General features: G+C 37.9%; 7 protein-coding genes and 2 long non-coding RNA genes across 10 annotated transcripts; 1 reads left to right on the top strand and 8 right to left on the bottom strand.

The window, feature by feature from the left end:
* Positions 1-5799: 5799 nt before the first annotated feature.
* LOC149104838 (uromodulin-like) lies at positions 5800-7660 on the bottom strand. The gene is made up of 3 exons (XM_089272275.1): positions 7657-7660; positions 6988-7116; positions 5800-6167 (listed from the first exon to the last, which is right to left on the bottom strand). Exons 1-3 carry the CDS (start codon positions 7658-7660, stop codon positions 5800-5802), a joined length of 501 nt encoding a protein of 166 aa, XP_089128401.1.
* Positions 7661-8002: 342 nt separating this feature from the next.
* Positions 8003-8940, bottom strand: LOC149104837 (uncharacterized). The gene is made up of 2 exons (XR_016201462.1): positions 8825-8940; positions 8003-8141 (listed from the first exon to the last, which is right to left on the bottom strand). It is a non-coding gene; the product is annotated as an uncharacterized LOC149104837 (long non-coding RNA).
* Positions 8941-31605: 22665 nt separating this feature from the next.
* LOC149104836 (uncharacterized) lies at positions 31606-37071 on the bottom strand. Its single transcript, XM_089272274.1, has 3 exons — positions 36672-37071; positions 36314-36463; positions 31606-31784 (listed from the first exon to the last, which is right to left on the bottom strand). The coding sequence occupies exons 1-3, from the start codon at positions 36970-36972 to the stop codon at positions 31606-31608; spliced, it is 630 nt and encodes a 209-aa protein (XP_089128400.1). The 5' UTR covers positions 36973-37071.
* A 17517-nt stretch (positions 37072-54588) lies between these two features.
* LOC149104835 (uncharacterized) lies at positions 54589-60074 on the bottom strand. Its single transcript, XM_089272273.1, has 3 exons — positions 59967-60074; positions 54955-55275; positions 54589-54746 (listed from the first exon to the last, which is right to left on the bottom strand). The coding sequence occupies exons 1-3, from the start codon at positions 60034-60036 to the stop codon at positions 54589-54591; spliced, it is 549 nt and encodes a 182-aa protein (XP_089128399.1). The 5' UTR covers positions 60037-60074.
* An 8999-nt stretch (positions 60075-69073) lies between these two features.
* LOC149104832 (pancreatic secretory granule membrane major glycoprotein GP2-like) lies at positions 69074-131256 on the bottom strand. 2 transcript variants are annotated; one of them, XM_089271464.1, is made up of 3 exons: positions 131094-131256; positions 130259-130372; positions 69074-69713 (listed from the first exon to the last, which is right to left on the bottom strand). In XM_089271464.1, exons 1-3 carry the CDS (start codon positions 131245-131247, stop codon positions 69349-69351), a joined length of 633 nt encoding a protein of 210 aa, XP_089127590.1. In that variant the 5' UTR covers positions 131248-131256; the 3' UTR covers positions 69074-69348. The 2 variants fall into 2 exon arrangements, 1 of the variants encoding a protein (XP_089127590.1); XR_016201431.1 differs by lacking the exons at positions 130259-130372; positions 131094-131256 and adding exons at positions 70534-70662; positions 71601-71807 and having other exon boundaries at positions 69661-69713.
* On the bottom strand, positions 91063-97741 carry LOC149104834 (uncharacterized). Its single transcript, XM_089271349.1, has 5 exons — positions 96907-97741; positions 96550-96704; positions 93880-93952; positions 93359-93446; positions 91063-91489 (listed from the first exon to the last, which is right to left on the bottom strand). Exons 1-5 carry the CDS (start codon positions 97205-97207, stop codon positions 91063-91065), a joined length of 1044 nt encoding a protein of 347 aa, XP_089127475.1. The 5' UTR covers positions 97208-97741.
* Positions 116774-117531, bottom strand: LOC149104833 (uncharacterized). The gene is made up of 2 exons (XM_089271348.1): positions 117159-117531; positions 116774-116952 (listed from the first exon to the last, which is right to left on the bottom strand). The coding sequence occupies exons 1-2, from the start codon at positions 117484-117486 to the stop codon at positions 116774-116776; spliced, it is 507 nt and encodes a 168-aa protein (XP_089127474.1). The 5' UTR covers positions 117487-117531.
* Positions 131257-134191: 2935 nt separating the features above from the next.
* LOC149104831 (uncharacterized) lies at positions 134192-136878 on the top strand. The gene is made up of 2 exons (XR_016201456.1): positions 134192-134282; positions 136743-136878. It is a non-coding gene; the product is annotated as an uncharacterized LOC149104831 (long non-coding RNA).
* A 1377-nt stretch (positions 136879-138255) lies between these two features.
* On the bottom strand, positions 138256-139125 carry LOC149104830 (uncharacterized). The gene is made up of 2 exons (XM_089272272.1): positions 138798-139125; positions 138256-138589 (listed from the first exon to the last, which is right to left on the bottom strand). The coding sequence occupies exons 1-2, from the start codon at positions 139123-139125 to the stop codon at positions 138357-138359; spliced, it is 561 nt and encodes a 186-aa protein (XP_089128398.1). The 3' UTR covers positions 138256-138356.
* Positions 139126-144179: the final 5054 nt, after the last annotated feature.

The raw sequence follows: 144179 nt of genomic DNA, 5'->3' as shown, positions 1-144179 counted from the left end.
AATAAGGGACCATTCAATATTTATGCCTGGGGGAAGGAGATGGCATAAAAGAGGGGGGATCATCAAAACATTAAGAAATGAAGAGGGGGTCACTAAAATAAATAGGCATGATAGGTGTGGGGAGGGGGGGGGGGGGCTATGTATTTCTTTTCGCCATATGGAGCATACCGGTGAACACTTCCAAACAGTCCACTTACATGGGTCAACTAATACAAAAAAAGTCACGACAGTGAGATAACGACCTCACAATATTGCGCGCAGATCGGGCTTGGCCAGAGACCTGTGTTACAATAGATACTCTGCCACTGTTGGTTTCCTTTAGAATCACTCTCGCTTTCCGATGAATCAGAGCTGCAAAGATGCAAAATAACGATATCATCTTCGCTGTCACTTTCAGCATCAGAACGGCTGTCCATATCATTGTCATTGGTATCATCTTGTCGCTGCCGCTGCGCTCATGCCGCTGAAGAGAGACACGGGTATCAAGTACCTAATCTATTCTAATCAAGGCATGTGCAGTGAACCGTCTTTTTTTTGCCCTTTAATTGAAGGTTGAAATGACTGACGGATACTTGTCAAGCTTCTGGATGCTTAATTACTCAACTTTACCAGTGCGACAAAGAGTCTTCCAATCATAGTCTTCGAAGCATTTCTGTTGTTTTTACTTGCGTTTCCTGTTGTCTCTGCTCGCATTTCTAACATCATGTATCTGTTTAAGTTTCCATCCTGTCTTGCGGGTTTTTTCTGTAGACATGCCTTTAATAATACAGTTCTTTGCTATTTCATTCAAACATTGTTTTTGGACTGAACAATTTGCATGGCAGAAATTGAATGAAAATGTGAGGCCTGTTCTAATTATATATTTCTTTCATTATCTATATTTATATTTCTTTATATTTTATTTCTTCCAAGCACTACCTTGGAATTCATCACCAAAATTGTCAATTGGAACAAAGAGTAACAGCTATTTCAAGTACTTGTATAAAGACCTAAACCATAAAAGCACCAAGTATTTCACCAAAATACTCCCAGACATGTACAAACATGCACAATCCTATTTCCTGGATAACTTAACAAAGTACCTTTACAAGGAAAGGGAAAGCAGATTTCAAACCAAAAACTATTTTGTAAAGCTCAAGCATGACATGAGTTTACTTTTTTCTGAAACAAATGAAGCCTCCTGTTTTAAATTTATGAGAATGTCCATGACACAGCTAAGACCTAATCATATAGGCATTGTGTCCAAAGGTGTTAAAAAATTCGAAAAAATTATGTCCCAAATGAAAAAGGAAGAAAATTAACATCCCGTCTAATTTGGGGACACTTTTTAACAGAAATATACTTAAGCCATGGGCCAGTGAGCAATATCAGAATACTAAAGCAGTGCAAGAGGAACTTGCTCAAACGAAAGGAGATCTCAGTGACAAATAAGAGAAGTTTTTAAGCATAAACCAAAGTCTTGACCGAGCATTCAAAGGTTCGCTAAATAAGACAGGAATGAAGAACGGAAGACAAAAAAATATAAATAAAAGAAAAGCTGAAAAGGGAAAGAAAGAGCGCCTAAACAAAATCAAAGAAGAAACAAGGCGTAAAATCATCAAACGTGATTCTGAGGAAGCTTACAAGTGTATTACAAAACAAAAACTTCTGTTAAATGAACTAGAAAAATTGAGAGCAGACTGGCACAAAGCTCGATTAGCAAGCCTCGTTAACAAGGGAAATTTGCATCCAGAAGCAAGGATATGTGCACTTGAGCTTATGCAAAGCTCACCGATTAAGAATTAGAGGCAAACTGCCGTGAAGAGGAAGGACATAGTGAAGAAGAAGTGAAAAGTGAAAAAGGTGATTGCAAAGAAAGAAAGAAGTGGTAGAAGATAATAAAGAATTCAATGAAAGAAATTAAGTGTCGTTGTCAGAGAGAACCGGGCAGTACCACTAGATCGAGGTCGGCCGCTTACCTTCATCTTTTCACAGTATAAAAGCTATCCGAAAAGATTAACAGCCATGACATTTAAAGGAATTTTATTTAGTTTAACATTCTGAAACGTGTACATGAGTTTTTCTAAAACAAACATATATTTACAGATTTATTGCATTCATGTCTGGATGAAACAAATGTCTTAACTATCGAGTTTAGAGATTGTAATTCTAATTTAATCAATTCAATTCTGTGTTTATCTACCCTCATTTCCATCGAAATCTCTACAAGTAGGCTCTTCAGTCGTTATTAACAGACTGGAAAATTTATATAAAGAGAAGTTATTCTTCGCCGCATTTCTTATACGTTTAACACTGACGGCAAGTTAGTGTTTAAACGAACCATGGTTAAGTGGCATGTTTTGATTTCCCAATAGAAACACCTTTTGAGATAAGATCATTACGTTCCATCGAGACGTCTGGCACATTTAAACAATAAAACAATATTTACACCGACAGGTTATAACTATATCATGCATTCAGAAAGAATGCTTTAATTTACTAATATAACACAGACGTTCTTACCCTAAATTCCCGAGGTAATTTATATTAATTTGTTTTGATTTTGCCTCGCTACGCTTAGTGATTGGTTTAAAAGCCTAGCGTCACATTTTCAAGCAATCCTAGCTAAGCCTCGCTCGCATATCTTATCTCGAGTTCGTATTCGAGCTCAATATTGCTTCAGTCGAATGTCTGTGTTCTTTTTGATTGGTCAAAGTGATTACCTTGGTTGTCGTTTTACCACAGTCAGTTAAAAACCTCTCTACCGGCCGAACATTAAAATATGTTGGATAAGTCATTACTAAACGTTGTATTGTACCTAATGTAATTTAATTAGTACTGCACTAAGATGGCATTGGGCCCCAGTGTAGCGTGATAGCGCGCAACTCATTTGTACAGTTTGAAAATTGTATTTAGATTGAAAATGAATTGGTTTCTGCTGGAATGTGTAAGAGTACTAATAACTTCGTGGGATGCAAATTTAACCAGGAAAGAAATTTGGTGGGATAAGAGTTAGTTTCATCCTCAACTTGAATTTTCATTGAAGTTAATTCGTTGCTATTTGAAATCTACTTTTGCATCATAAACAAATTAATCAACAATAATTCCAACGCTTTTCTTTTGACTCCTGGTGCTTTTTGTCGCACGGAAAACTTGACAAAAGCGCTATCATGCTACTGGCCCTTTGAATAACTTTAGCGCTGCGGTAAATATAACTAAACATACATGTGTATGTATAACTTAGTTGTACTAAACCCATTAAACATAACATTATTTTGAGTAACAAGGTGAATAATAATTACTGTTATAATAATAAAGAGTCCTTATTCATAGTTTTAAATAGACGTTAAAATTTACAAGGTACTTATAGAGTTAAAAACTGTCCCAGTAATAACAATTTTTAACTATAATCCAACTTGTAAGCAAGGCAATTTTGGGCATTTTGTAGTTTCGGCCAGAAATTTTCTTGTATGCACTATATTTAAACTGTAAGGCAAATGAGAAAAGTTAGAAAGGAGTATTGATATTCATTACTAACATATGCAGAATCAAATAACAAAGGTACTGGACGTATATCTATAAGTGACAATTGTCTGTTTAAATACCTTACACGATGTTAGCACTACAGCTTAAATATATTTACAAAATTAAAGTAAGGAATTTGATCATTCCCTGAAAGATGCCTGTCTGTGGAAATAACTTCGTTGCCTGGAGTCTATCACAGAGGAGTTAACTAAGGAATATGAAGACTAAGATTGCGAAATAATGTCCTAATGACGTAAGGCAAAATCCTTCAAGAATGTGTGATAAAAACTGAAATTTTCATATCAATCTGATCAGAAAAGTTGAAACACCAAAAAGAATTTTGAGACAGATGTTGGGCTAAAAGAAAGAGGAGACTTACAAACTGAATTGTTTCTTGGTTAGATTACCGAAGGAAGAGTTTTTTTGATAGATTGAGGAAACAGGCAAAATGTCTGGAAGAGATTTCTTTTGTTGGTCTCTTAATATCTACATTATGTACACACAATTTACCAGCTCAAGATGCTGCAACAGAAATCAGCAGCCTTGGAACTTTCAGAGATGAGATAATTTCTTTTGTAAAATCCGCCATATTGTACCTAGAGAGTTCTACTACCGTCATTCCATATCAGCCGGCATTTTCAGCTGTGCAAGGAATTCGTAATTCTCTCGTCTCTATCCGTCTTGTACGTGCAAGCGTCGGACGCTATCGCATTCATTGGTACTACGGCGCTAAAACCGGGAGGCAAAAGCTTTGTCACGCCTTGTGTAAATATTTCACAACGTCGCCTGTCTCCTTTCATAAATCCGACAAAACCTTAGTGGTTTGTGTCTTTGAAATGGCCACTAGTGTGGCTTAAATGCAGACGTTGAGTGTATGTTTGTAAAACTACCTGAAGAGATCTACTGCTAGTTTAGTGTTTAATTTTAATTTTAAAAAATGTCAACCAAATTTAAAAAGAAACAAAAAGTTGTAATTTAAAAAAAAAATTGTAAACCTTCTCGGTCTGCTTATACTACAGAAACTAGGCTGTGCTACTAAGTTAAATTTACGAGAAGTTACTATTTTATACAATTGCAAATTGCTTGTATAATGTCTGGGATGTCAGCAAATTTTAAAGTTTGACTGTTGTCTGGGCAACAGCCAAACATGTTTACTAAAGAACTTTTGGCATTCCCTACAGGCGATTACACTAGATACATTTTTTGAGAAACCAAATCGAACAAAAACACAGATAAACATACAACACAAAAGTTAACCTACACGTGCTAAAAACGTGTATATTGTATATTGTAGACTGCTTATAATTTCAATCAGAACTGGTTAAAAAGTGTTCAATAACTTTTAAACAAATTAAGTTAAACCGATAGGAAGAGCAGTTTTTAAGATAAGACAAAGTAATGGTTGTTCCGCGTAATGAAGAAAAATTGTTACTCTGGCTTTCATATCAAATTTCTTTTTAAAGTCACTTGTCTTGAGGAATAGAAGTTATGAAAGTTTTAAATAACCCTCACTTTTCACAAATTATATACACGACTGAATATTGAAAAAATTATCAGGTTTTAAGCTTTTGTAATCACACTCTATTTCCTTCTCTATAAACGAGAGCAAATGGATTGCTCAAATCACCGAAAAGAATAGACCTGCTTTGATTCAATATCTTTAATGCAGGGTCAAACAAATTTCTCAGAAGCTCTCTTAGAAGACAAACTGTACAAAGTTATAACAAATCAACTTGAGCAACTAATTTCTTTAAAGCCTTTACTTTTGTTAAGAGAATGCGAGTTACTTTGCTAATGCTATTCGCGTTGATATTATTGCTATGTATCTACTAGCTCACTGTACAGCGTTACAGTGTCTTTAATACCTAAAAAAAAACAGCCGTCATATTTCACGCCGTTAAGTCTTCTCCCGAGAAACGCCTGAAACTCGATGTGCATTTTGTTTGTTTATAGTGGTCAGGTTTTTCGTAATCCAGGTTTAAGAGTTGATGGAGGTTTAAAGTTTTCTTTCGTGGGTAAAGTATTTCTTTGCTTATTTTTAGACGACTTAATTAGAGCTTGTAAGCCGTCGTCAAAAGTTGAGAGAAAAAAAATGGCTGAAGTGTATAAATGGGAAATACTAATTATAGACTAGCTTGGTCATGCTTTGAACAACCAGGCCATGGTTAAGTATTACTGTAGGTAATCATGTCGGGAAGTAATATCCCGCTTGGCACTAAGAGAGACAATGATCTAAGTCTCTTGCCACTATTATTCAACTGAAGCTAACTGAAACATACACATGCTACGACCGGATTAGTCAGTACTGCAATATCGGGCAGGACATGTCACCGGGTATGATAACTTGTAGATATAATAGGAGCCACAGTTCTTTAATTGAATCAACAACCAGTCGTAGCAACAGTTCGCATACTTATGAAAGCAGACTTTTCTTATGACTTTACCCTCAGCCACTGTAGGATGACCACCACTCAACCAGATAGGATAGGCTGTATCACAACGTTGCATCGGTGGACATGTGGTCACCATTTTTGTGCCTGCAGCTCCCTGGAAGCGATACCAGCCATTGAGAGTGTCGTCACATTTGTCGTTTACTGTCACGTAGTCATATTTTCTTTCTGCATCTGTCAGATTTTGGTAATTTTGCCAGTGACATACATCAACTAAAGGAAATACACAAATGTGTAAAATAAATATGTGATAAACACAGAGGACATTTGACATATGTCGTCTTGTGTTGCGTAGTCATATCTTCTTTCCGCATCTGTCAGATTTTGGTAGTTCTTACATATGTCAACTAAAACAAACAAACAGGGTAATACGTAAATAACTCTCCCCTAATCCGTAGATACCTCTGTCGTGCTGTGTCGTTGGGTGTTACTTGTAGTTTGAATACAGTCACTTCATATATTTTGTTCAATTTTACATCACTTTATTACATCCGGTTATGCACAAACATTTCTATATGATTTGTCTTCGTTTCCATTTTTCCTGGGAACAAGGTTGTTAAAAGATCTCGCCACCGAAATATAGCTTCTACAATAGGTATTAATTAACACCTTTTTGTCTGTTTATACGAGAAAATCTACATATTTACATTTGAAATTTCCAGTTCAAATGTTGTTGGGTAACCTGTAGGTAAGCCATAGCTGAATAAATTTGTCCTTCAGGCGATGATATTTATCGGTTCTAAGTGTAAGAACATCGCAATCAGCGCCAGTGTTTCTCCACTAAGGTGTGTTTACTCTCTGGCATTGGATAAACCGCTGGAGGAATATCATGTGGAATACTTTAACCCACTATGTAGTGGATTCTAACTTCATATGGGTTATTTATTATTTTTTTCCTGATACATGCCTACTTGTTAAATAAGATTCTTAAATGTGGCAAGCCGTCCTTACATAACGACAAATAAAGTTTTTAACTGTAGCTGATTAAAACAGAATAGAAGATATCCCTACTAATGATAAAACTGTGTTGCACCTTCACAAATAGCACCGTTCTTTACAAATCCATCTTTGCACTGGCAATAGTACGATCCATCCGTGTTCTTGCACTCAGAGTTGGCTACAGCACCACATGGGTCGACCTGTGCAGCGCACTCCTCAATGTCTAAAAACAAAGGGATGTAAGTGTTAGTATTTCAATGTCACAAGGGATGGTTAAGTGTCCCATTACGATCATAAAAGGGAATTCTGGTGGAAATAAACTACTTTACACGTGAAAAAGGCGAAAAAAATCTCAGAAAAATCTCAAGCGAACCTTGTTACGAAGGAAAATAAGTAGAATTGGCGCCTTAAATCCACTCCAAAGTTTTTACATTTCTAAAGTGATTACACGGCATATAGAAACATCTATAGCAGATACATTTTATTAGAGTAATCGTGAGGCTGGCTAACGGGAAACTTTCAGTGATATCAACCACACAATACTGCCATCTGCCGATCGATTGTAGGCGTTTCAGCCCTATTACTTGCATGTGGTATTACCTGCTGTTATCTGCAGCGATTATCTCAATCACAGTGTTCCAGTAAAGGCTAGTGCACAGTTGCAGTTGAATTCGTTGACTCGTCTAAGTAACTAACTCTTCGCATCATTTCGCCTCCACCTGCCCACAACAGGTGTAAAATCAGCCCTGAATCGAAGCCATACCCATGCGGTCAATTCCCCATCTGTCCCCCCTTCACCAGATTGGAGGTTATGACCATGGAACTACACACCCTACTGTGTTTGGCATGTTTAACGTTGGGTCGTGTGTCCGCTCATAGGCAAACTTTTACAAGGAAATATACTGTAAAGAAGGAATTAAAACATTTCTGCTGGAAAAGTAAAAGCAATGGAAGTTTCACAGCAACTCGTAAAAAAGGTTTATCTTTTGGTTTCCTCGTGGCAATAATAGTCAAAGACGACTTTCTTTTTGTTTTCCCTTTTCCAGTGGCTGTCAATTTCTAGGAAACACACCTTTTTATTGGCTCCTAATTGTTTGTTAACATTGCTGTTTTATTATTTACACGAACTACTACCTGTTTCACATCGTGTGCCATTAAATCCTGGTGCACAGCTGCAGTTGAATCCCTTCACTCGGTCTGTGCAGTTCCCGCTGTTCTTGCAGGGATGACTTGCGCAGTCATCGATATCTGTTTTAAAGGGATAAGGTAGAAATTTAAAAACGGTCATACCATAAAATACCACGTTAAAGCCTCCCCCGATATAAACCCTTCTATTTGCTAACAAAGATATTATTCCCGATACAAGCCCCCCCCCCTCCGATACGAGCCCATCTAATGTATAAATCAAATAACGTTCTGTTCCTTTCCAGTTGCTCCAGTCACACTAGTGTTTTAGAGATGTTTTTGAAACATATTCTCCGTTTACACAATAAATGTATTACAAATGTAATGGTATATTAGCTTTAATTCGTTGCCCAGATACATTATAACTCCTCGTTCCGAAACAATATTTCTATTCGCTTATATGCCGCCCGGATATAAGCCTCCCCTGCCCGTCTTTAAGCCCACACAAAACCGCTTATGAAGTTATACGAGCCCGGGGCTTAAAGCGGCATTTTACGGTATACGACAAATCCCACAGCAACAATATCTGCAAAATAACCAAAAATGCATAAGATCGTTTATCGGCCCAGATTTCGCTCCTTAGAGACTTGGATATGTCAACTGGATAGAAATATGGAGAAAAAAGAAAGTTTTGGGAAAAATGTGCTTTCTTTAATCAAAAATGCATAAGCAAAAATATCTGTGAACATCGCTGTTTTGTTATTTACACGAATTATAAGGTTGGTGATGTTATCTGTTACGATTACCTGTTTCACATTGTGTCCCATTAAATCCTGGTGCGCAGCTGCAGTTGAATCCGTTCACTCGGTCTGTACAGGTTCCGTTGCTCTTACAGGGATGACTTGCACAATCATCGATATCTGTTTCAAGGTGACAAGGCAGAAAGTTAATAACGGTCACATTCGATAGAACCTGCAACAACCAACAACAAAACTCCATAACAAAACTACGCTTGAAGTTAAAAGATACAACACTGCAAACAGCTTAGAAGGAGATTCAAAACCGTAGAATATCAATGAAAATTAACCAGTTTTGGCTTTTGTTACCTGTTTCACATTGTGTACCATTAAATCCTGGTGCACAGCTGCAGTTGAATCCGTTCACTCGGTCTATACAGGTCGCGTTGTTCTTACAGGGATGACTTGTACAGTCATCGATATCTGTTGTAAGGGAAAAAGGTAGAAAGATAAAACCGTGAGGAGAGAAAATCAGATTAGTTAGTATATTTTACATATTCGGTTTAGATATATTTGTTTTAGTTCATTTTGCATTTCTAAGTTGCAGTTTACTATTCCAGTTCATTAACCGTAACAAACACCTGTTTTTGTTGTAGATCATACCTATAATAAGCGCTGAGCTGTAATTACTACCTGTGTTAGTCTTTTTGTTGAACTGTTATCTCCCTTTATTGTTTTGAAAGTTATTAATGTTGAAAACTACAAATTCCGTTACAGCTAATCGAGCTTCCTGAAATGTACGAGATAACGTTTAGTTGAGAGTTTTTAAAAAATTTTCGTAAACCTTTAGAATTGTGTTTTCGGCTTAAATAGCCGTGCCTTGTAAAATATTCTTTTGTTACGTTTTTGGATTAAAATGATATCGTTGGACCTAAGTGCTGAGTGCTGTTGGCGGTTCTGAAGATATTTCCCTGTAACAGATTGCGGTCCTGATCCTCGCAACCAGAAAGTTTTCACAAGTTTTTACAGAAGTGCTTTCCCAGGCCAAAAATCTATTATCACATATCGGTCATATACAATAGAACTTTGCAACAACAAAAATATATGTCTCTGCCCTTTTCAAGCAGTTTAAAAAATAAAAGCGCAGCAAGCGACATAGAAAGAGATTAAAAACTCCTAACATCTGAGGGAAAATAGATTTTGGCTATAGTTACCTGTTTCACATTGTGTGCCATTAAATCCTGGTGCACAGCTGCAGTTGAATCCGTTCATTCCGTCTGTACAGGTCCCGTTGTTCTTACAGGGATGACTTGCGCAGTCATCGATATCTGTTTTAGAAGAAAAGATTGAAAGGATTAAACTGCAATAGCTTCTGTTGATATATTTGACGGAGCCCGGCCACGAGTAAATAGGCAAAAGAGATCACTAACTAAGTAACTTTTAAAATTTTTGCTTTTTATAAAGAAAAACAAAACATCTTCATCAGATATCCATCATTATCATAATCCAGTCAGGGAATGGCAACGGATCTGCTCTTTGAAATATCTCTGTTCCACAAACAATTTCTTGCTGGGTGGGAATCTTCTGGTTCTGAGCACCCGCTGTCAGTTGCACGGGGAAGATAGAGCCTGTTTGACTGTTAATTATTAGTCGAGAGAAGATAGCAGACCTGAAACCCATCTCTGTAGCCCTCGGCTTCACGACCAATGTAAGTGCTCTTGTTGTTTTAACTCTAAACAAATAGTTTTGCGCGGATGGAGCCCGATTGGGTTTTAAAGCTAGGCTTCTTCTTTATGAAGAGTATCTCATAAATTAAACAGTCTATGTCCATGTCTTGAACGTTATTTTCGCTATGGAGTCGCTTATTGGAAGGGTTTAATTTATTAAAAAACACTCCCGGTTATTACATAGAAAGGTAACATAACTTAAATGTAAAAGCTCGTAAAAAATTGATTTAGCGCCAAGGTTGTACGCATCGCAAATATGCCTTATTTTGTAGAATTCAGAGTCTCTAATCATAGAAACAGCCTAGAAAATGAGACATTTTATAGCGTGTAGATGAGGTTTATTACCAGAGGTTTGAAAATAATACATCGAGGTAAAACCCCTAACGTCGAGTTACCTAGTTTAGACATGTCACAACGAGCAAGGACTGCCTCGCCAGGTTTAATTGAATCGAACCAGTAATTACCGCTGACTGCATCTTCTCCTTCACTCGCCCTGATCTCGACGCACGACTCAGCTGGCAACTCGGGAACGGATCCAAGGGGAACTAAAAATAGAAAAGTCAAGAACATTGTTTTTTTCTTGGCGCTTTTCTGTCATTACTAAACACCACTATTGTTAAGCTCTCTTGACGAAAAACTGCGGGCTTTGTTCGTAGTCCTCGGGATGCAGTGAGATTCTGAGCACGCCTGTATACGACACAATTACTATCCTCAAAAAAAGATAGAGATGAATTGTTCAAAGAAGAACAATACCTCTTTTCCTGAATCGTTTAATATAGAAGCGATCGCTGTCCGGAACAAAATCTGCAGGTCTGGCTTCTTTGGTGCGGTTGTTCAACTCACATATGCCTTGGCTGATGACGTAGTTAAAGCTTTGACATCTGACGTCATCATCACACTTGTCTAAACAATTAAGCCAGATTACGGTCTTCTCCTCGATGTAGGTATGTCCTTTTAACATCATGCCACGGATGAAATATTCGCCTCGAATTATACACTGCTAAGCATCCAGTTTAAAAAACATCTGAGACATCAGAAGCACCGTGATGGCCACACTTATGCCAGCTTCCGAAACTGTCATATGGAGAGAAAAATATCGAGTCTTGCATAATATGTTTCTGGCGCCTTACATAAAAAATTTACTGTTAGATGCAAGCGAGCAACTCGCTCTATTATAGCTGAGTGTCAATGAGCAGAAATAGTTCTGAATGGCAGCGACACAACACGCCATCGCTTATTATACGGTGTTGTTTGTAAGCAATCCTGTAAGTAATCTTGAAATAAATGTAAAAAAGACTATAAAATAATAATCTTGAATCAGGTAATAGTCTTTACTTGAAACGTATTTGTCGAATTCTTGCCCTATACAAACAACGAGAAAATGAAATAGAAACACAAAAAGAGTCTAGAATATCTCAAACAGAGGTGCTGCCTCGATCCGTTACACAATCTCAGTAACGCTCTGTATCTAGGTACCGGATTGTGACGAAATCATCGAATTTAACTTCAATTTGTGAGAAAACGTGAAAAAATCAGGTTGCGGCCACAATAAAATTGAGAAATTTAAAAACACGGACTATATTTCTACGGTTAGTTTTACCGTCTCCTCTAATCCTTTTCCAAAATGCTCTTCAAACTGGAGAAATTTGAAAACGCCGGCTTGTGTTTTAGTGTGGACGGAAAACATTTTGAAAACAGGGCTTTTCAAGAAGGATGACGTCACGATAATCAAGCGATTCCTCTGACAGAGTTTTCGTCAAACACAAATCCAAAATGACCGGTAATTGTTGCGTTTTCCAAATGTTTCCAGCGTTGGGTTGACGGAAAACATTTAATGGGTTTTCAGATCCGCTCTGTTGCATTAAGAGCCAATTCCTCTAAATACCGCGAATGAGATGACAGCCGCAAAATTTCGGATTTCTTCATATTTTGCCCAAATCACCTCTATAGTGACTTGTTTTTGAAAATATCCTTCAAAGGTCCTGAAGCGCTTTAGTTTTTTTCGTAATCCAGGAAAGTTCGAAAATCGCCTTTATAGCTGACAGCCGCCGCCGAAAATGGCCGAAAATTGGTCATTTTGTTTTCGCTCGTACAGATCAACGCGATCATATCTATCAATATACTTTGGCTAGCTCACAGCGCATTTTTTGCTGTTTCTAAAGCATTCATTTGATTAGCAAAAGCTCCAAATGTTATAATATTTTAGGCCGATACAAGTACCTTCATCGAAGCTCGTAAGCGAAAGGGCTAAATTTAGCTAATTTCAATACCGTCAAAAGCCCACTGGTGCACAGAATTTGAAGTCAAAACTAAAAAAGTACCCCTCAAGAGCCATAAACGTGTGGTACATTTTGGTAAATTTGTCATTCGTGAAACCAACATGGAACTTGGCCAGCTACATACATCAAGAACAAAACTAAGCGAATTTGGAAACCTTTTTTCGTCAATAACAGATGCTTGTAATTTGTTGGTTTTTTTCTCCTTTTAGATTGGTCACATGATTACCTCTTGGAAACATTTGCAGTTAAATGAAAATAGACGCTGCTTTTGGTACATTGTAATGTTATGCAAATTTATTTCCATCGCCGACAAGTGCATATCACCTGAAACCGAAACCTATTTTCCTCCCGCCTATGTTTTTTTTTTCTTTTTTTTTTTCTTTGTTTTTTTTTTGAAGGTGACAACTGTAGCACACATTATTCGTTCAATATCGGCAGTTTTAATTTTTTTGGAAGACCCACAGTCGAACCTGACTTCAAGAGAAAAACAAAAATTTTAAACCTGAAGCTCGAGTAAACAATCGATTACAGTTGCATCCATCATGTTTGGCGTAGCTACCACAACCATTTCATGAAGACAGGTACACTCTACTTTGATCAAAGCCTTTCAACTTGGAAAATGGATCATCTGTAAACAGTGACAATTTTGATGCCACAGACTTGAGGTTTAATCCGTAAGTTAAGTTAAGGTTAAGTTAAAGCCCACTGGCATTGTTAAGAAATAGTGCAAAGCGCAACGGTAAGAGAATACACGAGAAGATGTAACACTGTTGAAAACATTCAGGAAGTTATCAGTCCGCGAGACAGAGTTATCCTCGTCCGAGAGACCGAGACAATTATCAAGAAAGTACCGCTTCCTGTGAGAGCAGGTAATGATTCTCATTTTTATTCCTCTTATTGTTTTTCGTTCTTTATTTTCCAAGCCAGTATCAATGATATTTTTTTCTTTGTTACCTTTTCTCATCTTAGTATTCATGTGTATTTAATTACAATATTGTGTAAATAAAAAGCGAAACACGTCGTTCGAATTTTCCTTAATTCTCCTCAAATCACGGCGTGAGTCATTCGAAAATTCATTCAGTTCGTCAATTTTGTGACTTTCAATTTCTTCTTTTCCGGCAATCGTGTATGGTTAAATCTGTATGAGCGAGCACCTTCAGGAAATGAGCTATTTATACAATTACAGGTAGCTTCTGTTTATAAAAACGTTCGTGCGAAAAGTTATTCAACGTAGAGCATTTCTGCGCTAAGATATTGAGTATTTGCGTCAGAAATTCAAAGAATAACTAACTTGACACGGTGCAAACGACTGCAAAACGGCCTTAAACGGCGGACGTTCGAAACCCCGGGGAGGGGGAACACCAACATGAAAAGGTCAGGGATACTCCTCGTCTCGGGTAAAAATCAAGAATTCCGGTCTCACTTAGGGTATTGACGAAGGTGGTATCTTTTCGGGGTCTAATGAAGCTCGAGCAACTCCCATACTAGTCTCCTTTAGGAGTTAAATTCAAATTTTCCAAGGAGCATCCCTGACCTTTTCATATGGGAGTTCCCCCCTCCCCCAGGGTTTCAAAGGTGTAACAGGAAGTGGCCCAGTAAAGGGGTGAAGGAGTGAAGGAGAGAAGGAGTGATGGAGTGAAGGAGTGAAAGATTTCATGATGAAGTGAAATCGTTTCACCAGTACAACTTGGAAAATAATATTTTCCAACTTAAAAATAACCGTCTCATCGCAGCATTTCTTGAAATCCTGGTCTGAGACCCGGCAACAATAACAAAGCGCGAGCAGTTGGCGAAACTTCATCATCAACTGTCGAAAAGTTCTGGCATAAACAAGATGATTCAACTTTGTATTTCTTACCCGTGTGCTTGCAATTCTTATGGATACAATTGCCCCTGTCTTTTACCACCAGATTTATAGATGAATGTTTCATTTCCTATCACATTAGATGACAAATACCTCTGAATAAAACACATATTGTGACATCATTTTCCTTGGAGTGTTCCATCAGTCTTCCGCCATTTGCAAAAACGTAAGCAGCAAGACAGAAAAGCACAAGGCTTCTTCGTCAATCGCACTACGCTGTCCAGATTTCTTTCCTACAAAGTTTCCAGGTTTCACTCTCTTTTAAAGTTCCAAGACTTCGCCGTTCTGTTGGCCAGTCCGAATTACTGTCATGGCGTTAGTTGAATAAGAACTTGACTTCGTTTGCTGGTCCCACTTCAGACAATTTGGGAAATGTGGATTGCGCGTTTTGCAAAGTTAGTGAAGATGGCGACGTGGATCCCGAGGGTGGCGGGGGGGGGGGGGGGGCACCCATATAAAAAGGACGGCGCTGCCCGTCGCAAATTTTTAAAAGAAGCCGTAAGGGGTACCAAGATCCTTTTTTTGTGGGCGTGGCTTGACATTCTTTCTTCCCTAAGAGATACCAATTCTTGCATAACACATTATCTGCTGTCATAATGTTTTCGGCTCAGTACCCTAAAAGGTACCGCAAAAGCTCCTGCTGTGGACCTTTTGAGGCTAAACACCCTAAGGGCTACCAAAACCTCATTCAACACTTAAAAGGTACGAGGAGCACCCCCGCGATTTTTATATGGGAGTCTGCCCCCCCCCCCTCCCCCCTCCCATTTTTCGTGGCGTGGACTGGGAATCCAAACTGCTCCTTGCTCGCCTCGCGTAGATATATTTTGATTTTGTTACGTATTTACATGTCACACTGACCATTTTTTTTTTTTTTGAGACAAAAAGGTTGAATCCCAAGAAAATGTCGATGTTATAATTCACCCTTACTGAAACCTCTCCATAACGGCCGTTCTAGAAAGGTTCGACTGTATTACCGTTAATAAAACACTACATATTTCCTATCCAACTTTAAAAAACAGGGATATTGTTTGTACTTTTGGCATAGAAACGCACTGGGGACATGGCTGGGATGGAAAAACAAGGCCCATGAGACACTAATCTTTAATGGATACGTGTTGAGAATTTACGTACATATTCACTCCTGCTACTTTCTTTTTAAAAACCATATAGACTACACAGTCAAACCTCCACTAACGGCTACGTCTCCACAGCGGACTCCTAGTCTACAACAGACACTTGTCTTGTCCCGGTGGACAGTCCACACATTCACTCTTATTTTTGCCTCTGAAATGCGCAAAATAAGGTTACAGTACATAATGCCTAACTATTTTATACCGCCTAATTATGGATGTAGACGTTCGCTATATCAATAATTGCGAATTCTCAAGGTAAAATAAAGGAAAATTTTTGCTCTTCTGAATGGCCGATTTTTCCGCCATTTCCCGGCTAACGGGTATATATATGGGCGCTTTCCCTTCGACCAAAAAATTTCCGTACCATTCGTATCTCTTTCAAAAATTTTGTAACTTTTGGTTGTATGGCAAGCGCCCATATTATAGTTTCTATAGTTTAGCAGAAAGCAACAAGAGTGAATATGTATGTAAACTCACACCGCGTATCTAAAATCTGATGCCCTCTAGGCCTCCTTTGTCCTTTTTGTATCCCAGCCCTATCATCGGTGCATTTCTATTCAAAAAGCATGAACGACAAAGTTGTATTTTAGAGGTAAAGAGGAAAGGTGTGTTGTACAACTTCTGTGAACGCGGACGGTAATACTTTCCAATAATCCACGTAGACATGCCGTGATAGCAGGACCCGCGGCTCTGTGATTCGTCGAGTTTTATCCTCTTTCCACAATTCTTCTAGCTCTTTCCTTTAGTAATCCGCCCTTCTACTCCCATGTTTTTTTTTTATGTTCGCTCCAACGAGATGGAGGCTAACTCGATAACCTCGCGGTTCTATTAGCCTCCATGCACAAACTATAGACCATTGTCACCTTTAATTGTTATATATGTATCTTTTTTCCTTTTTTATGCTAATATTGTAATTTCAAATGAAAACTGTAAATGCAAAATAAAGCCTGAAGATGAAGTTGAAGTTGAACTCTTGCAGAATTAAACAACACTTCCTTCCGTTTGCATCCTCCAATTTCGTCCAAAAATGTTTATTTAGGCTGACAATGCGAACCACTTTACTTGCATGAGCAGACAGTTTAGACTCACTCGCCGCCATCATTCACTCACTTTGCAAAACGCCAGAGGTTCATCGACATATTTGGTACAGTGGCCAATTGTCACGCGATCCACATTTGCAGGATTGTGTGAACTCAGGACCACCAAACAAGGTCAAGTACTTTCAACTAACGCCATGACAGTTATTCGGACTGGTCAACAGAACTGCGAAGTCTTGGAACTTTGAAAGAGAGTGAAGTCTGGAAACTCTGTAAGAAAGAAATCTGGACTGCGTAGTTCGATTGACGAAGAAGCCTTTGTGGTTTTCTGTCTTGCTGCTTACGTTTTGCAAATGGCGGACGACTGTTGGAACACTCCAAGCAAAATAATGTCACAGTATGTGCTTTATTCAGAGGTATGTGCCATATTAGCTAATAGAAAACAAACGATTCATCTATACATCTGGTGGTAAAAGACAGGGGCAATTGTATCCATAAGAATTGCAAGCACACGGGAAGAAATTCAAAGGCTGAATCATCTTGTTTATGCCTTTCGACAGTTGATGATGAAGTTTCGCCAACTGCTCGCGCTTTATTATCACTACCTGGTCTCAGACCAGGATTTCAAGAAATGCTGCGATGAGACGGTTATTTTTTAAGTAGAGTGTACCATTCTACATGGAATTGAAATGGTTGTGCTGGAATATGTACGCCAAACGTGATGGACGCAACTGTAATCGATTGTTTACTCACGCTTCACATTTAAAAATGTTTTTTGTTTTTCTTGAAGTCAGGTTCGGCTGTAGGTCTTCCACAAAAATTAATACTTCCGATATTGAACGAATAATGTGTACTACAGTTGTCACCTTAAAAAAAAAACAAGAACATAGGCGGGAGGAAAATAGGTTTCAGGCGATATGCACGTGCCGGTAATGGAAATAAATTTGCATAACATTACAATATTCAAAAAGCAGCGTATATTTTCAGTTAACTGCAATTGTTTGCAAAAGCTAATCATGTAGTCAATCTAAGAGGAAAAAGAGAAAAAAATTACACGTATCGTTATTAAAGAAAAAGTTTCCATTCGCTCATTTTTTGTTCTTGATGAAAGTAGCGGGCCAAGTTCCATGTTGGTTTCACGAATAACGAATTTACCAAAATGTATCACACGTTTATGTCTCTCGACGGGATACTGTTTTCGGGCCACAAAAGAGACTTTCACACAACCATAATATAGCGTGTATGGGCTTTTAGAAAGTTTTATATTCGACTTCAAATTCTTTGTACCAGTGGGCTTTTGATGGTATTGAAATTAGCTAAAATTAGCCCTTTCGCTCACGAGCTTTGATGAAGGTACTTGTATCGGCCTAAAATATTGTAACATTTGGAGCTTTAGAAACAAAAATCAAATGAATACTTTAGAAACAGCAAAAAATGCACCATGAGCCAGCCAAAGTATATTAATAGATATGATCGCGTTGATCTGTACGAGTGAAAACAAAATGCACAATTTTCGGCCATTTTTGCGGCTGACGGCTAAAATGGCGATTTCGAAAACACTAAAGCGCTTCAGGACCTTTGAATGGTATTTTCGAAAACAACTCACTATAGAAGTTATTTGGGCAAAATATGAAGAAATCCGAAATTCGGCGGCTGTCATCTCAGTCTCGGTGTTTAGAGGAATTGGCTGTTAGTAACCTGCAAAGCTGACGTTTTTGCTGGAAAAGAGCTGGTTAAATTTGTTCACGTATCACCTTAACGTTTTGGTCGCTTTCTGCAACTCACTGAATCCAAGATATCGCTCCCTTAGACAAAAAGAATACAAAAAGGTACGACGAAACATTCGACTTTGCTCGCTCGATAAAAACAACCCGCCTAGTAACCTAAAGACTGCAACATATGTAAAGAATAAAGATGTTTTCCGTGTAATTTGTCTTAATTTAGGGGTTTTAAGACAATTATGATATACGACAACTTTATGCAATGGAGAAAATGCAATATTCAAATCCACCTGCCATTAGCATTAACTTCCTTTATTAATAATCGAGTGTTTTCGAGCAGGTAAGATGTCATTTTTATTTTTTTGCCTACAGAATGCAATGGACGATTACCTTTATAACAGAAGAATAAACCGAAAAAACTTTGACACAGCCCATGGGCGTAAAGTGCACATTTATATATATTCATGATTAAATTCAGATAATATAGAGCCTGATTACATGTAGCAGGAAAGGTTTCTCGGACTACACGTGTGAAACAAGAAAGCCTGTATTTCGATTATTTGCTGTTTGAGCTTCACGTAGTTTCTTGCGAGGATTTTTTAGAAGATTTCTCGCAAAGTTTACACAAAACGCAAAGCAATGAGTGTCAGATTAGCTACCTTACCCATCTTATGAACAAGAATATTTAAACATCCAGCATCATCTTTCTTTCAAGTGCCCCTATGATCAAATTCTCGATATCCATTATTTCACGTGCTCGTACACAATAGTCTCGTCTAGATATCTTGCCAAATTTCAATCTATTAAGAACATTAATTAGAGTTCGCATTGTTTGGGCCTTTATTTCCGAAATTTACGGCCGCCATTAATTTTCCTGTTTTCCAAATCCTGGTTAAGAATTTGAAAAAATGATGTCATTTTCTCAAAAATACTGCTCTGGTTGAAATTAAAATAACAATTTGAGTAGAAATTTGCACGAATGTAAGGGCCAAAGTAGTAAAATTGGAATTTTAAAATGTCGGTTTTTTTACGAAGAGAGGAAAATAGGAGTACACGGAAGAAAACATGAACGAGAAGAAGAGGTTAAAGAGAAGAACCAACTACAAACTCAACCCGATTATGAGGCAGAGTTTGGGATGACAGCCCAGGCAAGTGGATTTTAGGATACACAAGAAGGAGAATATAGAACACGATTTAAATTAAAATATAAGGACATTTTCGAACTCACCCTTTGCGTGCGTTGGGCGAAGCATTTTTGAAATCCACAAAAGAAAAACGAGCGCTGAAACATTCATTTTTACACCGCAACGGATGTATTCAGTTCTCAAGTCAAGGAAAATATCGTGATAGTATTGAAGAGATGTGGGCGCAGTCAAAATAACAGCTCCTTACAAACAACACTGCCCAATAAGAGATGGCGCTGCCATTCAGAGCTATTTCTGTTCGTGACAGTTTGACTCCTGCTCTTACGTAGACTTCCCGTTTAAGTTACTTAGCAAGTATAATGTAAACAAAACATTTCGATATACGCGGTTTTCAACTACGCTTGAGGAAAGAATTCCATCTTGCGCGCCTGTTAATGGGCGGATGTCTTTCCCAATCCAAGATACGATTTGTGAACCGTGGTGTAATCCATGGTTCACAAAAAAAGTCCAAGCTTTTGTTTTTAACAACCTTGAATTTCCACGGTTTTTTCCGTATTCTCTATCTTTGTTTATATGATAAGCCAAATTATTTCAGCATTTTGATTGGTTCTCACCTATGATCTATTAAAGGACAAACGCTTAGATGACATCAATATAAGAAACATATTCCCTCTGTTTTTTTTGTTTTTTTTTAAAGGAGAAGGTAACTCTACACCTATGGCAAGTAAACCTTCAACTTTTTCACTCACCTAATCTAGAAACCAATCCCCCGAGTAGACCCAGTCCGCGCGGCTATGCATAAATAGTTTGACCTTCGCGCGGGTTACGTTATGTCGGAAGTCATTTGGGCAAAAGCCGTTGGACGGAATGAAGTCACGAAAACGCGGCCTGACTGCAGTGTACTGTATAAAATGACGGCAACGATGTCGAATTTTGGGCTTCTTTGGAGTCGAATTTCATAAGGGAAACCACATCTTTAGAGGCTGAAACTTCGGTGAGTGGCTATACTTAGTGCGAGGTTTTTGTTAGCGTTAACAACAACAAAAAAATATTCTTTTTTGTGTGTGTGACTTTCTCCTTTAAATGGCGGAAAGTTTTCAGAAGTTAGATAATATTTTACGTGGCTGGGCGAAAGATAAGGTACAAAAAAGTCTTGTCGAGGCTGTTAACAGGTACGATAAGCAGATTGAAGGAAAACAAACCCTTTCTTTTCTAGGACATGACTCGGAAAAAAGCACTCAAGCAGTCTCAGTCGGCAGTCGAGCGAGACTACATTAACTAGAAAAATTGGTGTTACTTCAAGGTAAGAAACCATTGCTTTGTCTCGAATAACAAGCCCACTAATGAAAGTGTTTTATATGAGATTAAATTATTTAGAATATTCAACTTCTGTCAATCTCAAAAGAATTGTTGACACAGATAGATGCCTGGAATGAAACAGCACAACACCACTTCTTAAAATCAGTTAAAACAAAACCTTGTTTTTTTAATTTTTTTTTTTTTTTTAAATAATACTAGTGAGCAGCACTTCAGCAACAGATCTTGTCAACTTGCTTTATTTTCTCCGACCGGTTTCGTCTGATCATACAGACTTCATCAGGGAGTTTGAACAAGATACATAAAGGAACTTATTTTACACCTATTTTTTAGAGTACAAATCACGTTCCGACTAGGGTGTGAACAGCAAAAAACACCTACAGAATTGCGTGCAGGATATGACTAAAATCCTGCGAATGTGCAATGTTTAATTTTGGAGCTCACGGATTTAACGTTAAATCCGTGAGCCCCAAAATTAAACATTGCACATTCGCAGGATTTTAGTCATATCCTGCACGCAATTGTTTAAAAAATTGTTTAAAAAAAAAATGCGTCAGCAGCAACTAAAGTATAGCTAAATTCAGCTCAAGGCCACTTGTATCGCAGCGAGAAAATATCTCCGACACAAAATCAAATTGATTTGAGAATCATCAACCACAGAGGACACAAATTTCCATCTTCACTAACGCTCCTTTCATTCAAAACTGGAATCAAATGGCCTCCAAGGTGTCGATGTTGACAGCAACCGCAAGTTTTCCGAGCATGTTTTTCAACTCCTGCAATATTCAAGGCAACATGCAGGTTTTTCAGCTCACAGCGGTGCTGTGATGACAAAAACTGACCTGACATTTTCAGCATTTTCTATAAGATTTGTGGATTTCACAGCTCAATTCTGCTTTCGCTGTAATGCGCGGTTCAGTTCCACCTGTTACCATCCCCCCGGGCAACCCCGGGACTAATCCTAACCTTCGTGCCTAGGGGTGGGGAATCCACCGTAGGAAAAAAGATGGCGGCTGAACATTTTACCACAATACCAATGCAAAGAAGGCCAAATGTTTACGATATTTGTTCCTGTACTAAGGACATTGTGCAGCCTAGGTTTGAAGAATTTATAACTTTTCTGTATATTTTTATGAACGTTGCTAAGGTTTACGTACGCTAAGAACAATGGTTAAACGTACCAGTCGCAATCTTTTTTTTGCTACGGAGGATTGTTTAAGTCGGCCTTGTCCCGGGGATTGTGGTGGGGGGCGCGCGCGGAGGGATAGCAAATAAAAAAAATTGCTTTGTGCACGTGGTTTAATAAACGCAATGGCGACGCACCGCTTGATGGACGTAATAAGAGAGATTTTTTGGAAGAAGGCCGGAAGAGTTAGCTGAAAAAAAAAAAAAACATGTTTCTAAACTTTGATTTTTCGAAAAAAAAAACAAAACAAAATTTTTCCCAATAAATAAATTAAGATGCTAATTCTGAACTATAGATCCCCAACCTTTGCAAAGAGATTACTGAAGACGGGTTTAAAGTGTTTCTAAACTTTGATTTTTCGAAAAAAACAAAAGCCAGAATTTTTCCCATTAAGAAAAATGAAGATGCTAAATCTTAATTATAGATCCCCAACATTTGCAAAGAGATTACTGAAGACGGTTTTAAAGTGTTTGAAACGTTAAACTTGATTTTTTTAGGGGCACCTGGTTTGACAGCCTGTCACTCCTTGTGCGAAACTATAGTCCGAGTCATTAACGGGCCGTTAGAATACAAAATCCTGATTGCTCAGAAAGAAGGTGGTAGAGTTTGACTGTTTGTTTTTACCAAGCAGGGATAACATAGCCTTCTTTATTGCATAAACACGAATGAAATACTAGGCGGGCTTTCGCGCGAAAACTTGATATTCTCACATATCCAAATAGCATTCATGTTATTTTCTCAACCGAAAAGATCGCAGTTGCTATGGTTACATAACAAATCGCGCCTTTCGCAGCAAAACTGAAATGGTTTGGGATTTCATTGCTGTTTAAATAATACATAGAACATTACATGGCTTGCTTGGAGATACGAAATATCTCGTCTCAAGTTGAATTATTATTTGGTTACGCGTGGCCATGTTATATCCTCCGTTTAACATCTGACTTAAGCAAAAAGAAATGTTTCTGAAGAGTAATTTCAAGAACCTCTTTCAATGTTCCAAAATCTTAGGGGTGCTCTGAACCCTCACCAAATAATTTCTTTTAACTTGACAGAAACTTATTTTTGATCCTGATTCAGTCAATAATGACAAAATGAGGGTCTGTGAACTTGGTCTTGTGTTATCGTATTATATTGTAAGTTGGGTAAGTATTAGTACTTCAAGTGTCGTAAGTAATCGTATTGTATAACAAACAGTGTAGGTAACTCTATTAGTATTGTAAGCAGTGTAAGTAGCCATGTTAGTATTGTAAACAAGATACTGTAGAAAGGCCACTCCCCATTCTCTCCAAACATGTGCCTGCAAAACAAGTTTGCTTGAAGTTCAGTTTTTGGCAGCAGCAGCAGCTCCATATGTAAGGACAAATCCCACGCTGAATGTTGGTAAATTTAATTGTGGCAATGAGTGAGGAGAAAAGACGATTTCTAGATGCTCTAGAAGCAAACCTATAACCAACAACCAACATTTATTATTTCCAGGTTAAAAGTTTCATTCTTGGTAACCACGCACTAAATGGTAATTTAACTTCAGTTCGGCGGGCAGTGGACGACGGTGAGCAAACAGTATGGACATGCACAGAACATTGACGGAAGTCATTTGTTGTTTCCGGTAGCAATTGCAGTCTGTCACAGTCGTCCTTGCTAAAGGTTCCTATTCTCGACAAGGCTTGTATGTATACTGAACAATTAAGTCCTGGGGTTTATCTCGGGAGACCAGTCGAAAACATTGCATCACTAGTATATCTTTATGCGTCGAAAAATTGAACAAATTCGAACCAAAGTTAGTTTCTACAAGTGTCGCGCAAGTATTGGACCAACAAAATCTACACTGAACTGAATGGAAAGAGTTTTTAGAAACTGTCTATGATTTTTTTTTTTGGAGAGGGGGGGGGGGGGGGAGGGTGTTTTAACCGCTTGCAACGGTGCAATAAGTAAAATATTTATTTTGATTGGTTCTAATTTGTGAAGATAATTGAGATGTGCAGAGTTACAAGTACTTATAACAAGAGTCCGAAAAAGTCTCTCCAAATAAAACTCAAATTCCGCGAACAAAAAACAAACTACTTTAAACGAATTTTATTTAGTTTAACATTCTGGAACGTGTACATGATTTTATATTTTTAAACTAACATATATTTACAGAATCATTGCATTCATGTCTGGATGGAACAACTGTCTTAACTATCGAGTTTACAGTTTTTACTTCTAATTTAATCAATTAAATCCTGTCTTTATCCGCCCTCAAGTAGCACGCAGATCACAAACATTTCCATCCAAATCTCTACATGTACGCTCTTTAGTCGTTATTAACAGACTAAATAAGTTTTTATGAAGATAAGTTATTCTTCGTCGTATTTCTTATACGTTTAACACTGACGAAAAGTTAATGTTTAAAACAAATCATGATTAAGTGGTATGTTTTGATTTCCCAACAAAAATACCTTTCGAGATAACATTTTACGTTCCATCCAGACTTGTGGCACATTTACACAATAAAAAAAAATATTTACACCGACAGGTTATAACTGAATCATGCATTCAGGAAGATTGTACTAGCACAGAGGTTTTTCTCTCAATTCCCAAGGTAATTCACGTTAATTTGTTTTGATTTTGCCTTGCTACCCTTAATGATTGGTTTAAAAGACTAGCGTCCCATTTTTAAGCAATCCTAGCGAAGCTTCGCTCGCACATATTTTCTCGAATTCGTATTCGAGTTCAATATTGCTTCAGTCGAATGTCTGTGTCCTTTTTGATTCGTCAGACTGATTACTATGGTTCTCCTTTTGCCACAGTCAATTAAAAACCTCTCTATGCGTTGAATATTAAAATATGTTGGATAAGTCGTTACTAAACGTTATATTTAACGTAATCTAATTTAATTGGTACTGCGCTAAGATGGCATTGGGCCTCAGTGTAGCGTGATAGCGCGCAAGTCATTCGTACAGTTTGAAAATTGTATTTAGATTGAAAATTAACTGGTTTCTGCTGGAATCTTTAAGAGAACTAATAACTTCGTGGGATGCAAATTCAACCAGGGAAGAGATTTGGAGGGATAAGAGTTACTTTCATCCTCAACTTGAATTTCGTTTCAGTTAATTTGCTGCTATTTGAAATGTATTTTTGCATCATAAACAAATTAATCAACAATAATTCCGACGCTTTTCTTTTGACTCCTGGTGCCTTTTGTCGCACGGAAAACTTGACAAAAGCGCTATCATGCTACTGGTAACTCTACGAGTAACTCTAGCGCTGCGGTAAATATAACTGAACATACATGTATATGTATAACTTAGTTGTACTAATCCCATTAAAAATTACATTATTTTGAGTAATAAGGTGAATAATAATTACTGTTATAATAATAAAGGGTCCTCATTCATAGTTTTTAATAGACGTTAAAACTTACAAGGTACATATAGAGTTTAAAACTGTCCCAATAATAACAATTTTTAACTATAAGCCAATTGTAAGCAAGGCAATTTTGGGCATTTTGTAGTTTCTGCCGGAAATTGTCTCGTATCCACTACATTTAAACTGTAAGGCAAATGAGGAAAGTTAATAAGGAGTATTGATATTCATTACTAACATATGTAGAATCAAGGTACTGGACGTATATCTATAAGTGATAATTGTCTGTTTAAATACCTTACACGATGTTAACACTACAGCTTAAATATATTTACAAAATTAAAGTAAGGAATTTGATCATTCCCTTAAAGATGCCTGTCTGTGGAAATAACTTCGTTGCCTGGAGTCTATCACAGCGGAGTTAACTAACGAATATGAAGCCGACTAAGATTGCGAAATAATGTCCTAATGACGTAAGGCAAAATCCTTGAAGAATTAAACAAAGCTTAATGTCAATCGATGTGATAAAAACTGAAATTTTCATATCAATCTGATCAGAAAAGTTGAAACACCAAAACGAATTTTGAGACAGATGTTGGCCTAAAAGAAAGAGGAGACATACAAACTGAATTGTTTCTTGGTTAGATTACCGAAGGAAGAGTTTTTTTGATAGATTGAGGAAACAGGCAAAATGTCTGGAAGTGATTTCTTTTGTTGGCCTCTTAATATCTACATTATGTACACACAATTTACCAGCTCAACATGCTGCAACAGAAATCAGCAGCCTTGGAACTTTCAGAGTTGAGATAATTTCTTTTGTAAAATCCGCCATATTGTACCTAGAGAGTTCTACCACCGTCATTCCATAAAAGCCGGCATTTTCAGCCGTGCAAGGAATTCGTAATTCTCTCCTCTCTATCCGTCTTGTACGTGCAAGCGCCGGACAATAGCCAAACATGTTTACTAAAGAACTTTTGCCATTCCCTACAGGCGATTACACTAGATACATTTTTTGAGAAACCAAATCGAACAAAAACACAAATAAACAAACATACAACACAATAGTTAACCTACACGAACTAAAAAGGTGTATATTGTATATTGTATACTGCTTATAATTTCAATCAAAACTGGTTAAAAAGTGTTCAATAACTTTTAGACAAGTTAAGCTAAACCGATAGGAAGAGCAGTTTTTAAGATAAGACAAAGTAATGGTTGTTCCTTGCAATCAAGAAAAATTGTTACTCTGGCTTTCATATCAAATCTCTTTTGAAAGTCTCTTGTCTTGAGGAATAGAAGTTATGAAAGTTTTAAATAACCCTCACTTTTCACAAATTATATACACGACTAAATATTGAAAAAATTATCAGATTTTAAGCTTTTGTAATCACACTCTATTTCCTGCTCTGAAAACGAGAGCAAATGGATTGCTCAAATCACCGAAAAGAATAGAACTGCTTTGATTCAACATCTTTACTGCAGGGCCAAACAAAGTTCTCAGAAGCTCTCTTAGAAGACAAACTGTACAAAGTTATAACAAATCAACTTGAGCAACTAATTTCTTTAAAGCCTTTACTTCTGTTAAGAGAATGCGAGTTACTTTGCTAATGCTATTCGCATTGATATTATTGCTATTCATCTACTAGCTCACTGCACAGCGTTACAGTGTCTTGCCTAAAAAAAAACAGCCATCTTATGTCACGCCGTCAAGTCTTCTCCCGAGAAACGCCTGAAACTCGATGTGCATTTTGTTTGTTTATAGTGGTCAGGTTGTTCGTAATCCAGGTTTAAGAGTTGATGGAGGCTTAAAGTTTTCTTTCGTGGGTAAAGTATTTTCTTTGCTTATTTTTAGAGGTCTTAGAGCTTGTAAGCCGTCGTCAAAAGTAACACTAATTTTGGCCTAGCTTGGTCATGCTTTGAACAACCAGGCCATGGTTAAGTTTTACTGTAGGTAATCATGTCGGGAAGTAATATCCCGCTTGGCACTAAAAGAGACAATGATCGCATATCTTATCTCGAGTTCGTCTTCGAGCTCAATATTGCTTCAGTGGAATGTCTGTGCCCTTTTTGATTGGTCAAAGTGATTACCTTGGTTGTCGTTTTACCACAGTCAGTTAAAAACCTCTCTATGGGTTGAATATTAAAATATGTTGGATAAGTCATTACTAAACGTTGTATTGTACCTAATGTAATTTAATTAGTACTGCACTAAGATGGCATTGTGCCCCAGTGTAGCGTGATAGCGCGCAAGTCATTTGTACAGGCTGAAAATTGTATTTAGATTGACAATTAATTGGTTTCTGCTGGAATCTGTAAGAGAACTAATAACTTCGTGGGGTGCAAATTTAACCAGGAAAGAAATTTGGTGGGATAAGAGTTAGTTTCATCCTCAACTTGAATTTTCATTTAAGTTAATTTGTTGCTATTTGAAATCTATTTTTGCATCATGAACAAATTAATCAACAATAATTCCAACGCTTTTCTTTTGACTCCTGGTGCCTTTTGTCGCACGGAAAACTTGACAAAAGCACTATCATGTTACTGGCCCTTTGAATAACTTTAGCGCTCCTGTAAATATAACTAAACATACATGTGTATGTATAACTTAGTTGTACTAAACGCATTAAACATTACATTATTTTGAGTAACAAGGTGAATAATAATTACTGTTATAATAATAAAGAGTCCTTATTCATAGTTTTAAATAGACGTTAAAACTTAGAAGGTACTTATGGAGTTATAAACTGTCCCAATAATAAATATTTTTAACTATAATCCAACTTGTAAGCAGGCAATTTTGGGCATTTTGTAGTTTGTGCCAGAAATTGTCTTGTATCTACTACATTTAAACTGTAAGGCAAATGAGAAAAGTTAGAAAGGAGTATTGATATTCATTACTAACATATGTAGAATCAAGGTACTGGACGTATATCTATAAGTGATAATTGTCTGTTTAAATACCTTACACGATGTTAACACTACAGCTTAAATATATTTACAAAATTAAAGTAAGGAATTTGATCATTCCCTTAAAGATGCCTGTCTGTGGAAATAACTTCGTTGCCTGGAGTCTATCACAGCGGAGTTAACTAACGAATATGAAGCCGACTAAGATTGCGAAATAATGTCCTAATGACGTAAGGCAAAATCCTTGAAGCATTAAACAAAGTTTAATGTCAATCGATGTGATAAAAACTGAAATTTTCATATCAATCTGATCAGAAAAGTTGAAACACCAAAACGAATTTTGAGACAGATGTTGGGCTAAAAGAAAGAGGAGACTTACAAACTGAATTGTTTCTTGGTTAGATTACCGAAGGAAGAGTTTTTTTGATAGATTGAGGAAACAGGCAAAATTTCTGGAAGAGATTTCTTTTGTTGGCCTCTTAATATCTACATTATGTACAGCTCAACATGCTGCAACAGAAATCAGCAGCCTTGGAACTTTCAGAGTTGAGATAATTTCTTTTGTAAAATCCGCCATATTGTACCTAGAGAGTTCTACCACCGTCATTCCATATCAGCCGGCATTTCCAGCCGCGCAAGGAATTTGTAATTCTCTCCTCTCTATCCGTCTTGTACGTGTAAGCGCCGGACGCTATCGCATTCATTGGTACTACGGCGGCTAAAACCGTGAGCCAAAACCTTTGTCACGCCTTGTGTAAATATTTCACAACGTCACCTGCTTCCTTTCATAAATCCGACAAAACCTTAGTGGTTTGTGTCTTTGAAATGGCCGCTAGTGTGGCTTAAATGCAGGCGTTTAGTGTATGTTTGTAAAACTACCTGAAGAGATTTACTACTAGTTTAGTGTTTAATTTTGATTTTAAAAAAATGTAAACCAAATTTAAAAAAAAAAAGAAAAAGTTGTAATTTAGAAAAAAAAAGTTGTAAAACTTCTCGGTCTGCTTATACTACAGAAACTAGGCTTGCTACTAAGTTAAATTTACGAGAAATTACTATTTTATACAATTGCAAATTGCTTGTATAATGTCTGGGATGTCAGCAAATTTTTAAGTTTGACTGTTGTCTGGGCAATAGCCAAACATGTTTACTAAAGAACTTTTGCCATTCCCTACAGGCGATTACACTAGATACATTTTTTGAGAAACCAAATCGAACAAAAACACAAATAAACAAACATAAAACACAAAAGTTAACCTACACGAGCTAAAAACCCCCCACTTTTCACAAATTATATACACGACGGAATATTGAAAAAATTATCACATTTTAAGCTTTTGTAATCACACTCTATTTCCTTCTCTATAAACGAGAGCAAATGGATTGCTCAAATCACCGAAAAGAATAGACCTGCTTTGATTCAATATCTTTACTGCAGGGCCAAACAAAGTTCTCAGAAGCTCTCTTAGAAGACAAACTGTACAAAGTTATAACAAATCAACTTGAGCAACTAATTTCTTTAAAGCCTTGACTTTTGTTAAGAGAATGCGAGTTCCTTTGCTAATACTATTCGCATTGATATTATTGCTATTCATCTACTAGCTCACTGTACAGCGTTACAGTGTCTTACCTAAAAAAAAAAAACAGCCATCTTATGTCACGCCGTCAAGTCTTCTCCCGAGAAACGCCTGAAACTCGATGTGCATTTTGTTTGTTTATAGTGGTCAGGTTGTTCGTAATCCAGGTTTAAGAGTTGATGGAGGCTTAAAGTTTTCTTTCGTGGGTAAAGTATTTTCTTTGCTTATTTTTAGAGGACTTAGAGCTTGTAAGCCGTCGTCAAAAGTTGAGAGAAAAAAAATGGCTGAAGTTTATAAATGGGTAACACTAATTTTGGACTAGCTTGGTCATGCTTTGAACAACCAGGCCATGGTTAAGTTTTACTGTAGGTAATCATGTCGGGAAGTAATATCCCGCTTGGCACTAAAAGAGACAATGATCTAAGTCTCTTGCCACTACTATTCAACTGAAGCTAACTGAAACATACATATGCTATGACCGGATTAGTCAGTACTGCAATGTCGGGCAGGACAATACCACGGGTGAAATAACTTGTAGATATAATAGGAGCCGCAATTCTTTAATTGAATGGGGAAGAATATGTCACAACAAGCAGCCTTATTAATGCAGACGTTTCTTGTGACTTTACCCTCAGCTACTGTAGGATGACCACCACTCAACCAGATAGGATAGAGTGCATCACAACGGTCCATCGGTGGACATGTGGTCACCATTTTTGTGCCTGCAGCTCCTTGGAAGCGATACCAGCCATTGAGTGTGTAGTCACATTTGTCGTTTACGTTTACGTAGTCATATTTTCTTTCTGCATCTGTCAGATTTTGGTAATTTTGCCAGTGACATACATCAACTAAAGGAAATACACAAATCTGTAAATAAATATGTGATAAACACAGAAGACATTTGACATATGTCGTCTTGTGTTGCGTAGTCATATCTTCTTTCCGCGTCTGTCAGATTTTAGTAGTTCTTACATATGTCAACTAAAAAAACAAACAAAGGAATACGTAAATAACTCTCCCCTGATCCGTAGATACCTCTGTCGTGCTGTGTCGTTGGGAGTTACTTGTAGTTTGAATACAGTCACTTCATATATTTTCTTCAATTTTACATCACTTTATTACATCCGGTCATGCACAAACATTTCTATATGATTTGTCTTCGTTTCCATTTTTCCTTGAAACAAGGTTGTAAAAAGATCTCGCCACCGAAATATAGCTTCTACAATAGGTATTAATTACCACCTTTTTGTCTGTTTATACGAGAAAATCTTCATATTTACATTTGAAATTTCCAGTTCAAATGTTGTTGGGTAACCTGTATGTAAGCCATAGGTGAACAAATTTGTCCTTCAGGCGATGATATTTATCCGCTCTAATTGCGAGAACATCGCAATCAGCGCCAGTGTTTCTCCACTAAGGTGTGTTTACTCTCTGGCATTGGATAAACCGCTGGAGGAATACCATGTGGGATACTTTAACCAACTATGTAGTGGATTCTAACTTCATATGGGTTATTTTTTTTTTGTCCTGATACATGCCTACTTGTTAAATAAGGTTCTTAAATGTGACAAACCGTCCTTACATAACGACAAATAAAGTTTTTGACTGTAGGTAATTAAAACAGAATAGAAGATATCCCTACTAATGATAAAAACTGTGTTGCACCTTCACAATTAGGACCGTTCTTTACAAATCCATCTTTGCACTGGCAGTTGTACGATCCATCCGTATTCTTGCACTCAGAGTTGGCAACAGCATCACATGGGTCGACCTGTGCAACACACTCATCGATGTCTAAAAACAAAGGGATCTAAGTGTTACTATTTCAATGTCACAATGGATGGTTAAGTGTCCCATTACGAGCATAAAAGGAAATTCTGGGGGAAATAAACTACTTAACACATGAAAAATACAAAAATATATATATATCAGAAAAACCTCAAGAGAACCTTGTTACGAAGGAAAATAAGTGGAATTGGCGCCTTAAATCCACTCCAAAGTTTTCACATTTCTAAAATGATTACACGGCATATAGAAACACCTTTAGCAAATACATTTTATTAGAGAAACTTTCAGTGATATCAACCACACAATACTGCCATCTGCCGATCGATTGTAGCCGTTTCAGCCCTATTACTTGCATCTGGTATTACCTGCTGCTATCTACAGCGATTATCTCATTCACACTGTTCCAGTAAAGTCTAGTGCGCAGCTGCAGTTGAATTCGTTCACTCGTCTAAGTAAAATATTTGTCTTCACTTTCAAATAACTCTTCGCATCATTTCTCCTCCACCTGGCCACAGAAGGTGTAAAATCGGCCCTGAAGCCATACCCATCCGGTCAATTCCCCATCTGTCCCCCCTTCACCAGACTGGACGATTGACTTTCTCTTTTTTTCCCTTTTCCAGTGGCTGTCAATTTCTAGGAAATACACCTTTTGATTGGCTCCCAATCGTTTGTTAACATTGCTGTTTTATTATTTACACGAACTACTACCTGTTTCACATTAATAAAGTGTATTATCGTTTGTCTCACGATGTAGTCACTTGAAATGTAGATCGCGACGTTTCGACTGCTTACTGCTAGTCTTCTTCAGGCGATAAGGTCGACTGATTGCACGGTATCATTTATATCACAAAGGTCGGCTGTGATTGGTGCATTTCGATCCTCCTATTGTTCCGTTGTTCCGGCGAGTAGCTGTTCGCTCAGTGGTCCGCTGTTGTACCGTTCTGCTGTTGCTGTGTTTCTTGATCGTGGGTATCCATGCTTCAGGAATTTCAATTCCACTATCCCTGTTGATATTGTTAGGGTGAAGTCTTATGTGAATAGCTTCCTTGACCCTACGTGTGTACCAGTGAGGATCTCGATCAATAAACTTGACCTCATTCCAGATAGGATAGTGGCCAGTCTCGTGGGTGTGTTCAGAAACGGCGGAGGTCTGGTTACGGGCGCGTCGTATATCCCTGTCGTGTTCTTTGATCCTCTCCTGCATAGATCTCCCTGTTTTCCCGATGTAGACTTTGCCGCACTCACAGGAATCCTGTAGACAACACCATCTTGTTTAGCCGGGTTGACGGTGTCCTTTGGTCGCACTAAGTGTGACCGAAGTGTCGTGTCGGACTTAAAGACGGTGCGAACGCCTTGTTGTTCTAGGCAGCGGCGGAGAGACTCCGAAACCCCTTGGACATAAGGTAAAACGGCGGTGGATTTAAATTCCGCGACAGGCTCTCTTCTTGGGGTTGTTCGTGCCTTTGTGATCTTATGTACAAAAGAGCAGGGATATCCGTTAGAAACAAGTACAGATGACAGATGTTTCTTCTCTCCAGCGATTACTGATGGTTTGGTCACGAGACGTTTAGCCCGGTCGTACAGACACTTCACAATACCGCGCTTTACTGACTGAGGGTGGTGTGAATCATACGCTAGGTACTGCATCTACCAGGATGAATAACAACAACCCTTTCCTCGACACTGTTTCACATTGTGTGCCATTAAATCCTGGTGCACAGCTGCAGTTGAATCCGTTTACTTGGTCTGTGCAGTTCCCGTTGTTCTTACAGGGATGACTTGTACAGTCATCGATATCTGTTTTAATGGGATAAGGCAGAAATTTAATAACGGTCATACCGTAAAATACCACGTTAAAGCCTCCCCCGATAAAAACCCTTCTATTTGCTAACAGCGATATTATTCCCGATACAAGCCCCCCCCCTCCGATACGAGCCCATCTAATGTATAAATCAGATAACGTTCTGTTCCTTTCCAGTTGCTCCAGTCACACTAGTGTTTTATAAATGTTTTTGAAACATATTCTCCGTTTATTGTGACTCACAATAAATGTCTTATAAATGTAATGGTTCTAAATGCTCAGATGCGTTATATCTCCTCGTTCCGAAACAATATTTCTATTTTGCTTATGTGCCTCCCCCCGGATATAAGCCCCCCGTCTTTAAGCCCACACGAAACCCCTTATGAAGTTATTTGACCCCAAGGCTTAAACGCGGCATATTACGATATACGACAGAACCAACAGCAACAATATCTGCAAAATAACCAAAAATGCATAAGATCGTTTATCGGCCTAAATTTCGCTCCTTAGAGACTTGCATAGGTCAACTGGATAGAATTATGGAGAAAAAAGAAAGCTTTGGGGAAAAATGTGCTTTCCCTTAATCAAAAATGCATAAGCAAAAATATCCGTGAACATTGCTGTTTTGTTATTTACACGAATTATAAGGTTACTGATGTTATCTGTTACGATTACCTGCTTCACATTGTGTTCCATTAAATCCTGGTGCGCAGCTGCAGTTGAATCCGTTCACTCGGTCTGTGCAGGTCCCGTTGTTCTTACACGGATGACTTGCACAATCATCGATATCTGTTTCAAGGTGATGAGGCAGAAAGTTAATAACGGTCGCATTCGATAGAACCTGCAACAACCAACAACAAAACTCAGTAACAAAACTACGCTTGAAGTTAAAAGATACAACACTGAAAAAGAAAACTTAGAAAGAGATTCAAAACCGTAGAATATCAATGAAAATTAACTAGTTTTGGCTATAGTTACCTGTTTCACATTGTGTGCCATTAAATCCTGGTGCGCAGCTGCAGTTGAATCCGTTCACTCGGTCTGCACAGGTCGCGTTGTTCTTACAGGGATGACTTGCACAGTCATCGATATCTGTTGTAAGGGAAAAAGGTAGAAAGATAATAACTGTCAGGAGAGAAAATCAGATTATTTAGTATATTTTACATATTCGGTTTAGATATATTTGTTTTAGTTCATTTTGCATTTCTAAGTTACAGTTTACTATTCCAGTTCATTAACCGTAACAAACACCTGCTATTTTTGTTGTAGATCATAACTGTAATAAGCGCTGAGTTGTAATTACTACCTGTGGTGGTCCGTTTGTTGAACTGTTATCTCCCTTTATTGTTTTGAAAGTTATTAATGTTGAAAACTGCAAATTCCGTTACAGTTAATCGAGCTTTCTGAAATGTATGAAATAATGTTTAGTTGAGATTTTTTGAAAACTTTCGCAAACCTTTAGAATTGTGTTTTCGGCTTAAATGGCCGTGCCTTGTGAAATATTCTTTTGTTACGTTCTTGGATTAAAATGATATCGTTGGACCTAAGTGCTGAGTACTGTTGGCGGCTCTGAAGATATTTCCCTGTAACAGATTCCGGTCCTGATCCTCGCAACCAGAAAGTTTTCACAAGTTTTACAGAAGTGCTTTCCCAGGCCAAAAGTCTATTATCACATATCGGTCATATACAATAGAACTTTGCAACAACAAAAATATGTCTCTGCCCTTTTCAAGCAGTTTAAAAAATAAAAGCACAGCAAGCGACATAGCAAGAGATTAAAAACTCCTAACATCTGAGGGAAAATAAATTTTGGCTATAGTTACCTGTTTCACATTGTGTGCCATTAAATCCTGGTGCACAGCTGCAGTTGAATCCGTTCATTCCGTCTGTGCAGGTCCCGTTGTTCTTACAGGGATGACTTGCGCAGTCATCGATATCTGTTTTAGAAGAAAAGATTGAAAGGATTAAACTGCAATAGCTTCTGTTGATATATTTGACGGAGCCCGGCCCGGAGCAAATAGGCAAAAGAGATCACTAACTAAGTAACTTTTAAAATTTTTGCTTTTTATAAAGAAAAACAAAACATCTTTATCAGATATCCATCATTGTCATAATCCAGTCAGGGAATAGCAACGGATCTGCTCCTTGAAATATATCTGTTCCACAGACAACTTCTTGCTGGGTGGGAATCTTCTGGTTCTGACCACCCGCTGTCAGTTGCACGGGGAAGATAGAGCCTGTTTGACTGTTAATTATTAGTCGAGAGAAGATAGCAGGCGTGAAACCCATCTTTGTAGCTCTCGGCTTCATGACCTTCATAGATGCTATTGCTGGTTTAACTCTAAACAAATAGTTTTGCGCGAATGGAACATGATTGAGTTTTAAAGCTAGGCTTCTTCTTTATGAAGAGCATCCCATAAATTAAACAGTCTATGTCCATGTCTTGAACGTTATTTTCGCTATGGGGACGCTTATTGGAAGGTTTTATTAAAATACACTCCTGGTTGTTACCTTAATAGAAAGGTCACATAACTTATACGTAAAAGCTCGTAAAAATTTGATTTAACGCCAATGCAAGGTTGTACGCATCGCAAATATGCTTATTTTGTAGAATACAGAGTCTCTAATCATAGAAACAGCCTGGAGATTGAGGCATTTTATAGCACGTAGATGAGGCTTATTGGAAGAGGTTTGAGAGTAATAAATCGAAGTAAAACCCCGAACTTCTAGTTACCTAGTTTAGACATGTCACAACGACCCAGGACTACCTCGCCAGGTTTAATTGAATCGAGCCAGTAATTACCGCTGACTGCATCTTCTCCTTCACTCGCCCTGATCTCGGCGCACGACTCAGCTGGCAACTCGGGAACGGATCCAAGAGGAACTAAAAATAAAAAAAGCAAATAAGTTGTTATTTGAGCCTTTTCTGTCATAATTAAACATCACTATTGTTTAGCTCTCTTGACGAAAAACTGCAGGCTTTGTTAGCAGTCCTTAAACTGCCAGAAGGTCTTGGGCACCTTTTTTCCTGGGATACGACTGCCTCTCCTTCAAAATGATAAAGATAAACACCGCTCAAAGAAAAACAGTACCTCTTCCATCTAATCGTTTAATATAGAACCGATCGCTGTCCGGAACAAAATCTTCAGGTCTGGCTTCTTTGGCGCGGTTGTTCAACTCACATATGCCTTGGCTGATGACATAGTTAAAGCTTTGACATCTGATGTCATGGTTACACTTGTCTACACACTTCAACCAGTTTGCAGTTTTCTTGGCCATGAAGATATGCCCTTTCAACATCATGCCGCGGATAGAATATTCGCTTCTACACTGCTGAGTGTCCAATTCGCAAGACACCTGACACATCACAAGCAGCGTGAAGACCAGACTCATACTTACAGAGTAAGAAAGCCACTGGCTAGGTTCTGAAGCTATTAAATTTATATGGAGAGAAAAAGATCGCGGCTTGTATAAAATGTTAATCTTGCATCGTACATAAGCAAATTAACTGTTAGATGGCAGTGAACAGTATCCTAACCTAGGAAGCCTCGCCCTCTTATAGCTAGGCTAAATGGTGAAAGGTTTCATTTGGCCATGGCGCCGTAAACAATCAGTGTCAAACTGTCAATCTTGAAATCAAAGGAGACCAATAAAATAGAAATCGTGAAAAAGGTAATATTCTTAACATGAAAATTTTTTGGCGAATTCTAGGCCTATGAACAAAAAGATAAGCAAACAAGGAGAGAATCAAAGAAAAACAATAAAGAAACGTAGAATATATCAAACTGAAAGTAAGTGGCGCCTCCGTTAGACAACCTCAGTTTTCTACAAAGTTCACACAAAACACGAAGCAATGAGGGTCAGATTAACCACCTCGTCAGCATTATCCTTCTGTAGGCGATATCATACAAAACAGACACGGAATCTACAAATCCCTTTTGCCATCTAGTGAGAAAATAGCTGGTTTTGAGATTCCTTCCTATCTTCATCTCTATTTAAGTGATGAAGGGGTGAATCATCTCGAAGAACGTCACACGCTATAGGATAAATAGGTGCAGCAGTTTGTCGCAAGGCGTTTTGTGAAGAATTATTTGTCGGCAATCGTGTCGACACCATAAGGCGCTGTTATTCTGGCTTATACTAAAGACACTCGCATTTTTTTTTGCGACACAAGATGGATGAAGAATCGCCCAATGTAATGTCCCTTGTAATAACCATGTCTCGCAATGTTTTCGTTGCAGCGACGTTGCATTAAGAGGAATCAAATTCTACTTTTTAAAACGATTGCTGTAACGAAAACCTTGCAAGACGTGTCCATTTCAGTAAGTGTTAGACTAGATAACGTTGTGACAACGGGTTTTTCCCCTCTGAACTCTAACTAGGGGAAAACGGGCATTGAGAGGCCTAACTGGCTGGACGACTGCACTTGACTCAGGAATTAGCTTACAGCAACTCGCTTGCTGCGGGAAAGGAACTTGTCACGGGTTCCAAAGTACCGTTGGATCTGCTACTACTGAAATCAGGACACTCAGAGAACTTGGACTTCACACGTTTTATTCTTCGTACTTCGCTACACGTCTACGATGCACAACTCGTTGATGTAAAATCGTAAATCGTCGAGATGTTAATCGTCTTACAATGAACAGAGTACTTTACTTATACTAGCGCAATACACGATTACATCATGTAAGGAACAAAATAAAGACGGCTAAATAAAATCAGCTAGAAACTAATGACAACCTAAAAGGCATGAATAGACTTCTGAATAGAGTCGGCTTCATTGAAATCGTCGACTAACTAAGCTCAGCTTTCAAGAGAAATGTGTTAATAAGACAAAAGTTATTTGCGTAGCCTGTATATTCAGCGTGAAAAAGCGGCATAAAGATACGTTATTTTTGGGCTGAGGTCAAAAAGGAAAATTGAGACTAGAACAAATTAAAATAACTTTTCTTTTTACTTTCTTACTGTACAAAACCGTAGTTTGAACCGCCGCGACCATCTCTACGCGAGCGTATTGAGACTTATTTACTTAAAACGCAATACAGATTGCTTTATCACAAGTCACTGTTTACTTAAGTTCCGAACATAAAAAATGTTTGACAAATTTTAGCCAAACAATGCTCCAATAAAGCAGAAGTTCTATTTTTAACACCATTGCTATATTTTTCCGTTGACAACGTCTCGTGCAGATTGCTTCGCACACGCGCAACAAAATTGGGAGACAAATTACAAATCAATGATTTTAAATAAACTTAGCGATGCAACAAGAACTTGAAATCTCCTTAAAAATAGTTTTCTTTATCTCACAACCTGTTCCAGTATTTTGAAATTGCAAGAACTAGCCTTTAAAATACCAAAGAGTGTTCAGTAAATAAAGAAAGCTTCCACGAAAGACAAAGACAAAAATGACAAAGGTGCAACTTTTAGAAGATTAGTTTCCCAAATTATCACAAAAGATTGTGATCTAGATGATAGTCTCTTGATCATCAGTCACCATCACCATCATCATCATCATCATCATCATCAGTCACCATCATCATCATCATCATCATCATCATCATCATTATCAAGAAAACTATTGAACCAAATCAGAAGCCATAATCGGGGACGGAGACCGTAAGCGCGCGCCATTTCTAGTATTGGGGTTGTCCCCATGATATGGGACAATAATTCTATTTTTAGAACAAATTGCGCCATTACCTGCGGCACACGCGCGTACATGCTGCGAGGATTTTTGCGGATGTCGCGCGGGGGAAATGGCGTCCGAAATTCCCGAAATTTTTCATGTTTTTGGCCCACAACTGAACGCGTTTACGTCTGTTGGAATTTTGCTTAGGTATTTTCGTCGTAAGCTGCTCCAGTTTGAGTGAAGTAAGACAGTGTCGAATTTAGGTATGTTCCGCTGTAAGTTTATATATATCGCTGACCAAGTTTTGTTCCGACGGATGCTTCTTTTACATGAGCTGTACATTACTCCACTTTAAATTTCACATATGTTGAAGATTAACAGCTTTTCCATTACACAGCAAAAAACTAGCTGGATATATTAAGATATAGCAGAACTTCAGGACTTCATAGTTTCCTAGCTCCTCTTGCCACACCCTTGCGAGGAATTTGCCAGTCTATCGTGACCGAAAACTAAACAAAATAATTGCTAGTTGGAGTTTCGCTTGAATTGTAAGCAACGCTTGATGTTTCATCAAGGCCCAATAACTTAACGTCCGTAGATACTGCTCAGTTTTATTCGTGTAGAAGTCCAGTAAATTCTCTATTGTCGATGAATGAGAGCGCCCGCCGATGCGTGTTTTGCACAGTCAGTAAACATGACAAATTGTAATTCCGCCGCACTTTCGTGTGAAAGGGTACATCGAACTCAAACAATAACTCTATAGTTTTTAAATATGTTTAAGATTGATAAATGTTTGAGAACATATTAAAAGCTAAGCTGAAAATATGCGAATAAAGCAGAAATAATCAGCAAAGTTACGATGACGCTTTCTTTAATCAACTTCGAATAACGATTTTGATTTTGTTGATCGAGCTATCAAAACTCCTTGTCTATTTTCATTTTCGCAATGTAAAACTTCACTATGCTTATTTTGAAGAAACACACATAATGTTAGTTGCCTTTTTTGCGTTCGTGAAATTTGTTGCAGCATCTCAGCACAAAATATAACGAAAGAAATCTTTGTCAAGATTTGTTGACAATTGAAAACACCGACTCGGAGTTGAAAGTGCACGAGCTACACTATGCAAATGAGCCAATTGTACGCGTCAGACTTTCCTTTCCAACAAAATCTTTTGCAAACAAGCACAAACAAGCACAAACAATAAGAAACCGTCAAAACAGGTTTTGGTTATGATTAACCATTGTCTGAGAAACTCACAAATTAACTCGATACCAGAGTAGAGAGTTTTCTTGCTATATCCGTAAATCAGAACAAACGCAAAAACATACGCGTAAGCTTACAACTAACGTGAACAGATCTTATTATTCATTCTCAGCGCGAGATTGAAGTCTTGTTTTCGACCCTGAAAAACCCACCTTTTCCGTAAGCTCAGAGCATAAAACTACATATAAGCGCCCTGGTTCGTATTCCCTGCCTTATTCCCTGCCATCGCCGTGAAAAATACGCAAGAGAATCTCTCAACTCTCACCATTTGATCACGCAACGTGACAACATCCACGCGAGAGCCCCCGACATGTGCGTGAATCCGCGCGGATATATGACGTCAGGATGGCGCAATTTGTTCTCAAAATAGGAAAATTGTCCCATATCATAGGTGCGCGCGAATCCCGAGACTTACGGTCTCCGTCCTCGATTATGGCTCCTGACCAAATAGAACAATTATATTTTTGCATGGGTCTTATCTTTTATACTTTTCGCGTATCTTCAATTAAGGACCGAAATTACTTTCGCAAAAGAGGCAGACAGGAGATAAAATGTTACCCAAAAAACGTATTTTTCTCCGTTTTTGTGAGTGATTAATGAAATATCGTGTCAATTTTACCTGAGAAAATTTTATCATGACAATATTGCGTGGTTTTTGCGAATACTAACTGAATGAAAATATTGAGTGTGTTTACAGACAAACCAAGACAAACTCGGATTCTTGATCAAATTGGAATTTAAGAATGTCGGTTTTTATGAAGAGAGGAGAATAGAAGTGCATGGATGAAAACATGAACGAGAAGAAGAGGTTGAAGAGAAGAACCAACAACAAACTGAATCCGATTATGAGGCAGAGTTTGGGATGCCAGCCCAGACAAGGGGATGTTAGGATGCACAAAGTAGGAGAGTATAAAACGCGATTTAAATGCTATCAATGAAAATGTAAGGAAGTTTTCGAACTCACCCTCCGCTTGCGTTGGATGAAGCATTATTGAAATCGATGACACAAAAATGAGGAGGGCACAAACATTCATTTTTACACCGTAACGAACGTCTTCAGTTCTCAAGTCTTATGGAAAGTAATGAGCTAGCACCAGCTGGCGATGTGAAGTCGACATAACAGCTCATTTCAAGTCAACACTGTAATAAGAGATGGTGTGTTTTGTCTCTGTCATTCAGAACTATATTTCTTCTCATGTCAGTTTGACTCCTCTTGGTCTTACTAAGACTTTCCGTTTAAATTACGCACATATTATGTAAACAAAATATTTCTATCTGCGGGTTTCTCAACTAAGCTTACAAGAAGAAATTCCTTTTTGCGCTTGTTTATGAGTGAATGTTTTATTCCAATGAAAGATACGTTCCAAACTCATGTTTTTAACACACTCAGTTAAAAACCTTTAATTTCGACTGTATTTTCCGTGTTCCCTATCTTTGTTTTGGTTCTTTGTTATGAATTGAACATAGATTTCGTTGTTTTCATCTTATTATTATTTTGTTTTTGTTCAGATTTGTGCGTGATAAAGTTAGCCTGAATGTTGAATGCATATCTATATCAGGGCGTCATTGCGACTTCGACTGTTAGCTTAACTATATTCCTCCCGGTTTTGTTAACGTTTCGGCACAAGGTATGATGCTGAACAATTTATTTTACAGCCGTTTATTTTACAGCCCTGCATGCATGCGATTGTTATAAGTTAAAAGTTAGTTAATTAATTAAACGCCGTTCAAACAACTGAATTTAGATTTATGCTTTTTCTTTTGCAAACTGATTGACAGATTGCCTGCTTCTCATTTTGCCATACTCATAAATGGAAAAGAAAAAGACATATATTTTCAGGCGCCAAGTTACGCTTGCGATGTAAATATGGCAAACTTCTTTTTCTTTCTTTTTTGTCGTTACTTTCACTCAGTAAAAAATCTTAAATTCCCATGGCATTTTTCGTGTTCTGCACCTTTGTTTTTTTTCTTTATTGAAAATTTCAACATAAATTTCGTTGTTTCAATGTTTAAAATATAGTGTTGTTTAGTTCAGGGTGGCTCAAGATTAGTTAACCTGAATATTGAATAAATACCTATGTTAGGGCGTTATTTCTGCTTCGAGCTAAGCTTATATTCAATTTAATAATAATAATAATAATAATAATAATAATATAAATGTTTATAAAAGGGAGTGATATTAAACATTATATTCTACAGGCCTCCATGCACATAAGACAGGCATAAGATGATTACAAGTTAGCTAAATGCCATTCAAGAAACTGAATTTACATCATGCTTCATCAGTTTGCACATTTTATGTCTAGTGGAAAGTGATAAGATAGTATTGAGCTAACACAAGCTGGAAACGTGGAGTCGAAATATCAACTCATTAGAAGTCCTCTCTCAGAAGAGATGGCGTGTTTCGTCTCTGTCATTCAGAGCTATTTCTACTCGTGTCAGTTTGACTCCTGCTGTTCTTACCGGCAGAGACATCCTGTTTAAATTACGCACTTATTATGTAAACAAAATATTCCTATCTGCGGGTTTGTCAACGGCGCCTACAGGAAAGAATTTCTTCTTGTAGGCCTGGGTGCATGTTTTATTCCAATGAAAGAAACGTTGCAAACTCATGTTTTTACAATCACTCAAATAAAAACCTTCAACGTTAACTTCGTCGACATCTACCGTGTTCCCCAGCTTTGTTTTGGTTCCTTGTTATGAATTAAACATCGAGGTCGTTGTTTCCATCTTAATAAGTTTTTTTGTGTTCATATTTTTCGTGATTAAGTTGGTCTGAATGTTGAATACATATCTATGTCAGGACGTTATTGTGGCTTCGACTGTTAGCTTAATATATTCCTCGGTTTTGGTACCGTTTTAACAAAAGGCAGGATGTTGATGTTGTTAGTCTCCATGCGTATGATTGTTATACGTTGAAAGTTACTTAATTAATTAAACGCCATCCAAAGGACTGAATTTAAATTTATTCTTTTCCTTTGGCAAACATATTGTCCGTTTCTAATTTTGCCATAATCGTAAAAAAAAATTATCAGGCGTCAAGTTAAGCTTGTAATGTAAATATGACAAATTTTATTTTTTCGAAGACGTTTCACTTTGTTTTTTGCAAAAAAAAAAACCGTTTTTTTCATAAAAATAAAAATGCTGCAGTCCAACCTCCCGTTAGCGACCATCCAAAATGTCAAGTTTAGGTAGACGCTTACGGGAGGTGGTCGCTATGGAGAGCTCAGACCTTTTTGCCGGTCAAATTTTACCTCATTAGCATATGGTAACTGCAGAGTCTTACTCATGTTTTAAATGTCTTATTCATCAGAAAAGTCAATTTCGAGAAGAAAAAAAAAGAAAAAAAAAAACGATAGTTTCATTTCCTTTGAGAAAATTTCCATCTCTTGTACTACCTAGGAATGCGATTACAACATCTTACAATGTGTGTTATTGTCCAATTTTCGCACTATCATTTGTCAAGTGGACGCTCACTGGAGGTTTAAACAGAAGAAAACTTCAAGCTTTTAGCTCTTAAAGCCGTCGCGGTCGTTTACGAGAGGTGGGCGCTTACAAGAGGTTCAAAACATAGTGATCTGACTTTTTGTATTCTGGGAAACTGGTCGCTGAGGAGAGACGGTCGCTTATGAGAGGTGGTCGCAATCGGAGGTTCGACTGTTATTATGTCACTCTTGGTCTACAGGCAAACCAACAACAGACGACCACATGTATAATATGAGAGTTAAAAAGTTAACCCTTGGGAACCACGAACTGAATGATAATTTCATTTCCGGTCTGTGCGGAGTGGACGACGGTGAGCGAGCATCACTGACATACGCAGAATGTTGACGGAAGTCATTTGCTGTTTCCGGTAGCCGTTGCAACCAGTCACGGTCGTTCTTGTTAAAAGTCTGTCTCCTCGAGAAGGCTCGTATGTACAGCGAACAATAAGGGACCATTCAATATTTATGTTTTGGGGGGGAGCTGGAAAAAAAAAAAGAGGGGGAATCATCAAAAAATTAAGAAATGAAGAGGGGGTCACTAAAATAAACAGACATAGGAGTGGGGGGCTATGTATTTCTTTTAGCCATATAGAACATACCGGTGAACACTTCCAAACGGTCTATCTACATGGGTCAACTAATACAAAAAAGTCACGACAGTGAGAGAACGACCTCACAATATTGCGCCCAGGTCGGGTTTGTCCAGAGACCTATGCTACAACAGGTACTCTGTCACTGTTGGTTTCCTTTTGAATCACTCTCGCTTTCCGATGAATCAGAGCTGCAAAGATGCGAAATAACGATATCATCTTCGCTGTCACTTTCCGCATCAGAACTGCTGTCCATATTGTTGTCACTGGTATCATCTTGCAGTACTTCGTGCCGCTGAAGAGAGACATGGTTATCAAGTACCTCATCCATTCTGATCAAGGCATGTGCAGTGACCCGTCGCACCTTATCATTTTTCTTGCCCTTTAATTGAAGGTTGAAATGACTGACGGATACTTGTCAAGCTCTTGATTGCTTAATTGCCCAACTTTACCAGTGCGACAAGGAGTGTTCCAATCATAGTCCTCGAAGCATTTCTGTTGTTTCTGCTTGCGTTTCCTGTTGTCTCTGCTTGCATTTCTAACGTCATGTATCTGTTTAAGTTTCCATCCGGTCTTGCGGGTTCTTTAGCATTATTTTCTTTTGACATGCTTTTAATAATACAATTCTTTGCTATTTCATTGAAACAGTATTTTTGGACTGAACAATTTGCATGGCAGCAATTGAATGACAATGTGAGGCCTGTTCTCATTATATATTTCTTTCATTATCTATATTTATGTTTCTTTATATTTTATTTCTTCCATGCCGGCTGCCTTGGAATTCATCACCAAAATTGTCAACTGGAACAGAGAGTAACAACGAAAGTTATTTCAAGTACTTGTATAAAGACCTAAAGCACGAAAGGCCCAAGTAATTCAACAAAATACTCCCAGACATGTACAGACATATACAACCTAGACTACGAGTAGTCCCTCTTTCGCTTAGTCCGTCGTGCGTGACGCGAAAGAAAACCGCTAGAAAAAAACAGGGCCGCGCGAAATCCTTTTGCGCGACCATACTTTTTCTCGCGGTTTTCATTCGCGTCACGCACGACGAACTAAGCGAAAGAGGGACTACTCGTAGTCTATGCACAATCCTATTTACTGGATAACTTTATAAGGAAGGGAAAAGAAGATTTCAAACCCAAAAATATCATGAAAAGGTCAAGCATGACATGAGTGTACTTTATTTCTGAAACAAATGAAGCCTCCTGTTTTAAATTGATGAGAATGTCCCCGACACAACTAAGGCCTAATCATATAGGCATTGTGTCCAAAGGTGTTCAAAAATTCGAAAAAATTATGTCACAAATGAAAAAGGAAGAAAATAACATCCCAGCTAATTTGGGGACACTTTTTAACAGAAATAAACTTAAGGCATGGACCAGTGAGCAATATCAGTATACTAAAGCAGTGCAAGAGGAACTTGCTCAAATGAAAGGCGATGTCAGTGACAAATAAGAGAAGTTTTTAAGAATAAAGCAAAGTCTTGACCGAGCCTTCAAAAGTTTGCTAAATAAGACAGGAATGAAGAACGGAAGACAAAAAAAGAAAAAAAGAAAAGAAAAGCTGAAAAGGGCAAGAAAGAGCGCCTAAACAAAATCCATGAAGAAGCAAGGCGTAAAATCATCAAACGTGATTCTGAGGAAGCTTACAAGTGTATTACAAAACAAATACTTCTGTTAAATGAACTAGAAAAATTGAGAGCAGACTGGCACAAAGCTCGATTAGCAAGCCTCATTAACAAGGGAAATTGGCATCCAGGAGCAAGAATATGTGCACTTGCGCTTATGCAAAGCTCACCGATTAAGAATTAGAGGCAAACTGCCGTGAAGAGGAAGGACATAGTGAAGAAGAAGTGAAAAGTGAAAAAGATGATTGCAAAGAAAGAAAGAAGTGGTGGAGGATAATAAAGAATTCAATGAAAGAAATTAAGTGTCATTGTCAGAGAGAACCGGGCAGTACCAAAAGATCGAGGTCGGCCGTTTACCTTCATCTTTTCACAGTATAAAAGCTATCTGAAAAGATTAACAGCCATGACATTTAAAGGAATTTTATTTAGTTTAACTTTCTGAAACGTGTACATGAGTTTTTCTAAAACAAACATATATCTACAGATTTATTGCATTCATGTCTGGATGGAACAAATGTCTCAACTATCGAGTTTAGAGATTGTACGTCTAATTTAATCAATTCAATGCTGAGTTTATCCACCCTCATTTCCATCCAAATCTCTACAAGTAGGCTCTTCAGTCGTTATTAACACACTGGAAAAACTTATAAGAGGAGAAGTTATTCTTCGCCGTATTTCTTATACGTTTAACATTAACGGCAAGTTAATGTTTAAAACGAACCATGGTTACGAGGCATGTTTTGATTTCCCAACAGAAACACCTTTCGAGATAAGATCATTACGTTCCATCCAGACTTCTGGCACATTTAAACAATGAAACAATATTTACACCGACAGGTTATAACTATATCATGCATTCAGAAAGAATGCTTTAAGTTACTAACACAGAGGTTTTTACCCTAAATTCCCAAGGTAATTCACATTAATTTGCTTTGATTTTGCCTCGCTACGCTTAGTGATTGGCTTAAAAGCCTAGCGTCACATTCTCAAGCAATCCTAGCTAAGCCTCGCTCTCACATCTTTTCTCGAGTTCGTATTCGAGTTCAATATTGCTTCAGTCGAATGTCTGTGTCCTTTTTGATTGGTCAGAGTGATTACCTTGGTTGTCGTTTTACCACAATCAGTTAAAAACCTCTCTATGTGTTGAACATTAAAATATGTTGGATAACTCATTACTAAACGTTGTATTGTACGTAACATAATTAAATTAGTATTGCACTACGATGGCAAATGAGAAAAGTTAGAAAGGAGTATTGATATTCATCACTAACATATGCAGAATCAAATAACAAAGGTACTGGACGTATATCTATAAGTGACAATTGTCTGTTTAAATACCTTACACGATGTTAGCACTACACCTTAAATATATTTACAAAATTAAAGTAAGGAATTTGATCATTCCCTGAAAGATGCCTGTCTGTGGAAATAACTTCGTTGCCTGGAGTCTACCACAGTGGAGTTAACTAAGAAATATGAAGACTAAGATTGCGAAATAGTGTCCTAATGACGTAAGGCAAAATCCTTGAAGAATTAAACAAAGTTTAATGTAAATCGATGTGATAAAAACTGAAATTTTCATATCAATTTGATCAGAAAAGTTGAAACACCAAAAAGAATTTTGAGACAGATGTTGGGCTAAAAGAAAGAGGAGACTTACAAACTGAATTGTTTCTTGGTTAGATTACCAAAGGAAGAGTTTTTTTGATAGATTGAGGAAACAGGCAAAATGTCTGGAAGAGATTTCTTTTGTTGGCCTCTTAATATCTACATTGTGTACACACAATTTACCAGCTCAACATGCTGCAACAGAAATCAGCAGCCTTGAAACTTTCAGAGATGAGATAATTTCTTTTATAAAATCCGCCATATTGTACCTAGAGAGTTCTACCACCGTCATTCCATATCAGCTGGCATTTTCAACCGTGCAAGGAATTCGTAATGTCCTCCTCTCTATTCATCTTGTACGTGCAAGCGCCGGACGCTATCGCATTCATTGGTACCACGGTGGCTAAAACCGTGAGCCAAAACCTTTGTCACGCCTTGTGTAAATATTTCACAACGTCACCTGCTTCCTGTCATAAATCCGACAAAACCTTAGTGGTTTGTGTCTTTGAAATAGCCGCTAGTGTGGCTTAAATGCAGGTGTTCAGTGTATGTTTGTAAAACTACCTGAAGAGGTCTACTACTAGTTTAGTGTTTAATTTAATTTTAAAAAATGTAAACCAAATTTAAAAAGAAACAAAAAGTTGTAATTTAAAAAAAAAAAAGGTAAAACTTCTCGGTCTGCTTATACTACAGAAACTAGGCTGTGCTACTAAGTTAAATTTACGACAAGTTACTATTTTATACAATTGCAAATTGCTTGTATAATGTCTGGGATGTCAGCAAATTTTTAAGTTTGACTGTTGTCTGGGCAATAGCCAAACATGTTTACTAAAGAAGTTTTGGCATTCCCTACAGGCGATTACACTAGATACATTTTTTGAGAAACCAAATCGAACAAAAACACAGATAAACAAACATACAACACAAAAGTTAACCTACACGAGCTAAAAACGTGTATATTGTATATTGTAGACTACTTATAATTTGAATCAAAACTGGTTAAAAAGTGTTCAATAACTTTTAAACAAAATGGTTTTTCCGCGCAATGAAGAAAAATTGTTACGCTGGCTTTCATATCAAATTTCTTTTTAAAGTCTCTTGTCTTGAGGAGTGGAAGTTATGAAAGTTTTAAATAACCCTCACTTTTCACAAATTGTATACACGACTGAATATTGAAAAATTATCAGATTTTAAGCTTTTGTAATCACACTCTATTTCCTTCTCTATAAACGAGAGCAAATGGATTGCTCAAATCACCGAAAAGAATAAACCTGCTTTGATTCAATATTTTTACTGCAGGGCCAAACAAAGTTCTCAGAAGCTCTCTTAGAAGACAAACTGTAGAAAGTTATAACAAATCAACTTGAGCAACTAATTTCTTTAAAGCCTTTACTTTTGTTAAGAGAATGCGAGTTACTTTGCTAATGCTATTCGCATTGATATTATTGCTATTCATCTACTAGCTCACTGTACAGCGTTACAGTGTCTTGCCTAAAGAAATCAGCCGTCTTATGTGACGCCGTCAAGTCTTCTCCCAAGAAACGCCTGAAACGCGATGTGTATTTTGTTTGTTTATAGTGGTCAGGTTGTTCGTAATCCAGGTTTAAGAGTTGATGGAGGTTTAAAGTTTTCTTTCGTGGGTAAAGTATTTTCTTTACTTATTTTTAGAGGACTTAGAGCTTTGAAGGCGTCGTCAAAAGTTGAGAGCAAAAAAATGGCTGAAGTTTATAAATGGGTAACACTAATTTTGGCCTAGCTTGGTCATGCTTTGAACAACCAGGCCATGGTTAAGTTTTACTGTAGGTAATCATGTCGGGAAGTAATATCCCGCTTGGCACTAAGAGAGACAATGATCTAAGTCTCTTACCACTACTATTCAACTGAAGCTAACTGAAACACACACATGCTATGACTGACCGGATTAGTCAGTGCTGCAATATCGGGCAGCACAATTCCCCAAGTGTGATAACTTGTAGATATAATAGGAGCCACAGTTCTTTAATTGAATGGAGAACCAGTGGTAGCAACAGTCCCGGGACTTATGAAAGCAGACCTTTTTTGAGACTGTACCCTCATCCACTGTAGGATGATCTTCACTCAACCAGACAGGATAGGCTGCACCGCAACGGTCTATCGGTGGACATGTGGTCACCATTTTTGTGCCTGCAGCTCCTTGGAAGCGATACCAGCCATTGAGTGTTTGGTCACATTTGTAGTCTTGTGTTACGTAGTCATATTTCCTTGTAGCATCTGTCAGATTTTGGTAGTTCTTACATATGTCAACTAAAAAAGACAAACAGGGTAATACGTAAATAACTCTCCCCTGATCCTTAGATACCTCTGTCGTGCTGTGTCGTTGGGAGTTACTTGTAGTTTGAATACAGTCACTTCATATATTTTGTTCAATTTTACATCACTTTATTACATCCGGTCATGCGCAAACATTTCTATATGATTTGTCTTCGTTTCCATTTTTCCTGGGAACAAGGTTGTAAAAAGATCTCGCCACCGAAATATAGCTTCTACAATAGGTATTAATTACCACCTTTTTGTCTGTTTATACGAGAAAATCTTCATATTTACATTTGAAATTTCCAGTTCAAATGTTGTTGGGTAACCTGTATGTGAGCCATAGCTGAATAAATTTGTCCTTCATGCGAAGATATATATCGGCTCTAATTGCGAGAACATCGCAATCAGCGCCAGTGTTTCTCCACTAAGGTATGTTTACTCTCTGTCATTGGATAAACCGCTGGAGGAATACCATGTGGGATACTTTAACCAACTATGTAGTGGATTCTAACTTCATATGGGTTATTTCTTATTTTTTCCTGATACATGCCTACTTGTTAAATAAGATTCTTAAATGTGGCAAACCGTCCTTACATAACGACAAATAAAGTTTTTAACTGTAGCTAATTAAAACAGAAGAGAAGATATCCCTACTAATGATAAAACTGTGTTGCACCTTCACAAATAGCACCGTTCTTTACAAATCCATCTTTGCACTGGCAGTTGTACGATCCATTCGTATTCTTACACTCAGAGTTTCCAACAGCATTACATGGGTCGACCTGTGCAGCGCACTCGTCGATGTCTAAAAACAAAGGGATCTAAGTGTTACTATTTCAATGTCACAATGGATGGTTAAGTGTCCCATTACGAGCATAAAAGGGAATTCTGGTGGAAATAAACTACTTTACACATTAAAAAGGCGAAAAAAAGTATCAGAAAAATCTCAAGAGAACCTTGTTACGAGGGAAAATAAGTAGAATTGGCGCCTTAAATCCACTCCAAAGATTTTACAGTTCTAAAGTGATTACACGGCATATAGAAACATCTATAGCAGATACATTTTATTAGAGTAATCGTGTGGCTGGCTAACGGGAAACTTTCAGTGATCTCAACCACAGAGTACTGCCATCTGCCCATCGATTGTAGGCGTTTCATCCCTGTTACTTGCATGTGGTATTACCTGTTGTTATATACAGCGATTATCTCATTCACAGTGTTCCAGTAAAGTCTAGTGCGCAGCTGCAGTTGAATTCGTTGACTCGTCTAAGTAACTAACTCTTCGCATCATTTCGCCTCCACCTGCCCACAAAAGGTGTAAAATCGGTCCTGAATCGAAGCCATACCCATGCGGTCAATTCCCTATCTGTCCCCCCTTCACCAGATTGGAAGTTATGACCATGGAACTACACGCCCTAATGTGTTTAGCATGTGTAACTTTGGGTCGTGTGTCCGTTCACAGGCAAACTTTTACAGGGAAATATACTGTAAAGAAGGAATTAAAACATTTCTGCTGGAAAAGTAAAAACGATGGAAGTTTCACAGCAGCTCGTAAAAAAGGTTTATCTTTTGGTTTCCTCGTGGCAATAATAGTCAAAGACGACTTTCTTTTTGTTTTCCCTTTTCCAGTGGCTGTCAATTTTTAGGAAATACACCTTTTTATTGGCTCCTAATCGTTTGTTAACATTGCTGTTTTATTATTTACACGAACTACTACCTGTTTCACATTGTGTGCCATTAAATCCTGGTGGACAGCTGCAGTTGAATCCGTTCACTCGGTCTGTGCAGTTCCCGCTGTTCTCGCAGGGATCACTTGCGCAGTCATCGATATCTGTTTTAAAGGGATAAGGTAGAAATTTAAAAACGGTCATACCGTAAAATACCACGTTAAAGCTTCCCCCGATATAAACCCTTCTATTGGCTAACAAAGATATTATTCCCGATATAAGCCCCCCCCCCCCCCCTGCCACCCCCCGCCGATACGAGCCCATCTAATGTGTAAATCAGATAACGTTCTGTTCCTTTCCAGTTGCTCCAGTCACACTAGTGTTTTAGAGATGTTTTTGAAACATATTCTCCGTTTACACAATAAATGTATTACAAATGTAATGGTATATTAGCTTTAATTCGTTGCCCAGATAGGTTATAACTCCTCGTTCCGAAACAATATTTCTATTCGCTTATATGCCGCCCGGAAATAAGCCTCCCCTGCCCGTCTTTAAGCCCACACAAAACCGCTTATGAAGTTATACGAGCCCGGGGAATAAAGCGGCATTTTACGGTACACGACAAATCCCACAGCAACAATATCTGCAAAATAACCAAAAATGCATAAGATCGTTTATCGGCCCAGATTTCGCTCCTTAAAGACTTGGATAGGTTAACTGGATAGAATTATGGAGAAAAAAGAAAGTTTTGGAAAAAATGTGCTTTCTTTAATCAAAAATGCATAAGCAAAAATATCTGTGTGTCCCATTAAATCCTGGTGCACAGCTGCAGTTGAATCCGTTCACTCGGTCTGTACAGGTCCCGTTGTTCTTACAGGGATGACTTGCGCAATCATCGATATCTGTTTCAAGGTGATAAGGCAGAAAGTTAATAACGGTCACATTCGATAGAACCTGCAACAACCAACAACAAAACTCAATAACAAAACTATGCTTGAAGTTAAAAGATACAACACTGCAAAAAGCTTAGAAAGAGATTCAAAACCGTAGAATATCAATGAAAATTAACTAGTTTTGGCTTTTGTTACCTGTTTCACATTGTGTGCCATTAAATCCTGGTGCACAGCTGCAGTTGAATCCGTTCACTCGGTCTATACAGGTCGCGTTGTTCTTACAGGGATGACTTGTACAGTCATCGATATCTGTTGTAAGGGAAAAAGGTAGAAAGATAATAACCGTGAGGAGAGAAAATCAGATTAGTTAGTATATTTTACATATTCGGTTTAGATATATTTGTTTTAGTTCATTTTGCATTTCTAAGTTGCAGTTTACTATTCCAGTTCATTAACCGTAACAAACACCTGTTTTTGTTGTAGATCATACCTGTAATAAGCGCTGAGCTGTAATTACTACCTGTGTTAGTCTTTTTGTTGAACTGTTATCTCCCTTTATTGTTTTGAAAGTTATTAATGTTGAAAACTACAAATTCCGTTACAGCTAATCGATCTTCCTGAAATGTATGAGATAATGTTTAGTTGAGATTTTTTAAAAACTTTTCGTAAACCTTTAGAATTGTGTTTTCGGCTTAAATAGCCGTGCCTTGTAAAATATTCTTTTGTTACGTTCTTGGATTAAAATGATATCGTTGGACCTAAGTGTTGAGTGCTGTTGGCGGCTCTGAAGATATTTCCCTGTAACAGATTCCGGTCCTGATCCTCGCAACCAGAAAGTTTGCACAAGTTTTTACAGAAGTGCTTTCCCAGGCCAAAAATCTATTATCACATATCGGTCATATACAATAGAACTTTGCAGCAGCAAAAATATATGTCTCTGCCCTTTTCAAGCACTTTAAACAATAAAAGCACTGCAAGCGACATAGAAAGAGATTAAAAACTCCTAACATCTGAAGGAAAATAAATTTTGGCTATAGTTACCTGTTTCACATTGTGCGCCATTAAATCCTGGTGCACAGCTGCAGTTGAATCCGTTCACTCCGTCTGTGCAGGTCCCGTTGTTCTTACAGGGATGACTTGCGCAGTCATCGATATCTGTTTTAGAAGAAAAGATTGAAAGGATTAAACTGCAATAGCTTCTGTTGATATATTTGACGGAGCCCGGTCAGGAGCAAATAGGCAAAAGAGATCACTAACTAAGTAACTTTTAAAATTTTTGCTTTTTATAAAGAAAAACAAAACATCTTTATCAGATATCCATCATTATCATAATCCAGTCTGGAAATGGCAACGGATCTGCTCCTTGAAATATATCTGTTCCACAGACAACTTCTTGCTGGGTGGGAATCTTCTGGTTCTGAGCACCCGCTGTCAGTTGCACGGGGAAGATAGAGCCTGTTTGACTGTTAATTGTTAGTCGAGAGAAGATAGCAGACCTGAAACCCATCTTTGTAGCTCTCGGCTTCATGACCTTCATAAATGCTATTGCTGTTTTAACTCTAAACAAATAGTTTTGCGCGAATGGAGCCTAATTGGGCCTTAAAGCTAAGCTTCTTCTTTATGAAGAGCATCTCATAGATTAAACAGTCTATGTCCATGTCTTGAACGTTATTTTCGCTATGGGGACGTTTATTGCGAGAAGGGTTTATTAAAACTGACAGTGCTGGTTAGATTACATTAATAGAAAGGTGAAATAACTTAAATGTAAAAGTTCGTAAAAAAATTGATTTACCGCCAAGGTTGTACGCATCGCAAATATGCTTTATTTTGCAGAATACAGAGTCTCTAATCATAGAAACAGCCTGGAAGTTGAGGCATTTTATAGCGCGTAGATGAGGCTTATTACAAGAGGTTTGTAAATAATAAATCGAAGTAAAACCCCGAACGTCTAGTTACCTAGTTTAGACATGTCACAACGAGCCAGGACTACCTCGCCAGGTTTAATTGAATCGAACCAGTAATTACCGCTGACTGCATCTTCTCCTTCACTCGCCCTAATCTCGGCGCACGACTCAGCTGGCAACTCGGGAACGGATCCAAGGGGAACTAAAAACAGAAAAGTCAAAAACATTGTTTTTTTCTCGGCGCTTTTCTGTCATTACTAAACACCACTATTGTTGAGCTCTCTCGACGAAAAGCTGCGGGCTTTGTTCGTAGTCCTCGGGATGTAATGAGATTCTGGGCACGCCTGTATACGACACAATTACTATCCTCAAAAAAAGATAGAGAAGAACTCTTCAAAGAAGAACAATACCTCTTTTCCTGAATCGTTTAATATAGAAGCGATGGCTGTCCGGAACAAAATCTTCAGGTCTGGCTTCTTTGGTGCGGTTGTTCAACTCACATATGCCTTGGCTGATGACGTAGTTAAAGCTTTGACATCTGACGTCATCATCACACTTGTCTAAACAATTAAGCCAGATTCCGGTCTTCTCCTCGATAAAGGTATGGCCTTTTAACATCATGCCGCGGATGGAATATTCGCCTCGAATTATACACTGCTGAGCGTCCAGTTTATAAAACATCTGAGACATCAGAAGCACCGCGATGGTCATACTTATGTCAGCTTCTGAAACTGTCATATGGAAAGAAAAATATCGAGTCTTGCGTAATATGTTTCTTGTACTTTATATAAAAAAAAATTAACTGTTAGATGCAAGCAAGCATCTCGGTCTATTATAGCTGAGTATCAATGAGCAGAAATAACTCTGAATGGCAGCGACACAACACGCCATCTCTTATTATACGGTGTTGGTTGTAAGCAATCCTGTAAGTAATCTTGAAATAAATGTAAAAAAGACTATAAAATAATCATCTTGAAGCAGGTAATAGTCTTTACTTGAAACGTATTCGTCGAATTCTAGCCCTATACAGACAACGACAAAATGAAACAGAAACACAAAAGGAGACAAGAATATCTCAAACAGAGGTGCTGCCTCGATCCGTTACACAATCTCAGTGCCGCTCTGTATCTAAGTAGCGGCTTGTGACGGAATCATTGAATTTAACTTCAATTTGTGAGAAAAAAGTGACAAAATAACGTTGCGTCCATGATAAAATTGAGAAATTTGAAAACACGGACTATGTTTCTACGGTTAGTCTTACCGTCTCCTCTAATCCTTTTCGGAAATGCTCTTCAAACAGACATTTGAAAACGCCGGCTTGTGTTTTAGTGTGGACGGAAAACATTTTGAAAACAGGGCTTTTCAAGAAGGATGACATCACGATAATCAAGCGATTTCCCTGTCAGAGTTTTCCTCAAACACAAATCCAAAATGACCGGTAATTGTTGCGTTTCCAAAGTATTTCCAGCGTTGTTTCCAGTCGCGAAATTTCGGATTTCTTCATATTTTGCCCGAATCACCTCTATAATGAATTGTTTTCGAAAATACCCTTCAAAGGCCCTGAAGCGTTTTAGTTTTTTTCGAAATCCAGGAAAGTTCAAAAATCGCCATTATATCTGCCAGCCGCCGCCGAAAATGGCCGAAAATTGTGCATTTTGTTTTCGCTCGTACAGATCAACGCGAACATGTCTATCAATATATTTTGGCTAGCTCAGAATGCATATTTTGCTGTTTCTAAAGCATTCATTTGATTAGCAAAAGCTCCAAATGTTATAATATTTTAGGCCGATACAATTACCTTCATCGAAGCTCGTGAGCGAAACGGCTAATTTTAGCTAATTTCAATACCATCAAAAGCCCACTGGTGCACAGAATTGGAAGTCGAAACTGAAAAAGTACCCCTCAAGAGACATAAACGTGTGGTACATTTTGTTAAATTCGTCATTCGTGAAATCAACAAGGAACTTGGCCAGCTACTTTCATCAAGAGCAAAACTAAGCGAATTTGGAAACCTTTTTTCGTCAATAACGCATACGGATGCTTGTAATTTTTTTTTTCCTTTTAGATTGACCACATGATTAGCTTTTGCAAACATTTGCAGTTAAATGAAAGTAGATCTTGCTTTTGGTGCATTGCAATGTTATGCAACATTATTTCGATCACCGACACGCGCATATCGCCCGAAAACTATGTGACTTCCGCCTACGTTTTTTTTTTTTTGAAGGTGACAACTGTAGCACACATTATTCGTTCAATATCGGCTGTTTTAATTTTTGTGGAAGACCCACAGCCGAACCTGACTTCAAGAGAAAAAAAAGACATTTTTAAACGTGGAGCTTGAGTAAACAAACGATTACAGTTGCATCCATCACGTTTGGCGTAGGCAGCACAACCGTTTCACGTAGACAGGTACACTCTACTTCAATCAAAGCCTCTCAACTTGGAAAATGGATCGTCTGTAAACGGTGACAATATTGATGCCACTGACTTGAGGTTTAATCCGTAGGTTAACTTAAGGTTAAGTTAAAGCTCACTGACATTGTTACGAAATTATAGTGCAAAACGTAACGGTGAGAGAATACACGAGGAGATGTAACACTTTTGAAAACATTCACGAAGTTATCGGTCCGAGAGACAGAGTTATCCTCGTCCGAGAGACCGAGACAATTATCAAGAAAGTACCGCTTCCTGTGAAACCAGGTAATAATTCTTATTTTTATTCCTCTTAAACTGCGCGTCGTTGGTCTCTATATCTGTTTGGTCTCTGTCTTATTGATATATTTTGATTTTGTTTGATCATTTTTTTTTTTAAAGATAAAAGGATTGAATACCAAGAAAATATGGAAGTCATATTTCACCCCTACTGATACCTCTCCAGAACGGCCGTCTAGAAAGGTTCGACTGTATTACCGTTAATAAAACGCGACATCCTTCCTATTCAACTTTAAAAAACAGGGATATTGTTCGTGCTTTTGGCATAGAAACGCACCGGGGAAATGGCTGGGATGGAAAAAGAAGGCCTACGAGACACTAGTCTTTAATGGATACGTGTTGATAATTTACGTACATATTCACTCCTGCTACTTACTTTTTGAAAACTATGTAGACTACACAGTCAAACCTCCACTAACAGCCACGTCTCCACAGCGGACTCCTAGTCTACAACAGACACATTTTTTGTCCCGGTGGACAGCCACACATTCACTCTTATTTTTGCCTCTGAAATGCGCAAAATAAGGTTACAGTACACAATGCTTAACTATTTTATACCGCCTAATTATGGATGTAGAAGTTTGCTATGTCAATAATTGCGAATTCTCAAGGTAAAACAAAGGAAATTTTAGCTCTTCTGAGTGGCCGATTTTTCTGCTAACTATTTCCCGGCTAACGAGGTATAGATATGGGCACTCTCCATTCGACCAAAAAAATTCCGGCCAAAAATGTCCTGACTTTGTAAAACCTTTCCAAGGAAATTTCCGTTCCATTCGCGTCTGTTTCGAAAATTTCAGAAAGCAACAGGGGTGAATATGTATGTATTAAAACCCACAGCGCGTATCTGAAATCTGATGCCCTCTAGGCCTCCTTTGTCCTTTTTGTATTCCAGCCCTATCAACGGTGCATTTCTTTTCAAAAAAATTAGTCATTGTGGTTCATGTTCTCCAGACAACGCAAAAATTGGTCATTTCACGTCGTTGTTTTGTAGAGGACGGCAAGGAAATGTACCAAGAATTGTAACGCACTCGCACAGCTATTGTTTTGCTCATTAAACCTTTTGTTCAGTGACGTTCCAAATGTCGTTGCCGTCGTGATTTTCTTATATTCCCTACTCTCACTAACGCTCTCTATCTAGGGAGCGGTTAGTGGGGGAATCATTGAAATTTACTTCATGTTGTGAGAAAAAGAGATGAAAAACTCAGGCTGCGTGCACACTACAATGGAGAAATTTGAAAACACGGCTATCTTTCTATGGTTAAGACTACCGCCTCCTCCAACCCATCATGAAACGTTCTTCAAACAGGAGGAATTTCAAAACACGGCTATCTTTCTAAGGTTTAATCCAAAATGACCGGCTGCGTTTTCCAAATTTTCCAGCGTAGCGTGCAAGGAAAACATTTACTATGTTTTTAGGTATGCTCTGTTGTATTAATAACCTGTAACGCTGATGTTTTTGCTGGAAAAGAGCTGGTTAAATTTATTTACGCATCCCCTTAACTTTTTGTTTGCTTTCTTCAACTCACTGAATCCAAGATATCGCTCACTTAGACAAAAAGAAGACAAAAAAGCTCAACAAATACACAAAACGAAAGGAACCAAATGAAACGCTTGAGTTCGCTCGCTGAAGAGAAAACCATATACTCGCCTATAGACCGCAAGATACGTAAACAACAAAGATGATTTCCGCATAATTTAACTTAATTGAGGGGTTTTAATGATGACATACGGTAATTTTACACGGTGAAGAAAGTGGGTATTTCAAATCCACCTGTTACTGGTAATATGTCCAATTCAGGGAGTGTTGCACTAGACAACGCCTCGTTCAATTTGCAATTTGCAAATTGCGTCGTAGATGCGCAACAAAATTGTGAGACAAATTACAAATAAATTCCGCTAGATTTATTCAAACGTTATTTGTGGAAAACTTAGCGATGATGCTTCAAGAACTTGAAATCTACATGAAAATGGTTTTCTTTATCTTACAGTATTTTGACATTACAACTATCGGCTTTAAAATACCAAAGAGTGCTAAATAAACAAAGCTTCCACGAAAGACAAAGAAGACAAAAATGACTGAGCTGCAACTTTTAGAAGTTTAGTTTCCCAATTTATCACAAAAGGTTGTGATCTAGATCATAGTCTCTTAATTATCACCATCGTTACCATCTTTATCGAGAAAACTATTGAACTAAATAAGTACATTTATATTTTTGCATGAGTCTTATCTTGTAAACTTTTCGCGTATCGTCAATTAAGGACCGAATTCGAAATTGCTTTCGCAAAGAGACAGACAGGAGATAAAAATGTTACCAAAAAAACATTTTTCTCCGTTTTTGTGAGTGATTAATGAAATATCATGTCAGTTTTACCTGACAAAATTTTATCATGACAATTTTGCGTGATCTTTGCGAATTCTAACTGAAAATATTGACGGTGTTCAGACAAATCCGGACAAACTCAAATTCTTGGTCGAATTGGAATTTTAAAATGTCGGTCGTCATAAAGATAGCAAAATAGGAGTACCCGGAAGAAAACATGACCGAGAAGAAGATGTTGAAGAGAAGAACCAACAATAAACTCAAGCCGCTTATAAGGCAGAGTTTGGGATGCCAGCCCAGACAAGCTGATGTTAGGATACACTAAGTAGGAGAGTATAAAACGCGATTTAAAGGCTATCAATGAAAATGTAAGACATTTTGCAACTCACCCTCCGCTTGCGTTGGACGAAGCATTATTGAAATCGATGACACAAAAACGAGGAGGGCAGAAACATTCATTTTTAAACCGCAACGAACGTATTCAGTTCTCAAGTCTTATGGAAAGTCTGGCGTTGTGAAGTCGAAATAACAGCTCATTACAAGTCAACACTGAAATAAGAGATGGCGTGTTTTATCTCTGTCATTCAGAGCTATTTCTGCTCATGTCAGTTTGACTCCTCCTACTTTTACTAAGAGTTCCCGTTTAAATTACCCACTTATTATGTGAACAAAATATTTCTATCTGCCGGTTTTTCAACTAAGCTTACAGGAAGAAATTCCTTCTTGGGCTCCTTTATTTTAATAATTTATTTTTCTTCGGCTTGTTTATGAGTGAATGTTTTATTCCAAAGAAATATACGTTCCAAACTCATGTTTTTAACAATGAATTTCCTTGGCACTCACCTCGTTCCCTACCTTTATTTTTGTACTTTATTGAAAATTTAAACATTAATCTCGCTGTTTTTCCGCTAATATATTGTTTTCTAATTCAAGGTGGCTCGTGATTAATCAAACTGAATATTGAATAAATCATCTATGTTAGGACGTTATTGCAACTTCGAGCTAAGCTTATAATTAGTTCAATTTAAAAAGTAGTAATGATAATATGACTTTTTAATAAATAGGAAGAATGTTGAACATTATATTCTGCAGGCCTCCATGCACATAAGATGGCTACAAGTTAGTTAAATGCCATTCACGAAATTGAATTTACATCATGCTTCATCAGTATTTTTACATTTTATGTCTCGTGGGAAATGGTAAGATAGTATATTGAGCTAAAGCGGCCTTCACACGGCAAACTTAAGTTGGCAAACTCGTACCTTCACACGTCGAACTCGCGTCAAATCACAACACGCGGTAATTTGCAACATGGCCGACTTAGTGCAGTGGCACTCACGTCGAACAGTGAAACAGGAGAAGAGAAGAGAAGAGACAGAAAGGTTTGGACGAAACCCAGTTTGTCCGCTGGCTCCTCCATTTTCTTTTGTGTGTTTTTAGTATCTTTGTAGACTACAGATGAATCGTTTCACACAGCCAGACAATTGTGAACCTCTTCGATAAATTTAAAAGTGGCCTCATGTTCATCTTGAATTGCGTCCGCCACTTTGTGAAGTGTTACGCAAATAAATCAAGTGAACAGAGCGCGTGTTTTGATTGGTTGACAGTTAACAACACTTGTTTGCCAGTCGTTCACACGTCAGAAACGAGTTTACCAACACGAAAAAGTTGGTGAAAAAGCTGACGAGAGTAGAGGCAAGTTCTATTTGTCGCCAACAGTTTGCCAACGTGTTTGCGTACTGTATTTGGGCCGTTCACACACACCAACTTGAGTTTGCCAACTACGAGTTTGCCACCTTTAATTTGCCGTGTGAAGGCCGCTTAACACCAGCTGGAGATGTGAAGTCCAAATAGCAGCCCATTACAAGCCAACACTGTGTAATGAGAGACGGCTTGTTTTGTCTCTGTCATTCAGAGCTATTTCTGCTCGTAGCAGTTTGACTCCTCCTGCTCCTACCATAAAGACTTCCTGTTTAAATTATTACGTACTTGTTATGTGAATAAAATATTTCTGTCTGGTTTGTCAACTACCCTTACAGGAACAAGTTTCTTCTTGCATGCCTGAGTTAAAGTTATATTCTAATGAAAGGAACGTTCGAAACTCATGTTTTAACAATCGTTCTGTTAAAATCCTGGAAATTTGAGGGCATTTTCCGTGTTCTCTATCTTTGTTTTGGTACTTTATTGCGAACTAAACATTGATTTCGTTGTTTTCCTCTTAATGAGTTTTTTTTTTTTTTTTTTTTTTTGAAGTTGGTTCTTGATAAACTTGGTCTATATCAGGACGTCATTGCGACTTCGACTGTTAGCTCAATATATTCCTCGGTTTTGGTAACGTTTTGACAAAAGGTAGGATGTTGAACATCATATTTTACAGGCCTACGTGCGTGCGATTCTTATACGTTAAAATTTACTTACTTAATTAATTAAACGCCATTCGAACGACTGGATTTAAATTTATTCTTTTCCCTTTGACAAACATATTGTCCGTTTCTAATTTTGCCATACTCGTGAAAAAATATTATCAGGCGTCAAGTTACGCTTGCAATGTAAATATGACAAACTTTATTTTTTCGAAGGCGTTTCACTTTGTTTTTCGAGCAAAAAAACACAAGTTTTTTTTCGTAAAAATAAAAATACTACAGTCAAACATCCGGTAAGCACATACGGGAGGTGGTCGCTTACGAGAGCTTAGACCATTTTGTCGGTCAAAATTTTGCGTCATTAGCATATGGTAACTGCAGAGAATTACCCGCGTTTTAAATGTCGTATTCATGTGAAAAGTCAATTTCGAGAAAAAAAACCGATACTTTCCGTTGAGAAAATTTCCATCTCTTGTACTACCTAGGAATGCGATGATGTTACAACATCTTACGATGTGTTTTATTATCCAATTTTTGCCCTATCATTTGTCAAGTGGACGTTCACTGGAGGTTTAAAACAACAGAAAATTTCAAGCTTTTAGCTCTAAAGTGGTCGCGGTCGTTTACGAGAGGTGGTCGATTACAAGAGGTTCAAAATATAGTGATCTGACTTTTGGTATTCTGGAAAACTGGTCGCTGAGGAGAGACGGTCGCTTATGAGAGGTGGTCGCAATAGGAGGTTCGACTGTACACTACATGTTATTATGTCACTCTTGGTCTGCAGGCAAAGCAACAACAAACGACCACATGTAAAATTTGCGAGTTAAAAAGTTAACCCTTGGTAACCAAGCACTGAATGGTAATTTCATTTCCGGTCGGTGCGGAGTGGACGACGGTTAGCGAACATCACTGACATGCGCAGAGCATTGACGGAAGTCATTTGTTGTTTCTGGTAGCCGTTGCAACCTGTCACGGTCGTCCTTGCTAAAGATCTGATTCCTTGAGAAGGCTCGTCTGTATACTGAACAATAAGGGACCATTCAATATTTATGCCTGGGGCAAGGAGATAGCACAAAAGAGGGGGGATCATCAAAGAGTTTAGAAATGAAGAGGAGGTCACTAAAATAAATAGGCATAGGCGTGGGGGGCTATTTATTTCTTTTAGCCATCCAGAGCGTATCGGTGAACACTTCCAAACAGTCCACTTATATGGGTTAACTAATACAAAAAAGTCACGACAGTGAGAGAACGACCTCACAATATTGCGCCCAGATCGGGTTTGGTCAGAGACCTGTGCTACAACAGGTACTCTGTCACTGTTGGTTTCCTTTTGAATCACTCTCGCTTTCCGATCAATCAGAGCTACAAAGACGCGAAATAACGATATCATTTGCGCTGTCACTTTCCGCATCAGAACTGCTCTCCATATCATTGTCACTGGTATCATCTTGCAGTACTTCGTGCCGCTGAAGAGAGACATGGTTACCAAGTACCCCACCCATTCTGATCAAGGCAAGTGCAGTGACCCGTCGCACCTTATCATTTTCTTGCACTTTGATTGAAGGTTGAAATGACTGACGGATACTTGTCAAGCTCCTGAATGCTTAATTGCTCACCTTTACCAGTGCGACGAAGAGTGTTCCAATCATAGTCTTCGAAGCGTTTCTTTTGTTTCTGCTCGCGTTTCCTGTTGTCTCTGCTTGCATTTCACACGTCATGTATCTGTTTAAGTTTGCATCCTGTCTTGAGGGTTCTTTAGCATTATTTTCTTTTGACATGCCTTTAGTAATGCAATTCTTTGCTATTTCATTCAAAAAGTGTTTTTGGACTGAGCAATTTGCCTTGCAGAAATTGAATGAAAATGTGAGCCCTATTCGCACTTTATAGATTTTTTTATTATCTATATTTATATTTAACGATTATTCGCCGAAGGCGAGGTAAATATTGTCGAACAATCCCCGAGAGGATTTTAGTTCCAAGGATGACAGCAGTCATTTTGAAAATTCTCCATCTTTTCAAATATCCTGGACTTAGAGTGATGTCTTCCGAATACATGAAAAATTCGTTCATCAACTGTCCGGCATGTTTACTTGCCGAGATGGCGAGCTTAGTGGCTGAGGTGGCGAGCTTAGTAGCCAGGCCTCGGAAACGTTATGTAAACCGCCTAGCGCGGTTTATGTAACGTTATATAAGGGATCGGTGAATCAATCAGATTGCTGGAAACTCTTTGTTCAGCTCTGAAATTCTACTAATTCTTTTTATAATATAGATAGGATCCTGCGCGCGCTCTGATTGGTCAAAAACCCATGTTTTATCCGAGTATAACACATAGAAAAATACGTGTTTTATTGTTTTGCGCGTGTAAAATCCGTGTCATAAAGCAAGTGAAGAAGCTTAAGCGTGTAATACACTGTGATAAAACACTCCGGACATTTGGGAACACTCGAGAAATGTTGAAAACATTCGCCTGCAGCTCGTGTTTTCTACATTTCCTTCGTGTTCTCAAATGCCCGTCGTATTTTATCACAGTGTAATACACGGCTCAGGCTTCTTTATTTGTTAAATGTTTTATTTCTTCCAAGCACTACCTTGAAATTCATCACCAAAATTGTCAACTGGAACAGGGAGTAACAACAAAGGCTATTTCAAGTACTTGTATAAAGACCTAAACCATGAAAGGAACAAGTATTTCAACAAAATACTCCCAGACATGTGCAAACATGCACAACCGTATTTGCTGGATAACTTTCCAAAGTACCTTTTAATACAAGGAAAGGGAAAGAAGATTTCAAACCAAAATATATCTTGAAAAGGTCAAGCATGATATGAGTGTACTGTTTTTCTGAAACAAATGAAGTCTCCTGCTTTAAATTTATAAGAATGTCCATGACACAACTAAGGCCTAATCATATGGGCATTGTGTCCAAATGGTGTGAAAAAATCCCAACAAATTATGTCCCAAATGGAAAAAGAGGAAATTAACATCCCAGCTAATTTGGGGACACTTTTTAACAGAAATAAACTCAAGCCATGGGCCAGTGACCAATATCAGTATACTAAAGCAGTGCAAGAGGAACTTGCTCAAATGAAAGGAGATGTCAGTGACAAATTAGAGATGTTGTTGAGCATAAAGCAAAGTCTTGACCGAGCCTTAAAAGGTTTGCCAAATAAGACAGGAATGAAGAACGAAAGACAAAAAGAAATAAAAGAGAAGCTGAAAAGAGAAAGAGAGAGCACCTAATCAAAATCCAAGAAGAAACAAGGTGTAAAATCATCAAACGTGTTTCTGAGGAAACTTACAAGTGTATTACAAAACAAATGCTTCTGTTAAATGAACTGGAAAAATTGAGAACAGACTGGCACAAAGATTGATTAGCAAGCCTCATTAACAAGGGAAATTGGCATCCAGGAGCAAGGATATATGTACTTGCAAAGCTCACCGATTAAGAATTAGATGCAAACTGCTATGAAGAGGAAGGACATAGTGAAGAAGAAGTGAAAAGTGAAAAAGATGATTGCAAAGAAAGAAAAGAAGTGGTGGCGGATATTAAAGCATTCAATAAAGAAAATTAAGTGTCACTGTCAGAGAAAACCGGGCAGTACCAAAAGATAGAGGTCGGCCATTTAACTTCATCTTTTCACAGTATAAAAGCTATCCGAAAAGATTGACAACCATGACATTTAAAGGAATTTTATTTAGTTTAACATTCTGAAACGTGTACATGAGATTTCTTTTTAAACAAACATATATTTACAGAATTATGGCATTCATGTCTGGATGAAACAAATGTTTCAACTTTCGAGTTTAGAGATTTTACTTCTAATTTAATCAATTAAATCCTGTGTTTATGCGCCCTCAAGTTTCCATCCAAATCTCTACAAGTAGGCTCTTCAATCGTTATTAACAGACTGGAAAAATTTATATGAAGAGAAGTTATTCTTCGCCGTATCTCTTATACCTTAAACACTGACGGCAAGTTAATGTTTAAAACAAACCATGGTTAAGTGACGTGTTTTGATTTCCCAACAGAAACACCTTTAGAGATAACATCATTACGTTCCATCCAGACTTGCGGCACATTTAAACAATAAAACAATATTTACACCGACAGGTTATAACTATATCATGCATTCAGAAAGAATGCTTTAATTTACTTACACAGAGGTTTTTACCCTAAATTTCCAAGATAATTCACATTAATTTGCTTTGAGTTTGCCTCGCTACGCTTAGTGATAGGTGTAAAAGCCTAGCGCCCCATTCTCAAGCAATCCTAGCTAAGCCTCCCTTGCACATCTTTTCTGGAGTTCGTATTCGAGTTCCATATTGCTTCAGTCGAATGTCTGTGCCTTTTTTGATTGGCCAGAGTGATTACCTTGGTTCTCGTTTTACCACAGTCAGTTAAAGACCTCTCTATGGGCTGAATATCAAAACATGTTCTGTAAGTCATTGCTAAACGTTGTATTGTACGTAATGTAATTTAATTAGAACTGCAATAAGATGGCATTGGGCCCCAGTGTAGCGTGGTAGCGCTCAAGTCATCTGTACAGTTTGAAAATTGTGGTTAGATTGAAAATTAATTGGTTTCTGCTGTAATCTGTAAGAGAACTAATAACTTCGTGGGATGCAAATTTAACCAGGGAAGAGATTTTGTGGGATAAGAGTTAGTTTCATCCTCAACTTGAATTTTTCATTTAAGTTAATTTGTTGCTATTTGAAATCTATTTTTGCATCATAAACAAATTAATCAACAATAATTCCAACGCTTTTCTTTCGACTCCTGGTGCCTTTTGTCCCACGGAAAACTTGAGAAAAGCGCTATCATGCTACTGGCCCTTTCATAACTCTAGCGCTGCGGTAAATATAACTGAACATACATGTATATGTATAACTTAGTTGTACTAAACCCATTAAACATTACATTACTTTGAGTAACAAGGTGAATAATAATTACTGTTATAATAATAAAGGGTCCTTATTCATAGTTATTAATAGACATTAAAACTTACAAGGTACTTATAGAGTTTAAAACTGTCCCAATAATAACAATTTTTAACTATAATCCAACTTGTAAGCAAGGCAATTTTGGGCATTTTGTAGTTTCTGCCAGAAATTTTCTTGTATCCACTATATTTAAACTGTAAGGCAAATGAGAAAAGTTAATGAGGAGTATTGATATTCATTACTAACATATACAGAATCAAATAACAAAGGTACTGGACGTATATCTGTAAGTGATAATTGTCTGTTTAAATACCTAACACGATGTTAGCACTACAGCTTAAATATATTTACAAAATTAAAGCAAGGAATTTGATCATTCCCTGAAAGATGCCTGTCTGTGGAAATAACTTCTTTGCCTGGAGTCTATCACAGTGGAGTTAACTAACGAATATGAAGCCGACTAAGATTGCGGAATAATGTCCTAATGACGTAAGGCAAAATCCTTGAAGAATTAAACAAAGCTTAATGTCAATCGATGTGATAAAAACTGAAATTTTCATATCAATCTGATCAGAAAAGTTGAAACACCAAAACGAATTTTGAGACAGATGTTGACCTAAAAGAAAGAGGAGACTTACAAACTGAATTGTTTCTTGGTTAGATTACCAAAGGAAGAGTTTTTTTTTGACAGATTGAGGAAACAGGCAAAATGTCTGGAAGAGATTTCTTTTGTTGGCCTCTTAATATCTACATTAAATACACACAATTTACCAGCTCAACATGCTGCAACAGAAATCAGCAGCCTTGGAACTTTCAGAGATGAGATAATTTCTTTTGTAAAATCCGCCATATTCTACCTAGAGAGTTCTACCACCGTCATTCCATATCAGCCGGCATTTTCAGCCGTGCAAGGAATTCGTAATTCTCTCGTCTCTATCCGTCTTGTACGTGCAAGCGTCGGACGCTATCGCATTCATTGGTACTACGGCGGCTAAAACCGTGAGGCAAAACCTTGGCTTTCACAATTCAACGTCACCTGCTTTCTTTCATAAATCCGACAAAACCTTAGAGGTTTATCTCTTTGAATTAGCCTTTAGTGTGGCTTAAATGCAGGCGTTTAGTGTATGTTTGTAAAACTACCTGAAGAGATCTACTACTAGTTTAGTGTTTACTTTTAATTTTAAAAAATGTAAACCAAATTCAAAAAAAAAAAGTTGTAATTTTAAAAAAAATTATAAAACTTCTCGGTCTGCTTATACTACAGAAACTAGGCTGTGCTACTAAGTTAAATTTACGAGAAGTTACTATTTCATACAATTGCAAATTGCTTGTATAATGTCTGGGATGTCAGCAAATTTTTAAGTTTGACTGTTGTCTGGGCAATAGCCAACCATGTTTATTAAAGAACTTTTGGCATTCCCTACAGGCGATTACACTAGATACATTTTTTGAGAAACCAAATCGAACAAAAACACAGATAAACAAACATACAACACAAAAGTTAACCTACACGAGCTAAACAGTGTATATTGTATATTGTAGACTGCTTATAATTTCAATCACAACTGGTTAAAAAGTGTTCAAGAACTTTTAAACAAATTAAGCTAAACCGATAGGAAGAGCAGTTTTTCAGATAAGACAAAGTAATGGTTGTTCCTTGCAATCAAGAAAAATTGTTACTCTGGCTTTCATATCAAATTTCTTTTTTAAGTCTCTTGTCTTGAGGAATAGAAGTTATGAAAGTTTTAAATCACACTCTATTTCCTTCTCTATAAACGAGAGCAAATGGATTGCTCAAATCACTGAAAAGAATAGGCCTGCCTTGATTCAATATCTTTACTGCAGGGCCAAACAAAGTTCTCAGAAGCTCTCTTAGAAGACAAACTGTACAAACTTATAACAAATCAACTTGAGCAACTAATTTCTTTAAAGACTTTACTTTTGTTAAGAGAATGCGAGTTACTTTGCTAATGCTATTCGCATTGATATTATTGCTATGCATCTACTAGCTCACTGTACAGCGTTACAGTGTCTTGCCTAAAAAAGAAAACAGCCGTCTTATGTCACGCCGTCAAGTCTTCTCCAGAGAAACGCCTGAAACTCGATGTGCATTTTGTTTGTTTATAGTGGTCAGGTTGTTCGTAATCCAGGTTTAAGAGTTGATGGAGGTTTAAAGTTTTCTTTTGTAGGTAAAGTATTTTCTTTGCTAATTTTTAGAGGACTTAGAGCTTGTAAGCCGTCGTCAAAAGTTGAGAGAAAAAAAATGGCTGAAGTTTATAAATGGGTAACACTAATTTTGGCCCAGCTTGGTCATGCTTTGAACAACCAGGCCATGGTTAAGTTTTACTGTAGGTAATCATGTCGGGAAGTAATATCCCGCTTGGCACTAAGAGAGACAATGATCTAAGTCTCTTGCCACTACTATTCAACTGAAGCTAACTGAAACACACATATGCTATGACCGGATTAGTCACTACTGCAATATCGGGCAGGACAATAAGATAGGCCTGATAACTTGTAGATATAATAGGAGCCGCAGTTCTTTACTTGAATGAGAAATGAATTCCCACAACAGGCAAACCTATTAATGCAGACGTTTCTTGTGACTTTATTCTCAGCCACTGTAGGATGACCACCACTCAACCAGACAGGATAGGCTGCATCACAACGGAACATCGGTGGACATGTGGTCACCATTTTTGTGCCTGCAGCTCCTTGGAAGCGATACCAGCCATTGAGTGTGTTGTCACATTTTCCCTTTACTGTTACGTAGTCATGTTTTCTTTCTGCATCTGTCAGATTTTGGTAATTTTGCCAGTGACATACATCAACTAAAGGAAATACACAAATGTGTAAATAAATATATGATAAACACAGAAGACATTTGACATATGTCGTCTTGTGTTGCGTAGTCTTATCTTCTTTCCGCGTCTTTCAGATTTTGGTAGTTCTTACATATGTCAACTAAAAAAAACAAACAAAGTAATACGTAAATAACCCTCCCCTGATCCGTAGATACCTCTGTCGTGCTGTGTCGTTGGGTGTTACTTGTAGTTTGAATACAGTCACTTCATATATTTTGTACAATTTTACATCACTTTATTGCATCCGGTCATGCACAAACATTTCTATATGATTTGTCTTCGTTTCCATTTTTCCTGGGAACAAGGTTGTTAAAAGATCTCGCCACCGAAATATAGCTTCTACAATAGGTATTAATTACCACCTTTTTGTCTGTTTATACGAGAAAATCTTCATATTTACATTTGAAATTTCCAGTTCAAATGTCGTTGGGTAACCTGTAGGCAAGCCATAGCTGAATAAATTTGTCCCTCAAGCGATGATATTTATCGACCCTAAGTGCGAGAACATCGCAATCAGCGCCAGTGTTTCTCCACTAAGGTGTGTTTACTCTCTGGCATTGGATAAACCGCTGGAGGAATACCATGTGGGATACTTTAATCAAATATGTAGTGGATTCTAACTTCATATGGGTTATTTTTTTTTTTTTTTCCTGATACATGCCTACTTGTTAAATAAGATTCTTAAATGTGGCAAACCGTCCTTACATAACGACAAATAAAGTTTTTAACTGTAGCTAATTAAAACAGAATAGAAGATATCCCTACTAATGATAAAACCGTGTTGCACCTTCACAAATAGCACCGTTCTTTACAAATCCATCTTTGCACCGGCAGTTGTACGATCCATCCGTATTCTTGCACTCAGCGTTGGCAACAGCAACACACGGGTCGACCTGTGCTGCGCACTCGTCGATGTCTAAAAGCAAAGGGATCTAAGTGTCACTATTTCAATGTCACAATGGATGGTTAAGTGTCCCATTACGAGCATAAAAGGGAATTCTGGTGGAAATAAACTACTTTACACATTAAAAAGGCGAAAAAAAGTATGAGAAAAATCTCAAGAGAACCTTGTTACGAAGGAAAATAAGTAGAATTGCGCCTTAAATCCACTCCAAAGTTTTTACATTTCTAAAGTGATTACACGGCATATAGAAACACCTGTGGCAGATACATTTTATTAGAGTAATCGTGTGGCTGGCTAACGGGAAACTCTCAGTGATATCAACCACACAGTACTGCCATCTGCCCATCAATTGTAGGCGTTTTATCCCTGTAACTTGCATGTGGTTTTACCTTCTGTTACCTACAGCGATTATCTCAATCACAGTGTTCCAGTAAAGTCTAGTGCGCAGCTGCAGTTGAATTCGTTCACTCGTCTAAGTAACTAACTCCTCGCATCATTTCGCCTCCACCTGCCCACAAAAGGTGTAAAATCGGCCCTGAATCGAAGCCATACCCATGCGGTCAATTCCCCATCTGTCCCCCCTTCACCAGATTAAAGGTTATGACCATGGAACTACACGCCCTAGTGTGTTTAGCATGTGTAACTTTGGTTCTTGTGTCCGCTCACAGGCAAACGTTTACAAAGAAATATGCTGTAAAGAAGGAACTAAAACATTTCTGCTGGAAGAGAAAATAAGATGAAATTTTCACAGCAACTCGTAAAAACGGTTTATCTTTTGGTTTCCTCGTGGCAATAATAGTCAAAGACGACTTTCATTGTGTTTTTCCTTTTTCCAGTGGCTGTATATTTCTAGGAAATACACCTTTTGATTGGCTCCCAATCTTTGTTAACTTTGCTGTTTTATTATTTACACGAACGATAAGGTTGGTGAGGTTATCTGTTTCGATTACCTGTTTCACATTGTATTCCATTAAATCCTGGTGCACAGCTGCAGTTGAATCCGTTCACTCGGTCTGTACAGGTCCCGTTGTTCTTACAGGGATGACTTGCACAATCATCGATATCTGTTTCAAGATGATAAGGCAGAAAGTTAATAACGGTCACATTCGATAGAACCTGCAACAACTAACAACAAAACTCAATAACAAAACTATGCTTGAAGTTAAAAGATACAACACTGCTCACAAACAACTTAGAGAGAGATTAAAACCCGTAGAATTTGAATGAAAATTAACTAATTTTGGCTATAGTTACCTGTTTCACATTGTGTGCCATTAAATCCTGGTGCACAGCTGCAGTTGAATCCGTTCACTCGGTCTGTACAGGTCCCGTTGTTCTTACAGGGATGACTTGCGCAATCATCGATATCTGTTTCAAGGTGATAAGGCAGAAAGTTAATAACGGTCACATTCGGTAGAACCTGCAACAACCAACAACAAAACTCAATAACAAAACTATACTTGAAGTTAAAAGATACAACACTGCAAACAACTTAGAAAGAGATTAAAACCCGTAGAATTTGAAAGAAAATTAACTAGTTTTGGCTATAGTTACCTGTTTCACATTGTGTGCCATTAAATCCTGGTGCACAGCTGCAGTTGAATCCGTTCACTCGGTCTGTGCACTTCCCGTTGTTCTTACAGGGTTGACTTGTACAGTCATCGATATCTGTATTAAAGGGATAAGGTAGAAAGTTAATAACGGTCATACCGTAAAATACCATGTTAAAGCCTCCCCGGATATAAACCCTTCTATTTGCTAACAGAGATATTATTGCAGATATTAGCGCTCCCCCCCCCCCCCTTCCTCCCCCAAAACCGGATACGAACCCATCTAATGTATAAATCAGATAACGTTCTGTTCCTTTCCAGTTGTTCCAGTCACACTAGTGTTTTATAGATGTTTTTAAAACATATTCTCCGTTTATTGTTACGCACAATAATTGTATTAAAAATCTAATAGTTCTAAATGTATTGGTATGTTAGCTTCAATTAGTTGCTCAGTTACGTTTTATATCGTCGTTCCGAAACATTATTTTTATTCCACTTATATTCCCACCCCCGGATATAAGCACCCCCCCCCCGTCTTTAAGCCCACACAAAACCCCTTATGACGTTATATGATCCCAGGGCTTTGACTTGGGATTGTACCGTATACGATAGAACCCACAACAACAATATCTGCAAAATAACCAAAAATGCATAAGATCGTTTAACGGCCCAAATTTCGCTCCTTAGAGACTTGGATAGGTCAATTGGACAGAATTATGGAGAGAAAAGAAAGTTGTGGGAAAAAAGTGTGCTTTTCTTTAACCAAATATGCATAAGCAAAAATATATGTTTCTCCTCTCTTCAACCAGTTTAAAAATCGAAGGAAAATGAATTTTGGATATAGTTACCTGTTTCACATTGTGTGCCATTAAATCCTGGTGCACAGCTGCAGTTGAATCCGTTCACTCGGTCTGTGCAGGTCCCGTTGTTCTTACAGGGATGACTTGCACAGTCATCGATATCTGTTTTAGAAGATAGGATTGAAAGGATTAAAATGCAATTGCTTATGTTGTTACACTTGACGGAGCCCGACTCGGAACAAATAGGCAAAAGAGATCACTAACTAACTAACTTTCAGAGAGTTTTTTGCTTTTTATAAAGAAAAACAAAACATCTTTATCAGATATCCATCATTATCATAATCCAGTCAGGGAATGGCAACGGATCTGCCCAAACAAGGCAATCACGAACTTCCTAACAATAATAGACCAATTTCGCTACTACCTGTGTTGTCAAAGGTCTGTGAAAGAGTCGCTTATAATCAGTTTGTCACCTATTTGACAACAAAGAAGAGGCTGACGACAAAACAAAATGGAAGCAAAAAATGGCACTCTACTGAAACATCATTACTTCGCACGACTGATGCATTTCTTAAAGGAATAGATAAAAAGAAATTAACTGCCTGTGTTCTCCTAGATATGAGCCAAGCGTTTGATAGTGTCGACCACCAAATACTGTTACGAAAACTACAAGACGTTGGCGCCTCAACTAGTGTGCTACAATGGTTTAACAGCTATCTCACAAATAGATATCAAGTTGTACGAATTCACTCCACTGTTTCCAATCCAATACCAATTGGATATGGAGTACCTCAGGGTAGCATCCTGGGCCCCTTATTATTTAGTATATACGTTAATGATCTACCGGAAGCTCCACGGAATTGCTCTACTGAATGCTATGTAGATGATACAAAATTGTTTGTTTCTTTTCATTCACAAGACACCCAACGGATTGTTGAGGAAATGAACGAAGACCTCCTCAGTGTGCGCAACTGGTGCTTCAGAAATCGGCTATTACTAAATCCAGACAAGACGAAATTAATTGTTTTCGGGAGCCGACAGATGACTTCGAAGCTCCATGATTTTCGTTTGTCTTCGTTGGGAAAAGACATCTCCCCAGTACAATCAGCCAAAGATCTCGGCGTGATTTTGGATTCGAACTTGACATTTGATGATCATATTAAGACCACAGTATCGGAATGTATCGCACGCCTCGCGCAAATTAGCCGTGTCAAACACTGTCTTGACAGAACGTCGTTGTTAACCGTGATAAATGCCTTGGTTTTCAGTAAGTTGTACTACTGCTCGAACGTCTGGGCAAATACCACAGAGAAAAATATAAGGAAATTGCAGGCTGTGCAGAACTACGCATGTCGAATCGTTAGTGGCGCGAGAAAGTACGATCATGTAACTCCCCACTTAAAAAGTTTGTCTTGGTTACCCGTTAAGGACCAACTATGGCAAATGCATTTCCGGACACGCCCCCAAGCGTACAACTGCTCCTTGAAATATATCTGTTCCACAGACAACTTCTTGCTGGGTGGGAATCTTCTGGTTCTGACCACCCGCTGTCAGTTGCACGGGGAAGATGGAGCCTGTTTGCCTGTTAATTATTAGTCTAGAGAAGATAGCGGATCTGAAACCTATCATTTTAGTTCTCAGCTTCATGAGCTATATGAACGCTCTCGTTGTTTTAACTCTAAACAAATAGTTTTGCTCGGATGGAGTCCGATTGGGTTTTAAAGCTGGCCTTGTTCTTTACATTTATGGCTCTCGGCTTCTTGACCTTCATAAATGCTATTGCTGTTTTAACTCCAAACAAATAGTTTTGCTCGGATGGAGCCTGATTGGGTTTTAAAGCTGGGCTTCTTCTTTATGAAGAGCATCTCATAAATTAAATAGTCTATGTCCATGTCTTGAACGTTCTTTTCGCTATGGAGACGCTTATTGGAAGGGTTTATCAAAACACACTCCTTGTTATTACATTAATAGAAAGGTAACAAGAAAGCCCGCATTTCGCTTATTTGCCGTTTGAACTCCAAATTTCCGTGCCCTTCGAAGATTTTTGAAAGATCTCTCCTCAAAGATCACCTTGCCGATTTTATTAACGACAAATGCAGCATCATTCTTTTTTAGGCGATATAATACAAACTAGACATGCATTTTACAGACCTCTTTTCCTATCTAGTAAGAAAATAGCTGGTTTTGATATTCTAGCTTCCTCTTCGTCTTTATTTATGTGCTGACCGACTGAGAATTATTTTTAAGAATGTAGTGATGCTATAAGATAAATGCAAGTAGCAATTTCTCGTACCACCTCTTGTAAAGAATTATGCGTCGGCAATCGTGTCAAAAGGCGCTGTTACACTTGGTTATTAACATGCCTTGCATTGCTGTCACGAAAACGTGCGAGACATGTCCAATTCAGGGAGAGTTACACTAGACGACGCTTCGTGCAAATTGCCTCGTAGATGCGCAATAAAATTGTGAGACAAATTACTAACAAATTCCGGTAAATTTATTCAAATGTTATTTGTGGAAAACTTAGCGATGATGCATCAAGAACTTGAAATCTCCTTGAAAATAGTTTTCTTTATCTTACAGTATTTTGACATTACAACTATCGGCTTTAAATACCAAAGAGTGCTAAATAAACAAAGCTTCCACGAAGGACAAAGAAGACAAAAATGACTGAGCTGCAACTTTTAGAAGTTTAGTTTCCCAATTTATCACAAAAGACTGTGATCTGGATGATAGTCTCTTAATTATCACCATCATTATCATCATTATCGAGAAAACTATTGAACCAAATAAGTTCATTTATATTTTTGCATGAGTCTTATCTTTTAAACTTTTCGCGTATCGTCAATTAAGGACCGAAATTGCTTTCGCAAAAGAGACAGACAGGAGATAAAAATGTTACCAAAGAAAACGCATTTTCCTATGTTTTTGTGAGTGATTAATGAAATATCGTGTCAGTTTTACCTGAGAAATTTTATCATAACAATTTTGCGTGATCTTGGCGAGTTCCAGCTAAATGAAAATATTGACGGTGTTTAGACAAACTCAGACAAGCTCACACAAACTCGGATTCTTGGTCAAATTGGAATTTTAAAATGTCGGTATTCATAAAGATAGCAAAATAGGTGTACCCGGGAAAAAACATGACCGAGAAGAAGAGGTTGAAGAGAAGAACCAACAACAAACTCAACCCACTTATGAGGCAGAGTTTGGGATGCCAGCCCAGGCAAGTGGATGTTAGGATACACAAAGTAGGATAGTATAAAACGCGATTGAAAGGCTATCGATGAAAATGTAAGGACATTTTGGAACTCACCCTGAGCTTGCGTTTGACGAAGCGTTATTGAAATCGATGACGCAAAAATGAGGAGCGCAGAAACATTCATTTTTCACCGCAACGAACGTCTTCAGTTCTGAAGTCCTTGGAAAGAATTGAGCTAGTACCAGCTGGCGATGTGAAGTCGACAGACAACCAGCTCTTTACAAGTCAACACTGTAATAAGGGATGGCGTGTTTTGTCTCTGTTATTCAGAGCTATTTCTGCTCATGTCAGTTTGGCTCCTCCTGCTCCTAGAACTTTCCGTTTAAATTACGCACTTATTATGTGAACAAAATATTTCTATCTGCGGGTTTCTCAACTAAGCTTATAAGAAGGAGTTCCTCCTTGCGCTTGTTTATGAGTGTTTAGTTCAATGAAAGATGCATTCCAAACTCGTGTTTTTAACAATCACTCAGTTAAAAACCTGGAATTTCGACGGCATTTCCCGTGTTCCCTATCTTTGTTTTGGTTCTTTATTATGAATTAAACATTGATTTCGTTGTTTTCATCTTATTAATTTTTTTTTCTTCAGATTTGTTCGAGATAGAGTTGGCCTAAATGTTGAAAGCATATCTATAACAGGACGTCATTGCGACTTCGACTGTTAGCTTAACTATATTCCTCGGCTTTGTTGACGTTTTGGCAAAAGGTAGGATGTTAAATAATTTATTTTACAGCCCTGCAAGCATGTGATTGTCTTAAGTTAAAAGTTAGTTAATTAATTAAACGCCATTCAAACAAATGAATTTAAATTTATGCTTTTTCTTTTGCAAACAAATTGACATATTGTCTGCTTCTCATTTTGCCACACTCCTAAATTGGAAAAAAAAAACCATAAATCTTCAGGCGCCAAGTTACGCTTGCGATGTAGATATGGCAAACTATTTTATTCCGAAGACCTTTTATTTTGTATTTCGATAAAACGACAACTCATGTCTTTACTTTCGCTCAGTTAAAAATCTTAAATTCCTATGGCATTTATCGTGTTCTCCACCTTTGTTTTTGTTCTTTACTGAAAATATAAATATAAATTTCGTTGTCTTTCTGTTAAAAATATATTGTTTTTTAGCTCAAGGTGGCTCAAGATTAATTAACCTGAATATTGCATAAATATATGTTAGGGCGTTATTGCAGCTTCGAGCTAAGCCTATATTCAAATTAAAAATAATAATAATAATAAAAATAATAATAATAATAATAATAATGATGATAATATTAATTTATTATTATTATTATTATTTATTTATTTATTTTTAAAGGGAGAGATATCAAACATTATATTTTGTAGGCCTCCATGCACATGGAAACTTTGTATTTTCGAAAACTGGTCGCTTACGAGAGGTGGTCGCGACCGGAGGTTCGACTATATACTACATGTTATTATGTCACTCTTGGTCTAGAGGCAAGCCAAAAAAAGACGACCACATGTATAATTTCCAAGTTAAAAGTTTAACACTTGGAAACCACGCACTGAATGGTAATTTCATTTCCGGTCGGTGCGGAGTGGAAGACGGTTAGCAAATATCACTGACATGCGCAGAACATTGACGGAAGTCATTTATTGTTTCCGGTAGCCGTTGCAATCTGTCACGGCCGTCCTTGCTAAAGGTCTGTCTCCTCGACAAGGCTTGTATGTATACCGAACAAGAAGGGACCATGCAATATTTATGCCTTGGGTGAAGGGGGAGGGGGGCTGGAAAATAGGAGGGGGAATGATCAAAAAATTAGAAAATGAAGAGGGGGTCACTAAACTAAATAAGGATAGGAGTGGGAGGGGGGGGGTGGGGGGGGGGCTATGTATTTCTTTTAGCCATATAGAGCATACCGGTGAACACTTCCAAACAGCCCACTTACATGGGTCAACTAATACAAAAAACGACCTCACAATATTGCGCCCAGATCGGGTTTGGCCAGAGACCTGTGCTACAACAGGTACTCTGTAACTGTTGGTTTCCTTTTAAATCACGCTCGCTTTTCGATGAATCAGAGCTGCAAAGATGCGAAATAACGATGTCATCTTTGCTGTCACTTTCCGCATCAGAACTGCTGTCGATATCATTGTCACTGTTATCATCTTGCAGTACTTCGTGCCGCTGAAGAGAGACATGGGTATCAAGTACCTCACCCATTCTGATCAAGGCACTTGCAGTGACCCGTCGCACCTGATCATTTTTCTTGCCCTTTAATTGAAGGTTGAAATGACTGACGGATACTTGTCAAGCTCCTGATTGCTTAATTGCCCAACTTTACCAGCGCGACAAGGAGTGTTCCAATCATAGTCCTCGAAGCATTTCTGTTGTTTCTGCTTGCGTTTCCTGTTGTTTCTGCTTGCATTTCTCACGTCATGTATCTGTTTTAGTTTGCATCCTGTCTTGCGGGTTCTTTAGCATTATTTTCTTTTGACATACTTTTAATAATACAATTCTTTGCTATTTCATTCAAAGAGTATTTTTGGACTGAACGATTTGCATGGCAGAAATTGAATGGCAATGTGAGGCCTGTTCTCATTATATATTTTTTTTCATTATCTATATTTATGTTTCTTTATATTTTATTTCTTCCATGCCGGCTGCCTTGGAATTCATCACCAAAATTGTCAACTGGAACAGAGAGTAACAGCGAAGGCTATTTTAAGTACTTGTATAAGGACCTAAAGCACGAAAGGCCCAAGTAATTCAACAAAATACTCCCAGACATGTACAAACATGCAAGTGTAAATATAAAAGTTATTGCGAAAATTTCAAATGCAGAGTTTCAACCGAGAATTTACATTATGTGTTTGACATAGGAGATCATCCAACTGCGGTGAAATGTTTGCCGATAGCAGCGGAAAGTTTCAGGTGAATGTCCGGTTTCAAGTGAAAGTCCGGTTAAATATTTCAAATGGACGGCAGAAAGGCCAAGCTCAGTGAATTTATATTCGCTGACTTGGACGATGCTGCTGAGCGGCGAAATCACTAGCACGCTCGCAGTCGGGATGGAGGCGGAAATCTTTGCCAAACAAAACACTGGATAAATTTGAATCTTTCCAAAGTCTGTTGGCAGATTCGCAAGAACATCACGGCTTGCGAAGCGCGATTCCAGCACTTCGATTTGCTCTGGTACCACTTCGATTCGCTCCGGTTCCAAACATTCCCGCACGACGTCACACGTATCTCGAATGTTGTCAACGTTGTCAACGCTCGTAACATAAGCCAATCATATTTTTGCGTTGTGAGAGCAACGCATAATTCAAACTCTTGGGCTTAGGCGGTAGTCCCTCCTTTCGCGCGGCCATATTTTTTCTCGCGGTTTTCTTCCACGTCACGCACGACGGACTAAGCGAAAGAGGGACTACTCGTAGTCTATGCACAACCCTATTTGCTGGATAACTTTACAAGGAAAGGAAAAGAAGATTTCAAACCTAAAAATATTATGAAAAGGTCAAGCATGACTTGAGTGTTCTTTATTTCTGAAACAAATGAAGCCTCCTGTTTTAAATAGATGAGAATGTCCCCGACACAACTAAGGCCTAATCATATAGGCATTGTGTCCAAAGGTGTTGAAAAATTCGAAAAAATTATGTCCCAAATGAAAAAGGGAGAAAATTAACATTCCATCTAATTTGGGGACACTTTTTAACAGAAATAAACTTAAGCCATGGGCCAGTGAGCAATATCAGTATACTAAAGCAGTGCAAGAGGAACTTGCTCAAATGAAAGGAGATGTCAGTGACAAATAAGAGAAGTTTTTAAGCATAAAGCAAAGTCTTAACCGAGCACTCAAAGGTTTGCTAAATAAGACAGGAATGAAGAACGGAAGACAAAAAAAAAAAAAAAAAAAAAAAGAAAAGAAAAAAATAGAAAAGAAAAGCTGAAAAGGGAAAGAAAGAGCACCTAAACAAAATCCAAAAAGAAACAAGGCGTAAAATCATCAAACGTGATTCTGAGGAAGCTTACAGGTGTATTACAAAAAAAAAATACTTCTGTTAAATGCACTGGAAAAATTGAGAGCATACTGGCAGAAAGCTCGATTAGCAAGCCTCATTAACAAGGGAATTTGGCATCCAGAAGCAAGGATATGTGCACTTGTGCTTATGCAAAGCTCACCGATTGAGAATTAGAGGCAAACTGCCATGAAGAGGAAGGACATAGTGAAGAAGAAGTGAAAAGTGAAAAAGATGATTGCAAAGAAAGAAAGAAGTGGTGGAGGATAATAAAGAATTCAATGAAAGAAATTAAGTGTCACTGTCAGAGAGAACCGGGCAGTACCAAAAGATCGAGGTCGGCCGTTTACCTTCATCTTTTCACAGTATAAAAACTATCCGAAAAGATTAGCAGCCATGACATTTAAAGGAATTTTATTTAGTTTAACATTCTAAAACGTGTACATGAGTTTTTCTAAAACAAATATATATTTACAGAATTATTGCATTCATGTCTGGATGGAACAAATGTCTTAACTAGCGAGTTTAGAGATTGCACTTCTAATTTAATCAATTCAATTCTGTGTTTATCCACCATCATTTCCATCCAAATCTCTACAAGTAGGCTCTTCAGTCGTTATTAACAGACTGGAAAAATTTATATGAAGAGAAGTTATTCTTCGCCGTATTTCTTATACGTTTAACACTGACGGTAAGTTAATGTTTAAAACGAACCATGGTTAAGTGGCATGTTTTGATTTCCCAACAGAAACACCTTTCGAGATAACATCATTACGTTCCATCCAGACTTCTGGCACATTTAAACAATAAAACAATATTTACACCGACAGGTTATAACTATATCATGCATTCAGAGAGAATGCTTTAATTTACTAACACAGAGGTTTTACCCTAAATTCCCAACGTAATTCTCATTAATTTGCTTTGACTTTGCTTCGCTACGCTTAGTGATTGGTTTAAAAGCCTAGCGTCACATTTTCAAGCAATCCTAGCTAAGCCTCGCTCACACATCTTTTCTCGAGTTCGTATTCGAGTTCAATATTGCTTCAGTCGAATATCTGTGTCCTTTTTGATTGGTCAGATTGATTACTATGGTTCTCCTTTTGCCACAGTCAGTTAAAAACCTCTATGGGTTGAATATTAAAATATGTTGTGCAAGTCATTACTAAACGTTGTATTGTACCTAATGTAATTTAATTAGTACTGCACTAAGACGGCATTGGACCTCAGTGTAGCGTGATAGCGCGCAAGTCATTCGTACAGTTTGAAAATTGTATTTAGACAGGAGCCATAATCGGGGACGGAGACCGTAAGTCTCGGGATTCGCGCGCACCTATGATATGGGACAATTTTTCTATTTTTAGAACAAATTGCGCCATCATGACGTCATATATCCGCGCGGATCCACGCACGTGTCGGGGGCTCTCGCGTGGATGTTGTCACGTTGTGTGATCAAATGGTGAGAGTTGAGAGATTCTTTTGCGTATTTTTCACAGCGATGGCAGGGAATAAGGCAGGGAATACGAACCAGGGCGCTTATATGTAGTTTTATGCTCTGAGCTAACGGAAAAGGTGGGTTTTTCAGGGTCGAAAACAAGACTTCAATCTCGCGCTGGGAATGAATACTAAGATCTGCTCACGCTAGTTGTAAGCTTACGCGTATGTTTTTGCGTTTGTTCTGACTTAAGAATATAGCAAGAAAACTCTATACTCTGGTGTCGAGTTAATTTGTGAGTTTCTCAGACAATGGTTCATCATAACCAAAACCTGTTTTGACGGTTTCTTATTGTTTCTGCTTGTTTGGTGAGTTTGCAAAAGTTTTTGAAAGGAAAGTCTGACGCGTACAATTAACTTATTTGCATAGTGCAGCTCGTGCACTTTCAAGTCCGAGTCGGTGTTTGAATTGTCAACAAATCTTGACAAAGATTTCTTTCGTTATCTTTTGTGCTGAGATGCTGTAACAAATTTCACGAACGCAAAAAAAGGCTACTAACATCATGTGTGTTTCTTCAACATAAGCATAGTGAAGTTTTACACTGCGAAAATGAAAATAGACAAGGAGTTTTGATAGCTCGATCAACAAACTCGAAATCGTTATTCCAAGTTGATTAAAGAAAGCGTCATCGTCACTTTGCTGATTATTTCTGCTTTATTCACATATTTCCAGCTTAGCTTTTACAATATGTCCTCAAACATTTATCAGTCTTAAACATATTTAAAAACTATAGAGTTATTGTTTGAGTTCGATGTACGCTTTCACACGAAAGAGCGGCGGAAGTACAATTTGTCATGTTTACTGGCTGTACTGAAAACACGCATCGGCGGGCGCTCTCATTCATTGACAACAGAGAATTTACTGGATTTTTACCCGAATAAAACTGAGCAGTATCTACGGACGTAAAGTTATTGGGCCTTGGATGAAACATCAAGCGTTGCTTAAAATTCAAGCGAAACTCAAACTAGCAATTATTTTGTTTTACTTTTCGGTCGCGATAGACTGACAAATTCCTCGCAAGTGTGTGGCAAGAGGAGCTAGGAAACTATGAAGCCCTGAAGCTCTGCTATATCTAAATATATCCAGCTAGTTTTTTTGCTGTGTAATGGAAAAGCTGTTAATCTTCAACATATGTGAAATTTAAAGTGGAGTAATGTACAGCTCATGTAAAAAAAGCATCCGTCGGAACACAACTTGGTCAGCGATATATATAAGCTTACAGCGGAACATACCTAAATTCGACACTGTCTTACTTCACTCAAACTGGAGCAGCTTACGACGAAAATACTTAAGCAAAATTCCAACAGACGTGAACGCGTTGAGTTGTGGGCCAAAAACATGAAAATTTTCGGGAATTTCGGACGCCATTTCCTCCGCGCGACATCCGCAAAAATCCTCGCAGCATGTACGCGCGTGTACCGCAGGCGATGGCGCAATTTGTTCTAAAAATAGAATTATTGTCCCATATCATGGGGACAACCCTAATACTAGAAATGGCGCGCGCTTACGGTCTCCGTCCCCGATTATGGCTCCTGATTTAGATTGAAAATTAACTGGTTTCTGCTGGAATCTGTAAGAGAACTAATAACTTCGTGGGATGCAAATTCAACCAGGGAAGAGATTTGGAGGGATGAGAGTTACTTTCATCCTCAACTTGAATTTCGTTTAAGTTAGTTTGCTGCTATTTGAAATCTATTTTTGTATCAGGAACAAATTAATCAACAATAATTCCAACGCTTTTCTTTTGACACCTGGTGCCTTCTGTCGCACGGAAAACATGACAAAAGCACTATTATGCTACTGGCCCTTTGAATCACTCTAGCGCTGCGGTAAATATAACTGAACATACATGTATATATATGTGTATACCTTAGCTGTACTAATCCCCTTAAACATTACATTATTTTAAGTAACAAGGTGAATAATGATTACTGTTATAATAATAAAGGGTCCTTATTCATAGTTTTGAATAGACGTTAAAACTTACAAGGTACTTATAGACTGTCCCAATAATAACAATTTTTAACTATAATCCAACTTGTAAGCAAGGCAATTTTGGGCATTTTGTAGTTTCTGCCAGAAATTGTCTCGTATCCACTATATTTAAACTCAGGTAAGGCAAATGAGAAAAGTTAGAAAGGAGTATTGATGTTCATTACTAACATATGCAGAATCAAATAACAAAGGCACTGGACGTATATCTATAAGTGACAATTGTCTGCTTAAATACCTTACACGATGTTAGCACTACAGCTTAAATATATTTACAAAATTAAAGTAAGGAATTTGATCATTCCCTGAAAGATGCCTGTCTGTGGAAATAACTTCGTTGCCTGGAGTCTATCACAGTGGAGTTAACTAAGGAATATGAAGACTAAGATTGCGAAATAATGTCCTAATGACGTAAGGCAAAATCCTTGAAGAATTAAACAAAGTTTAATGTAAATCGATCTGATAAAAACTGAAATTTTCATATCAATCTGATCAGAAAAGTTGAAACACCAAAAAGAATTTTGAGACAGATGTTGGGCTAAAAGAAAGAGGAGATGTATAAACTGAATTGTTTCTTGGTTAGATTACCGAAGGAAGAGTATTTTTGATAGATTGAGGAAACAGGCAAAATTTCTGGAAGAGATTTCTTTTGTTGGCCTCTTAATATCTACATTATGTACACACAATTTACCAGCTCAACATGCTGCAACAGAAATCAGCAGCCTTGGAACTTTCAGAGTTGAGATAATTTCTTTTGTAAAATCCGCCATATTGTACCTAGAGAGTTCTACCACCGTCATTCCATATCAGCTGGCATTTTCAGCCGTGCAAGGAATTCGTAATTATCTCCTCTCTATCCGTCATGTACGTGCAAGCGCCGGACGCTATCGCATTCATTGGTACTACGGCGGCTAAAACCGTGAGCCAAAATCTTTGTCACGCCTTGTGTAAATATTTCACGACGTCGCCTGCTTTCTTTCGTAAATCCGAGAAAACCTTAGCGGTTTTGTGTCTTCGAAATAGCCGCTAGTGTGGCTTAAATGCAGGCGTTTACTGTAGTGTATGTTTGTAAAACTTCCTGAAGAGGTCTACTACTAGTTTAGTGTTCAATTTGAAATTAAAAAATCAAAACCAAATTTAAAAAGATAGAAAACAAAAATTGTTAAAAAAAAAAAAAGTGTGAAACTTCTCGGTCTGCTTATACTATAGAGACTAGACTGAGCTACTCAGTTAAATTTACGAGAAGTTATTATTTCATACAAAATTGGTTGTATCATGCCTAGGATGTAAGCAAATTTCTAATTTTGATGTTATTACTGTCTGGGCAATAGCCAACCACGTTTACTAAAGAACTGTTGTCATTTCCGACAGGCCATTACACTAGATACATTTTTTAAAAAATCAAATCGAAGGAAAACAAACAAGTAAACAAACATAGAAAACAAAAAGCTTACCTACACCAGCTAAAAACGAGTTATGCCTATTGCATACGGCTTATAATTGCAATCAAAAGTGAATAAAAAAAGTGTTGAATAACTTTTAGACCGATACGAATAGCAGTTCTCCAGAGAAAACAACGTAATGTTGTTCCGTGCAATCAAGAAACATATAATTGCTGTATCATAAAGGCTTTTGTTCTTGGGCCATCGTAGTTTAACGAGGAATAAAACACAAATAGCGGTGATAAACATATTAAACTTACGCATTTTAATAACTTGACGTTTCGTATGCTACGCAACATATATTTTCAAAAGTGGAATAAAGACCGTTACAATTTTTGAAAACTATATATGAAATGTAAATAAGGGGTCTGGAAACGAGATTAAGAAACATCTGTTTCTTAACAGTAAAACAATAAAAGCCTAAGCTTATTAATAAAGTATCAGCTTCTCACTGCTGACGTTTACATTAAGAGCCGGCTTAAGTTCTTGGATGAGCAAAGTTACTTTAATTTTACAATGATAATCTGTTTTACCAGAAGCTAGAATATCAAAATGATCCCACTTGATGTTGTGACCTGTGGCTTTTATATGGTCGGCAATGGCTGATGTGGGGTCATTCTTAGTGAGAGCCTTGAAATGTTCCGTTTTCCTATCATGAAGCCGTCGTTTTGTTTTGCCTATGTAAAAGTCACTGCAGTCCCAGCAAGCAGGTTTATAAATGACCTTAGATTTCTGTGAACGATTTAGACGGTCCTTGTATTGAAAGGAAGATTTGATTCGGCGAGTGCTTTGAAAAATTATCTTAAGATTGACAAATGAACAGAAATTGTATACACATGATTTCAGACGCTTAGAGACTTGGTCACTTTGTACACCTAAGTAAGGTAATAAGATGATAATATCTTTCTTCGGAACTGTAGGGACGGGGCTGCTTGGCTTGTTTCTGTTTCTGTTTAGGACGTCGTTAATGTTGTAAGTGATAATACCTAGTGGGTAGCCATTTTGAAGCAGGAGTTTGCGAAGGTCATCAAGGGCAGATTTAAGCAGGAAAGCGGAGGAGCAAATTCGGTAACAGCGATAAGTAAGTGTACGAATGAGATTTATTTTGTACTTGCGTGGAGTGAAGGAATCCCATTTAGTATAAAGGCCACTAAACGTCTTTTTCCGGTAGATGGATGTGGCAAAAGTGTTGTTTGGGCAGCATTTGATGAAGATGTCTAAAAAAGGAATTTCATTGTCTTGTTCAAAATCAATAGTAAATTTGATACTCTCGTGACGACTGTTTAAGTATCGCAGGAACTCATTAGCAGTGTCTTTGCTGTCAAACATGGTGAAAGTGTCATCAACGTACCTATACCAGAGTGACGGACGAATTTGACCTTTCGTGACCCATCTTTCTTCAAAGTGACACATGAAAATGTTCGCCAAAACTGGGCCTAACGGTGAACCCATGGCTACTCCATCTATTTGGTCGTAGTATTGGTCATCGAAGAGAAAATGGCTTTTCTTAGTGGCAAATTCTAATAATTTATGTAGAGCATCACGAGGTAATGTCGGAGGATCGGGTAGAGAATACAGTTTTTCAAGACAAATCTGTATTGTTTCATCAAGTGGCACATTTGTAAATAGTGAGCAGACATCAAAGGAGCACATTATTCCATTGTCATGTTTGTGTTTTTTTGCCCAGTCTGTAAAGCTAAAAGAGTCCTTAACAGTGTGTTGGTTTGTCGAAATCGGCTGAAGTATACCAACAAGGTAAGAAGCAAGGTTGTAGTTGTAGGTGTTAACAGATGAAACTATAGGGCGGAACGGGCAACCGGTTTTATGAACCTTTGGAAGACCGTACAGCACACCAGGAGACGATCCACTGGGTAAAATCTTGTGGAATGTTGCTTCATCAATAATTTTATCATTTCTAAGCTTGCGAAGATATGTGGACAGACTTTCTTCTCTAGATTTAGTTGGATTGTGCGTTAATGGTTTGAATTTGGTGCCATCAGAAATTAACTGTTTCATTTTGTTGAGATAAACAGATCTGCTAACAATGACAACGCCATTTCCTTTGTCCGCCCTATAGTTTCATCTTTTTGAAAATGTATGTTGCGTAGCATACGAAACGTCAAGTTATTAAAATGCGTAAGTTTAATATGTTTATCACCGCTATTTGTGTTTTATTCCTCATATAATTGCTACTCGAGCTCCTGCGTTCTAATAAATTTTTTGGGTAAAGTGAACGGAAGTTAGAAATGTTTTAAATAATCCTCACGTTTCACAAATTATACAAATGACTGAATATTGGACATCACTCCCACTCCGCCGCCGCCATCGCGCAGAATGCCGCGACACATCCGGGACTTAAATGTAGAGTGCACGCGAGATTTAAATATTTATTAAATCCATTTTGAAATCACTGGTTATCCTTGCAATCTGATTGGCTCTCAATGGTGCGATTTATTCACGAATCGCACTATTTTTGCTCTAAATCGCATCTTTTTCTCAGCCAATCAGAATGGGCCAGTAAAACATAACAACCCATCAGATTTCAAGATTAGTTTAAAGTAATCAATAAAATTTCAGGAAAATGAAAGGCAAAAAGCCACTGTGTGGAGAATTTTGCAAATACTATTGCCAAAACTTTGTTGTTATTGTAGCCTTTTTTCCAAAAAAATTGACAAATTTAATTAATTAGTTTCTGAATGACGATTATGAGCTCCTTTAGGCTGAAGACCTACTTTAATGGAAGTTCCCAACTTTCAGTGTCCATTTTGACGAATATTTTGGCCATTTTTCTTCAACATCTGCTCAAGATCCGTATGATACTGAGTCCAGTAAAACATAAACAAACGAAAACCACACAACAACAAATTCAGAGTCATCTCAAGAAGGTAGATGTTTCCAGGTTTCCGGTAGTTTCAAACGAAGCAACAAAACAGCTCAACTCTGTTGCTGTGAATAAACATAGTCAACATACGCCACACTGCACAAAATAGTGAATGAACGAACGTCTTACGAAGCCGGTGCCCGTCCCGCCATCTTGGAAATATCTTTTGTTAAAACAAATGGCGCTGCCAGAACTTGACAAGGTCCTTAGTATTGAGTCCTACGCCGAGGTTACAAAAAGAAACGGAGATGATAACGAGCTGGACCCCGTAAAATCATACCATTGAACGGCATTTAAAAGAAAAAAAACGTACTATCCACTTGGCATCGTACACTCGAGGGAGTTTCACAACTCAAAAGAAATCGATCGCAGAATTACACAGGATATGCACCTTCAAATTTCTTCTCCAAAGACAATGAAAAGTCGCAGCCTCAACCACAGAAGAAAGGTAGGCCTTCCATAATTGATTCAGGCGACGAGAATTGCACTTTTATACCGGAAGTAGACTATTTTCGACTTCAGATCAGAATTGCTTGTTTCTTCGTCATGCTCGAATGACATCGTTTTGACATCGTTTTGCCTACTAAATTAGATGTAACGGCGTTTCCGGTTCCGCTTTTTTTTAACAAACCGGCTACTGGAACAATACACCAAAAATCTAAAATTTAAGGCGATAAAATTGTGCGATTTCAAAATGGACCTAATAAAGTGGCAATTGAACTTCGTGTCGTGCAATTTTGGTCTGAAATCATACTTGTGATTTCAAATCGAACTCGCGCTGCGCGCTCGTTCGATTTTGAAATCACGCGTATGATTTCAGACCAAATTGCACTCCACTCAGTTCAATTACCATTATTAATTAGGCTGTCGATGGTTAAACAATAAAGAAAATGACCAGAAAATGGCCGACTACGCATACTTGTTTGGAGTTTACGTGCTTCATACTTGTGTTTCGTAGTGGTTATCATAGGGCTTTTGTAAATGAAACATTGATGGAATAAAGGAGACATTTTTTGAAATGTTACGAAAAGTGGATTTAGTCGTTTTCTTTTCCTGAATTTGGTCCATTTGAGGGAAAATATTATATGAGGAAATATTTGGAGGAAGAATTTTACTCCTTCAAAGTGCCCTTCTTAACGGTTATCATACGGCTTTGAATGTATGTTGTTAAAGGAAGCTTTATGCCAAGTTTTAACGGAAAATAATGTTTCGAAGTGGTCGTTCTGCCAACTTTCGAACACTCGTAACGATCTTTCAGCCTTCGCTCGCTTCGGAGACTAGAAGAACAATAGAGCGAAACTCTTTTGAATTTCCCGGTAGAATATTAATATATGCCAAGCTCCGCCTCCACAAACAATAGGACACACGCCGACGCTATAAGGCATTGAAATTGAGAGGTGATAAAATGTATCACTTAACCATCGTATTTAAAGTAACGCTTTGCGCGAGTTGCAATAAACGAATTTTCAGCATGTCATCTGTGCAAGAAATGCAGCGCGTTGATCGGGAGCTCTTTTCGCTTTGACATGTTACTCCAAAGAGGATTCTAACAACTGAATACTCGAACCTGGGCCTTTTAAATGTTTTCATCAATTAAAACGGTTCCAATTTTGAATAATTATCTCACGCATGCAATGGACAACAATGCTCACTCAGGCGTAAGACGCGCTGCGTGTCTTTGCTTTTTTGTTCGGCTCTGGATTTCAAACAGAAATGTCATTTATTTTCCCCTTCATCTTTCGAATAGATAAAGACCTGTGTTGTCTTTTAAGTCCTCGATCAACGACAGACTACGTAAACCGATCGAGTAAAAGACTACGTCTGATGAACTGCTTTGACCGGTCGAGTAAAAGAGGACAACGATAAAGTAGAAGGAAGTTTTTTGCGTACCGTTCTTTCCATTTGGCAACGCTTTGGAAGAAGAATTTTTTGTGGGAGAACTTTTGGCTCCCGCGCTCAAACCATTTCGTTTGTTACATGTCAACAAAAAAAAATGAGAATGTCGCTGCACACGACTTTGTTGACAAAAGTCTTTGTGAAGAGCGCAGGCCGCCTTTAAATTAGAGCGCTTTTGTTAACTTATTACACCTTGGGATTTACTTCACACATCAGACCGTTTGATTGACAGCCGCCGATTCATTGACAAGAGCAGTCGGAATTCCGACAGCTAATATTTGTAATTATTATTCCACGCATTGAAAACCTGAACACTGCAAGTATATGTCGCGAAAGACAATAGAATTCTGCGCGATAAGAGTTCAAGTTTTTGTAATCACACTTTATTTCTCTAGAAACGAGAGCAAATGGATTGCTCAAATCACCGACAAGAACAGGCGCTCGAGAAGCGTTCAAAATCGACCTGCTTTGATTCAATGACTTTGCCAGGGCAAAAAAAATTTCCTAGTAGCTCTCTTATACGACAAAATGTGCAAGTTATCACAAATCATCTTGAACAAATAATTTCTTTAAAGCTTTTACTTTCGTTAAGAGAATGCGAGTTACATTGCTAATGCTATTGACATTGATATGATTGCTGTTCATCTACTAACTTTCCTTACAGCATTACAGTGTCTTGCCTTAGAAAACAGGCGTCTTATGTGAGGCCCTCAAGTCTTCTCCCGAGAAACGGCTGAAACTTGATGTGCATTTCGTTTGTTTATCGCGGTCAGGTTGTCTAAAATCCAGATTTAAGAGTTGATGGAGGTTTAAAGTTTTCTTTCATGGGTAGAGTATTCAGTTTCTTTGCTAATTTTTAGAGGACTCAGAGCTTGTAAGCCGTCGTCAAAACTGGGGAAAAAAAGAAATGGCTAAAGTTTATAAATAAGTAACACTAATTATGGACTAGTTTGGTCATACTTTGAACAACTAGGCCTTGGTTAAGTTTTACTGTACGTAATCATGTCGGGAATTATCCCGCTTGGCACTACAAGAGACAATGATCTAAGTCTCTTGCCAATACTAGTCAACTAAAGGTAACTGAAACACAAATCTCATATGCTATGATCGGATTAGTCAGTACTACAATATCGGGCATTACAAACCCCTGGGTAAAATAACTTGTAGATATAGTAGGAGCCACAGTTCTTTACTTGATTAAAGACATATTCGCGGCAACATTCTCCAGACCGGTGAATGCAGACTTTTCTTGTGACTGTACCCTCAGCCACTGTAGGATGATCTTCACTCAACCAGGCAGGAAAGCTTGTATCACATCTGTTCATCGGTGGACATGTGGTCACCATTTTTGTGCCTGCAGCTCCTTGGAAGCGATACCAGCCATTGAGTGTGTTGTCACATTTGGGGTTTACTGTTACGTAGTCATATCTTCTTTCCGCATCTGTCAGATTTTGGTAGTTCTTACATATGTCAACTAAAAAAAACAAACAAAGTAATACGTAAATAACTGTCCCCTGATCCGTAGATACCTCTGTCGTGCTGTGTCGTTGGGTGTTACTTGTAGTTTGAATACAGTCACTTCATATATTTTGTTCAATTTTACATCACTTTATTACATCCGGTCATGCACAAACATTTCTATATGATTTGGTCTTCGTTTCCATTTTTCCTGGGAACAAGGTTGTAAAAAGATCTCGCCACCGAAATATAGCTTCTACAATAGGACAATCACATGACTTTTGGAGGGCATATAGTTTATTTGTGGCCCGAGTAGCATCATTTGCGCCCGAGCGCGAAGCGCAAGGGCGCAAATGATGCTACGAGGGACACAAATAAACTATATGACCGACAAAAGTCATGCAATTATCATTATTATCAATACACAAGGCCAAATCGTACAAATTCATTTAATAAGAAAAAAATGTTTAACAGAGGTGAAGCATGAAACTATGATATGAAAAGTTGTTGCCACAATACGATCAGCTAAACAAGAGCCAAATAAAATTCCTTTCTGTTTACAATAAAAGTCAAATATTATCTAGTTTTAAAAAGATTAATGACAATGATTAGCAAAACTCAAATGACTGCCTTCTAAGCTCCCGCCATTCCTCTCTGCCGCGGCGAACAAAATGAAATTACAACGAAAACCAAATAAACTCAACTCACTTCTCCGCATCTTTCCAAACGCCGTCCGTGTTCTGCCCTTCCATGAGGTATCGATTAAATTTCTACCTGTCTCCTGACTGAATAGATGATTTGTGTTCTGGTTTCGCCTCGTTTTCTTTCGTAAATAGCTTGGCCTTCGCTTCAAACATTTTGTTGGTAGACATGAATCCGCTGTTTTGCAAAATGTCTATGTTTCGGCGTGAGTGGAGCACAGGTTAGATGGCGATGAATGGCCGCTCTAATTCCAGTCAATGCACTTGGAGTAATGCTTAGCCTTTCTCTGTTTTCACTTCAGCGAAGAACTTTCGCAGAATCTCACTCAATTCCGTTGGACTTACTGTTTTGAGATCCACTGTAATTTTTCTTTTCTCGCACCATTTCTCGAACTTTTTTACTCCCCACTCAGTTGCTCTCTTGGTGTTTTTCGCTTGAGCTTTTTGCTCAATCTCATCCAGTTGCTCGTTGTCTAAGTCCGAGTTTTGACTAGAAAAAAGCTGAAAATTTGGGAGTTCTTCCATTTTAAAATGAAATTTCCAAACGGCAAACGTTCACTACGCAAGCTGTTCGCACCTGAATGGTTTTCCCGCGTCAATAAACGTAACCTGATTGGTTAATATTCATCGGATGATGAACCGAGAACCAATCAGCTGCAGGGCCGTTAATACATTAACGGCCCGCTAGGAGTCATTTGCGGCCCGCAAAGCGCGTGTTTTCAAGAGGGCGGTTTTCAATTTGGCCGCGTATATTGATAATAATAGGTATTAATTACCACCTTTTTGTCTGTTTATACTTGAAAATCTTCATATTTACATTTTAAATTTCCAGTTCAAATGGTGATGGGTAACCTGTAGGTAAGCCATAGGTAAATAAAATTTGTCCTTCAGGCAATGATATTTATCGAATCTAGCTAAGTGCGAGAACATCGCAATCAGCGCCAGTGTTTCTCTACTCAAGTATGTTTACTCTCTGGCATCGGATAAACCGCTGGAGGAATACCATGTGGGATACTTTGATCAACTATGTGGTGTATTCTAACTTCCTATGGTTTATTTATCATTTTTTCCTGATACATGCCTAATTGTTAAATAAGATTCTTAAATGTGGCAAACCGTCCTTACATAACGAGAAACAAAGTTAGTAACTGTAGCTAATTAAAACAAAATATAACATATCCATACTAATGATAAAAACTGTGTTGCACCTTCACAATTAAGACCGTTCTTTACAAATCCATCTTTGCACCGGCAGTTGTACGATCCATCCGTATTCTTGCACTCAGAGTTGGCAACAGCATCACATGGGTTGACCTGTGCAGCGCACTCGTCAATGTCTAAAAACAAAGGGATGTAAGTGTTAGGATTTCGATGTCAAAATGGATGGTTAAGTGTCCCATTACGAGCGTAAAAAGGAATTCTGGTGGAGATAAACTACTTAACACATTAAAAAAAAAAAAAGGATCAAAGTTTCCGGCAGCAACTCCAAAAAAGGCCCAGTTCGTCTTTTGGTTTCCTCGTGGCAATAATGTTCAAAGACGAATTTCTCTTTGTTTTCCTTTCTCCAGTGACCGTAAGTTTCTAGGAAATACACCTTTTGATTGGCTCCCAATCGTTTGTGAACATTACCGTCTTATTATTTACACGAACGATAAGGTTGGTAAAGTTATTTGTTACGATTACCTGTTTCACATTGTGTTCCATTAAAGCCTGGTGCACAGCTGCAGTTGAATCCGTTCAATCGGTCTGTGCAGGTCCCGTTGTTCTTACCGGGATGATTTGCACAATCATCGATATCTGTTTCAAGGTAATAGGGCAGAACGTTAATAACGGTCGATAGAACCTGCAACGATCAAAAACAAAACTCAATAACAAAAAGTATGCTTGAAGTTAAAAGATACAACACTGCAAACGGACTTAGAAAGAGCTTCAAACCCGTAGAATATGAATAAAAATTAACTAGTTTTGGCTATAGTTACCTGTTTCACATTGTGTGCCATTAAATCCTGGTGCACAGCTGCATTTGAATCCGTTCACTCGGTCTGTACAGGTCCCGTTGTTCTTACAGGGATGAGTTGTACAGTCATCGATATCTGTTTTAAAGGGATAAGGCAGAAAGTTAATAACGGTCATACCACAAAATCCCACTTTAAAGCCTACCCGGATATAAACCCTTCTATTTGCTAACAGAAATATCATTCCAGATATCACTACCTCCCCCCCGGATAAGAGCCCATCTAATGTATAAATCAGATAACGTTCTGTTCCTTTCCAGTCGTTCCAGTCACACTAGTGTTTTAAAGATGTTTTTCAAACATATTCTCCGTTTATTGTGACGCACAATAAATGTATTATAAATCTAAAAGTTCTAAATGTAATGGTATGTTAGCTTTAATTCGTTGCTCAGTTACGTTTTATCTCGTCATTCCGAACCATTATTTTTATTCCACTTATATGCCCCCGGATATAAGCCCCCCCCCCCCCCCCCCGTCTTTAAGCCCACACAAAACCCCTTATGACGTTATATGATCCCAGGGCTTTAACTTGAGATTTTACGGTATACGATAGAACCCACAACAACAATATCTGCAAAATAACCAAAAATGCATAAGATCGTTTATCGGCCCAAATTTCGCTCATTAGAGACTTGGATAGGCCAATTGGACAGAATTAGGGAGAAAAAGAAATTTGTAGGAAAAAAAAATATGCTTTTCTTTAACCAAAAATGCATAATCAAGAATATCTGTTTCTCCTCTCTTCAAGCAGTCTAAAAATCAAAGGAAAATGAATTTTGGATATAGTTATTACCTGTTTCACATTGTGTGCCATTAAATCCTGGTACGCAGCTGCAGTTGAATCCGTTTACTCGGTCTGTACAGGTCGCATTGTTCTTACAGGGATGACTTGTACAGTCATCGATATCTGTTTCAAAGGAAAAAGGTAGAAGGTAAATAACTGTGAGGAGAGAAAACCAGATTTAGTATATTTTAAATATTCGCTTTAGATACGATAAGTTACAGTCTACTATTCCAGTTCATTAACCGTAACAGAAACCTGCTATTTTTGTTGTAGATCATAATTGTAATAAGCGCTGAGCTGTAATTACTACCTGCGATAGTCTTTTTGTCAAACTGCTATCTACCTGTATTGTTTTGAAAGTTATTAATGTTGCAAACTGCAAATTCCGTTGCAGTTAATCGAGCTTCCCGAAATGTATTAGATAATGTTGAGTTAAGACTTTTTAATAACTTAAAGAGTCGTGCCTTGTAAAATATTCTTCGGTTGCGTTCTTAAAACGATTAAAACGATATCGTTGGATCTAAGTTCTAATTGCCGTTGGCGTCTCTGAAGATAATTCACTGTAACAGACGGATTTCGGTGCTGATCTCTGCAACCAGCAAGTTTTATCAGGTTTTTACAGAAGTGCTTTCCTTGGCCAAAAATCTATTATCATATAACGGTCTACAATATTTGCAAAATAAACAACTGCAACAAGAAAAATATGTTTCTGTCCTTTTCAAGTGGTTTAAAAAGCACTGCAAGCGAAATAGAAAGAGATTTAAAAAAGTCCTAACATATGAAGAAAATTGAATTTTGGCTATAGTTACCTGTTTCACATTGTGTGCCATTAAATCCTGGTGCGCAGCTGCAGTTGAATCCGTTCACTCGGTCTGTGCAGGTCCCGTTGTTCTTGCAGGGATGACTTGCACAGTCATGGATATCTGTTTTAGAAGATAAGCACGGCCCGGAGGAAATAGGCAAAAGAGATCACTAACTAACAAACTTTCAGAATTATTTGCTTTTTATAAAGAAAAACAAAACATCTTTATCAGATATCCATCATTATAATAATCCAGTCAGGGAATGACAACGGATCTGCTCCTTGAAATATATCTGTTCCACAAACAATTTCTTGCTGGGTGGGAATCTTCTGGTTCTGACCACCCGCTGTCAGTTGCATGGGGAAGTTGAGAGAGATAGCAGACCTTAAACCCATCTTTGTAGTTCTCGGCTCCATGACCTATAAAAATGCTATTGCTGCTTTAACTCTAAACAAATAGTTTTGCGCGGATGGAGCCCGATTGGGTTTTGAAGTTGGGCTTCTTCTTTATGAAGAGCATCTCATAAATTCTATGTTCATGTCTTGGACGTCTATGTTCATGTCTTGGACGTTATTTTCGATATGAGGCCGCATATTGGAAGGTTTTATTAAAATACACTCCTGGTTATTACATTAATAGAAAGGTAACATAACTCAAATGTAAAAGTTCATAAAAATATGCAAGGTTTTACGCATCGCAGATTTGCCTTATTTCGTAAAATACAGAGTCTCCTGAATCATAGAAAGAGCCTGGAAGTTGAGGCATTTTATAGCGCGTAGATTAGGCTTATTGAAAGAGGTTTGAAAATAATAAATCGAGGTAAAACTCCGAACGTCTAGTTACCTAGTTTAGACATGTCACAACGAGCCAGGACTACCTCGCCAGGTTTAATTGAATCGAACCAGTAATTACCGCTGACTGCTTCTTCTCCTTCACTCGCCCTGATCTCGGCGCACGACTCAGCTGGCAACTCGGAAACTGACCCAAGAAGAACTAAAAATTAAAGAAGCAAATTAGTTGTTATTTCAGCCTTTTCTGTCATAACTAAACATTACTATTGTTTAGCTCGCTTGACGAAAAACTGCGGGCTTTGTTAGGTGTCCTTGAAATGCCAGAAGGTCTTGAGCAGTTTTTCTGGGATACGACTGCCTCTCCTTCAAAATGATAAAGATGAACACTCAAAGAAAAACAATACCTCTTCCATCTAATCGTTTAATATAGAACCGATCGCTGTCCGGAACAAAATCTTCAGGTCTGGCTTCTTTGGTGCGGTTGTTCAACTCACATATGCCTTGGCTGATGACGTAGTTAAAGCTTTGACATCTGATATCATGGTTACACTTGTCTACACACTTCAACCAGTTTCCAGTTTTCTTGGCCATGAAGATATGCTCTTTTAACATCATGCCGCGGATGGAATATTCGCTTCTACATTGCTGAGTATCCAGTTCACATGACATCCGACACATCACAAGCAGCGTCAAGACCAGACTCATACTTACAGAATAAGAAAGCCGTTGGCTAGGTTCTGAAGGTATGAAATTTATATGAAGAGAAAAAGAGGCTTTATAAAATGCTATTCTTGCACCGTACAGAAGCAAATCAACTGCTAGATGGCAGTGAACAGTATCCTAACCTAGGAAACCTCGCCCTCTTATTGCTAGGCTAAATGTTGAAAGGTTTCATTTGGCCATGGCGCCGTAAACAATGAGTGTCAAACTGTCAATCTTGAAACCAAAGGATACCAATAAAATAAAAATCGTGAAAAAGGTAATAGTCTTGACATGAAAAGTTTTTGTCGAATACTAGACCTATGAACAAAACGATAAGCAAACAAGGAGAGAATCAAAGAAAAACAATAAAGAAATGTAGAATACATCAAACTAAAAGTATGTGGCGCCTCCGTTACAAAACCTCAGTCAACTTCCGTATCTTGGGAGAGGCTGGTGAGGGAATCATTGAGTTTTGGCCCACCGTAAACAACGGCATTATTTCCGTGATTAGAGGCTTGACTCAACGGGGAAAGAATGTTTCAGTATTTGATTGAACAAAACAAAACTGCTAAAAGCTTTTGATTGAAAAAAGAAAGTTGCTAAAAGCTATGACACCAACTGTGTAATAAGACATGCATGGCTCATAGAACGTATGTAGAGGGGGTAGGTTATGATGTTGTTTCATTTTCTCCTTACATTCTTTTGGAAGCCGCCCCTCCCTTCCCTCCCCCCTTTCCCCTCCCACCCCTCTTCCTTGATGTTCTCAGCAAGTCAGAATTTGGTTGCTGTAGCCATGTTAAATGAAGCGGAGAAATATCGGCGACGGAGTGAGCGAGTCCAAAGTTTTCACTATTTCTCACTCGTTTTCTGTTACTTGTCTTTGTGTTTAAACATTCGCTGGCGGTTTGAATTATTTTACTTTACCATCCTGCAGTAGTTTAATGTTTGTGTTCAGTTGCAACCACAACGCCAAGCATTGTTTCTTTAGAGAGTCGTCGAAAATTAAAAAAAAAAAAAAGAAAACTTTCGTTAAAATAACTTGCAATGTAGACGTTTTTCCTGGACATGGGAAACCCCATGGGCTGGTTCGAGATTAAACCAGCTGTTCGTATAGTGTGATCGTCAGAGTGAGGGTAGTTCTGAAAAGAACTGTTGTTGGTGACTGACGTTTCGACAACCTGAGCGGAAGTCATCTTCAGAGTCAACTGACTTAACTCCTGGGTTCAAACCATTTCCTATATTAAACCAGCTCTTCCACGGCCAGCGTCAAACAGAGTGAGATCTGAGTACGAGATTAGAGCTGGTTAATTTGACCCGCTCGGGCCGAAAAAAAAGGACAAAGAGTACAAAAAAAGACGAGAAAACAGCAAAAACAAATTCATTAAAAAACGTGTTTGCTGGCTCAAGAGACAACCACATTGCAGCCTACCATAAAGACCCCAACATAAGTAAAGATCAAAGATTTTTTCCGCATCAAATGACTTCATTTAGGGGTTTTAGGACAATTAGGACAACCGGTAATTTTATACATTGTTATACTGTTGTGAACTGGAAATGTTTCAAGTGTAGTCCTCATGTTATTAGCAACAACTTCCTTTATTTTAAAATGGTCGATTGTTTGTTTTTTATTTATGATCCTGTACCTGTAAGAAGCTGTATTTGTTTGTTTTGATGGTATAGAGAATACCGTGACAAAGAATAATTTCCTTCATAGCAGAATATTAAAACGACAAACCAATGCACAAAGTTCATATTCATGTTCATCAGATAATATATTTTTTATCAAGTGCATTACATATAGTAGGAGATTTTTTAAGAGCTATAAAGAAAAAGTCCGCATTTCGTTTATTTGCCATTTTAACTCAACGCCTCCTGCATTTCGAAGATTTTTTGAGAGATTTTCTGCAAAGATCACACAAACAACGAAGCAATGAGTGTCAGATTAACTACCTTGTCAGCATTATCCTTCTTTAAGCGATATCATACAAAGCAGACACGCAATCTACAAATCCCTTTTTTCCATTGAATGAGAAAACAGCTGGTTATGAGATTCCTTCCTCTCTTCATCTCTATTTATGCGCTGACGGGGTGAATCATCTTGAAGAACGTAACGACGCTACAGGATAAATTGGTGTAGCAGTTTCTCGCAAGGCGTTCTGTAAAGAATTATCCGTCGGCAATCGTGTCGAAACCCTAAAGCGCTATTACACTGGTTTATACTAAAGGAACTCGCAATTTTGTTGCGACACAAGATGGATGAAAAATCGCCCAACGTAATGTCCCTTGCAATAAACATGTCTTGCATCGTTTTCGTTGCAGCGACGTTGCATTAAGAGGAATCAAATTCTACTTTTTATAACGATTGCTGTAACGAAAACGTTGCGAGAAGTGTTCAATTCAGTAAGTGTTAGACTAGACAACGTCTCGTGCAGATTATCTCGTACACGCGCAACAAAATTGGGAGACAAATTGCAAACCAATTCCGTTAAATTCATTCAAATGTTATTTATGGAAAACTTAGCGATGCATTAAGAACTTGAAATCTCTTTAAAAGAAGTTTTCTTTATCTCACAACCTGTTCTAATATTTTGACATTGCAAGAACTAACCTTTAAAATACCAAAGAGTGCTAAATAAAGAAAGCTTCCACGAAAGACAAAGACAAAAATGACTGAACTGCAACTTTTAGAAGATTAGTTTCCCAAATTATCACAAAAGACTGTGATCTAAATCATATATATCTCACCGAATTCGCAAAAACGTGCCCGCATTGACTCAGAGAGAGTCCCAGCGGCCAGAAGTCCTCTGACCACCTCCCTGGCTAGGAGATTGGCCAATCACGCATGCACGTGGCATGGACCACTCCAGCAGGGTGCCCTGTCAACACAGAAGCCTCAAACAAGGTCAAACAACTCAGTAAAATACCCAGAAACACAGTCAACATCAAGCTTATTTAACACTGAAAGCTCAAGTTCTAGCTAGTTGGGGGTGTCAGTGAAAGACACCCTCCCCTCCCCCCTGCTTTTGACCGCTGGCCTCCAGCAAGCCACCAGCAGATAGGCCAGTCATTGGGCCATGTGCCCAGCCTAGCCTTGACGGAGCCCCCTCTGGGTTTAAGGCCGCTGGCTTAGCCTGGATTCGGGCGAAGCCCGAATCCAGGCGAAAACCTAGCGGGCATGTTTTTGCGAATTCGCTTGGATATAGTCTCTTGATTATCATCATCATCATCATCATTATCAAGAAAACTATTGAACCAAATAGAACAATTATATTTTTGCATAGGTCTTATCTTTTATACTTTTCGCGTATCATCAGTTAAGGACAGATATTACTTTCGCAAAAGAGACAGACAGAAGATAAAATGTTACCCAAAAAACGTATTTTTCTCCGTTTTTTGTGCGTGATTAATGAAATATCGTGTCAATTTTACCTGAGAAAATGTTATCATGACAATATTGCGGGATCTTTGCGAATACTAACTGAATGAAAATATTGAGGGTGTTTACAGACAAACCGAGACAAACTTGGATTCTTGATCAAATTGGAATTTAAGAATGTCGGTTTTTACGAAGAGAGGATAATAGGAGTACATGGATGAAAAGATGAACGAGAAGAGGTTGAAGAGAAGAACCAACAACAAACTCAATCCGATTATGAGGCAGAGTTTGGGATGCCAGCCCAGACAAATGGATGCTAGGATACACATAGTACGAAAGTATAAAACGCGATTTAAAGGCTATCAATGAAAATGTAAGGAAGTTTTCGAACTCACCCTCCGTTTGCGTTGGATGAAGCATTATTGAAATCGATGACACAAAAATGAGGAGCGCAGAAACATTCATTTTTACACCGCAACGAACGTCTTCAGTTCTCAATTCTTTTGGAAAGTAATAAGCTAGCACCAGCTGGCGATGTGAAGTCGACATAACCGCTCATTTCAAGTCAACACTGTAATAAGAGACTGCGTGTTTTGTCTCTGTCATTCAGAACTATATTTCTTCTCATGTCAGTTTGACTCCTCTTGCTCTTACTAAGACTTTCCGTTTAAATTACGCACTTATTATGTCAACAAAATATTTATATCTGCGGGTTTCTCAACTAAGCTTACAAGAAGAAATTCGTTCTTGCTCTTGTTTATGAGTGAATGTTTTATTCCAATGAAAGATACGTTCCAAACTCATGTTTTTAACAATCACTCAGTTAAAAACCTTTAATTTCGACGGTATTTTTCGTGTTCCCTATCTTTGTTTTGGTTCTTTGTTATGAATTAACCATAGATTTCGTTGTTTTCATCTTATTATTATTGTTATTATTATTTTTTTGTTCAGATTTGTGCGTGATAAAGTTAGCCTGAATGTTAAATACATATCTATATCAGGGCGTCATTGCGACTTCGACTGTTAGCTTAACTATATTCCTCCCGGTTTTGTTGAACAATTTATTTTACAGCCCTACATGCATGCGATTGCTATAAGTTAAAAGTTAGTCAATTAATTAAACGCCATTCAAAAAACTGAATTTAAATTTAAGCTTTTTCTTTTGCAAACTAATTGACAGATTGCCTGCATCTCATTTTGCCATATTCTTAAATGAAAAAGAAAAAGACATATATTTTCAGGCGCCAAGTTACGCTTGCGATGTAAATATGGGAAACTTCTTCAGTTCTTTTTTTTCCGGAGACCTTTTATTTGTTTTTCGATAAAGCAACAACTCATGTCTTTACTTTCACTCAGTAAAAAACCTCAAATTCCCATGGCATTTTTCGTGTTCTCCGCCTTTGTTTTTGTTCTTTATTGAAAATTTCAACATAAATTTCGTTGTTTTAATGTTTAAAATATAGTGTTGTTTAGTTCAAGGTGGCTCAAGATTAGTTAACCTGAATATTGAATAAATAGCTATGTCAGACATCCTGTTTTAATTACGCACTTATTATGTAAACAAAATATTCCTATCTGCGGATTTGTCAACCGCGCCTACAGGAAAGAATTTCTTCTTGTAGGCCTGGGTGCATGTTTTATTCCAATGAAAGAAACGTTGCAAACTCATGTTTTTACAATCACTGAAATAAAAACCGTCAACTTCGTCGACATCTACCGTGTTCCCCAGCTTTGTTTTGGTTCCTTGTTATGAATTAAACATCGAGGTCGTTGTTTCCATCTTAATTAGTTTTTTTGTTCATATTTTTTCGTGATTAAGTTGGTCTGAATGTTGAATACACATCTACAACAGGACGTTATTGCGGCTTCGACTGTTAGGTTAATATTTTCCTCGGTTTTGTCAACGTTTTGACAAAAGGCAGGATGTTGAACATTATATTTTACAGGCCTCCATGCGTATGATTGTTATATGTTAAAAGTTACTTAATTAATTAAACGCCATCCAAATGACTGAATTTAAATTTATTCTTTTCCTTTGGCAAACATATTGTCCATTTCTAATTTTGCCATACTCGTGAAAAAAAAGTATAAGATGTCAAAATTTCTATCTCTTTTACTACCGAGGAATGCGATGGTGTTACAACATCTTAGAATGTGTCTTGTCCAATTTTCGGTCTATAATGTGTTCAGTGGTCGCTCACTGGAGGTTAAAAACAAAAGAAAATTTCAAACTTTTAGCTCGAAAAGTGGTCGCGGTCTCTTACGAGAGGTGATCGCTTACAAGAGGTTCAAAATATAGTGGTCTGACTTGGAAACTTTTGGTATTTTGAAAAACTGGTTGCTTACGAGAGGTGGTCGCAACCGGAGGTTAGACTGTACACATGTTATTATGTCACTCTTAGTCTGCAGGCAAACCAATAACAGACGACCACACGTATAATATGAGAGTTAAAAAGTTAACCCTTGGTAACCACGGTAACCACGCACTGAATGGTAATTTCATTTCCGGTCGGTGCGGAGTGGACGACGGTGAGCGAGCATCACTGACATGCGCAGAACATTGACGGAAGTCATTTGTTGTTTCTGATAGCCGTTGCCATCTGTCACTGTTGTCCTTGCTAAAGGTCTGATTCCTCGACAAGGCTCGTCTGTATACTGAACAATAAGGGACCATTCAATATTGATGCCTGGGGAAGGAGATGGCACAAAAGAGGGAGATCATCAAAAAAAAATAAGAAATGAAGAGGGGGTCACTAGAATAAATAGGCATAGGAGTGGGGGGCTATTTATTTCTTTTAGCCTAGAGCATACCGGTGAACACTTCCAAACAGTCCACCTACATGGGTCAACTAATACAAAAAAAAGTCACGACAGTGAGAGAACGACCTCACAATATTGCGCCCAGATCGGGTTTGGCCAGAGACCTGTGCTACAACAGGTACTCTGTCACTGTTGGTTTCCTTTTGAATAACTGTCACTTTCCGATGAATCAGAGCTACAAAGATGCGAAATAATGATATCATCTTCGCTGTCACTTTCCGCATCTGAACTGCTGTTCATATCATCGTCACTGTTATCATCTTGCAGTACTTCGCGCCGCTAAAGAGAGACATGGGTATCAAGTACCTCACCCATTCTGATCAAGGCATGTGCAGTGACCCATCGTACCTTATCATTTTTCTTGCCCTTTAATTGAAGGTTGAAATGACTGACGGATACTTGTCAAGCTTCTGAATGCTTAATTGCTCAACTTTACCAGTGCGACAAAAAGTGTTCCAATCATAGTCCTCAAAGCATTTCTGTTGTTTTTGCTTGCGTTTCCTGTTGTCTCTGCTTGCATTTCTAACGTCATGTATCTGTTTAAGTTTACATTCTGTCTTGGGGGTTTTTCATTATTATTTCTTGTAGACATGCCTTTAATAAAACAATTCTTTGCTATTTCATTCAAACAGTGTTTTTGGACTGAACAATTTGCATGGCAGAAATTGAATGAAAATGTGAGGCCTGTTCTCATTACATATTTCTTTCATTATGTATATTTATATTTCTTTATATTTTATTTCTTCCAAGCACTACCTTGGAATTCATCACCAAAATTGTCAACTGGAACAGAGAGTAACAGCGAAGGCTATTTCAAGTACTTGTATAAAGACCTAAAGCATGAAAGGACCAAATATTTCAACAAAATACTCCCAGACATCTACAAACTTGCACAACCCTATTTGCTGGATAACGTTCCAAAGTACCTTTACAAGGAAAGGGAAAGAATATTTTAAACCAAAAATATCTGCAAAAATTCAAGCATGACGTGAGAGTACTTTTTTCTGAACCAAATGAAGCCCGCTGTTTTGAAAGTCATAAGAATGTCCATGACACAACTAAGGCCTAATCATACAGGCATTGTATCCAAAGGTGTGAAAAAATCCCAAGAAATTGTGTTCCAAATGGAAAAAAGAGGAAACTAACATCCCATCTAATTTGGGGACACTTTTTAACAGAAATAAACTTAAGCCATGGGCCAGTGAGCAATATCAGTACACTACAGCAGTGCAAAAGGAACTTGTTCAAATGAAAGGAGATGTCAGAGATGTCAGATGTTAGAGAAGTTGTTGAGCATAAAGCAAAGCCTTGACCGAGACTTCAAAGGCTTACCAAATAAGACAGGAATGAAGAACGGAAGACAAAAAGTAAATGAAAGAAAGGCTGAAAGGGAAAGAGAGAGCGCCTAAACAAAATCCAAGAAGAAATAATATACAAAATCTTCAAACCTGATTCCGAAGAAGCTTACAAGTGTATTACAAAACAAATTCTTCCGTTAAATGAACTAGAAAAATTGAGAGCAGACAGGCACAAAGCTGGAATAGCAAGCCTCATTAACAAGGTAAATTGGCATCCAGAAGCAAGGAAGTGTGTACTTGCAAAGCTCACCGATTAAGAATTAGAGGCAAACGGCCATGAAGAGGTAGAACATAGCGAAGAAGGAGGGGATGATTTTGAAAAAGACGATTGCGAAGAAAGAAAAGAAGTGTTGAAGGATTTTAAAGAATGCAATGAAAGAAATGAGGAATGAACAGAAAGTAATTTATGTTTGTTTTATTGAATAAGTTATTTTAAAATATCAGATTGCATATATTTCATGTGTTTAAAAGTAAAAGTGTAGTACTTCATAAAAAGTGTGAGTGGGGCAGGGGGAGAGTGATGGGAGGGCATGTATTTTAGCATGGTGTGCTATAGGCCTAGGGGTCATAATATTTCTGTTTTGTAAGGAGGGGGCTCAAAACGTTTTGTTGTTGTTTGTAATGAATCTTGCCAGCCCCACTCCGAGGCATAAATAATGATTGGTCACTAAGTCTGTCCTGGGTTATTTCACAGGAGGCCAGTCGAAAACATTGCATTACTTGTATATCTTTGTGTGTAAGAAAATTGAACAAATTCGAACCGAAGTTTGTTTCTTGAAGTATCCAAGTATTGTACTAACAAAATCTGCGCTGGACTGAGTGAAAAAAGGCCTAAGGAACTCTTAATGAATTGGTTTTTGGTTCGTTGTGGCCGCTAGCAACCGTATAATGTGCAAAACGTTCATTTTGATTTGGTCTATTTGTTACAACCTGACTGCAAATAAGTCTCTCCACATAAAACTGAAATTCATCGGAAAAAAATAGATACATGTACTCTAAGCTTCGCAAACGACTACTTTAAACGGATTTTATTTTTTTTAACATTCTGAAACGTGCACAAGAGCTTTTATTAACACATATTTACAGAATTATGGCGCTCGTATCTGGATCGAACAACTGTCCAAACTATCGAGTTTGCAGGTAGTCAACCGAATCACCTGTTTGTCCGCCCTCAAGTAATACTCAGTTAACCAGCTTTTCCATCCAAATCCCTACAGTTAGACTGTTCACATGCAACTTCAGTCGTTAGTTAAATACTTGAAAAATGTAAAATTCGCTCCAATCTCTTTTACTCACCCCAGGATGAAAAGAAATTACATTACTGAGTGTTAATGATTCTTTATTCGGTGAATCACCCATCCAAATATTATCAGGCGTCAAGTTACGCTTGCAAATGTAAATATGACAAACTTTAGTTGTTAACATGACAACCTTTTTTTTTCCGAAGACGTGTCATTTTGAGTTTTGAAAAAAAAAAAATTTTTTCCCATTAACAAAAAATGAAAACGCAAAATCTTAACTACAGATCCCCTACCCTTGCAAGGAGATTACTGAGACGGTTTTAAACTGTTTGAAACGTTAAACTGCCACAGACTGTAATTTTTTTTAAGGGGCATCTGGTTTGAAACCTGTTACTCCTCGTGCGAAACTATAGTCCGAGTCATAAACGGCGCGTTAGAGTACAAAATCCTGATAGCTCAGCAAGAAGGTGGTAGAGTTTGATTCTTTGTTTTTACCAATCAGGGATAACATAGCCTTCTTTATCACATAAACACGAATGAAATACCAGGTGGGCTTTCGCGCGAAAACTTGATATACTCACACGTGAAAATAGCATGCATCGGTGTTATCTTCTTAAGTGAAAAGATCAGAGTTGATGTGAAGTTTATATGAAATAATTCATATATATGAACTGCGGTTGTAGACGAAAGTGAAGAATGATCATCGCAGTTAATTTTCCAATTTAAGCAATTGGAAAGAAGAAGCCTGAAAAAATCAGGGCTTCAACGGGATTCGAGCCCGTGACCTCCGCGATACCGGTGCGATGCTCTACCAACTGAGCTATGAAGCCACACATTGGGAGCGAGGACCTTCTTCTTTCCAATTGCTTAAATTGGAAAATTAACTGCGATGATCATTCGTCACTTTCAAGATCAGAGTTGCTATGGTTGCATAATAAATCGCGCTTTTCGCAGCGAAAGTAAAATGGTTTGGGACTTCATTGCTGTTTATACAACAAAAAGAACATTACATGGCTTGCTTGGAGATACGACATTTCTCTTCTCAAGTTAAATTTTATTTGTGTCTACGCGCGGCCATGTTATATCCTTTGTTTACCGTCTGACTTAAGCAAAAAGAAATGTTTCTGAAGAGCAGTTTCAAGAGCCATCTTAAGGGTGTTCTGAAACCTCTCTGAAGAATTTTTTTAACTTAACAAAAACTTATTTTTGACTCTGATTCTGTCAATAATAACAAAATGGGAGTCTGAGAAATTGGTCTTGTATTATGGTATTATATTGAAAGTTGTGTAAGTATTAGTACTGTAAGTGTCGTAAGTAATCGTATTGTATAACAAGTAGTGCAGGTAACTGTATTAGTATTGTAAGCAGTGCAAGTAGCCGTGTTCGTATTGCAAAAAGAGTGAGCGACAAATAAATTAAACAAGTTACTGTAGAAAAGCTACTATCCACTCTCTCCAAACATGTGCCTGCGAAGCAAGTTTGCTTGAAGTTAAGTTCTTCGCAGCAGTAGCAGCTCCATATGTAAGGACAAATCTCACGCTGAATGTCGGTAGATTTAATTGTCGCAATGAGCGGGGAGAAACGACGATTTCTGGATGCCTTAGACCCAAACCTACAACCAACAACCAACGTTTATCATTTTCGAGTTAAAAGTTTAATTCTAAGTAAGCACGCACTGAATGGTAATTTAACTTCAGTTCGGCGCGGAGTGGACGACGATAAGCAAACATCATGGACATGCGCAGAAAATTGACGGAAGTCATTTGGTTTTTACCAGTGGCCATTGCAGTCTGTCACCGTCGTCCTTGCTAAAGGTTCCTATTCTCGAGAAGGTTTGTTTGTATACTGAACAATTAAGTCCTGGGGTTTTTCTCGGGAGAACAGTCGAACACATTGCATCACTAGTATACCTTCATGTGTCGAAAAATTAAACAAATTCGAACCAAAGTTTGTTTCTTCAAGTATCCAAGTATTGTACTAACAAATTATACACTGAACTGGATGGAAAGAGGCCTGAGGAACTCTCAATGCAAAACGTTTATTTTGATTTGTTCTCTTTGTTAAAGTAATTGAGATTTGCGGCGGTCACAAGGACTTACAACAAGATTCCGGAAAGGTCTCTCCAAATAAAACTCAAATTCTGCGAACAAAAAACAGACTACTTTTAACGAATTTTATTTAGTTTAACATTCTGAAATGTGTACATAAGTTTTTTAAAACTTACATATATTTACAGAATTATGGCACTGATGTCTGGATGGAACAACTGTCTGAACTATCGAGTTTACAGTTTGTACTTTCAATTTACTCAATCGAGTCGTGTTTATCCGCCCTCAATTAACACGCAGCTCACAAACATTTCCATCCAAACCTCTATGGGTAGACTTTTTGCGTGTGATATCAGTCGTTAGTAACAGACTGGAAAAATGTAAACCAAGAGAAGATATCCTTCGCAGTATTTCTGATGCGTTTAACACTGACAACAAATTAATGTTTAAAACAAACCATGTTTAAGTTGCGTACATGTTTTGATTTCCCAAAAGAAACACCTTGCCCGACCCTTTTGGAGTTATCATCTTACCTTCCATCCAGACTTCTGGCACATTTACACCATAAAACAGTATTTACACCGACAGGTTATAGCTGTATCACGCATTCAGGAAGAATGCCTTTATTAACACAGAGGTTTTTCCTTGAATCCTCAAGGTAATTCATATCAATTTGCTTTAATTTTGGCTTGTTACGCTTAAAGTTCGGTTTAAGAGCTCAGCGTCACATTCTCAAGCATTCCTAGCTAAGAATCGCTCGCCCATGTTTACTCGAGTTCGTAACCGAGTTCAATATTAATATTGCTTCACTGGATTATTTGCGTCCTTTTTGATAGGTCAGAGTGACTACCTTGGTTCCGGTTTTACCACAGTTAGTCAAAAAACCTTTCTATGTGTTGAATATAAGATATTTTAGATGAGTCAATACTGGACGTTGTATTTTCCGTAATGTCATTTAGTACTCCGCTACGATGACATTGGGCCTCAGTGTAGCGTGATAGCGTTCAAGTAATTCACACAGTTTGAAAAGCGTAGTTAGATTGAAAATCAATTTGTTTCTGCTCGAATCTGTAAGAGATCTAATAACTTCGTGAGATGCAAATATAACCAGGGAACAGATTTGATGGAATAAGAGTAAGTTTCATCCTCGACTTGAATTTGTTGCTATTTGAAATCTATTTTTGAACAAATTAATTAACAATAATTTCGATGCTTTTCTTTTCACTCCTGGTGCCTTTTGTCGCACGGAAAACTTCACAGAAGTACTATCATGCTACTGGCGCTAGCCCTTTAATTAACTCTACCGCGAGCTAAGTATAATCCAACAAAGGTACTGGACGTATATCTATAAGTGACTATTGTCTGTTTATATACCTTATACCATGTTAGCACTACGGCTTAAATATATTTACATGTAAAAGTAATGAATTTGACCATTCTCTGAAAGATGCCTGTCTGTGAAAATAACTTTGTTGCCTGGTTTCCATGACAGTGAAGTTAACTAAGGAATATGAAGATCAAAATTACGAAATAATGTCTCAATGACGTTAGAGAAAAATCCTTGAAGATAATCCTTAAAGAATTAAACAAAGTTTAATGTAAGTTGATGAGAAAAAATGAAATTCTCATATCAATATTAGAAAACGTGAAACACCAAAGAGAAATTTGAGACAGATGTTGGGCTAAAAGAAAGAGGAGACTTACAAACTGAATTGTTTCTTGGTTAGATTACCAAAGGAAGAGTTTTTTTGATAGAGTGAAGAAACAGGCAAAATGTCTGGAAGAGATTTCTTTTTTTTTTTTTTGGCTTCTTAATATTTACATTATGTACACATAATTTACCAGCTCAACATGCTGCAACAGAAATCAGCAACCTTGCAACTTTCAGAGATGAGATAATTTCTTTTGTAAAATCCGCCATATTGTACCTTGAGTTCTACCACCGTCATTCCATATCAGCCGTGCAAGGAATTCGTAATTCTCTCCTCTCTACACGTCCTGTACAGGCGCCTGACGCTATCGCAATCATCGGTACTACAGCGGCTAAAACCGTGAGCCAAAAACTTTGTCAAGCCTAGTGTAAATATTTCACAACGTCGCCTGTGTCCTTTGGTAAATCCGACAAAACCTTAGTGGTTTGTGTCTTCAAAATAGCCGCTAGTGTGGCTTAAATACAGACGTTTTGTGTATGTTTGTAAAACGTCCTGAAGAGGTCTACTACTAGTTTAGTGTTTAGTGTTTAAATTTAAAAAAATTTAAACCAAATTTAAAAAGAAACAAAAAGTTGTAATTTAAAAAAAAAAAAAATTGTAAAACTTCTCGGTGTGCTTATACTACAGAAACTAGGCTGTCCTACTAATTTAAATTTGCGAGAAGTTACTATTTTATACAAATTGGTTGTATAATGTCTGGGATGTCAGCAAATTTTTAATTTGACTTTGGTCTGGGCAATAGCCAACCATGTTTACCAAAGAACTTTTGGCATTCCCTAAAGGCGATTACACTAGGTACATTTTTTGAGAAACCAAATCGAACAAAAACACACAGATAAACAAACATACAAAACAAAAGTTTACCTACACCAGCTAAAAACGAGTTATCCATATTGTATACTGCTTATAATTTCAATCAAAACTCGTTAAAAAAAGGTGTTCAATAACTTTAAAACAAATTAAGCTAAACCGATAGGAAGAGCAGTGTTCAAGATAAGACAAAGTAATGGTTGTTCCGTGCAATCAAGAAAAATTGTTACTCAGGCTTTCATATCAAATTTCTTTTTAAAGTCTCTTGTCTTGCGGAATGGAAGTTATGAAAGTTTTAAATAACCCTCACTTTTCACAAATTATATAAACGACTGAATATTGAAAAAAATTATCAGATTTTAAGTTTTTCTAATCACACTCTATTTCCTTCTCTATAAACGAGAGCAAATGGATTGCTTAAATCGCCGACAAGAATTGACCTGCTTTGATTCAATGTCTTTACTGCAGGGCCAAACAAATTTCTAAGAAGCTCTCTTAGAAGACAAAATGTGCAAAGTTATAACAAATCAACTTGAGCAACTAAAGCCTTTACTTTTGTTGACAGAATGAGTGTTACTTTGCTAATGCTATTCGCATTGATATTATTGCTATTCAGCTACTAGCTCACTGTACAGCGTTACAGTGTCTTGCCTAAAAAAACAGCCGTCTTATGTCACGCCGTCAAGTCTTCTCCCGTGAAACGCCTGAAACTCCATGTGCATTTTGTTTGTTTATAGTGGTCAGGTTTTTCGTAATCCAGGTTTAAGAGTTAATGGAGTTTAAAGTTTTCTTTCATGGGCAAAGTATTTTTTTGGTTAATTTTTAGAGGACTTAGAGCTTGTAAGCCGTCGTCAAAAGTTGAGAGAAAAAAAATGGCTTAAGTTTATAAATGAGTAACACTAATTTTGGACTAGCTTGGTCATGCTTTGAACAACCAGGCCATGGTTAAGTTTTACTGTAGATAATCATGTCGGAAAGTAATATCCCGCTTGGCACTAAAAGAGACAATGATCTAAGTCTCTTGCCAATACTATTCAACTGAAGCTAACTGAAACATACACATGCTATGACCGGATTAGTCAGTACTGCAATATCGGGCAGGACATTCCCACGGGTGTAATAACTGGTAGATATAATAGGAGCCGCAATTCTTTAATTTAATGGCGAATGATTTGTAACAACAGGCAAACTTATTAATGCAGACGTTTCTTTTGACTGTACCCTCAGCCACTGAAGGATGACCACCACTCAACCAGATAGGAAAGACTGCATCACAACGGTCTATCGGTGGACATGTGGTCACCATTTTTGTGCCTGCAGCTCCTTGGAAGCGATACCAGCCATTGAGTGTGTTGTCACATTTGGGGTTTACTGTTACGTAGTCATATCTTCTTTCTGCATCTGTCAGATTTTGGTAGTTCTTACATATGTCAACTGAAAAAAACAAACAGGGTAATACGTAAATAACTGTCCCCTGATCCGTAGATACCTCTGTCGTGCTGTGTCGTTGGGAGTTACTTGTAGTTTGAATACAGTCACTTCATATATTTTGTTCAATTTTACATCACTTTATTACATCCGGTCATGCACAAACATTTCTATATGATTTGTCTTCGTTTCCATTTTTCCTGGGAACAAGGTTGTAAAAAGATCTCGCCACCGAAATATAGGTATTAATTACCACCTTTTTGTCTGTTTATACGAGAAAATCTTCTTATTTACATTTGAAATTTCCAGTTCAAATGCTGTTGGGTAACCTGTATGTAAGCCATAGGTGAATAAATTTGTCCTTCATGCGATGATATTTATCGGCTATAAGTGCGAGAACATCGCAATCAGCGCCAGCCGGGTTTCTCCACTAAGGCGTGTTTACTCTCTGGCATTGGATAAACCGCTGGAGGAATACCATGTGGGATACTTTAATCAACTATGTAGTGGATTCTAACTTCATATGGGTTATCTATTATTTTTTCCTGATACATGCCTACTTGTAATATAAGATTCTTAAATGTGGCAAACTGTCCTTACATAACGACAAATAAAGTTTTTAACTGTAGCTAATTAAAACAGAATAGAAAATATCCCTGCTATTGATAAAACTCTGTTGCACCTTCACAAATAGCACCGTTCTTTACAAATCCATCTTTGCACTGGCAGTTGTACGATCCATCCGTATTCTTGCACTCAGAGTTGGCAACAGCATCACATGGGTCGACCTGTGCTGCGCACTCGTCGATGTCTAAAAACAAAGGGATCTAAGTGCTACTATTTCAATGTCACAATGGATGGTTAAGTGTTCCATTACGAGCATAAAAGGGAATTCTGGTGGAAATAAACTACTTTACACATTAAAAAGGCGAAAAAAAGTATCAGAAAAATCTCAAGAGAACCTTGTTACGAAGGAAAATAAGTAGAATTGGCGCCTTAAATCCACTCCAAAGTTTTTACGTTTCTATAGTGATTACACGGCATATAGAAACACCTATAGCAGATAAATTTTATTTGAGTAATCGTGTGGCTGGCTAACGGGAAACTTTCAGTGATATCAACCACACAGTACTGCGATCTGCCCATCGATTGTAGAAGTTTCATCCCTGTTACTTGCATGTGGCATTACCTGCTGTTACCTACAGCTATTATCTCATTCACAGTGTTCCAGTAAAGTCTACATGTAGTGCGCAGCTGCAGTTGAATTCGTTCACTCGTCTAAGTAACTAACTCTTCGCATAATTTCGCCTCCACCTGCCCACTAAAGGTGTAAAATCGGCCCTGAATCGAAGCCATACCCATGCGGTCAATTCCCCATCTGTTCCCCCTTCACCAGATTGGAGGTTATGACCATGGAACTACACGCCCTAGTGTGTTTAGCATGTGTAACTTTGGGTCGTGTGTCCGCTCACAGGCAAACGTTTACAAAGAAATATGCTGTAAAGAAGGAATTAAAACATTTCTGCTGGAAGAGTAAATAAGATGAAAGTTTCACAGCAACTCGTAAAAAAGGTTTATCTTTTGGTTTGCCCGTGGCCATAATAGTAGTCAAAGACGACTTTCTTTTTTTTTTCCCTTCTCCAGTGGCTGCCAATTTCTAGGAAATACACCTTTTGATTGGCTCCCAATCTTTGTTAACTTTGCTGTTTTATTATTTACACAAACGATAAGGTTGGTGAGGTTATCTGTTTCGATTACCTGTTTCACATTGCGTTCCATTAAATCCAGGTGCGCAGCTGCAGTTGAATCCGTTCACTCGGTCTGTGCAGGTCCCGTTGTTCTTACAGGGATGACTTGCACAATCATCAATATCTGTTTCAAGGTGATAAGGCAGAAAGTTAATAACGGCCACATTCGATAGAACCTGCAAGAACTAAAAACAAAACTCAATAACAAAACTATGCTTGAAGTTAAAAGATACAACACTGCGCGCAAACAACTTAGAGAGAGATTGAAACCCGTAGAATTTGAATGAAAATTAACTAATTTTGGTTGTAGTTACCTGTTTCACATTGTGTGCCATTAAATCCTGGTGCACAGCTGCAGTTGAATCCGTTTACTCGGTCTGTGCACCTCCCGTTGTTCTTACAGGGATGACTTGTACAGTCATCGATATCTGTTTCAAGGTGATAAGGCAGAAAGTTAATAACGGTCATACCATAAAATTTCACGTTAAAGCTTCCCGGATCTAAAACCTATTTGCTAACAGAGATATTAATTATTCCAGATATTAGAGCCCCCCCCCCCCCCCCCCAACCCCAAAACCGGGTACGAGCCCATCTAATGTATAAATCAGATAACGTTCTGTTCCTTTCCAGTTGTTCCAATCACACTGGTGTTTTATGAATGTTCTTGAAACATATTCTCCGTTTATTGTGACGCACAATAAATGTATTATAAATCTAATAGTTCTAAAGGTATTGGTATGTTAGCTTTAACTAGTTGCTCAGTTACGTTTTATATCGTCGTTCTGAAACATTATTTTTATTCCGCTTATATTCCCCCCCGGATATAAGCACCCCCCTGTCTTTAAGCCCACACAAAACCCCTTATGACGTTGTATGATCCCAGGGCTTTATCTTGAGATTGTACGGTATACGATAGAACCCGCAACAACAATATCTGCAAAATAACAAATAATGCATAAGATCGTTAAATGGCCCAAATTTCGCTCCTTAGAGACTTGGATAGGTCAATTGGACAGAATTAAGGAGAGAAAAGAAAGTTGTGGAAAAAAGTGTGCCTTTCTTTAACCAAAAATGCATAAGCAAAAATATCTGTTTCTCCTCTCTTCAAGCAGTTTAAAAATCGAAGGAAAATGAATTTTGGATATAGTTACCTGTTTCACATTGTGTGCCATTAAATCCTGGTACACAGCTGCAGTTGAATCCGTTCACTCGGTCTGTGCAGGTCGCGTTGTTCTTACAGGGATGACTTTTACAGTCATCGTTATCTGTTTTAAAGGAAAAAGGTAGAAGGTTAATAACTGTGAGGAGAGAAAACCAGATTATTTAGTATATTTTATAAATTTGCTTTAGATATATTTGTTTTAGTTCATTTTGCATTTCTAAGTTACAGTTTACTATTCCAGTTCATTAACCGTAACAAACACCTGCTATTTTTGTTGTAGATCATAACTGTAATAAGCGCTGAGCTGTAATTACTACCTGCGATAGTCTTTTTGTGAAACTGTCAACTACCTGTATTGTTTTGAAAGTTATTAATGTTGCAAACTACAAATTCCGTTACAGCTAATCGAGCTCCCTGAAATGTATTAGATAATGTTAAGTTAAGACTTTTTAATAACTTTACGTAATCCTTTAGAATTGTGCTTTGGGCTTAAAGAGTCGTGCCTTGTAAAGTATTCTTTGACTGCGTTCTTGGATTAAAACGATATCGTTGGACCTAAAGCCTAATTGCTGTTGGCGTCTCTGAATATAACTCCCTGCAAGAGATTTCGGTACTGATCTCCGCAACCAGAAATTTTCACCAGGTTTTTACAGAAGTGCTTTCCTTGGTCAAAAATCTATTATCATATAACGGTCATATATGATAGAACCCACAGCAACAATATTTGCAAAATAAGCAACCGAACAACAAAAATATGTTTCTGTCCTTTTCAAGCGGTTTAAAAAGTACTGTAAGCGAAATAGAAAGAGATTTAAAAGAAAGTCCTAACAAATGAAGAAAAATGAATTTTGGCTAGAGTTACCTGTTTCACATTGTGTGGCATTAAATCCTGGTGCGCAGCTGCAGTTGAATCCGTTCACTCGGTCTGTGCAGGTCCCGTTGTTCTTACAGGGATGACTTGCACAGTCATCGATATCTGTTTTAGAAGATAAGATTGAAAGGATTAAAATGCAATTGCTTATGTTGTTACACTTGACGGAGCCCGACTCGGAGCAAATAGGCAAAAGAGATCACTAACTAACTAACTTTCAGAGAGTTTTTTGCTTTTTATAAAGAAAAACAAAACATCTTTATCAGATATCCATCATTATCATAATCCAGTCAGGGAATAGCAACGGATCTGCTCCTTGAAATATATCTGTTCCACACACAACTTCTTGCTGGGTGGGAATCTTCTGGTTCTGACCACCCGCTGTCAGTTGCACGGGGAAGATGGAGCCTGTTTGCCTGTTAATTATTAGTCTAGAGAAGATAGCAGATCTGAAACCTATCATTTTAGCTCTCAGCTTCATGAGCTATATGAACGCTCTCGTTGTTTTAACTCTAAACAAATAGTTTTGCTCGGATGGAATCCGATTGGGTTTTAAAGCTGGCCTTGTTCTTTATATTTATGGTTCTCGGCTTCTTGACCTTCATAAATGCTATTGCTGTTTTAACTCCAAACAAATAGTTTTGCTCGCATGGAGCCTGATTGGGTTTTAAAGCTGGGCTTCTTCTTTATGAAGAGCATCTCATAAATTAAACAGTCTATGTCCATGTCTTGAACGTTCTTTTCGCTATGGAGACGCTTATTGGAAGGGTTTATTAAAACACACTCCTGGTTATTACATTAATAGAAAGGTAACATAACCTAAATATAAAAGTTCGTAAAAATTTGATTTAGCGCCAAAGTTGCACTTTTCGCAAATATGCCTTGTTTTGTAAAATACAGAGTCTCTAATCACAGACTCACAGAAACAGCCTGGAGGTTTAGGCATTTTATAGCGCGTAGATGAGTCTTATTGCAAGAAGTTTGTAAATAATAAATCAAGGTAAAACCCCGAACGTATAGTTACCTAGTTTAGACATGTCACAACGAGCCAGGACTGCCTCTCCAGGTTTAGTTGAATGGAACCAGTAATTACCGCTGACTGCATCTTCTCCTTCACTCGCCCTGATTTCGGCGCACGACTCAGCTGGCAACTCGGGAATGGATCCGAGGGGAACTAAAAATAGAAAAGTCAAAAACATTGTTTTTTTTAGCGCTTTCTTGTCATTACTAAACACCACTTTTGTTAAGCACTCTTCACGAAAAACTGCGGGCTTTGTTTGTAGTCCTCGGGATGCAATGAGATTCTGGGCACGCTCGTATAAGATACGAGTACTATCCTTAAAAAAAAAGATGAGATGAACATTCAAAGAAGAACAATACCTCTTTCCCTGAATCGTTTAATATAGAACCGATCGCTGTCCGGAACAAAATCTTCGGGTCTGGCTTCTTTGGTGCGGTTGTTCAACTCACATATGCCTTGGCTGATGACGTAGTTAAAGCTTTGACATCTGACGTCATCATCACACTTGTCTAAACAATTAAGCCCAATTCCGGTCTTCTCCTCGATGAAGGTATGTCCTTTCAACATCATGCCACGGATGGAATATTTGCCTTGAATTATACACTGCTGAGCGCCCAGTTTATAAAACATCTGAGACATCAGAAGCACCGTGATGGCCATACTTATGCCAGCTTCTGAAACTGTCATATGGAGAGAAAAATATCGAGTCTTGGATAATATGTCTCTTTAAACCGTACGTTTCTGTTGTAACTTGAAAGAGTACGAACATTTTCATCCCAGTTTAGTTTGTGTTAACAATGTTAATTTTCTTGCATTATACCCGCATTTAGAGAGATCAATAAAGCTATTGTTACTGTTGTTGATGGTAACGATGATCTTCACAATTACATGTCACCATATTTCTCCTGTCAAGTCATTTTTTTACCTCCCCAAAATATATGGTAATCGATGACAATCGATGACAATCGATGACAATCAATGACAATTAATGACAATCGATGACAATCGATGGCAATTAAAAAACACAAATTTTTTGGCCATCGATTGGTCATCGATTTCCGATATCAATCGATTAACTGTTATCGATTGATATCGATTGCCATCGATTGTTATCGATTATCGGTTTCATCGATTGATCACGCCGGGAAAGAGAAATCGCTTTGTAGTGATTATCCCGAAAACGTCGGTCAAAACCGAATGACGGGAATTCGAAGTTACAACAAAGTGTAAATTTCTTGACTCAAGCGAAACACATGCGCTGCGCCGACAACATGAACCAAAAAAGTACAATTGTTCTGGTCAACGAACGAATATACGGTCGTGCTCCTCCCGTATGCCCATATTCGATAAGAATTTTCCAGGTCCACGTCATGTACACGCCATGAATACTTTAGAATTCTATAGCTTTGGCGTCAAGATCACGTATTCGAGGATAAACGTATACACGCGCAGATCGCACATACTTTGAATTCATAGTCTAAATTTTGTTTCCAGGAGAATGCTATGCACCCGAACTGTTACCTTATTTTATAAAGTTCTTTTTACAAAGGGTTCGCCATCATACCCAAGGAGTACGACAGATGTGTGGTATATTTTAACGAAAATCCTCGAACGATTTTGAACGGAGCGTATTCCACCATATTCGACACGAATATTCCAGGTGTACGTCACGTGTTGTGTGCGGCTTGAATACTCTAGGATTCTATTGCGTCACAATCACATATTCGAGTCTAGAATACTCTAGAATATTTTGGCTTTCACGCAGTGCAAGCGAGCATCTCGATCTCTTATAGCTGAGTGTCAATGAGCCAAATTCCTATGAATGGCAGCGACACAACACGCCACCTGTTATTACACAGTGTTGCTTGTAACCAATCTTGAAATAAATTTAGGGAGCGGCTGGTGAGGGAATCATTGAAATTTACTTCGTTAAGTGAAAAAGAGAGGTGAAAAACTCAGGCTGCGTCCACACTACAGTGGAGAAATTTGAAAACACGGCTATCTTTCTACGGTTAGGCCCGCCGTCTCCTCTAATCCGTTACGAAAACGCTCTTCGAACAGGAGGAATTTGAAAACACGGCTTTCTTTCTATGGTTAGGCCTACCGTCTCCTCTAACTCCTCATGAAAACGCTCTTCCAACAGGAGGAATTTGAAAACACGGCTATCTTTCTATGCTTAGACCTACCGTCTCCTCTAACCCGTTATGAAAACGCTCTTCAAACAGGAGGAATTTGAAATCGGCGGCTTGCGTTTTAGTGTGCGTGGACGGGAAACATTTTGAAAACAGAGCTTTTCGAAAACGATGACATCGCGATAATTAAACGATTTACCTGCCAGAGTTTTCCTCAAACACAAGCCAAAATAACCGGTGACCAAATTTTTTCCTTGTAGCGTGCAAGAAAAACATTTACTACGTTTTTATATATGGTCTGTTGTATTATGTAATAACCTGTAACGCTGGCGTTTTTTCTGGAAAAGAGCTGGTTAAATTTATTTACGCATCAACCTAACTTTTTGTTTGCTTTCTTCAACTTACTGAATCCAAGATAACGCTCGCTTAGACAAAAAGAAGACAAAAATGTTCAACAAATACACAAAACGAACGAAAACAAATGAAACGCTCGAGTTCGCTCGCTCAAGAGAAAACCGCATACTGGCCTTTAAACCGCAACATACTTAAACAACAAAGATGTTTTCCGCATAATTTGACTAATTGAGGGGTTTCAATGATGACATACGGTAATTTCATACTGTGAGGAAAATGGGGTATTTTAAATCCACCTGTTACTGGTAATAACTTCCTTTATTGATTCTCGAGTGCTTTGGAGCACGAAAGAAGTCGTTTTTAGTTTTAGGCTACAGAATTCAAAGGATAATTATCTTAATTACAGAAGACTGACCGAAGAAAACTGTGGCACAACGCATGGGCATAAAGTTCCTATTTTTGTTTATGATTAAATTCAGATAATATATTTTTTAAGAACAGCATTACGTATAGTAGGATATGTTTGTTAGACTGTAACAAGAAAGCCCGCATTTCGCTTATTTGCCGTTTGAACTCCAAATTTCCGTGCCCTTCGAAGATTTTTGAAAGATCTCTCCTCAAAGATCACCTTGCCGATTTTAGTAACGAAAAATGCAGCATCATTCTTTTTTAGGCGATATAACACAAACTAGACATGCATTTTACAGACCTCTTTTCCCATCTAGTAAGAAAATAGCTGGTTTTGATATTCTAGCTTCCTCTTCGTCTTTATTTATGTGCTGACTGACTGAGAATTATTTTTAAGAATGTAGTGATGCTATAAGATAAATGCAAGTAGCAATTTCTCGTACCAACTCTTGTAAAGAATTATGCGTCGGCAATCGTGTCAAAAGGCGCTGTTACAGTTGGTTATTAACATGCCTTGCATTGCTGTCACGAAAACGTGCGAGACATGTCCAATTCAGGGAGAGTTACACTAGACGACACTTCGTGCAAATTGCCTCGTAGATGCGCAATAAAATTGTGAGACAAATTACTAATAAATTCCGGTAAATTTATTCAAATGTTATTTGTGGAAGACTTAGCGATGATGCATCAAGAACTTGAAATCTCCTTGAAAATAGTTTTCTTTATCTTACAGTATTTTGACATTACAACTATCGGCTTTAAAATACCAAAGAGTGCTAAATAAACAAAGCTTCCACGAAGGACAAAGAAGACAAAAATGACTGAACTGTAACTTTTAGAAGATTAGTTTCCCAAATTATCACAAAAGACTGTGATCTGGATGATAGTCTCTTAATTATCACCATCATTACCATCATTATCGAGAAAACTATTGAACCAAATAAGTTCATTTATATTTTTGCATGGGTCTTATCTTTTAAACTTTTCGCGTATCTTCAATTAAGGACCGAAATTGCTTTCGCAAAAGAGACAGACAGGAGATAAAAATGTTACCAAAAAACACGCATTTTTCTCCGTTTTTGTGAGTGATTAATGAAATATCGTGTCAGTTTTACCTGAGAAATTTTATCATAACAATTTTGCGTGATCTTGGCGAATCCAGCTGAATTAAAATATTGACGGTGTTCAGACAAACTCAGACAAACTCGGATTCTAGGTCAAATTGGAATTTTAAAATGTCGGTATTCAAAAAGATAGCAAAATAGGAGTACCCGGAAGAAAACATGACCGAGAAGAAGAGGTTGAAGAGAAGAACCAACAGCAAACTCAACCCACTTATGAGACAGAGTTTGGGATGCCAGCCCAGGTAAGTGGATGTTAGGATACACAAAGTAGGATAGTATAAAACGCGATTGAAAGGCTATCAATGAAAATGTAAGGACATTTTGGAACTCACCCTGAGCTTGCGTTTGACGAAGCGTTATTGAAATCGATGACGCAAAAATGAGGAGCGCAGAAACATTCATTTTTCACCGCAACGAACGTCTTCAGTTCTGAAGTCCTATGGGAAGAGTTGAGCTAGCACCAGCTGGCGATGTGAAGTCGACAGATAACCAGCTCTTTACAAGTCAACACTGTAATAAGGGATGGCGTGTTTTGTCTCTGTCATTCAGAGCTATTTCTGCTCATGTCAGTTTGGCTCCTCCTGCTCCTACTAGAACTTTCCGTTTAAATTACGTACTTATTATGTGAACAAAATATTTCTATCTGCGGGTTTCTCAACTAAACTTATAAGAAGGAATTCCTTCTTGCGCTTGTTTATGAGTGTTTAGTTCAATGAAAGATGCGTTCCAAAGTCATGTTTTTAACAATCACTCAGATAAAAACCTGGAATTTCGACGGCATTTTCCGTGTTCCCTATCTTTGTTTTGGTTCTTTATTATGAATTAAACATTGATTTCGTTGTTTTCATCTTATTAATTTTTTTTTTCTTCAGATTTGTTCGAGATAGAGTTGGCCTAAATGTTGAAAGCATATCTATAACAGGACGTCATTGCGACTTCCACTGTTAGCTTAACTATATTCCTCGGCTTTGTTGATGTTTTGGCAAAAGGTAGGATGTTAAACAATTTATTTTACAGCCCTGCAAGCATGTGATTGTCTTAAGTTAAAAGTTAGTTAATTAATTAAACGCTATCCAAATAAATGAATTTAAATTTACTGGCTTTTCCTTTTGCAAACAAATTGACATATTATCTGCTTCTCATTTTGCCACACTCCTAAATTGGAAAAAAAAAAACATATATATTCAGGCGCCAAGTTACGCTTACGATGTAAATATGGCAAACTATTTTATTCCGAAGACCTTTTATTTTGTATTTCGATAAAGCAACAACTCATGTCTTTACTTTCGCTCAGTTAAAAATCTTAAATTCCTATGGCATTTATCGTGTTCTCCACCTTTGTTTTTGTTCTTTACTGAAAATATAAATATAAATTTCGTTGTTTTTCTGTAAAAAATATATTGTTTTTTAGCTCAAGGTGGCTCAAGATTAATTAACCTGAATATTGAATAAATATATATTAGGGCGTTATTGCAGCTTCGAGCTAAGCCTATATTCAAATTAAAAATAATAATAATAATAATATTAATAATAATAATAATAATGATGATGATAATATTAATATATTCTTACTATTATTATTATTTTTTTATTTTTAAAGGGAGTGATATCAAAAATTATATTCTGTAGGCCTCCATGCACATGGAAACTTTGTATTTTGGAAAACTGGTCGCTTACGAGAGGTGGTCGCAACCGGAGGTTCGACTATATACTACATGTTATTATGTCACTCTTGGTCTAGAGGCAAGCCAACAAAAGACGACCACATGTATAATTTCCAAGTTAAAAGTTTAACACTTGGTAACCACGCACTGAATGGCAATTTCATTTCCGGTCGGTGCGGAGTGGAAGACGGTTAACAAACATCACTGACATGCGCAGAACATTGACGGAAGTCATTTGTTGTTTCCGGTAGCCGTTGCAATCTGTCACGGCCGTCCTTGCTAAAGGTCTGTCTCCTCGACAAGGCTTGTATGTATACCGAACAATAAGGGACCATTCAATATTTATGCCTTGGGTGAAGGAGGAGGGGGGCTGGAAAATAAGAGGGGGAATGATCAAAAAATTAGAAAATGAAGAGGGGGTCACTAAAATGAATAAGGATAGGAGTGGGGGGGGGGGGAGGGGGGCTATGTATTTCTTTTAGCCATATAGAGCATACCGGTGAACACTTCCAAACAGTCCACTTACATGGGTCAACTAATACAAAAAAAGGCACGACAGTGAGAGAACTACCTCACAATATTGCGCCCAGATCGGGTTTGGCCAGAGACCTGTGCTACAACAGGTACTCTGTAACTGTTGGTTTCCCTTTGAATAACTGACGCTTTCCGATGAATCAGAGCTACAAAGATGCGAAATAACGATATCATCTTCGCTGTCACTTTCCGCATCTGAACTGCTGTGAATATCATTGTCACTGTTATCATCTTGCAGTACTTCGTGCCGCTGAAGAGAGACACGGTTATCAAGTACCTCACCCATTCTGATCAAGGCATGTGCAATGACCCGTGGCACCTTATCATTTTTCTTGCCTTTAATTTAAGGTTAAAATGACTGACGGATGCTTGTCAAGCTCCTGATTGCTTAATTGCCCAACTTTACCAGTGCGACAAGGAGTGTTCCAATCATAGTCCTCGAAGCATTTCTGTTGTTTCTGCTTGCGTTTCCTGTTGTCTCTGCTTGCATTTCTCACGTCATGTATCTGTTTAAGTTTGCATCCGGTCTTGCGGGTTCTTTAGCATTATTTTCTGTTGACATGCTTTTAACAACACAATTCTTTGCTATTTCATTGAAAAAGTATTTTTGGATTGAACAATTTGCATGGCAGAAATTAAATGACAATGTGAGGCCTGTTCTCATTATATATATCTTTCATTATCTATATTTATGCTTCTTTACATTTTATTTCTTCCATGCCGGCTGCCTTGGAATTCATCACCAAAGTTGTCAACTGGAACAGAGAGTAACAGCGAAGGCTATTTTAAGTACTTGTATAAGGACCTAAAGCACGAAAGGCCCAGGTAATTCAACAAAATACTCCCAGACATGTACAGACATGTACAACCTAGACTACGTGTAGTCCCTCTTTCGCTTAGTCCGTCGTGCGTGACGCGAAAGAAAACCGCGAGAAAAAAAATGGCCGCGCGAAATCCTTTTGCGCGGCCATATTTTTTCTCGCGGTTTTCTTTCGCGTCACGCACGACGAACTAAGCGAAAGAGGGACTACTCGTAGTCTATGCACAACCCTATTTGCTGGATAACTTTACAAGGAAAGGAAAAGAAGATTTCAAACCCAAAAATATCATGAAAAGGTCAAGCATGACATGAGTGTACTTTATTTCTGAAACAAATGAAGCCTCCTGTTTTAAATTTATGAGAATGTCCCCGACACAACTAAGGCCTAATCATATAGGCATTGTGTCCAAAGGTGTTAAAAAATTCGAAAAAATTATGTCCCAAATGAAAAAGGAAGAAAATAACATCCCATCTAATTTGGGGACACTTTTTAACAGAAATAAACTTAAGTTGTGGGCCAGTGAGCAATATCAGTATACTAAAGCAGTACAAGAGGAACTTGCTCAAATGAAAGGAGGTGTCAGTGACAAATAAGAGAAGTTTATAAGCATAAAGCAAAGTCTTGACCGAGCATTCAAAGGTTTGCTAAATAAGACAGGAATGAAGAACGGAAGACAAAAAAAATATATAAATAAAAGAAAAACTGAAAAGGGAAAGAAAGACCGCCTAAACAAAATCCAAGAAGAAACAAGACGTAAAATCATCAAACGTGATTCTGAGGAAGCTTACAAGTTTATTACAAAACAAATACTTCTTTTAAATGAACTAGAAAAATTGAGAGCAGACTGGCACAAAGCTCGATTAGCAAGCCTCATTAACAAGGGAAATTGGCATCCAGAAGCAAGGATATGTGCACTTGCGCTTATGCAAAGCTCACCGATTAAGAATTAGAGGCAAACTGCCATGAAGAGGAAGGACATAGTGAAGAAGAAGTGAAAATTAAAAAAAATGATTGCAAAGAAAGAAAGAAGTGGTGGAGGATAATAAAGAATTCAATGAAAGAAATTAAGTGTCATTGTCAGAGAGAACCGGGCAGTACCAAAAGATCGAGGTCGGCCGTTTACCTTCATCTTTTCACAGTATAAAAGCTATCTGAAAAGATTAACAGCCATGACATTTAAAGGAATTTTATTTAGTTTAGCATTCTGAAACGTGTACATGAGTTTTTCTAAAACAAACATATATTTACAGATTTATTGCATTCATGTCTGGATGGTACAAATGTCTCAACTATCGAGTTTAAAGATTGTACGTCCAATTTAATCAATTCAATCCTGACTTTATCCACCCTCATTTCCATCCAAATCTCTACAAGTAGGCTCTTCAGTCGTTATTAACAGACTGGAAAAATTTATATGAAGAGAAGTTATTCTTCGCCGTATTTCTTATGCGTTTAACACTGACGGCAAGTTAATGTTTAAAACGAACCATGGTTAAGTGGCATGTTTTGATTTCCCAACAGAAACACCTTTCGAGATAACATCATTACGTTCAGTCCAGACTTCTGGCACATTTAAACAATAAAGCAATATTTACACCGACAGGTTATAACTATATCATGCACTCAGAAAGAATGCTTTAATTTACTAACACAGAAGTTTTACCCTAAATTTCCAAGATAATTCACATTAATTTGCTTTGATCTTGCCTCGCTAGGCTTGGTGAATGGTTTAAAAGCCTAGCGTCACATTCTCAAGCAATCCTAGCTAAGCCTCGCTCGCATATCTTATCTCGAGTTCGTATTCGAGTTCAATATTGCTTCAGTCGAATGTCTGTGTCCTTTTTGATTGGTCAAAGCGATTACCTTGGTTGTCGTTTTACCACAGTCAGTTAAAAACCTCTCTATGGGTTGAATATTAAAATATGTTGGATAACTCATTACTAAACGTTGTATTGTACCTAATGTAATTTAATTAGTACTGCACTAAGATGGCATTGGGCCCAAGTGTACCGTGATAGCGCGCAAGTCATTTGCACAGTTTGAAAATTGTATTTAGATTGAAAATTAATTGGTTTCTGCTGGAATCTGTAAGGGAACTAATAACTTCGTGGGATGCAAATTTAACCGGGAAAGAAATTTGGTGGGATAAGAGTTAGTTTCATCCCCAACTTGAATTATCATTTAAGTTAATTTGTTGCTATTTGAAATCTACTTCTGCATCATAAACAAATCAATCAACAATACTTCCAACGCTTTTCTTTTGACTCCTGGTGCCTTTTGTCGCACGGAAAACTTGACAAAAGCACTATCATGCTACTGGCCCTTTGAATAACTTTAGCGCTGCGGTAAATATAACTAAACATACATGTGTATGTATACCTTAGTTGTACTAAACCCATTAAACATTACATTATTTTGAGTAACAAGGTGAATAATAATTACTGTTATAATAATAAAGAGTCCTTATTCATAGTTTTAAGTAGACGTTAAAACTTACAAGGTGCTTATAAAGTTAACAATTGTCCCAATAATAACAATTTTTAACTATAATCCAACTTGTAAGCAAGGCAATTTTGGGCATTTTGTAGTTTCTGCCAGAAATTGTCTCGTATCCACTATATTTAAACTGTAAGGCAAATAATAAAAGTTAGAAAGGAGTATTGATATTCATTACTAACATATGCAGAATCAAATAACAAAGGTACTGGACGTATATCTATAAGTGACAATTGTCTTTTTAAATACCTTACACGATGTTAGCACTACAGCTTAAATATATTTACAAAATTAAAGTAAGGAATTTGATCATTCCCTGAAAGATGCCTGTCTGTGGAAATAACTTCGTTGCCTGGAGTCTATCACAGTGGAGTTAACTAAGGAATATATGAAAACTAAGATCGCGAAATAATGTCCTAATGACGTAAGGCAAAATCCTTGAAGAATTAAACAAAGCTTAATGTCAATCGATGTGATAAAAACTGAAATTTTCATATCAATCTGATCAGAAAAGTTGAAACACCAAAACGAATTTTGAGACAGTTGTTAGGCTAAAAGAAAGAGGAGACTTACAAACTGAATTGTTTCTTGGTTAATTACCGAAGGAAGAGTATTTTTTGATAGATTGAGGAAACAGGCAAAATGTCTGGAAGAGATTTCTTTTGTTGGCCTCTTAATATCTACATTATGTACACACAATTTACCAGCTCAACATGCTGCAACAGAAATCAGCAGCCTTGGAACTTTCAGAGAAGAGATAATTTCTTTTGTAAAATCCGCCATACTGTACCTAGAGAGTTCTACCACCGTCATTCCATATCAGCCGGCATTTTCAGCCGTGCAAGGAATTCGTAATTCTCTCCTCTCTATCCGTCTTGTACGTGCAAGCGCCGGACGCTATCGCATTCATTGGTACTACGGCGGCTAAAACCGTGAGCCAAAACCTTGGCTTTCACAATTCAACGTCACCTGCTTCCTTTCATAAATCCGACAAAACCTTAGTGGTTTATGTCTTTGAAATGGCCGCTAGTGTGGCTTAAATGCAGGCGTTTAGTGTATGTTTGTAAAACTACCTGAAGAGATCTACTACTAGTTTAGTGTTTAATTTTGATTTTAAAAAAATGTAAACCAAATTAAAAAAAAAAAAAAAAAAGTTGTAATTTAAAAAAAAAAATTGTAAAACTTCTCGGTCTGCTTATACTAGAGAAACTAGACTTGCTACTAAGTTAAATTTACGAGAAATTACTATTTTATACAATTCCAAATTGCTTGTATAATGTCTGGGATGTCAGCAAATTTTTAAGTTTGACTGTTGTCTGGGCAATAGCCAACCATGTTTACTAAAGCACTTTTGGCATTCCCTACAGGCGATTACACTAGATACATTTTTTGAGAAACCAAATCGAACAAAAACACAGATAAACAAACATACAACACAAAAGTTAACCTACACGAGCTAAAACGTGTATATTGTATATCGTATACTGCTTATAATTTCAATCAAAACTGGTTAAAAAGTGTTCAATAACTTTTAAACAAATTAAGCTAAACCGATAGGAAGAGCAGTTTTTAAGATAAGACAAAGTAATGGTTGTTCCGCGCAATCAAGAAAAATTGTTACTCTGCCTTTCATATCAAATTTCTTCTTAAAGTCTCTTGTCTTGAGGAATAGAAGTTATAAATAACCCTAACTTTTCACAAATTATATACACGACTGAATATTGAAAAAATTATCAGATTTTAAGCTTTTGTAATCACAGTCTATTTCCTTCTCTATAAACGAGAGCAAATGGATTGCTCAAATCACTGAAAAGAATAGGCCTGCTTTGATTCAATATCTTTACTGCAGGGCCAAACAAAGTTCTCAGAAGCTCTCTTAGAAGACAAACTGTACAAAGTTATGACAAATCAACTTGAGCAACTAATTTCTTTAAAGACTTTACTTTTATTAAGACAATGCGAGTTACTTTGCTAATGCTATTCGCATTGATGTTATTGCTATTCATCTACTAGCTCACTGTACAGCGTTACAGTGTCTTGCCTAAAAAAAAAAAGCCGTCTTCTGTCACGCCGCCAAGTCTTCTCCCGAGAAACGCCTGAAACTCGACGTGCATTTTGTTTGCTTATAGTGGTCAGGTTGTTCGTAATCCAGGTTTAAGAGTTGATGGAGGTTTAAAGCTTTCTTTCATGGGTAAAGTATTTCCTTTGCTAATTTTTAGAGGACTTAGAGCTTGTAAGACGTCGTCAAAAGTTGAGAGAGAAAAAAAATGGCTCAAGTTTATAATTGAGCAACACTAATTTTCGACTAGCTTGGTCATACTTTGAACCACCACGCCATGGTTAAGTTTTACTGTTGGTACTCATGTCGGAAAGTAATATCCCGCTTGGCACTAAGAGAGACAATGATCTAAGTCTCTTGCCACTACTATTCAACTGAAGCTAACTGAAACATACACATGCTATGACCGGATTAGTCAGTGCTGCAATATCGGGCATTACAATACCCCGGGTGTGATAACTTGTAGATATAATAGGAGCCGCAATTCTTTAATTGAATGGAGAATGTTTTTGGACAACAGGCAAACAAATTAATGCAGACGTTTCTTGTGACTTTACCCTCAGCCACTGTAGGATGACCACCACTCAACCAGATAGGAAAGGCTGCATCACAACGGTCCATCGGTGGACATGTGGTCACCATTTTTGTGCCTGCAGCTCCTTGGAAGCGATACCAGCCATTGAGGGTGTTGTCACATTTCTCCCTTACTGTTACGTAGTCATGTTTTCTTTCTGCATCCGTCAGATTTTGGTAATTTTGCCGGTGACATACATCAACTAAAGGAAACACACAAATGTGTAAAATAAATATGCGATAAACACGGAAGACATTTAACATATGTCGTCTTGTGTTGCGTAGTCATATCTTCTTTCCGCGTCTGTCAGATTTTGGTAGTTCTTACATATGTCAACTAAAAAAAACAAACAAAGTAATACGTAAATAACTCTCCCCTGATCCGTAGATACCTCTGTCGTGCTGTGTCGTTGGGTGTTACTTGTAGTTTGAATACAGTCACTTCATATATTTTGTTCAATTTTACATCACTTTATTACATCCGGTCATGCACAAACATTTCTATATGATTTGTCTTCGTTTCCATTTTTCCTGGGAACAAGGTTGTTAAAAGATCTCGCCACCGAAATATAGCTTCTACAATAGGTATTAATTACCACCTTTTTGTCTGTTTATACGAGAAAATCTTCATATTTACATTTGAAATTTCCAGTTCAAATGTTGTTGGGTAACCTGTAGGTAAGCCATAGCTGAATAAATTTGTCCTTCAGGCGATGATATTTATCGGTTCTCAGTGTAAGAACATCGCAATCAGCGCCAGTGTTTGTCCACTAAGGTATGTTTACTCTCTGGCATTGGATAAACCGCTGGAGGAATATCATGTGCGATACTTTAATCAACTATGTAGCGGATTCTATTTTCATGCCACAGATGGTGTGAAATCGGCGCTGAAGCCATACCCACCCGCTCAATTCCCCACCTGTCCCCCTCACGAGATTGGAGGCTATGACCAAGGAACTACACGCCTAGTGTGTTTAGTACGTTTAACTTTGGGTCGTGTGTCCGCTCACAGGCAAACTTTTCTAAGGAAATATGCTGTAAAGAACGAATTAAAACAGTTCTGCTGGAAAAGTAAAAAGGATGAAAGTTTCACAGCAACTCGTAAAAAAGGTTTATCTTTCGGTTTCCTCGTGGCAATAATAGTCAAAGACGACTTTCCCTTTGTTTTCCCTTTTCCAGTGGCTGTCAACTTCTACGAAATACACCTTTTGATTGGCTCCCAATCGTTTGTTGACATTGCTGTTTTATTATTTACATGAACTATAAGGTTGATGAAGTTATCTGTTACGATTACCTGTTTCACATTGTTTGCCATTAAATCCTGCTGCGTAGCTGCAGTTGAATCCGTTCACTCGGTCTGTGCAGGTCCCGTTGTTCTTGCAGGGATGACTTGTACAGTCATCGATATCTGTTTTAAAGGGATAAGGTAGAAAGTTAATAACGGTCATACCGTAAAATACCACGTTAAAGCCTCCCCGGATATAAACCCTTCTATTTGCTAACAGAGATATTATTCCAGATATAGCCCCCCCCCCCCTTCATACGAGCCCGTCTAATGTATAAATCAGATAACGTTCTGTTCCTTTCCAGTTGTTCCAGTCACACTAGTGTTTTATAGATGTTTTGAAAACATATTCTCCGTTTACTGTGACTCACAATAAATGTATTATAAATGTAATGGTTCTAAATGTAATAGTATGTTAGCTTTAATTCGTTGCTCAGATACGTTATATCTCTCATTCCAAAACAATATTTCTATTTCGCTTATATGGCCCCCGGAAATAAGGTCCCCCCCCCCCCCCCGTCTTTAAGCCCACAGAAAACCCCTTATGAAGTTATATGAGCCCGGGCTTTAACGCGGCATTTTACGGTATACGACAGAACCCACAACAACAATATCTGCAAAATAACCAAAAATGCATATGATCGTTTATTGGCCCAAACTTTCGCTCCTTAGAGACTTGCATTTGGATAGGTCAATTGGACAGAATTATGGAGAAAAAAAGAAAGTTTTGGAAAAAATTGTGCTCTTCTTTAATCAAAAATGCATAAGCAAAAATATCTGTGAACACTGCGGTTTTATTGTTTACGCAAACTATAAGGTTGGTCATGTTATCTGTTACGATTACCTGTTTCACATTGTGTTCCATGAAATCCCGCTGCACAGCTGCAGTTGAATGCGTTCACTCGGTCTGTACAGGTCCCGTTGTTCTTACAGGGATGACTTGCACAATCATCGATATCTGTTTCAAGGTGATAATGCAAAAAGTTAATAACGGTCATATTCGTTAAAGTTAAGTTAAAAGATACAAGACTGCAAACAACTTAGAAAGAGATTAAAAACCGTAGAATATCAATGAAAATTAACTAGTTTTGGCTATAGCTACCTGTTTCACATTGTGAGCCATTAAATCCTGGTGCACAGCTGCAGTTGAATCCGTTCATTCCGTCTGTGCAGGTCCCGTTGTTCTTACAGGGATGCTTTGCGCAATCATCGATATCTGTTTTAGAAGATAAGATTGAAAGGATTAAAATGCAATAGCTTCTGTTGATATATTTGACGGAGCCCGGCCCGGAGCAAATAGGCAAAAGAGATCACTAACTAACTAACTTTCAGAATTATTTGCTTTTTATAAAGAAAAACAAAACATCTTTATCAGATATTCATCATTATCATAATCCAGTCAGGGAATGGCAACGGATCTGCTCCTTGAAATATATCTGTTCCACAAACAATTTCTTGCTGGGTGGGAATCTTCTGGTTCTGAGCACCCGCTGTCAGTTGCACGGGGAAGATAGCGCCTGTTTGACTGTTAATTATTAGTTGAGAGAAGATATCAGACCTGAAACCCGTCTTTGTAGCTCTCGGCTTCATGACCTTCATAAATGCTATTGCTGTTTTAACTCTAAACAGATAGTTTTGCGCGGAGGGAGCCCGATTGGGTTTTAAAGCTAGGCTTCTTCTTTATGAAGAGCATCTCATAGATTAAACAGTCTATGTCCATGTCTTGAACGTTATTTTCGCTATGGGGACGTTTATTGCCGGAAGGGTTTATTAAGACATACAGTGCTGGTTCGATTACATTAATAGAAAGGTAAAATAACTTAAATGTAAAAGTTCGTAAAAAAATTGATTTAGCCCCAAGGTTGGACGCATCGCATATATGCCAGGAGCCATAATCGGGGACGTAGACCGTAAGCGCGCGTCATTTCTAGTATTAGGGTTGTCTCCATGATATGGGACAATAATTCTATTTTTAGAACAAATTGCGCCATCGCCTGCGGCACACGCGCGTACATGCTGCGAGGATTTTTGCGGATGTCGCGCGGAGGAAATGGCGTCCGAAATTCCCGAAATTTTTCATGTTTTTGGCCCACAACTCAACGCGTTCACGTCTGCTGGAATTTTGCTTAAGTATTTTCGTCGTAAGCTGCTCTAGTTTGAGTGAAGTAAGACAGTGTCGAATTTAGGTATGTTCCGCTGTAAGCTTATATATATCGCTGACCAAGTTGTGTTCCGACGGATGCTTCTTTTACATGAGCTGTACATTACTCCACTTTAAATTTCACATATGTTGAAAATTAACAGCTTTTCCATTACACAGCAAAAAACTAGCTGGATATATTTAGATATAGCAGAGCTTCAGGGCTTCATAGTTTCCTAGCTCCTCTTGCCACACACTTGCGAGGAATTTGTCAGTCTATCGCGACCGAAAAGTAAAACAAAATAATTGCTAGTTTGAGTTTCGCTTGAATTTTAAGCAACGCTTGATGTTTCATCCAAGGCCCAATAACTTTACGTCCGTAGATACTGCTCAGTTTTATTGGTGTAAAAATCCAGTAAATTCTCTGTTGTCAATGAATGAGAGCGCCCGCCGATGCGTGTTTTCAGTACAGTCAGTAAACACGACAAATTGTACTTCCGCCGCTCTTTCGTGTGAAAGCGTACATCGAACTCAAACAATAACTCTATAGTTCTTAAATATGTTTAAGATTGATAAATGTTTGAGAACATATTAAAAGCTAAGCTAGAAATATGTGAATAAAGCAGAAATAATCAGCAAGGTTACGATGACGCTTTCTTTAATCAACTTGGAATAACGATTTCGAGTTTGTTGATCGAGCTATCAAAACTCCTTGTCTATTTTCATTTTCGCAGTGTAAAACTTCACTATGCTTATGTTGAAGAAACACACGATGTTAGTAGCTTTTTTTTGCGTTCGTGAAATTTGTTACAGCATCTCAGCACAAAAGATAACGAAAGAAATCTTTGTCAAGATTTGTTGACAATTCAAACACTGACTCGGACTTGAAAGTGCACGAGCTGCACTATGCAAATGAACTAATTGTACGCGTCAGACTTTCCTTTCAAAAACTTTTGCAAACTCACCAAACAAGCAGAAACAATAAGAAACCTTCAAAACAGGTTTTGGTTATGATGAACCATTGTCTGAGAAACTCACAAATTAACTCGATACCAGAGTGTAGAGTTTTCTTGCTATATTCTTAAGTCAGAACAAACGCAAAAACATACGCGTAAGTTTACAACTAGCGTGAGCAGATCTTAGTATTCATTCCCAGCGCGAGATTGAAGTCTTGTTTTCGACCCTGAAAAACCCACCTTTTCCGCTAGCTCAGAGCATAAAACTACATATAAGCGCCCTGGTTCGTATTCCCTGCCTTATTCCCTGCCATCGCTGTGAAAAATACGCAAAAGAATCTCTCAACTCTCACCATTTGATCACACAACGTGACAACATCCACGCGAGAGCCCCCGACACGTGTGTGAATCCGCGCGGATATATGACGTAAGGATGGCGCAATTTGTTCTAAAAATAGAAAAATTGTCTCATATCATAGGTGCGCGCGAATCCCGAGACTTACGGTCTCCGTTCCCGATTATGGCTCCTGATATATGCCTTATTTTGTAGAATACAGAGTCTCTAATCATAGAAACAGCCTGGAAGTTGAGGCATTTTATAGCGCGTAGATGAGGCTTATTACAAGAGGTTTGTAAATAATAAATCGAGGTAAAACCCCGAACGTCTAGTTACCTAGTTTAGACATGTCACAACGAGCCAGGACTACCTCGCCAGGCAGGAGGGAGAGGTGAACACGTCAGATTTGACTGACCCTATGATCATGGCCATTATGACGTCATGGCGAAGAGGCGCGCAAATGCACAAAGTTTTCGAAAATGTCGTTGTCGCCTCTCGCTGATACTGAACTGTTTGAGGCGGATTTCTCCAATCATTTCAGCTTCAAATGGTATTGTATTTGGATCTCAAGGAGTCATTATCATTTTTCTTTCTTGAGAGGTAAGCAGATTTTCATTATAACTGACAAATCTTGCTTAAAGTGTATTTCAAGTGTTACTGTCATCGCTCTCCCGTGGAAATATGTGGGGCAAAATTTTGACAATTCGCTCTGTAAAATTGCGTTTTTTACGTGATCGGTAGCTTAAAGAAACGTGTAACTTGGTCACAGAATAGCTTACATGTATAAGGAAACATTGTAATTGAAGATGATTTTGAAGAATCGGCAGTAAAAATGATCAGTTCATTTGAGTAAGAAATATCTGCGATCTCGTACTCGGCACATATCCAGCAACAGGCCCAACAAACAGAAATACTATCCACAATGATGGAAATGAGAACTTTCACAAACAAGAACATAAGCTCAGTTTTTACAAATGAGACTTAAAGCCTGCCTACTGCACAGCGGTGGTTAAAATGCAGACTGCAGACTTTTTAAGAATCGAAATATATTGTATTCCCATTTCCTTTATTTAACAAATAAAGAAGCCTAAGCCGTTTATTACACTGTGATAGAAATGTAGAAAACAGGCGAGTGTTTTCTACATTTCTGGAGTGTTCTCAAATGTCTGGAGTGTTTTATCACAGTGTAATACATGGCTTAGGCTTCTTTATTTGCTTTATGATATAGATTTACACACCCAAAACAATAAAACACGCCTTTTCTATGTTATATTTAGCTCTTATTAACCGAGCAGGAAGTCTGTATGGGAGAATCTTGACCAAGGTCGTGAGCACAGACCGAACGCAGTGAGGTCTGTACACACAACAGAGGTCAAGATTCTCCCATACAGACTGACTAAGCTCAGTTAATAAGATGTTCATTATATGGCACAAACAAGAATAATGTAATTCGTTTAATGTAACTGGTTTGTACTAATTATCATTTTTTGCTTGCGAATTGGCGATAAGCTGAATTAATTCTGCTAAAGTTTGCTTGTCCTGTTTACTTTTTTTTCTCATCAGGCTTTGTGGCACTTCCATAAATATATATTGTTAGATGAAAACAGTCAATGACTTTGTATTTTAGTTTGCGACTTTCTTACGGCAAAACATTACCTGTCTAGATGGGAAAATCTAGAACGCTTTCAATATCGATTTCAGCCAATCAAACTCGTGAATTCAGTAGTTCCCAGTCCTTGCTGTTAGCCTGAAATATACGGCTCAGGTTAGCCGGTGTATGGTTAGCTGAATCTATCTCTCTGGGAATATGATGTTCTTAAAAAGCCTGCAGTCTACATTTTACCCATGGTTTGCAGTCTAGTCTTGTAAGACTTTTCTTTAAACATATTGACATACAAGGTACTCTCTCCTCAGCATAGGCCTCTTTTGTGCTGCTTTGACTGTAGCCTGGTAGTTTGGAGTATGTTCAATTTCCCATAGAGAGCCTCTGTGGAGGAGAGTACAAGATCCCATTTATATGGTCTTGGGTACTGAAGACAACCCTTTCAGACCCTTCTGAGGCAACTTTATCAAGTGTTTATATGAAACGAAGTTGTCCCTCCTCAATTACTTAGTACATGTAAGCCTTTTTTCATGTTCCAGTGCTCAGTTATCCTTCTTCCTTTGGCTTCCTTTCAGTCATTTGATCACTGTGGGGTTTTGTGAGTTAATTTTGATTTCTTCATACCATGAGTTGCCCCAGGTAGGCCAGTCATAGTATTTTGATGAAAAAAGGTTATCAGGCCTACCAGGGTTACCCTGGTTATGTTGCTAAGGGTGACTTGTGTTTCACTTTCTCAACAAAATGGTGAAAGTTAACTTGGCTAGGGTCAATGGGGTAATGGCTTTCTTGGTTACTTGAGACCAAATAAGGGGCCTCACAGTTGGCTGGAATCATGTATGCTTATATAACAAAACTTGAGCTCCAAACTCTGGTCACCTTGAGTTCCTGTTGCTGGATCTTGTTATGTGTACAAAATTGGCACAGTTGATCAACAACTTAGGAATTTGAAGTTTGATTTATTTTAATTCCAAAACAATATTGTAGCTGTTCTTTAAGTAAGGATCCAAAAATGCTTTATGGAGAGTGTTTGATGTAGTTTATATGACACACTTCAGAAATATTATTTTTTCTTTGTGCAGGTGAGGGTGCTGAAAAAGTTTCTCTATGTGAAAATCTGAAGACCTTAATTCAATACATTGATACTGCAAATGAGCTATTTTATGTTTTATAAATTATGATAAAATATTAGCTCTTGTACATTACCGCATTGTATCTGCTTGGACAGGACTTAAAAGGTGGATGGGGTTGGATTGTTTAATTGTGAGAATTACTTTTTTTAATCGTAAATACATATTGAGTTCCCAGTGCTAGATCTCATTAGGAAATTTATCTTTTAGTTTACATTTGCTGTTGAAAAGAGTTAGGGGAGATGTAAAAACCAAAGAGGGAAGGGAGGTCGTATAAACATCAACTGGTGAATATTAAGAGGACTCTTATTTGATCTTTTTAAACCTTAGGTTACCATCCTCCACTACCTTTGCAAGACCATTCAAGCACTGAGGCCCCATTTCTGAAAATACATTCAATCACCATGGAAAGCTATCTATGTGTTGTCATTGTGCTGTCAATTAAACATTTACATGTAAAACCCAATCTTGTTTGTGTTTTTTGTTATTTGCTGAAAATGTACGCTTATCATTCTCTTGAAGCCAATAATAAACTCATCAATGCAAAAAGCAACAGGGAACCTGGGATGGATGAAGCTGGGGAGAAATCAGGGTTGGGGTTCATGTTTACAAGTACAAGCTCTGACACTCTTTTCTAGAATATTTCTTTGTAAAATAATTGTTAGAGCTATCTTTATTTACATAAGATTTATGATGAAAATTTAAAAGCATTAAGTATAAAGAAAATAACTGATTATCATTTCAAACTTAGTGGTAGTAAAGTTATTACAGTTTCTCAAGACAGATACTGTTAGAAAACAAGGGGTTTGGTTATAATAAGAGATCACCTGATATTGATCTTTCCAGCTTTGTCATAACCTTCCTTACTGAACTCTTTGTTTTGGCAATAAGTCATTTTGGTTTAACAAGTTTCTCCTGGATAAGTTAACCCTTACTGCCAATGGCTTAGTATAGGAAGTGTCCCTGTTCATATTTTCTTTCCTCTTTAATTCTCTTGCTGCTTGGAACCAGATTCTGTATTTTTTAGTTCTTTCCATATGACATCCTACACAGTTTTCCTCTACAGTCTATACAAGTTTAAGTGAACTTACTGAGATATATATATAAAAAATTAGAGCCCAAAGCACCAGTTTAGGATACCTTTCTTGTCAGAGGTGCGAGACAAGAAATATCTCTGCACTGCATGTGGACGCCCGAGGAAACAGATCCTGCTCCGATCTCATATTTCACGAACATTTTTACACGAAATTAAGCACCTTTCTGCTGAGATGTCTCGTCCATGTTGTTCTGAATACCATGTTTCATTTAGGTCTCCCGTACAGTGATTTTATATCTTACCATCTATAAAAATATCCACACGTCTGCTCGGCTTGCGTCAGTTGGTTGGCCTCGCAGAAGAAAATGTTATGGTTCACAGTTTTGCGGATAATTTAGCGCGGAAAAATAATTCTTTGGTGCATTATTTACTTTCTAACCCAGCATATGACTTTATAGTTCAAATGTCTTTGTAAGGGAACATTTTCCATCTAATACTTTCTCATATTTCGAGGGTTTCCAGTATTGATCAGTAGGTCCTCCATGCTATCGTCTACAAAATAATGGGTTTAAACCCACTGATCATTTTTATGCATAAGTTTAATGATTCGTTTTCATCACCATTCAAACGGTTTAAACCATATCAAGATCATATTTTTGTGTTCGTGTTGTTCATCGTTGGGTTCTCCAGATATCGCCCAAGAAACAGGCGCAAAGCTTCATTTTTCAATCGCGTTTTCAATTGAGCGATCTCGAAGTGTTGCGTGTTTTTGTGCCTTCTCACGACTAATTTTTGAAATTCAAAGTATTTTTGGACATAATACTAACAGGTTATCTTATTCCTGTGGGCTGTTGATCGCTTTCTTTCAAATTCTTTGAGCAATCATCAGATGAAAAACTTTTCTGGTATCATTTTTTAGCGGCCATTGAAACTTCACGGACCGGCTCACGAGTGACGTCATAATGGCCAAGATCATAGGGCGCGCAATCGCATGGCCACGGAAGCAAAGTTGACCTCTCCCTCCTGTCGCCAGGTTTAATTGAATCGAACCAGTAATTACCGCTGACTGCATCTTCTCCTTCACTCGCCCTGATCTCGGCGCACGACTCAGCTGGCAACTCGGGAACGGATCCAAGGGGAACTAAAAATAGAAAAGTCAAAAACATTGCTTTTTTCTCGGCACTTTTCTTTCATTACTAAACACCACTATTGTTAAGCTCTCTCGACGAAAAGCTGCGGGCTTTGTTCGTAGTCCTCGGGATGTAATGAGATTCTGGGCACGCCTGTATACGACACAATTACTATCCTCAAAAAAAGATAGAGATGAACTGTTCAAAGAAGAACAATACCTCTTTTCCTGAATCGTTTAATATAGAAGCGATCGCTGTCCGGAACAAAATCTTCAGGTCTGGCTTCTTTGGTGCGGTTGTTCAACTCACATATGCCTTGGCTGATGACGTAGTTAAAGCTTTGACATCTGACGTCATCATCACACTTGTCTAAACAATTAAGCCAGATTCCGGTCTTCTCCTCGATAAAGGTATGTTCTTTTAACATCATGCCGCGGATGGAATATTCGCCTCGAATTATACACTGCTGAGCGTCCAGTTTATGAAACAGCTGAGACATCAGAAGCACCGTGATGGTCACACTTATGCCAGCCTCTGAAACTGTCATATGGAAAGAAAAATATCGAGTCTTGCGTAATATGTTTCTTGTACTTTATATAAAAAAATTAACTGTTAGATGCAAGCGAGCATCTCGGTCTATTATAGCTGAGTATCAATGAGCAGAAATAGCTCTGAATGGCAGCGACACAACACGCCATCTCTTATTATACGGCGTTGGTTGTAAGCAATCCTGTAAGTAATCTTGAAATAAATGTAAAAAAGACTATAAAATAATCATCTTGAAGCAGGTAATAGTCTTTACTTGAAACGTATTCGTCGAATTCTAGCCCTATACAGACAACGAGAAAATGAAACAGAAACACAAAAGGAGACAAGAATATCTCAAACAGAGGTGCTGCCTCGATCCGTTACACAATCTCAGTGCCGCTCTTTATCTAAGTAGCGGCTTGTGACGGAATCATTGAATTAAACTTCAATTTGTGAGAAAAAAGTGACAAAATAACGTTGCGTCCATAATAAAATTGAGAAATTTGAAAACACGGACTATGTTTCTACGGTTGGTCTTACCGTCTCCTCTAATCCTTTTCGGAAATGCTCTTCGAACAGAAATTTGAAAACGCCGGCTTGTGTTTTAGTGTGGACGGAAAACATTTTGAAAACAGGGCTTTTCAAGAAGGATGACATCACGATAATCAAGCGATTTCCCTGTCAGAGTTTTCCTCAAACACAAATCCAAAATGACCGGTAATTGTTGCGTTTCCAAAGTATTTCCAGCGTTGTTTCCAGTCGCGAAATTTCGGATTTCTTCATATTTTGCCCAAATCACCTCTATAATGAATTGTTTTCGAAAATGCCCTTCAAAGGCCCTGAAGCGCTTTAGTTTTTTCGAAATCCAGGAAAGCTCAAAAATCGCCATTATATCTGCCAGCCGCCGCCGAAAATGGCCGAAAATTGTGCATTTTGTTTTCGCTCGTACAGATCAACGCGAACATGTCTATCAATATATTTTGGCTACCTCAGAATGCATATTTTGCTGTTTCTAAAGCATTCATTTGATTAGCAAAAGCTCCAAATGTTATAATATTTTAGGCCGATACAATTACCTTCATCGAAGCTCGTGAGCGAAACGGCTAATTTTAGCTAATTTCAATACCATCAAAAGCCCACTGGTGCACAGAATTTGAAGTCGAAACTGAAAAAGTACCCCTCAAGAGACATAAACGTGTGGTACATTTTGTTAAATTCGTCATTCGTGAAATCAACATGGAACTTGGCCAGCTACTTTCATCAAGAGCAAAACCAAGCGAATTTGGAAACCTTTTTTCATCAATAACGCATACGGATGCTTGTAATTTTTTTTTTCCTTATAGATTGACCACATGATTAGCTTTTGCAAACATTTGCAGTTAAATGAAAGTAGATCTTGCTTTTGGTGCATTGCAATGTTATGCAACATTATTTCGATCACCGACACGCGCATATCGCCCGAAACCTATGTGACTTCCGCCTACTTCCGCCCACAGCCGAACCTAACTTCAAGAGAAGAAAAAAGACATTTTTAACCGTGGAGCTTGAGTAAACAATCGATTACAGTTGCATCCATCACGTTTGGCGTAGGCAGCACAACCGTTTCACGTAGACAGGTACATTCTACTTCAATCAAAGCCTCTCAACTTGGAAAATGGATCGTCTGTAAACGGTTACAATATTGATGCCACTGACTTGAGGTTTAATCGGTAGGTTAACTTAGTTAAAGCTCACTGGCATTGTTACGAAATTATAGTGCAAAACGTAACGGTGAGAGAATACACGAGGAGATGTAACACTTTTGAAAACATTCACGAAGTTATCGGTCCGAGAGACAGAGTTATCCTCGTCCGAGAGACCGAGACAATTATCAAGAAAGTACCGCTTCCTGTGAAAGCAGGTAATAATTCTTATTTTTATTCCTCTTAGACTGCGCGTCGTCGGTCTCTATATCTGTTTGGTCTCTGTCTTATTGATATATTTTGATTTTGTTTGATCATTTTTTTTTTTAAAGATAAAAGGATTGAATACCAAGAAAATATGGAAGTCATATTTCACCCCTACTGATACCTCTCCAGAACGGCCGTCTAGAAAGGTTCGACTGTATTACCGTTAATAAAACGCGACATCCTTCCTATTCAACTTTAAAAAACAGGGATATTGTTCGTGCTTTTGGCATAGAAACGCACCGGGGAAATGGCTGGGATGGAAAAAGAAGGCCTACGAGACACTAGTCTTTAATGGATACGTGTTGATAATTTACGTACATATTCACTCCTACTACTTACTTTTTGAAAACTATATAGACTACACAGTCACACCTCCACTAACAGCCACATCTCCACAGCGGACTCCTAGTCTACAACAGACACATTTTTTGTCCCGGTGGACAGCCACACATTCACTCTTATTTTTGCCTCTGAAATGCGCAAAATAAGGTTACAGTACATAATGCTTAACTATTTTATACCGCCTAATTATCAAGGTAAAACAAAGGAAATTTTAGCTCTTCTGAGTGGCCGATTTTTCTGCTAACTATTTCCCGGCTAACGAGGTATAGACATGGGCACTCTCCATTCGACCAAAAAATTTCCGGCCAAAAATGTCCTGACTTTGTGAAACCTTTCCAAGGAAATTTCCGTTCCATTCGGGTCTGTTTCGAAAATTTCGGAACTTTTGGTTTTGTGGCAAGCGCCCATATTATATTCTATATAGTTTAGCAGAAAGCAACAGGGGTGAATATGTATGTAAACCCACAGCGCGTATCTGAAATCTGATGCCCTCTAGGCCTCCTTTGTCCTTTTTGTACTCGAGCCCTATCAACGGTGCATTTCTTTTCAAAAAAATTAGTCATTGTGGTTCATGTTCTCCAGACAACGCAAAAATTGGTCATTTCACGTCGTTGTTTTGTAGAGGACGGCAAGGAAATGTACCAAGAATTGTAACGCACTCGCACAGCTATTGTTTTGCTCATTAAACCTTTTGTTCAGTGACGTTCCAAATGTCGTTGCCGTCGTGATTTTCTTATATTCCCTACTCTCACTAACGCTCTCTATCTAGGGAGCGGTTAGTGGGGGAATCATTGAAAGTTACCTCATGTTGTGAGAAAAAGAGATGAAAAACTCAGGCTGCGTGCACACTACAATGGAGAAATTTGAAAACACGGCTATCTTTCTATGGTTAAGACTATCGCCTCCTCCAAGCCATCATGAAACGTTCTTCAAACAGGAGGAATTTCAAAACACGGCTATCTTTCTAAGGTTTAATCCATCCAAAATGACCGGCTGCGTTTTCCAAATTTTTCCAGCGTAGCGTGCAAGGAAAACATTTACTATGTTTTTAGGTATGCTCTGTTGTATTAATAACCTGTAACGCTGATGTTTTTGCTGGAAAAGAGCTGGTTAAATTTATTTACGCATCCCCTTAACTTTTTGTTTGCTTTCTTCAACTCACTGAATCCAAGATATCGCTCACTTAGACAAAAAGAAGACAAAAAAGCTCAACAAATACACAAAACGAAAGGAAACAAATGAAACGCTTGAGTTCGCTCGCTCAAGAGAAAACCATATACTCGCCCATAGACCGCAAGATACGTAAACAACAAAGATGATTTCCGCATAATTTAACTTAATTGAGGGGTTTTAATGATGACATACGGTAATTTTACACGGTGAAGAAAGTGGGTATTTCAAATCCACCTGTTACTGGTAATAACTTCCTTTTTTAATTGTCGAGTGCTTTCGAGCACGTAAGAAGTCGTTTTTATTTTGTGACTACAGAAATCAAACGATAATTACCTTTATAACAAAAGACTGACCGACAAAACTGTGACACAACCCATGGGCATAAAGTTCCTATTTTTGTTTATGATTAAATTCAGATAATATACTTCTTAACAACAGCATTACGTATAGTAGGATATGTTTGTTATGACTATAACAAGAAAGCCCGCATTTCGATTATTTGCCGTTTAAACTCCAAATTTCCGTGCCTTTCAAAGGTTTTTGAAAGATCTGTCCTCAAAGATGACACAAAATGCCAAGCAATGGGTGTCAGATTAATTACCTTGCCGATTTTATTAACAAAAAATGCAGCATCATCCTTTTGTTGTTTTTTTTTGGCGATAGAATACAAACTAGACACGCATTTCACAGATCCCTTTTCCCATCTAGTGAGAAAATAGCTGGTGTTGATATTCTAGCTTCCTCTTCGTCTTTATTTATGTGCTGACAGAGAATTCTTTTTAAGAACCGTGTTTGATGCTATAAGATAAAAGCGAGTAGCAATTTCTCGTACGAACTGTTGTAAAGAATTATGCGTCGGCAATCGTGTTAAAAGGCGCTGTTACACTGGGTTATAAACATGCCTCGCATTGCTGTAGCGAAAACGTGCGAGACATGTCCAATTCAGGGAGTGTTGCACTAGACAACGCCTCGTTCAATTTGCAATTTGCAAATTGCGTCGTAGATGCGCAACAAAATTATGAGACAAATTACAAATAAATTCCGCTAGATTTATTCAAACGTTATTTCTGGAAAACTTAGCGATGATGCTTCAAGAACTTGAAATCTACATGAAAATGGTTTTCTTTATCTTACAGTATTTTGACATTACAACTATCGGCTTTAAAATACCAAAGAGTGCTAAATAAACAAAGCTTCCACGAAAGACAAAGAAGACGAAAATGACTGAGCTGCCACTTTTAGAAGTTTAGTTTCCCAATTTATCACAAAAGGCTGTGATCTAGATCATAGTCTCTTAATTATCACCATCGTTACCATCTTTATCGAGAAAACTATTGAACTAAATAAGTACATTTATATTTTTGCATGAGTCTTATCTTTTAAACTTTTCGCGTATCGTCAATTAAGGACCGAATTCGAAATTGCTTTCGCAAAGAGACAGACAGGAGATAAAAATGTTACCAAAAAAACATATTTTTCTCCGTTTTTGTGAGTGATTAATGAAATATCGTGTCAGTTTTACCTGAGAAAATTTTATCATGACAATTTTGCGTGATCTTTGCGAATTCTAACTGAAAATATTGACGGTGTTCAGACAAATCCGGACAAA

Source organism: Orbicella faveolata, unplaced genomic scaffold (genome assembly GCF_042242905.1).
Source record: "Orbicella faveolata isolate gen_17 unplaced genomic scaffold, um_ofav_v1 contig_34, whole genome shotgun sequence".
NCBI lineage: Eukaryota > Metazoa > Cnidaria > Anthozoa > Scleractinia > Merulinidae > Orbicella > Orbicella faveolata.
Note: the sequence above shows the minus strand (reverse complement) of the source record. Positions and strands in the feature narration are given on the sequence as shown.

Excerpts from the sequence above, each read along its gene's own strand:
- LOC149104838 (XM_089272275.1), bottom strand. Across the intron at positions 6,168-6,987 it reads GAACGGTGCTATTTGTGAAG|TTGATGTATGTCACTGGCAA; the intron begins GTGCAACACAGT and ends TATTTCCTTTAG.
- LOC149104836 (XM_089272274.1), bottom strand. The coding sequence starts at position 36,972 with ATGAGTCTGGTCTTCACGCTGCTTGTGATGTGTCAGGTGTCTTGCGAA. Across the intron at positions 36,464-36,671 it reads TAAACGATTAGATGGAAGAG|TTCCTCTTGGATCCGTTCCC; the intron begins GTACTGTTTTTC and ends TTTTATTTTTAG. Across the intron at positions 31,785-36,313 it reads TTGTGACATGTCTAAACTAG|ACATCGATGAGTGTGTTGCA; the intron begins GTAACTAGAAGT and ends CTTTGTTTTTAG.
- LOC149104835 (XM_089272273.1), bottom strand. The coding sequence starts at position 60,036 with ATGAATGTTTCTGCCCTCCTCGTTTTTGTGTCATCGATTTCAATAATG. Across the intron at positions 55,276-59,966 it reads TCGTCCAACGCAAGCGGAGG|TTTCAGAAGCTGACATAAGT; the intron begins GTGAGTTGCAAA and ends TCCATATGACAG. Across the intron at positions 54,747-54,954 it reads TAAACGATTCAGGAAAAGAG|TTCCCCTTGGATCCGTTCCC; the intron begins GTATTGTTCTTC and ends TTCTGTTTTTAG.
- LOC149104834 (XM_089271349.1), bottom strand. The coding sequence starts at position 97,207 with ATGAGTCTGGTCTTGACGCTGCTTGTGATGTGTCGGATGTCATGTGAA. Across the intron at positions 93,447-93,879 it reads TGATTGTGCAAATCATCCCG|ACATTGACGAGTGCGCTGCA; the intron begins GTAAGAACAACG and ends CTTTGTTTTTAG. Across the intron at positions 91,490-93,358 it reads GATGGATCGTACAACTGCCG|CACGACAGAGGTATCTACGG; the intron begins GTGCAAAGATGG and ends CCAACGACACAG.
- LOC149104833 (XM_089271348.1), bottom strand. The coding sequence starts at position 117,486 with ATGACAGTTTCAGAAGCTGGCATAAGTATGGCCATCACGGTGCTTCTG. Across the intron at positions 116,953-117,158 it reads TAAACGATTCAGGGAAAGAG|TTCCCCTCGGATCCATTCCC; the intron begins GTATTGTTCTTC and ends TTCTATTTTTAG.
- LOC149104832 (XM_089271464.1), bottom strand. The coding sequence starts at position 131,247 with ATGACCGTTATTAACTTTTTGCATTATCACCTTGAAACAGATATCGAT. Across the intron at positions 130,373-131,093 it reads TGGAACACAATGTGAAACAG|ATATCGATGACTGTACAAGT; the intron begins GTAATCGTAACA and ends CCTTTAAAACAG. Across the intron at positions 69,714-130,258 it reads TGGCAAACAATGTGAAACAG|TTGATGTATGTCACTGGCAA; the intron begins GTAATCGTAACA and ends TATTTCCTTTAG.
- LOC149104830 (XM_089272272.1), bottom strand. The coding sequence starts at position 139,125 with ATGACAGTTTCAGAGGCTGGCATAAGTGTGACCATCACGGTGCTTCTG. Across the intron at positions 138,590-138,797 it reads TAAACGATTCAGGAAAAGAG|TTCCCCTTGGATCCGTTCCC; the intron begins GTATTGTTCTTC and ends TTCTATTTTTAG.